We start from the raw sequence: 143693 nt of genomic DNA on the forward strand, positions 1-143693 counted from the left end.
TCTGACCAGGCCCAGAGGGACGACCCAAAGACCCTGACATCAGAGATTTCTCATCCCAGTGATTCACTGACTGCCTGCAAGTTAATCTCACTCCCATGTTCTGAATTTCCAACTGGCTTTTTTTTTTTTAAACATTTTTTTTTTTTATTGAGTGATAGTCAGTTTACAATGTTGTGTCAATTTCCAGTGTAGAGCACAATTTTTCAATTATACATGAACATACATATATTCATTGTCGCATTCTTTTTCGCTGTGAGCTACTACAAGATCTTGTATGTATTTCCCTGTGCTGTAGTATAATCTTGTTTATCTATTCTACATATGCCTGTCAGTATCTACAAATTTCGAACTCCCAGTCTGTCCCTTCCCACCCCCTTCCCCCTGGCAACCACAAGTTTGTATTCTATGTCTATGAGTATGAGTCTCTTTCTGTTTTGCATTTATGTTCTTTTTTTCCCCATATATGAGCAATCTCATATGGTACTTTTCTTTCTCTTTCTGGCTTACTTTACTTAGTATGTTCCTTAAATCTCTACTGGTTTGTTTATAATTATTACCCTTTCCTTACCCACTCCTAATTTCTTTATCGCCACCTTCTGGTTTTTGGTTTTAGGTTTAAAGATCAAGTCAGTTGCCCTGTAGGTTTTAGGTTTAGAGGTCAAGTCAATTGCACACTGGGTTTGTCTGATTGCATCCTCAGTATGTCCTTTTAACCTGTATTTCTCTGTCCTCTGTGCACAGATAGACCCAGAGTGGGAATTCTTAACCTTTTGTGTGCCATGGACCCCTGTGGCAATTGACAATGTCCATAGCCTCCTTCTCAGGATATTGTTTGTTTGCTTGCTTGTTTGTTTTATGAGGGGAAGGTAATTAGGTATATTTATTTATTTATTTATTTATATTTGGAGGAGGTACTGGAGATTGAACCCAGGACCTCATGCATGCTGAGCATGCACTCTACCACTTGAGCTATACCCTCCCCCCTTCTGAGGATATTTTTTAAGTGCATAAAATAAAGTGCATAGAATTATAAAGAAAACTATTTATATTAAATGAGAATACTCAATATTTTTAACAACTAGTGACATAATAATATATCCTTTTAATTAACACATTAAATAACAAGACCTAGCAGCAGGTCTAATAATGACCATAATTGTGAAGTAGGTATTAGCAAAAACAATATTTTGAGGTATCCACAGCAACAGTAATGGGATATGAAAGAATTCATGATTTCACTGTTAATGAAGCTTTAGGTGCTGCTTTTATTGTAGTTTTATGTTTTATTTGCAATTGCCTACATTCATAATTGAAGATGATGCTAAATTTAAGTTAAGTTTAGTGAAAATTAAGATGATAATTATGTTCTTGTTCACAGACTTCCTGAGTTCTATCCATGGATCCTTGTTTAAGAATCTCTAGTTTACAGACTAACTTAGGTTCAGATTCAATTTAGATTCAATTTTAGGGATAAGAGTTCTTCATTCGAGTTGCTGTGTCTTTCCTTTTGCATCATGTCAGGAGGCACATTTAGTGATGTTAGGATTGATAAATGGGACAAAAAAAAAATAGCCAGATCCATCCTTCCTCCTAGTGGATCACCACTGACCACTGATGATCACATCTATGATTGGCTCCCACTGTTCACATAGGGGAAAGTAGAACATTAAGAAGAAAAGTAATTGTAGTGATTAAAGGACACTGAGTATTAAAAACAATTCATGAGCTCATTTAGACATTTTATTGGTTGCTAGGGTTCCAACTCATTATTTTGAAAACTGGTAAATAAAAGGGAATGGAAATAAGCATCCTGCTTTTTCTATCTGAACTGTTTTTCAGAGCAACCAAATGACCATAGATAGAAAGTTCTTTACTGAAGAATCCCAGCAAATAAAAAGAAAGAATGATAGAATTAGAAAAATGATTTTTTTTTTATGCTTAAAGTTCCCGTGTTTGAACAGTGGAAGTCCCTTTAGATTGGCTTAACACAACCCCATTATTCTTTGGTAGCTTCTTTGCTTTCTAGAACAACAAGATATCCCAGGATCAACTTGCACATTTCTGCCCCCAACATGGAATTAATGATTTTTTTTTTAAACTGGGGATTGAAAATTTTCTTAAAGAGTCCTGGTTCCTTATAGAAAGGAGAGGTGTTTAGAGATTACATACTGGGTGCCAGGGATCCATGCTATTATTAAACCCAGCAGTACTCCATCACATCAAGAATGAATAGAATGTACAGAAGTAGACAATAAACTTCAAGTTCATACTGATATTTCTAATTCAGTTTTCAGTGTGGGATGGTTAGCTCAGTGGTAGACTGCATGCTTAGCATACACAAGGTCCTGGTTCAAACCTCAGTACCTCCATTTTAAAAAATTCAGTTTTCAGATTATAGACTTTTCCCTAACTTCTTTGACTTTATATTTGTATTTTTTTTCTCTTACACTGAAAATCTTAATTCTGAATGAAGTTATTCTAATTGATTATTTGCTTATTCTAATTTATACACATTACTGAGTAATAAAAATATTGCCAAGTAATATTTCCCAGTAAATGTTCTTAACAAAGTTTGTAAAACATACCAATATTAGTATGTTGTAACTTAGTAACCATAAGACTGTTAAATTCAAGATTTCTCTGTTCCCTTTTCCCTTAGGGCATATCCCTTTAGTAAATAAAACTATGATTTAAAGTCACTTGAAATAATTTTTATTTGGTTACACAATCCACTTGACACATAGTTAAGTCTATTTCAGCATGGTTTCCATTTTAGGAGCTACTCTTCAGAAATTAGACTTAACTTTTCAATTATATTAAAGGTTCTCATAGTTTCAAAGTCAAAACCCTAAAACAAGTTATATTTAAAGAACCCTAGCTTCCCTATCTTTCCCCTTGCCCTTATTCCTTATTAGAAGTAACCATTTGTCTTAGTTTTTGGTTTTTCTTCCATTGTTCCTGTCCAAAAATATAAAGAAATGCATAAAAATATCCATCTCTCCTTAGTACACTAAAGGTAGCAGGCTATAAACACTGTTCTCCACATAACAGTATTTCCTGCCCTTTAGCCCACAGTTTTACACAGTGATCTGCCTTATGACTCAGTTCTCTGTGGTGTAGGTTACCATGGTTTAATCAGTCATTCTCATTAATGCACATCTGGTTCCCTCAGTCTTAATCCTGAGCAGATAACCATCTGAGGAAAATCCATCACAAGGAGAACAAAACAAAAAATATAAACAGAAAAAGAAACCCAGAGAACAGAGCCAATATATAGAAAACAAAAACTACTATTAATACTTGCAGGGAAATTAGAAAAGGTATGGAACCATGGAAAAGAGAATGGGGTACACCCACAAAGGAGAGCCTACAGAATAAGAAAGAGCTCTTGTAAATATCAAAGTATGGTATCAGAAATTAAAAAAAAAACAAAACCCAAAAACCTCATTAAGAAGGATCAGAAGTTGAAGAACTCTTTCAGAAATCAGAGGAAACACCCAAAAACTAAAACCTCAGAAAGATAGAAAAAAGGAGAGAAGTGACTTGAAATTCAGGGAAAATCAGAGACACCCAACCTGGAAGTCCCATATTTGAATAACAGGATTTCCAAAAAGAGACAATAGGGAAAATGGAGGAGAACTTAAAAAAAATTTTTTTAAATAATTTAAATAACCAAAGAGCTTGAGTTTCAGGACTAAAAGAACCCACTCAGTACACACTGGAATGGATGAATGGACCCACATCAAAGAATAGCATTGTGCAATTTCAAAACACTGGGGAGAAAAAGAAGATTTTTCAGGCTTCTTAAAATTAAAAAAAAAAAGAAAGAGGTCACATAAGATGGGTAACTGAATGTTTTCAGAATTCTCAACAGCAGTAGTGGAAGCCAGTGGTGATTGGAGTAATAGCTTTAAAATCCTGAAGAAAAATTATTTCCAACCTAGAATTTTATACCCAGCCAAACTGTAAGTGAGGGTGAAGGTTTTCAGACAAGCACATCTTAAAAAAAAACCCAAAAACCTGATGATGCATAAAACCGGGGGAAAAAAAACCCCAACAAGAGTAGAGTGTCATTTAGAGACACAAATAGAGCCATCAAAATGATCAGCTAACAGAGGAAAAAGTGGTTGCCTGTGGGGAACAGATTGGGTGGGAGGGGGGACTGCTCTTTTAACAGTGAGAGGGAGTAATTTTGATAAAAATATAAAAATAGCAGAAAGAGAAGAAACAATCTTAAAAAAGAACGACTTGACTGTTTTAAGAACTGTAAGGACTGTTTCAAGTTGATCTGACTGTTTTGAAGACTATGATGAAAGACACAGAGGAGGAAATATGACAAAAAGATTCTGAAATTCTTATGAAAACTGGTCAGTGTATCAAAGTTTAGAGATACCTTTTGAACCATCTGCACTTGGCTTGTCCTCCTTGATGTAAAAATGTGTCTAGGCCATCTGGAGAGAGATTCCTTGCAGTTGGCCAAAATCAAGAGCATGCTGGAACAGAGGGTGTGGGTCTTTCCTAAGTATAGGTGGGAAATGTTGCTAAAAACATTGGAGAAAAGATATGTCAAGTTTTTTTTTTTTTTTTTTTTTTTTTTTTTTTTAAGGGAAAGGACCAATAATGTCTAGGAAATGGCAAGCAGCTCTAAGTTGGAGAATAAGGGTGTTTCCCAAACTTTGCTTCATGTTATCATCACTTGGAGGATCTGTAAAAATCCTAACAGCCATGTCATACCCCAGACCAATTAAATCAGGCTAAGTAGGAGTAGGAACCAAATATCAGTATTTTTGAAAGGCCCTGCATTCCAGTTTGGGAACCACTGGGGAGAATGTTTGCATGAGGAAGCTGAAACAGGAAGGGGAAAACTGAAAAGTTTCAAATGCCCAGCTATTTAAGGACAACAGAGGTGCCACTGAAGGCTTTTGAACTGGAGGTGACGCAATGTGGTATTTGGGTAGGATTAATGCACAGAAGAAATGGGAAGAGGTGAGATTCCAGAAGCATGGAGAACACTGACTGGACTGATAGGCTAGTTCTCGGCTCAGAGTCAGCAGCAGAAAATACGCGGCTGTGTGCATTAGGTGTGTCCATGTGTCGTCACCTTATCCTCCCTGCCTCCTCGGAAACTCGACTGTTTCTCTCCCCCAAGCTCTGTGGCGTCCTCTCCACCCAGGGATCTGGTGTGGTGGTCCCCCAGATGGATGCGAGAACCACCAGGAGGCAGTGTAGGCCAAAGCCGGGCCCCAAGAGAGGGCTGCGGGCTCCGCTCTCTGGTTGGACCGAATCCCTGACGTGAAGGAAAGTCACCCCTGTCCCAGAGAAGTTGAGGACCAAGCCCGAGCGGTGGGTGAAGGTCTTCCTGACCGGAACCACTCACCACTGTCCTTCAGGAGGTCCCTTGCTTTTCCCGCTGTGGTGAGAGGCTCACTCCTCCGTCCGCGCCATGAACAAGCCTGTGAAGGTCAAGAAGTCGGGGGCCTCACCGGTCTTTCCCGACCCGAATCTCCAGCACCCCAAGAATGGAGGGACGAGCCCACAGTAAGTACTCGAGAGCCAAGGGAAGACTGGACGAAGGCGAAAAGGATGTGGGGACTGAGAGGCACGGTGTGCGCTGACCCTTAGTTTCTTTGTTGGCGGGAACGGGAGGCCAGGAGCAGAGGCGGACCAAGGCTGTCTGCTATTTCCTCAGCTTCCCCAACAATCGATCGCGGCGACCAACTAGCGAAACAAGTCACCGTGACCGAAACGTGGCGGAGGGGTGTGTGTGTGTGTGTGTGTGTGTAAGTGTGTAAGAAGTGTAAGAAGTGTAAGAAGTCAACGTGACCCGTGGCGGAGTGGGGGGGGGGGGGTGCGCGCGCGCGCTCGCCTCGTCCCTCATGGTGACCCGCTCGAAGCACTCGGTTTCCAAAGGCGGCCGAGAGCCATCCCATTAGAGAGCTAGCCTGCAAGATGGGAGACATCGAAACGCCTCTTTTGAACACACGGTGACAAACACCCCCTCCCACTCAGCGGCGACGTGCACGTGACAGTTTTCGGGCCCTCGCAACTACGTGGAAACTAGGAATAGGTCCGCGGCTGCACACAGCCGGGCGCCGGGGTCCCCGCGCCCTCGCCCCGCTCGTCGCGGCCCGGGGGCCGAGCCACCGAGAGCAGGGGACCCCGCCCGCCGCGCCCGGCCCCCGGGAAGCGGCTCCTGAGGCGACGGCGGCGGCCCCGGCCATGTGGGACGCGCGGGTAACTAGGTGCGTAGCGACGAGGGAAGCCCGAGGGGCGCCTTTGGCCTTCCGGGCCCCGCGCCTCTTCCCGGCGGGAGGCGCCGCGCGCGGCGGCTGGCGACCCCTGAGGCGGCGGCCGGGCGGGCGCTGCCCTCTCATTCAGGTGCAGACCCGGGCCTGTCGCGCAGGGTCGGACGCAGGGGGCAGCTCCGGCCTTTCCAGCGCCGGGGGACGGGGCAAGCGGTGCGACAGGACTGCGGCGGCGCGCGGCCTGCCTCATCCCCACCCCGGGCCGAACCTGCGGCTCCCGAGCCTGCCTCCCACCTCCTCCGGGGGACCCCGGGGCCGCTAGCATGTTGCGATGAAAAGACCAGCGGAGGCGATCCCGGGGTAGGCACCGGGCCAGCAGGCACCCGGGCGCCGGACGCGATTTGCGGGGAACTTGGAGAGTGCTGGCCGCTTCCCGGGGAGGAGGTTGGCGATTCCAGCCCCCGGCAGGCCTCTGCCCCAGCCCGCCCAATCGCGAGCTGGGCTTGCCCAAAAGAAGCTGCATGGCCCGCTGTCCTCGGCTAAACGAGCCTCGGGCGGGGCAGCAGCAGGGCCCCGAGGCTCGTAAGAGGAGTTCCCAGAAACCTAGGCTTCTGCTTCCGAGCATTTGCAAACGCGGGCTCGGAGCCCGGAGCCTGGGAGGCGCACTCCGCCCCCTCGCCGTGCGCCCACTGGAAGCCCGGCGCATTTGCAACCCGGCTGAAACAGTACCTATCAGCAGCGCTGGCAAGCTCAGCTCCCAGCTGGGGGCATTTCTGGAAGGCTGCAACCTTTGGTGCTTGCTAGAGAAAGATTTTCGGGAGATGAGCAATTTGAAAAAAAAAAAAAAATTAGAAGAAAGAAAGGGGGCTCCGAGGTCTCTAGTCCCTAGCCCGTTGCTGTTGGCCCAATCAGTCCTTCCACAGGAAGAAAGCGGGAAGCCAAGGGCTTGCGTTCCCAGCACCCAGGTTCTTCCCCACCGCCTGGTGCTGAGTCTCCCGGGTGCCAGGCACCTTTCAGAGGCAAGGCTGTTACCCGGATGTCTTGGTCTATTGTTGAGCATCCTGTTTTGTGCTTTATACGAAGTGCTACCTTGTAGGAGAGTCAGAAGTTTGCTTCAACTGTTGTGCAGTCGTCTCTGTTTTGTAGAATTGCAGGATGGATGCTTGAGCTCTAAGTACCCTGTGCTGGCCTTTGCGTCCCTGTCAGGGGTGAAGGTGGGATGGGTGTGTGTGGCATTCGTCCCAGGAGTCAGATCCCACTGCTTCAGGCCTGTGAGTTTCTCAGTCTTTTCTTGACCAAGACCCACCATAGAGACCCACACCCAGCCACATACATATATAAGGACAAAACTGCAAGAAGAGAGAGGTCACAGGGTATTTATTCCCTCTACAGAGTGAGGCACAGTGCCATTGTCTACTCTGCTCTATTTTCTGTTTTTTAAAAAAGCTAGTCATAATCTGTAAATGTGATTTTATGACTGACTAGCCAGTTTAAGGTGGCAGCTGGCAAGCTCTCTTTGGGGGCACCCCCAGAGGGGCTGGGGAGAGCATCAGCATTTCCCTGAGGAACTAACTTTGGAAGGGCGGAGCTTGTGTAGGAGACCTGAGGGAAGCTGAGATTCAAACTTGAGTAAGGAAATGCATCCTTGAGTAACGGGAGTACTCTAAGTTGTGGCTACAGAGACAGGCTGAGGCTGAGGGATACTTCTGGTTACTCCGGTTCCATCTGTCTGGCTGCACCAAGTTGGCTGTCTGCCCTGCTATGAGCAGGGTGGGGCCTTCTGTGAGTGCTAGGGAATAATGGCTTCTTGCCATTACGCTTTTTTTTTTGTTTGTTTGTTTTGGAGGAAGAAGGAAGGAGAGTGCTGAGAAGCAGCCACAAACTCTGGATTCATAAATTCAAAAGGGGATTTTTGAAGTCTGCACAGAATTTCAAAGCTGCAGGGTCAGGAACAGGGCTGTGAACATTCTATAGATGGGCTTGAAGCCCATCACTTGTTAGTCATCACAGCTAATTAGTGATGGATCTGGGGTTAGACACCACTCTCTCAGGCTCTCAAAAGAGACTGCGCCTTTGTGGAATTCTTAAACTTCTCTTTGCTGATTAGTTCTGTTTTCCTGTGCTTGCTACCAAGGGCCCACTGCTATGCTGTGTACCCTCTTGTTATTTTATTTTTTAAATTAATCAGGTTATATGCCAATAACCTTTATTTATTTTTTATTTATGCACTTTTTTTTAGTGGAGATGCTGGGAATTGGACCCAGGACCTCACGCATGCTAAGCGGGCACTCTACCACTGAGCTATACCCTCCCCCTCATTTTTGCTTCTTGGTATGAAGATATTTAGCCACCAAAGTGGAGCCTGCAGGCTCCATATTTGGGTGGGGGTGAGTGACCCTGAGGCTGTTTTAAAGAACTGAAGTGGGGCTGGGGTGTGGGCCTCTGGTCATCATCACGAAAGTGGCATTGTTTTATTGACCTCGAGGAGCAAGCTCTCCTCTGCCTTTCCAGATAGGGAAGTAGAGCCCATAGGTCGCTGCCCTGCCTGCATGTTTCCAGTCAGTGACACAGCTGACCATGGCTCATGGCCTTTTCTAACAAGTTCCTTGGGGTGCAGCCTGAGGTTCTTAAGGCCGAGAAATCTTTATGAGAAACCTTTGCAAGAAAGAAGAATTTGGGGGAAATGGACAGTCTCTTTCACAAAGATGACAAGACATTACAGCTGAGATCGGTGATGGGGACAGAGGTCGGGTGGCGAGAACGTTCAGGTTTAAACTTAGAAAAACGGTTACTGAACCTAGTAAACACACATCTCTTGACAGCCAAAACGTCACAGTGTCCAAACCAAGAGCAGTGTTTGTCCTTTGGTCAGTGAGGTTGTCCATTCTGCCTGACCAGACATTTTTCTTTGTCTCAAATTTCCTGAGTCAGTGTTGCCTTGTTTCCTTGATTTTGTGGCGAATCTGGAAGGGTGAACAAGCTTTACCTGTGACACCCTGACCTAGCTTACCTGAATCGACCCCATCTTTCGCTTGGGTGGTGAATATCAGTGTGCACCTGCAGCCCCCACGGCATGTTTGTCTGAGCTCCTGTGAGCCTGGTGGGCGGGTGGGCCTTCTGTGTGTCTGCTGGAGCGAAGACAAGTCTGGGTTTAGCTCTGTCTGTATTTGATGATGATGTCTAGATTGAGATGTTTTTGTTTTTTGTGCACTGAGTCCTCCCAGCAATGGGGGAAGCATTTGGAAAGAACCCTAGAAAATGGTGATGACCTTTTGGCCGTGTAGGGGCAGAAAAAATTTCCCTTCTTCCCTTTTAGGTTCTTTGGCTGGTTCTGATAATTAAATTGACATAAGACGGATTAACAGGAGAAAAAGAAATGTAATTTCAAGCCTTTGGGAGCCCTGTAAAAATATGAGACTCAAAGAAGTGACCAGAACAGGAAGAAGCTTTTATACCTTTTAGACAAAGAAACAATAAATTTGTGAAGACTTGACAAGACAAAGGGTTTGGGCATGGGGTAATAAATTGGTGAAAAAGTAACAAGGGTTGTTTATACAGCCCTCTCAGCCCTGAATACCCTGCCACGAGTGATAAGGATGTCTTCTACCCTCCTAGTACTGGGAGGGTGCCTTCACATGGGAGATTTATCTCCTACTTTTAAAGGGAGGGGGGAAGGTCAGAGTGTCCTTTTTGCACTGGCTGTTTCTCAAGTACTTTCAATTCAAAATAATCAATATGCTAAGGTGGTATATTATGGGGTGGCATATTCAGAGGAAACCAGGCCATTTGGGGGAAAACTGCACAACACAGAAAATACAGAGAATTGCAGGGATATACTGTGCAGTCTGTTTCACTGTGAAGAATACTCAGATCATAGCCTTGAACTAGGATGAGTTTCGTGTCCAGCTGTGGCCGCCGGGGCTCTCTCCTTTGGTCACCCTGGGGCCAGCTCATCCTCCACCCTTCAGGGTCCACCCTACCTGGAGGCTCAAAAATGGGTGATTTCCAGGGCTGACGCAAGTCTGGAGTCTGAATTTATCGGCCAGGAACTAAGTGTCCCCATAATCTGGCCTCAGACTTTCTCTCCAATATGCCCTTCCTTCTCCCCTCAGTGTCTTGCCTGATCTTACCTCTTCTGCGTCTTCGTTTTTCAGTGCAGTTCCGCTCCTTGTATGTCTGAGGGCCCTGTACTGGCTGGAGGAGAATGTACACACGTGAGATGTAGGCGCTGCTGACAGTGGTAGAACATAGTGCCAGGCAGCCCTGTGAGAAAGGTGGATTGCAGTTGTAGACGGACACTCCGGGAGGCTTCCAGCTCATGAATCCTCCCTCGGAGGAAGTCTGGGAGGTCTGTCTTGAGCGGTGCCTACACAGACGGCAGGACTTTCCAGCAGGCGGACTGAGGGGTGCCAGGAGGGAGAGGGGGGCATTCCAGGTAAAAGGGGTAGCTTCGTATTAAGAATAATGGCGAGCACCATTTCCTCATATACAAACTAGAAGTAATAAGACCTTGAGAACGTGTTTGGAGGTTCTGACGGGGGGAGCCCAGCTGCTTGCACACCCTTGACTGAAGAGTAGTCCTCTATGGGAGAAGGGCGGCCTCTCCCACTGGGCATGCGCAAGGCGCCTGTCTGGTCCTTCGAATCAGGTGAACCAACCCTGACGATCAGTGAGGTGACTGATATCATTTAAGGATATAGTCTCACAGAGGGAGAGGGTATAGCTCAGTGGTAGAATGCGTGCTTAGCATCCACAAGGTCCTGGATTCAATCCCCAGTACCGCTATTAAAAATAAATAAATAAGTAAACCTAATTATCTCCCTCAAACATAAATTTTTTTTTAAAAAGGTAGAAACTTACAACTATTAGATAAATAAGTCCTGGAGATCTAACTTCTGGAGATCTAATGCACAGCATAGCGATCCTAGTCAACAATACTGTAGTATTAATCTCAGAGATGCCAATAGACTAGATCTTAATTGTTCTCACCACAAAAAGAGAAATTACACTTGGATGTCATAATAGAGATATTAGCTAATGCTATGGCGGTAACCATCATGAAATATATTAATGTATAATCAACCCATTGTACACCTTAAACTTAAAAAAGGTTATGTATCAATTCTATCTCAATCTCAATACATTTAAAAAAAAAAAGGAAAAAAATAATGGTGAGCAGAAGAACTTATATGCCAAATACCAATATAATAATAATAATAGTAATAATACTGGTAATAGTGGACTCTATGTCAGGCTGTATGTTAGATGTGTTTCATATATTACCTTGTTTAATTCTTTTTTTTTAACATTTTTTATTGATTTATAATCATTTTACAATGTTGTGTCAAATTCCAGTGTTCAGCACAATTTTTCAGTCATACATGGACATATACACGCTCATTGTCACATTTTTTTCTCTGTTAGTTACCATAACGTTTTGTATAAATTTCCCTGTGCTATACAGTATAATCTTATTTATCTATTCTACAATTTTGAAATCCCAGTCTATCCCTTCCCACCCTCCACCCCCCTGGCAACCACAAGTCTGTATTCTCTGTCTATGAGTCTATTTCTGTCCTGTATTTATGCTTTGTTTTTGTTTGGTTGGTTGTTTGTTTTTTAGATTCCACATATGAGCGATCTCATATGGTATTTTTCTTTCTCTTTCTGGCTTACTTCGCTTAGAATGACATTCTCCAGGAGCATCCATGTTGCTGCAAATGGCGTTATGTTGTCTGTTTTTATGGCTGAGTAGTATTCCATTGTATAAATATACCACATCTTCTTTATCCAGTCACCTGTTACCTTGTTTAATTCTTAAAGGAATATTACAAGCAATTCCTATTTACAGGTCTCTCTGCACTAGAATGTAAGCTTCATGAGGGCAGCAGAGTTTTGGGTCAGGCTCACCTGTTCACATGTCCCAGCACCCAGTAGAGCACCCCACACACAGGAGGGGTGGAGTCTAGGAGAGAGGGAGTCCAGTCGTGTAGGTGATACTGTTTTCCACTAAGGACACTGAGGCCTAGGTTTATAGGCATTGGCTACCTGACACCAGGCCTGGAAGAGGTCAATAGGACTGGATCCCAGGTTTCTGGACTTTCTTTTCTGTGAAGAGAATACATTCCTGACCTCCTCCTGGTGCTGGTGCCTGCACACACTGTGCAGAGGCATATGAGAGGGAGGGAACCAGATGAATGTGGGATCCTGTGGTTACAACATGGGGGACATAGCATTGGAAAAGTCTGGAAAGGGAAACTGAAGGGTGTGTGTGTGAACAGCTTTGTGTTTTATTTAGACAGTTAGGAGTGTGAACGAATACATCTTTGCAGCCTGGCCAAAGTCTATACTTTTTTCTTTTATTTTTTCTTTTTTTAATTAAAAAAAATTTTTTGCAGGGTAATTACTATTTATTTGTTTATTTGTTTGTTTGTTTGTTTATTTATCTATTTAATGGAGATACTGGGGATTGAACCCAGGACCTCGTGCACACTAAGGCGCACTCTACCACTGAGCTCTTCCCCCAAGTTCATACTTTTTTCAAGGGCAAGTGCAAAGCCCTGTGTTTAAGGAATCTGTCAGCTGGTGTTAGAACTAGAGCTAGACTTCAGGTTCCCCCCAGCATGGCTAAGGGACTTCCTTTCATGGGGGTGCCCTTCAGGAACCCCTGTTTTGGAGAGACTCTTATTTATGGGGAGCTCCTTGGCACCTCTGGACCTCCCCATGCCACAGGGGATGGGGTTTTAGCCTCTCTGCTGGATTTGTCTTGCCTTTCAGACAGAAGGGGAAGCAGGTTGCTTTGGTCTTAGGGGCGGGAGGTGGAATGGAGGCCCTTAAAGTGCATCTAAAATATTACAGGGGGCTTGGGGAGGGATCTGGGGGAGAGGGTATGTGGGATGCTATTGTGCACCTGTAGTTCTCCTTTAAATGAGAAAGCATCTTTGTTCTAGGGCTGTCCCTGGAAGGTCTTTCCCCTTCTTGGGGCTACTCCCAACCATCAATAGCTCCCAGGTGCTCTGAGGGACAGTGGGAAGCCTAAAGGACCGTGGCCGCAGTTGGGCAGCCTGCATTTAGCGCAGGTACTGAGTCAAGATTTACGAGCAGCCTGTGCTGGCCAGTGCGTAACTTCCTCCATTGTCTTGAGGCAGAGTGTAAAATGCCAATTTTTTCCAGTTTTCTTTGAGTTCGATTTTGCAAGGGTTTGATTTTAATTTGAAAGGCTTGTTTCTCCCTGTCCCCCTCACCCTTTGTTCACCTCATCTCTGGCAGGGGAGAGGGTATTGTAAACACAGATTTTGGTATCAGACTTGGCTTTGTGCCTTGCTTGGAGAAGTCCCTTCTCTTTGATTAAACTTGACCTATCAAATTGGAATCATAATTATACTTCCCCCACCGGCATTGTTAGGGACATTTGAAGAGAAAACGCCTGAGAAGGGCTTAGCACAGGGCCCGGCACATAGAAAGTGCTTAATGAATGTCACCTGTTGTCACACAGCTGCCCGGGACTACTCTCATTCAAAAAGGCCAGTCTGGAGGAGCGGACGATATAGTTCAGTGATAGAGTCCATGCTTGGCATGCACAAGGCCTGGATTCAATCCCCAGTACCTCCATTAAAATAAATAAATAAAAATGTAATTACTCCCCCCACCACCCCGAAAAAAATAAAATGGTAAAAAAAAAAATAAGGCCAATCTGTGACATACACCAAGCAGAAATTGTGCCCACCCCTGGCCACCAGCTGGGAGGGAGGCCTCCTTCTGACCTTCTTCTTTGGAGATCAAGTGATTGTGACTCTACTTCAGAACCAGGAGTTGAAATTGATCCATCTTTGCCCTTCAGCAATATTTCTTGAGCAAGTTTCTAGCGGCCTGGTGTGGTTTTAGGGACTTGAAACTTCTGCTTTTCAGGGCCAATACCGTCTGCACATTGTCCATGACTAAAATGTGCTGGAAAGCTCTCAGCTCATCCTTCCGTTGAGAATGGGTTTCTTTAGTCTGAGTTTACATTCTTCCACTTTTTTCTGGAGTTAAAATATTCCTTCCTTCTGTGAAATTATGAGGACAGTAGATGGTACACTTTGAAAAAAATGTTCTGACTTGGCAAATTAAGGAGTTGGCAACCTTATTTAGGCTCCCTTCGATTTCTTTTCTGTGTGTAAATGTTACCATTTGTCAGTTCCAGAAGTCTAAGAACCACTGATCTACAGGATTATTCTTTGCTTTTACCATTTCTGAATCTCTGGGACTTTAATTTCACATAGGGATGTGTGACCCTGTTAGCTCACTGTTGAATTCTCAACAGGTGCTTATATATTTGCAAGTATCTTTCTCTTTTGTTTTCCCCAAGTAGCCAGCAGCGTTGGCAGTTTTATTTTAGTTGGACTTATCTGGTTGTTTCTGGTTTGTACTTTGTGTGGTTGGCTTTTATTAAATTTGGGTCCTTCTCCAAGGGAACAGCTGACATTTCTTGGCTTTCCTGGAGATGACCAGAAATCCAAACTACCGGTGAAATTGTCTAGTTTGAATTAAACCCCCCAAACCTGTTTTCCTCTCCCATTTCTCCAACTTAGTTGTCTGTTTCTGATGAGTAAAGGAAGAGCCAGAAAATCATTTATTCAGGCAACAACACTGAGTGCTTAGTTGCAGAAATAATAAAACTTAGTAAGACTTAGTTTCTTCCTTAAGAGTTCAGTCTCCTGGGGAAAGCAGAAAAAGTGTCTAGCATGGAGCTTTTGAGATCTTAGCACAGGACCTGAAGCATAGAGGTTATGGGGGAAGTGTATGTTGAAAGAATGATTTGATCTGTTAAGTGGTATAAAAGCTACACACAGGGCCTTATAGAGGCATTCAGAGCCACAGTGGTGACTTCAGCTGGGGTGAGCATGGCAGGTGACAGGTTTACTGGGACTCAGAGTATAGGGAGGGAGAAGGACCCCAGAATCTTTGGAAAGTCCTTTGGAACTTTATGGAAACCATGCTTGAGAGGAGATGGGGTAGGGGGTACCTCGTGATCTTGGAGGCTTTTCTAACCGGGACACAGCACATGATCTGATGGATCGGGGGACCATCTCACCGATGGTGATGAGGAGGCTGAGCTGGAGCTGAGTCTGGGGCAAGGAGAGCACGTGACAAGGTCCATGCTGTAGTCATCTGGGCTGATGAGGACGAGGTCTCAGGAGGGTGTGTGTGAACCCAGCTTGGGGACAGCTCTTCTGGGGCCTGCATGCCTCTCAGGGAGACAGAGCTGATGGTGAGATGGGGAACACCTGACCTGCTTTGGCCGAGTTAGGACACTTTGGGCCTTTGTGCTTGGATGCACACAGTGATTTTGGCCCAAGTCTTTGTTATGCAAACTGGGAACTGCACATAGGATTCATTTGGGGCATGAGTGTGTGGCCACCTAGAATGAATGTTGTGGAAAGGATTCTGAGGCCTTGTCAGACCCTGTGGGAAGGAAAACTGTGACCAGAGATGTTGGGGTGAGAAGGGGCAGGACACCCCGATAAAGACCCTCGTCTCATGTGAAGTTATGGAGAGGGATGAAATAGGCAAGCCAGTCTCGCTTCCTCCCTTTCTAGTGAATGAAAGAAAAAACAATTTGCTTAGGCAAAAGGAGGAATGTTCTGGAAGGCTGCTGCTTCTTTGGTAACCAGGGAAGGGGCAGGGGATGATCTGGGCCTCAGAGGCAGGGGAATGTGGGATGGTGGGGCCCCAGAAGCCCCTCTTTCTGCCTCTGCTCTCTCTGGGAATAGGCGTTGTAGTCTCTCACCCACAGTGGCTTCTTCTCAGGGTTTGGAGGGGTAAGGACGCACCCCTCTGGAGCCTCCTAACCCAACGGCCACCCCCAGAAGAACTCTTCTCAAAGTCCCATCCAGAAGCTCCTGGGGAAGGGAGCTGTCAGAGAACTCTGGCCCGCAGGCCTGGCACCCAGAGCCCACGCAAGGCCCAGGGCTGCCTCTGTGCACTTTGGCTTCCGTGGTGAACCATGTTGACTGTCCTCCCGCTGAAAAGGTTAATTAGGGCCCAGGAGCCGGTGCTGGGCCCTCCCTTTCAAGTGAACAGTCAGAGGAGTGAAAGATTTGGGGCCATTTTCAGAAGTTACAGTGCTGACCCCTCCCCACACTTCATCAAAGGCCTTGAATCATATCTTCTTAGCTGTAGCTGCTTTAACTCACTGCTAATTTCTGGAAACCTCTGTGAATCGGTCAAATCTTAGGGCTACGCTTTTAACAAAATATTTTCTCTTTGCTGAGTAAACAAAGCAAAGGTTCTCTAAATGTTGCAGGGATTACACTCAAATAACCTGCAGGGACTGCCACATCACTGATCTGAAACTTCGTGGACTAGGGGCGAGACTGGGTCTGGCTCCGGCTTTCTTGCCCACCCACAGGTGGTGTGGACCAGGGCGCCGCGCAGCAGCGAGCCCGGTTTCAACCCTGGTGCTCACTCCTGTGTGACTGTGGTCAGGCCCCTGAATATCTGAGCCTTGGGCTCCTGGCTCTGGAAATTTTAGCCCAACTGACTCACTTTATTAAATCCTTTCTATTTATAGAATCTTGTGAACATATTCAGAGAAGTGTTGTATTATTTTCCTTGGGGCTACAGTAAAAAATTTTACAACCACAAACTAGGTGACTTAACAGAAATGTATTCTCTCATAGTTCAGGGGCACCCTCCCTGTTTCCAGATCTACTCCCCAAAGATTACCTAAGTATCCTTTCCTAAGTATCCTTCCAGAAATTCTCCCAAGAGATCAAGTAAACATATACACATACACAAGCCTATCCTTAAGCTCTCCAGGTTGCTCTACAGATTGTTCCCCGGCTTGCTTTATTCACCTTAATTGCGTATTTTGACATCTCTTCCTCTTCCTCTAGACCTGCCTTTTATCTTTAACAACTGTAGTGTTCTGTGCTAAGCAGTACTTTCCTTCTATAAACATCTCCGCTTGTTGGACTCTTGGATTTGTATCATTTTTGCTTTGACAAAGAATAAGGCAGTTAACATCCTCAAGTACTTGAATGAAATGTGTCTGGAGAAGAAATTCCCAGCAGCTGGGTGGAAAGTTTGTGCATTTAACATTTCTGTAGACAGAAGCTGCACCCCTCCTTAATCTTGCCATCAGCTGTGTGTGAGACTGACTCTCCACCCATAATCTTGCTAATTTAGGGTGTTATTAAACTATTTTCAGGGCTTTCTGCTGTCCAGAAGTTTTAGATTTGTAATGAATTCATGGCTGTCACGATATGGTTTCTGCTTTTGGTATTATTAGAATGATCTTCTCAAATGTGAAGATTACGAATTTTTTTTTTTATCACATTAAAGCCTTTTTGAATTTATGTAATTCAAGAAGGAAAAAATGCAAAAAGTTTACAAAGAAAAGGCAGGATTAGGTCCCCCTTCTCCCCTCTCTATCCCACACACCAATAAGGGTAAATCGTTTTATTTCTGGTGCATCCTTTGAGAATTTCTTTATGCATATATAAGCAGATGTAAATATAGATTCTTTGCCGTCCCCTTGGTGTTTTAAAAATTTTGCACCAAAGGGAGCATAATGTACACACTATTCTGGATTTGCTTTTAGCAAATATATTTTGCAGATTATTCCAGATGAGTAAATGCAAAGCATCTTCATTTTTTTTTCTTTCTTTTTATAAACTTGTGTTATACTTCGTTGGGAAGGGCTGCACTAGACTTTATTAAACCCGCCCTCTATTGAGGGCCATCAGAGCTGGTTTCAGTCTTTCATTATTACAGATAATTTGACAGTAAACAATCTTGTCCGTCTACCGTTTCCTCTGTGTGCAATCAGTCTGCAAAACTGATTCCTGGAAGTGAAACTGCTGGGTCAGAGGCCATGTGTATGTGTGACTTGATTAGATCTTATCAGATTTCCTCCTGGAGCAGTTGAAGATGATCTAAGATTTGTATTTCTATTTTCTCTTACTGCTTTTATGGTTTCTTTTTTCTCAATGTTTTAAAAAAATGAGATATTTGCATGTAATAAAAGGCACAGATTTTAAGAGTACTGTTTAATGAGCTTGAATAAATGTCTATATCTGTGTGGCCACCAGCCCAATCCAAATAGGGAACATTTCCATGCTCCAGAAAGTGCACTCGCTCCCGGCACTTCCAGCCAGTAGCCCTGCCTCCCTAGGCAAACACTCTTCTGGTTCCTTAGATTTGCCAGTTCTAGGGCTTCAGCCAAATGGAATCACACAGTCTGCACTCTCTTGAGTCTGGCTTCTCTTGCTCAACATGTTTTTGAGGTGCGTTAGTTACATTGGGTGGGTGCCAGCAGCTGGTTCCTTTTTATTGCTGTGGTGTCTTTTTTACGCTAGTGCTTTTTCCGTTGTCTTAGAACGAATTTTGGTATATGATGTGTATTAGTTTTCTGTTACCACCATAACAAATGTTCACAAACGTAGTAGCTTAAAACCCAGCGGATTAATTATCTCACCATCTGTAGGTGAGAAGTCTGGGTTCGCTTAGCAGGTTTCACAAATCTGAAATCAAGGTGTTGACTGGCTGGGCTCTTACAGGGAGGGGCTGCAAAGAATCCTCTTCTAACTGCATTCCTGTTGTTGGCAGGATCCAGTTCCTTGTGGCTGTAGGACTGAGGTCCGTGTTCCCGTTGCCTCCCCCCCATCTGCAAGGCATGCTGTGATGGGCCTAGTCTTTCTCATGTATCACATCTACTGCCTCTTTCCTACCTTCCTCAGGGGCTAGGTTGTGTGTGTGTGTGTGTGTGTGTGTGTGTGTGTGTAAAAGAAAATCCAATATTATATGCATTTGTATTAGAAACCAATGTTCCTATTTCTGTAAAGAAAAGTTTGACCAAATGCTTTGGAGTTGATTTTTCCTGCCCTTTACTAGCATGAAGTCCTTCAGCAACTCTTACTGGCTCTGCCTCCTAAATTTGAAACATTGGCCTGTTTCTCTCCTTCTTGCTCGCAGCCAGTATTTTAGCCAGTCAGTTCTTGTTGATCCCCAGCTTAAAACCCTCCTGTGCTGTACTGTGTCCAATATGGGAGCCACTAGTCCCATGTGGCTATGTAAATTAAAGTTAGCTAAAATTAAATAAAATAAAATTTTAAAATAAAATAAACTAAATTATCAAATCAAATTAAATATTTTATTAAATAAAATAAAAAATTCAATTCTCCAATTGTACTGGTCATATTTCAAACTAGCCATGTGCCTACCAGCTACCATATTGGACAATACAGAACACAATGTTCCCATCATCACAGAAAGTTGTAATGGACAGTGCTGCTTCCCCAGTTGCATTTAAGATGAATTCCAAGACCCTCTGATGGCCTCCAAGATCCCAGGTCATCTGCTCTTGTAACCATTACCTGCTCCTCTAGCCTCATTTCTGTCTTCTACTCACCTGACAGTTCTTGAACTGTGAGGTTCAGAGTCTTTGCGTATACTGTTCCCCCTGTGCTACTCTACACTGGGTTAATGACTCATTTTTTGGATCTTGGTTCAAACGTCACTTCCTAGAGAGACCTGCCTTTCACCTTATAATTTAAGTTGTATTTTCTTTTTATATGATTTCTTCTCCCCTCTACTTTTTCTTAGGGAGAAAAATTTGTTAGTTATAATTTTCATTTGATTATTTATTTAATGCCCATTTCTCTAACAGACAGTAAACCCCTTGGAGGTGGGGATAGTGGTTATCCTTTCACCATCAAACTCCCGATGCCCAGTGCAGTGTCTGGCACAGGGCAGATACTTTGTAAATGTTAAAATTAGGATATTCGGAAAGTTACAGATCCTCTTGGGGGTTGGGTGAGTGTGAGAAACTTTCATCAAAAGAGGCATAGATTTAAAAACAGTCAAGAGACTGCACATATTAGAGAGATACAATTTATGGTGTTTACTTTTTGCAGGGAGTATGACTTTTAGGATGTAAATTTTACAAGGGAGATTTGGAGCTGGACTAGTCAACTAGTTTTATAATCACCATCTTGCTGTTGATGTACATGTAGTTGGAGGTAAATGAGGCTGCCAGTTAAGGTGGAATAATTTAAAATTGATGGCCAAAGGGGATGGCTTGGACTGGGTTTACGGCAGCCCACTGAACTGGGCTTTGGTGGGTTGGGGCAGGTGAGACAGCTGGGATGGGGTGCCACAGTGATCTGGTCTTTCTCATTTTATTTAAACACCCAGATAGGGAAGGCTTGGAGCCACCACTTCACACTTTCCCAAACGCCTTTGAAAAGTTTTGAGTGAGTTTCTTAAGAAAATCCCTACTCTTCTCTGTCCACGTTTGCACCCCTCCCCTCAAGGGAAAAAAGAAAGAAAAGCAAAGAAAACAAATTGGAGTTCCCAGAATGAGTTCTGACTTTGGATTCTTATCCTGCTGTCTGTGCCCGCCTTCCTGTGGGAGCAGGGAGGAGTCAGTTTTAAGAATTGCTCTCTCTGGTCTCAGTTTGGAACTGTCCCTATTCCCAGCTTTCCAAGAATTGATCTTGGATCATTGATTACTTTGGGGAGTATTTTGAAAGGATTTTATTTAAAAAAAAAAAAAAAACAAACCACCACCACCAAAAAGCAAAAAAGTAAACAAATTTGCTGTTAAGATGTCAAGTGGTACCCAGAAAAGGGATGGAGGGTCTCCCTCTGCCCCTTTCAGCTGCCCCGAACCCACCCCTGTTTGCAATTTTGGTCCTGTCAGTTATAGAACTTCATGTGTGTTTACCCAATGGAATTATAATGGAAAAGAATTGAAAAAAAATATAGATATATATGTATAACTGAATCACTTTGCTGTATACCTGAAACTAACACAGTATTGTAAATCAGCTAGACTTCAATTAAGGAAAACAAAACAAAGCACAAAAAACTCAAACATATACACACAAAACTACAACAACCTGCATCTGCTAAGTTTCAGACTTGCTGGTTTCAGAACCTCCTCAGTGTGTTTGCATTTTCCCCGCATCTGCTTCCTGTGTTTCTCAGCAGCCCTGGCCACCTCCCAGCAAGTGGACCTTGAATCCTCCTAGGGACATCGTGAACCTGAGCAAAAGCTGACCCCGCCCCTGTGAAACTGTCTTTACATCCTCATCTTTTAGCATTGGCAGCACTGACAAAACTGGAAGTGCAGGACTGTGACTGCTGTGGCGTAGCCCGCTGACAGCTTAGCCTCTGTCTTGGCTCTTCAGAGTGTAGTCGAGCTCCCAAAGCCAGCCCACCTAGGTTTGGATTACAGCGCTGCCACTTTCCCTGGGATGATGGTAAGGAGCTTACTTACCTCTCCTGGCCTCACCTTCTCCATATGTGGAATGGGGACACAATCAAGGCTACCTCCTGGGGCTTCTTGCAAGAATAAAATGACATGATGAGGTAAAGCACGTAGCAGGTGCTCACGACATATTAGTTCTAAAGGGTATGGTCATTATGGTAAATCATTACCACTTGTATTTAGCAGTTTCATCCTATCAGTAGTCTGCTGGCTCGTTTAAAAAAAAAAAAGATTCAACAGTTGAGCCATAAGTGTTCTGAGGCAGAGATATAAAGCATTCTTCCCTGTAATGAGGATGTAACTGTCAATTTGCTACTAAGAAGCAAAAAGCTTTTGTGTGGTTGGCAATCCTTCTTTCCCCTATTACTTGACTGCACCAAGAAAAAGCAGGGGGGAAAAAGCAGCAGAAAAAAAGCACCAAGAAAAAGCAGAAAAAGTAGATGGATACATTTGATGTTTGCTCACATAATATTAAGAGCTCACTATTGGTTTCTAATTTTTTTTTTTTTTTGGAGGGGAAGGTACTTTTTAAAAATTTTTATTTATTTTTAATAGGGGTGCTGGTGTTTGAACCCAGGACCTTGTGCATGCTCACTATTCATTTCTAGAGGTGTATGAAAAAAGTTCTGACATGAATACTTTTTATTGTACTTGTAAATACAGTGGAAACATTCTGTGTTTGTTTTCTTCAATGAAGCCCTTAAAGAGTCTTGTTCTAGTGACATTTATGGTCTGATTATGAATGTGGCACAGTCTCAGGCAACTGGAAATTCAGAAAAGCACAAGGAGGAAAATGAAAACCCTGCCTAATCCCAGTGGTGGGGCTGTTAACATTCTGGCATGGTTTCAATACATTGGATGTGTTTAAAATTTAATTTGAGATTATATGCCTTTTTATGTTGCCTCTATCTTTCATTTAGTAACTTAGCCTATCATTAAATGTTCTTTTACAACATGATTTTTAAAATAACTGTGTGGTATTCTACCATATGGATGTTCTATAACTGACCCAAATTCGTTACACATTATGAAACATTTAGGGTTGTTTCTGGTGTTTTACTGTGGCGAACATCCACAAGGCTCAATAAATCTGCGATGTAGCATATTTCCCTGTAAGCAGAATAATATGACAGTGCCCAATATTTGGGGTCATTCTTTTAAGTATTTTCCAGTGATACCTTGTTGTTTTAATTCTTCATTTCTTTGCGTACAAGTTAGGGTGGTCCTGGGTATCCACTTTTCATATATTAAGCAGTTAATTATATTCCTTTGTGAATTTTCTGTTTAGTACCTTACACATTTTGGTCAGGGTGTGGATCCTTTCTTGCAGTGAAAAAGGATTTATAAAACAAGGGTATTAACCCTTTGCCAGTTGTTATAGCGGTTCCTTTTTCTAGTTGTCTGATCATGGCCAGTTTATAAATTATTTATGGGATACCTGGCTAACAGTGTTTGAAAGAGAAAGATGTTTTCACTCCCTCATCTTCAATTAAAATTTTTTTTCATGTTCTCCTCTGTCATCTCAGTATAAATGTGAGCCATGGGATTGAGAGATTATTTAATACAAAGACTGGGTTGGAATTTTGTATTTTGACTTGTTTAGCGATCACGCACCTCCTTCTGGTACATCTCTGCTGGAAGTGTGCAGCACAGTTCAAAAGCCCAATAAGCTCATGTGGGTTTACAATAAGCCAGCACTTCTACCTGCATGGGTCTGCTTCCCCTGCCCCCAGCCCCTTCAGCAAGATTTAAAATGATACAAACAGTAAGAATGATTATCTATGTAAGGGCCTGTGTTGGTTAAGAAGACCCCCAGTAGCTTGTATGACCCCACAGCTGTGGGGCCTTTGCAGCTATCTGTCCTCACTTTTGAAACAAAACTTAAAAATTAAAGAAAAAATTTCTTTTTTAAATTGAAGTATCGTTGATTTACAATGTTGTGTTAGTTTCTGGTGTATAGCCTAGTGGTTCAGTCATACACAAGTATATTCCTTTTCATACTCTATTTCATTATGGGCTATTGTAAGATATTGAATATAGTTCCCTGTGCTCTACAGCAGGACCTTGTTGTTTATCTATATTATATATAGTAGTTTGTATCTGCTAATCCCAAACTCCTAATGTATCCCTCCCCTACCCCCTTCTCCTTTGGTAATCATAAATTTGTTTTCTGTGTCTGTGAGTCTGTTTCAACTTTGTAAATAAGTTCATTTGTATCATTTTTTTTAGTCTCCACATATAAGTGTTATCATGTGGTATTTGTCTTTCTCTTTCTGGCTTACTTCATTTAGAATGATGATCTCCAGGTCCATCCATGTTGCTGCAAATGGCATTATTTCATTCTTCTTTACGGCCGAGTAGTATTCCATTGTGTATGTATATACACCACATCTTCTTGATCCATTCGTCTGTCAATGTGGACTGTCCTCCTTTTTAAGACCCTCCCCACTGCCTTGCATTTCCTGCTGCCATCTTGGGAGGAGAAAATTGTAAGCGACATCTCTTCTGACCTCCACCTTGTCCCTGCCTCCTTGGCAGCTGCTTCTTGAGGCTCTCCAAGGCCTCTCCTCTACACTACCTTTGTTCACAAACGTGTCCTGCAACCCATCAGGTGGGCAGGGCTCCAGGCCCTTCTCTCCTGCTACCCAGACCGTACCACAGAGAATCAGTAATGGGCAGCCTCTCTGGGTCTGGTATTCAAGGTCATTGCACCACAGATATTTAAGTACCCATCGGATGTTAGGCCAAAGGGCTACCAAGTGAATAAAACAAGAGTCATGAAAGAGGCCAGTGCTTCTTGGGAGTGGGGTGCAGAGGTAAGCAGGCAATGGCGATCTCAGGGACAAATATTCTGAGGCCTATTTTACTAGTGTTTTTAGGAAGACAGGAGGGCGGGAGAGGTCGTGGTTGTGGGTGGCCCTGTGTCCTAGCCTCTTGCATACTTTAACCTTTAGAACCACTCCACCCCTCCCTCTTCCCACCTTCTAAGAGAATGGAAGAGCCATCAACTCCTTGTACTAGTAGGTGATGCGGTACAGGGTCAAGAGTGGAAACCTGGAGTTGGGATCTGTCTAAGCAGGTCCTTAGGCAAATGACTTGAACCTCTTTGAGCCTCAGTTTTCTTATCTGAACAGTGGGGACAGTGCCTCCTCTGGGTTGCAGTGATGGGTCCATGAGTGCGGATTACGGGGTGGTGGTGGGGGGGAGGAATAGCTGCCGCTTCTCCAGTGCACGCTGCCGGCCAGGTGTATGTTGTCTTGTGCACGGAAGCAGCCTCCTTTCTCAGAGCCCAGCTGATCGTTAACACAGAATAGATGGGATCGTTCTGGCCGCTGCCCCTGAGGTCAGAAAAGAACTGAGGAAGAAATGGTCTCATCAGATCAGCCCCGCGTCGGGTTCCCTGGTGGTGGCGGGAGGCGTGGTCAGGGTGTGCTCCCGGCCTGTGGGAGGGGCCAGAGTGAACAATCTGCCCCTCCGGACTCGGAGCCTTGCAGATATGCAGGGGAAGGAGCCCCTAGCGGGCGGGCGGCAGCCAGCCTTTCCTCCTTGTTCTCGCAGGATGGACCCCATAGCTTACGCTGAGCTGTTGAAAGAATCTGGCAACCAGGTGTTTAAGAACGGGAACTTCTCTTTGGCCATCAGAAAGTATGATGAAGCCATCCAGATTCTCATGCAGTTGTTCCAGTGGGGGTAAGTGTTTGGATTTTCTCCCCGCCTTTTAATTTTTTTTAAGTCATGGGGGACTCACTCGCTTGCTTTTGTTTGCTTCTCTTTTCATATCACACCACCTAGTTTCTGTTTTCTTTTCCCCGTCACCACCCCTTCTCTCCTACTTTCTGTTCATATTCTCTGCATTGTCAGCTCAGAAGCTGAACGGAGACTACTGGAGGAATTCAGGAAATAGAAAGTGAAACACAGAGGACTGTTGATAAATATTGCAAAACTTCCCCTTCTGTCTGGTTCCAGGATCAGAGTTCTTGGGATAACTGAAGTCCCGGACCCCTCAGTTGTCATTCATTTGCATCTTGTTTATCCATCAACAACCTTGCCCCAGGGCACACGACTGGGAACTAAAGCTCCCCCCAATCCCCTGCCCCTTTACTGCTAGCAGACCTGCTCCCAAACAGGTCAGTATCATGGTCTGCTTACTAATTGTGGAGGACCTCAAAGAGCTGTTGTTGATGTAGGTCACAGCTATCAGTAGAGTCCGTATGAGAACTTAAAACTGAGAACAATTTAAAATATGCATTGATTTACCTCTTTTTAAATATCAGTAATAAACCCATGACATGTTAACATAAGTAACATTTTAATGAAAAATGAGTGTATTTTTCACAACCAAAAACTTAGTGAGGAGAGTTTTATTTTACAGCTTTGCCAATCTCTTGAATGCGTGTCTCACCACAAGACATCTGGCTTCTCACATCTGCTTCAGCATTGAGTCTGTTGTGGTGTCACATGTCAGATAGCTTCTGCAAAGCTCCCCGTCCCCATGGCAGAGAACGAGCATGAAAAAGGCACATACTGTCTTGGTATTGTTGGATTCGTTAACTGTTGTTGTTATGAGAAATGACCACAAACTGAGTGGCTTAAAACAATACAGATTTACTATCTTACAGTTCTGGAGGTCAGAGGTCTGAAATGGCTCTCATGAGGCTAAAATCCAGGCGTTGGCAGGGCTGTTTCCTTGTGGAGGAGCAGTTTCCTGGCTGCTTTCACCCTCGGGTGACGGACACCTATATTCCCTAGTCTGTGGTCCTTTCCTCCACCCTCAAAATGCATCCTTCCAGTCTCTACTTCTTTCATCATGTCTCCTCCTCCTCTGCTGTGGCCATGTCTCCCTCTGTCTCCCTTTATAAGGACCCTTGTGACTGTATCAAAATCCAGGATGATCTCCTCCTCTCAAGATCCTTGAGCTGATCACATCTCCAAAGGCCCCTAAAAGGAAACATTATTGGGGGGAGCATTATTCAGCCAACTACAGTTGTGAAGATATTCTGACCCTTTGGACCACCTGAAATGGTCTTGGGGACCCTCAGAGATTCCCAGATCATCCTTCGGGGACACCTGTAGTAGAGGAAGCAGAGGTGGGCACTGGTAGGGTGCACGCAGCCTAAACTTGTGCTGAGAAATGGCACTGGGTTAAAGTCATGAAACATGGCTCCTATCACCTCCCTCCTGTCACCTTGGTGTCTCTACTCCGGGGGGACTTGAATTGGCTGTCATTGGCCTGGGCCCATAGTTTTGTCCTTCTGCCCTACCTGGTTCAGATCACAGCTGTGTCAGAGCTGGGCCTAGAGCTCCTCATTCAGGGGAAAACAGTGACCTTCCTTAAAAAGGTAGTGTCATGTAGTGGTTGTGACCACAGACTGACCCCACACTGGGAGTGCTCAAATCTCAGCTCCCCCGCTTCCCAGCTGCCTGATTGCTAATGGGACATCTGCCTGCACCCTCAAATATTACTTTTCATGGGACCTTCCTGGACACCATTCCCTGGGCCTTCCTACCACTCCAGCTGACACAGGGATTTGGGTGCATGTGGTTCCCAGAGCAAGTGCTCTCAGGAGAAGGGGACTGAGGAAAGCCGGATGGGGCTGGGTGGGGCCGGAAGGCTCTAAGCAAGGGTGGTATCCCAGCTGAAGTCAGCCTCATCCTGATCCCCAGGGAGCTCTGGAGCCTGCATCGTACAGCAGAGCTGGTCTCACTCGAGGACAAGGAGGCTGAACTGACCTTTTGATTTCCATGTCAGTCAGTCATCAGTTGTAGGCTGTCTGGTCCCCAGGGGTTGTCCGCGGGAGCTGGGCTGGATTAGTCAGCTCGGGCTGCAGTAACAAAATACCATTGACTGGGTGGAATAAACAACAGGAATTTACTCTCACAATTCTAGAGGCTGGGAAGTTCGAGGTCCAGGTGCCAGTCAATTCAGTTCCTGGTAAGTGCCCTCTTCCTAGTTTGCAGACTGCATCCTCACCCGGTGCGGGGGGAGGGGGAGAGAATGGAAACTCTCTGGTGTCTCTTCTTATAAGAGCCCTAATCCTACTGTGAAGGCCACTTCTCATGACTTATGTACACCTAATCACCTCCCCAAAGGCCCCCATCTCCAAATATTATCACACTGGGGGCCAGGGCTTCAAATATGAATTTTGGAGCAGGACACAGTCCATAAGAGGGGTGTAACTTCCTGGGGAGACGGCAGCTCCCATTAGCCTGAGGATAAATCTCTGGAGCATGAGGCCCTAGGAGCCCCTGGTTGCAGCCAACACTTCATTTCTGCTGGGGATGGCTGCACTGGCCAGGGTATCCTCAGCTCCACACTGAGGTCATAGCTCCCTTGTCAGCCACCCGCTGACGGCCTCACTGCTCCTCCTGTGCTTCTGGGTCCTCCTCCTTCACCTCGAGGGAGGGGTGGGCAGTGAGAGGAGCCCGATACACAGCACTGTGGGTGGGGACGCAGTAGAGGGGAATTTTACTTTATTTTTGTGGGTATTTGTATCACCTATGTTTTCTATTTGTATTATTTTTACAATTAAAGTTTTTTTTTTTTTAAAGAAATGTAAGCCTTGCTTTTGCATCTTGTGTGTCTTGAATTCATTAGCACCTGGGCTCTGTTGACATATTGTGGTATATTTTGTGTTTCCCTGTGGTATATTTGTGTTTCAGCACTAATCTTGCAGCTGTATGACCCCTAGACCCAGACAAGAGGGGCCCTGCCCTGCCCTGCTTTCGAGGCCCGCTTTGGCTTTCCCCCAGCTGTACCCTCCCCACAGGCAGGGTCTGGGGCTAGGGGCTTTACCCACCCAGAGTCCTTGCGTTCCCTTTGGTCTGCACTACTGTTGCACGGACCCAGGAATTTCTGCCCCTGGACCCTGCTCCTAGGGCCTGCACAGGCCTCTTCCCCACAGCCTATTCTTCAGAGGGCTGGCCAAGGTCAGGGGCATGGACAGAGCTTGGAATTGTTCTTCCTGCAGTGCAGGATGAAGGCTGAGATGGAAAGAGAAGAGGGAGAGGGCAGGGGCACAGGCCCGGCTCACCCTGCCCTGACGCAGTGCCTGCAGTTCCAAACTTGAAGCTTGCCTTTCAGTTCTTATAAAGTAGAAGGAGAGAACATTTTTATTTACATTTCTAAACTTGATGCATGGCCTTCAAATACTTAAGACTAGTGCTGTCCAATAGGACTTTCTGAGACAATGAACCTGTTCTATAAGAGAGAATGTGGCTATTGAGTCCTTGACAGGTGCTCCATTCAGGAACTGAGGAATTTTAAATGTTACTTTATTTTAATTGATTTAAATTTAAATTACTACGCATGGCCAGTGACTACCATATCGGACAGTAAATTAGCCATATGGTGTGTGAGCCTCTGTTTGCTTGCTGGCCCTGGGTCCTGGCCCACGGTCGGGTGGCCCTATCTGTCTAATAGAGCAGTGCTCATCCTGCATCTCTCACTGGGGTCCGTGGGACAGTGTGGTCCCATTCTGATAAGCTCTGCCTCCAGTCAGCCCAAGCGTGCATGTGGGGTGGCTCACACGGAGTCTGCACTCTGCTCAGGCTCGGTGGGAACTCCCGTCCTCTCCATCCTTAGGACCAGTCATGTTTTCTGCAGCATGTTCACTGATGGTCTCTAAAGAATAAAAAGACCGGTGGAGGTCGTAGGAGGTGGACCCAAGGTGTTGAGAACATCTGTCATTAAAAGGCGGGAGTGAGGAAGGGAGATCGGGATGTTGCAGACGCCTCAGTCTTTCTAGGCTACAAGGGTCAGATGTGATAGGCATAAATGGGACATTTCCTGCTGAAACCCCATCGTGGTGGCAGCAGCTGGCACCAGAGTGGTGGCCTTCAGGGATGGTGTTCTGTATTTGCAGAAAGATAGAACTGTTTACCAACCACCCATTTGTCCTACCTCACAGGGTTCCCCCCAGGGACTTGGCTGTGCTGCTGTGCCACAAATCCAACGCATTTTACAGCCTTGGGAAGTGGAACGACGCATACGAGGCTGCCAAGGAATGTCTCCAGTGGGATCCAACCTACGTGAAGGTATGGAGACAGTGGGGCACCGGGACAGCTGCCTCCTTCCTCTTCTGCCTCCTTCCCTTCCTTCTTTTTGAAAAGGAAATGCCAGGAGTGCTTCTCATTCAACTCTCTTTGCACCTGAGACTGATGCGCACAGAGCCTGTGAGCAGAATCTGGAGAAGAGTAAGAAAAATGGTGGCCAAATCTTGAAAGGCATTTGCAGGGGTGAGCAGAGCGGGGCATTTTGGCGGCTGGAGTCTGGTGGAGACCCCAGTGGAGCTCATTTTATTCTGATGTAGTTGCACCAGAATTAACCGTCTGTTCCTGTTCTTTGCTGTTTGCAAGTTTCATTTCAGCAAAGCTTTATTCCAAATGCAAGCTGTGTGGAGTTCTTCAAAAAGCATTCCTTACAGCAGAAATCAGCCCTTCTGGAGGGATCTGGGAAGTTTGAGAGGCCAGCAAGCCCCTTTAAGGTGGTTAACAAAGGTCAATAGGTAGTCATTTGATCATCTTTTCAGCCAGGATGCTCTGAGTGGCAGCTCTGCAAGGCGCCTTCTTGATGCCCTAAGGCAGACAGAGGGTGTGTAAGACAGCAGCCCAGTCCTTGAGTGATTCAAGCGGGGAGAGGAAAAACATACCCGAAATATCTGAGGCCTTCATTTAAATTGCATTTCTTGAGCCAACTGAGGCAGCGGAATGTCAAATTCATGGTACAGACAGACAATTTATAGAGACGCTGCATCCATGATGAAATAGGAATAGCACAGCCCTTTCTCCCCCATGCCCTGCCGTGTGCTGATTTCAAGCACTTGGATGAGTGAGTTTTCTCTCTATAAGACTTCATTTCCCCAACTGTAAAAATGAGAGAATCCTAGTGTCTTAGAGTTGCTTCAGGGAATAAGGAGGCATGAAGTTGTTGACACTCAGTAAATAAGAGTGTGTATTATATCTGCGTGGTCTGTGGTTCATGGATGACTGCTAGAAACAGAACACAGTGGAAAGTAGGGGAGGTTTGACCTGAAGGGAGGGCACTGTATATTTAACATTAAACCTCGTCTATTGGAGGATGGATACACTAGAAATTATTGAATAGTTTTGAAAATGGGACTGCATTCCTGAGGAATTCTCCCCAAAGACATTTTAGGATTGTCTCCATTCTCCAACTGGGATACAGTGGGGAGTGTTTGGTGTTTGCCCACATCCCTCAGGTGGAGGGTATGGCTGTGGCCAGGGGACCCAGAGGGTCCTGGATGATGCTCCCGGTTTCCTCTTTGAGTGTTCCGACCTGTAGCAGCTGCTGACACACAGCATAGGACCCCTCTGCATTCTTACCTGGAACTCCTGGGTGTCTCCCTCTCCATCTCTTGCTCGGCCCAGCCCTCCCCCAAGTGTCCTCTGTAGGGAAGAAAGACAAACTTTCCTCTATACTCTTTTGTTCAGTGCCTGAGGCCCTGCAAACTAAGCTGACAAGAGACAAATTAACAGAAGGAAAGCATACAAATTTTATTTGATATTATTATGTGACTCAGGCCTTCCTAGACAAGAAGTGAAGACCTCAGAGAAGTTTTTTAACAAAGAGAATAAATTGCAGAGAAGAGACAAGACTGAGGGAAGGGTTTTTAGATTTTTAGGGGCTGTGAACTGAGGGAATTTAAATATACGGGGGAAATGAATGGAAAATGAGGGCTGTCTCAGGAAGGTTGGCTTGCCCTAATCCATCTTGGCATCACTGCTGTCTTTTTTGTGGCATGAGGGTTCCCCGGGAGAGGAGATTTATGGCAGTCCTCATTTCTTGGAGTTTCTGCTTTTTAGTCAGAGAACGGAAGCTCCAGGAAGACTTATTTCTGCATCCATTGAATCTCAGATGCCTTCAGCTCAAAATAATCTTTTTACCAAAGTGTCACATTTGGGGGTGGTGTATTCTGGTCCTCTTCATCTTCCTCCAAAACGAAAGATAAAACTTGAATCTGAGGAACAGACTTACAGACACAGAGAATAAACTTATGGTTTCCAGGGCCTAAAGGGGGTGGGAAGGGATAAATTGGAAGCTCAAAATTTGTACCTCTTGGGGAACGATGGCAATGTTAGCTATCTTGATTGTGGTGGTGGTTTCATGGGTGTATACATCGATAAAAATTCATCAAACTATACATCTGAAATATGTATAGTTTATTGTATAGGAATCATACCACAACAAAGTTGTTAAAAAATTTTGGATCTGAGAAAGGCAGAGAGATGGGAAATTCTGTTCAGCCAGCTTTCCCAGAGCACAGAGCGCCTCATTCCTGACCTCCATCCTGAACTCCTTTCAGCGTGTGTTGGAGGTCAGTGGCTGCAGCAGCTCACAGTTTAGTCCAAGCAGAGTTAGATGGCAAGTGCCAACGTGACCCATCCTTGTAGAGGCAGGTGGCAGGTGCCAATTTTTAGTTAGCATATGTCATGGATTGGAAAGTGATTGTTTTCTTGCCAGTTGAAAAATAACAAGAACAGTGTGGCACAGAATACAATACAGGAAAACCTGTAACCAGAGCTTGTTAGACATCTGTATTTGCCCAGAAGTGCGCCTCCTCCAGCCTTTCTCCATCGTGCTGTGAGCCTTGAGAAGAAATGGGTGTATATGGTGTTGCCTTTTTTTTTTCCTTCGTTCCAGGGATATTACCGAGCTGGTTATTCTTTGCTGCGTTTGCTCCAGCCTTACGAAGCTGCTCGCATGTTTTTTGACGGCCTGAGACTCGTGCAACGCAGCCTGGACCAGACCCAGGTTGCTGATTTCCTGGTGGGATTCTTTACCACCATGGGCAGTAAGTCAGGAGCGGGGCGGGGTGGGGGGCGGTGAAGGGGGGTGGGTGGGATGGGGAGGCGGGCCCTCTTTCTTTTAAAAGTCCATGTGATTTTTATTTGAATGGCTCCTGGAGACTGAGGCTTCTGGGGAGATAATTACAGGGTGTTTGTGGCTTACTTTTGTTTGAATGAAACTGGTTTTTACATTAGAAAGCATTTGGGAAGCTTTGGTGGCTCAGGCCTTTTTAAAAACAACTGGGTCTTTTTGCACAAATCCCTCAAGGCTGTTGCAACTTTCCAGTTTTGCTAGGGACTTCTTAAGTTTTCTGGGTTGCTATCCGTAGAGATTTCCCTGCATGTGTATTATGTGTTTTATGTGATTTGTGCACTTCCCTCTGATGTTTTTGCTTGTATTCTTCCAATATGTCGAGAAAGTATTCCTGTTTGCTATGAAAATTAACCTGAATGGGCCGACGGAAGGTTCTGGGGAAGCTGACTGGGGGCGCTGGAGTCAGGGCTCCCCCCCACTCCCATCCCCCCACCCCCCCGCCATGCACCCAGTCTAGGAGGGGTGGTGGTAGGGGTGGGGCTTTTGCATTGCTCATTGGATTATTAGTCTGAAGACCTGGCCTGCGAGGTGGCTTTGTCGGTGGCCTGGAGTAGGCAGAAACAGAAAACCATGAAACATACGCTCCCTGCCGGAGCAAAGGGGCTCATTCCCTGGTTATCAGTGCAGTCCGAAGTTCAGCCAATGGCCAGGCCATTGTTTTCAAATACTGTGTTTGATCAAATTTCAGATTGTGCTGGTTTAAGATGGGCTGCTAATTTGTATCCTGCCACTGAGAGAACATTGATCACAACATGTGTGCTGATTCTAGAGATGTTAGAATGTGAAAAACGGCACAGGTTATAATGGCTGGAAAGTGGTCTCAGCTTTCAGAAGTGGGGAAACTAGGGCTGACAATCGATACAGCTGTTCTCCTGGTGACTGTGGGAAAGCAACTTGTGTGGTCTGTGAATGGGATCCTATAGATTGGCAAGTTTGGCACAGAGTAGGGGTAAGAGCAGAGTCAGGCAGTGCGTGGGGAAGAGGTTAGAGGTGGACTCAGCCGTGTCCCCCAACAGAGAGGTAGAAGGTGTGCAGACAGGTGCTAATGGGTCACAACTCTCCAGTCAGCCTTTGGTGAACAGTGACTAAAGCCCGCTTCCCTTTCCTCTGAATCTGAATGGCTTGACCCATCCCCTACACTTCCTCATTGTCCCAATATGTCCTTTAAATTGTTTTTTTTTGTAATGGAGGTACTGGGGATTGAACCCAGGACCTTGTGCATGCAGAGCACACACTCTTCCACTGAGCTATGCCCTCCCCAACTCTGTCACTCTTCTACATGGAAAATAAACTGACTTGATACCAAAGGAGAAAGGTGCAGATACGGGGTAAGTTAGAAGTTTGTGATTAACAGATACACACTACTATATATCAAATAGATAAACGAGAACCTACTGTATAACACAAGGAACTGTATTTAGTATCTTGAAGCTATAATGCAAAAGAATCTGAAAAAGAATATATATATATGTGGCTGAGTCACTGTGCTTGTACATGTACACCTGAAACTAACACAGCCTTGTAAATCAACTATACTTCACTTAAAAAAAGAGAGAAAAAATATTTTAGGAATTAATAAAAGTCACTGTTCTATCAGAAGCCAAGCCAGAGGTATTGGAATTCCAGACAGCCTCCTCGTGGTGACTGCCCCTCTAAGAAGTCTGGATCCTGAGTGGGGCCAGTTAGCGGGACTTCTTGGGGCAATGCATCCCAGACTTTTCTACCAAAGTGCGCCTGTTTGAAGGATACATAGATGCCCATGGTCCAGTTTCTAAATTTTGAAAAATATATTTATGGAACTTTGGTATCCTTTTGAGACAATATATTTTTGTTTTGGTAGTTACTGATTTTTGGAAAATTAAAAAAATTTTTTTTGAGGAGGGGAAGTAATTAGGTTTATTTATTTATTTATTTATTTATTTACTTACTTACTTACTTAATGGAGGTACTGGGGATTGAACCCAGAACCTTGTGCAAGCTAAGCATGCATTTTGTCAATTGAGCTATATCTTCCCCACTGATTTTTTTTTGGAAATTGACAACCTAGAAGAGGTGCCATGTTATTCTAGCACCTGACCCATCCCCCTGGATGTTCTCATCCATAAGTCTGGAGGATCACGAGATACGAAAGGTTGAAGGGCCACTAGGTTGGTAAGAATGTGGATTGACCCAAAGAGCTGGTAGACCTGGGTTCCGCCGGGCTTGGTTTTGGTCATGAACTAGATACACGATAAGCCATGAAGCCTGACCTCACTCGTCGTAGTTTCATATCTACTGAGTGAAAATATTTGTCACATCTGTCTTAGAGGAAGTGAGTTTGGTACCTTCCCCTAGGCTTCCATTTCCTCCTCCGTAAATGGAGAAAGGCACTACCATATTGGTTCTTTTGAGGGAGTAATATAAGTACACATCACTGGGCTCAGAAGCCGAGTGAATGTTAGTTCGTGTTTTCCTGCCCAACTCTTAGGGGACTGATTTTCACCCAGACTTAAGATGATTGCCTATAATTTGACACAACATTGTAAAATGACTATAACTCAAAAAAAAGGTTAAAAAAAAAAGATGATTGCCACTTCAATGATATAGGACTTTACACTTCGAAAATGCCTTTCTTTCTGATGTCTTAAGTTTACCGTTTTTCTCTATGTGCGGTCCTAACTGGAGGACCTTTTCCTAAATGTTCTAGACTCTGCCCAAGTAAAATTTCTAAACTCTGGAACTTTCTTTCAGATGACCCCATTGTTTTGCAAAGTTTCTCGCCCTGCTTTGATCATATTTTCACTACTGGATTCTCAACTGAAGTGTGGCAATCGGTAATAGAAAAGTTGGCAAAGAAAGGATTATTGCATGTAAGTAAAAGGAGAGGGGGAAGGACATTCTTGACTAAATGATTTCTTTCTGCTGGCACTGGGGGATTATAATTTAGTACTTACTTATCTTGATGCCAAGGTAACTTTTTTTTCCCTAATAGAGGTACTGGGGATTGAGCCCAGGACCTCATGCATGCTAAGTATGCACTCCAGCACTGAGATATAACCCTCCTCTCAAAATAACTTTTTAACATCATTAAAGATGGAAAGTCACTGAGATGTGTTAGTTCCCCAGTTTCCATTTTTTTTTAAGCTAGGAAAAACACTCGGTGGCAACCTCACTGCTTGCTCTGTGTCTCCACTGTCATCAAAGAAACGTGAAGCCCCACAACATTATAAAATGACTATAACTCAATTAAAAAATGTTAGAAAGAAAGAAATGCAAAGCCCAAAGGCTGAGGAAAAGTTCGTCTTTATAATCCTCTTTATACGGTGTTTGCTGGCAGGGGGCCCTGATGACCTGCCTGTGCTGCTCGGGGGGTTTCTGTATGACTTTAAGGGACATCTATCTAGTGACTGTCCACTGAGGGCTTACAGTGTGCAGACACTGAGCCAAAGGGGTTTTATCGCACCTGGCACGTATATGCTCGGTGCCCAGTGACTAGTGGGTGTCATTGATGGTGGCCTATACACACTGTTGAGAATGGGCTGGCCAAGGCTGGGAGTTTGGTTAGAAAGGTGCTGCAGGCTTGTTAAAGCTGAGCAGTCCAAAAGGCAAGGGCAGCCTATAGGGGACTCTGGACTCAGGAAGCTGAATGACATTAGAATACAGGATGCTTACATTTTTGAAAAAGTCATGGATGCTGTTAAGAATCTGATGAAATCGGTGAGACTCCCTTTGCAGATACACACAGTGACGGGTAGAGCTTTAAGGAGCTCATGGGAACCCCCTGAAGTCCAGCCACGGGCTCCCTGAAGCTCACTCCTCTGTTACAGTCTTGAGAAGGCAGCAGCAAGGGTGAGGAAAATGGGCTGGACTCTACAGGAACCAGGAAGCAGACATTCCAGGGCCCTGTTAACTAGAGATCTGGGATCTTTTCTTTTCAGATAAAATGGGTGAACAAAGAAGAGGTTTTTCCAGTTCTATTAAAAAAGTTCTGAAATTCTGTGATTCCAAGTGTTAGGGTAGATCTGTGGGTAGGAGGCTCTAGGCCTCATTAGCAGGAAAGTAGTTCCGTTTACAGCACCCAGGAAAGAACCTTTTATGTCCCCTCTTCCCCATGTGGGATGAATGTGGATGAATGGAGCCCCGTAGCCTAGGTGGGGAAGGAGAGAATGGGGCCAGATAGCTCCTAATATGCTGTCACCCAGCCAGACAAGGAAGAGCCGGGAATCCAGCCAAGGTGGTGGTCTCATATCCTGCTAGCAGCGAGGCCCAGGTCATTTTCAAATACTGGAGACAGATGAGTCTTACAAAAGCCAGGCCAGCCATCAGGACTGTCAGAGCCCTGAGATTGAGTCTGGGAAGTGGGGCCTGTTCAGGGTGAGCAGTTAAGAGTAGGTGTCAAACTGAAAGAAACCAGAAACAAGATGTGGCCACAGGATTAGTTCTTGTGATCCCACGGCTCCTGGCAAGAGCATGCATGAGGGAAACGATTCTGAGACCAGGTCTTCAGTCATGGCCATACCAAGCCCAGAACTCCTAGTCCAGCTGTCATCCCTGGATGATCTCAATCAGGGGCCTCTCAAGGTGCGCTGTGTGACCTGGGGAAAGTTGCTTAACCTCTCTGGGATTCAAGTTTAGGGTCAGTGGTTTAGCAGCAGGCTCTCTGAAGTCCTGTTTTGTGGTATTTGCTAATTTCCATGGTATAAGTGCTTTTAATTTCAATGGCCAATGTCAAGCTTCTAATTCAACTGTAAGACTTAGAGTTGGGAAGAGAATTGCCCAGTCAACTGACTGTGACAGGAATGGCCCCAGCAACCCACTCAGTAGGGTCTCATGGGCTCCAAATACTTGGGGCTTATGAAGCACTAACGTGCTAAAGAATTACTTGGGATGAGCTATTTGTAAAAGATTTGGTTCTTCTGCTTGCTAAGCTTTAAGAACTTTGCAGGAAATTATGTTTTCATCCCTTCTGCCACTGTACTCCCAGGGCTGCCCACTGCCAGCTGCCCCTGTCCTCAGCAGGCTTTGAGGAAATATGGAGAGAGCTTCGCTCTCCCCAAGAACAGGAAGTTGACTAGACAGAGACACTTTGATTATCACGGCTCAGGCCAAAGAGCTTGGTAGGTAGCTTAAGAAAAGAGACAGGGCTAGAGGTTGTCTTGTTTTGTTTTTCGTTTGTGTGTTTTAAAGCTTAAGATTACTTTTGTTCTAGTAACCTATGTGGAGAACTGTCCTGTTTCAGCTTTTTCTGTTTCTCCTCTCTCTTCAGTCATTTCTACTTTTATTGGCGAGAAAAGACCGACTCCCGAGAAACATCCACGTCCCAGAGTTATCGCTAAGAAGTCTCTTTGAGGTAAGGTGGCTTCTCAACACAGACGGTTTCGAGTCAGGCCACTTCCAGCTTGTACTTGGGACAGTCCTCTTCAGCTGCCTCGCTGGAGATTTGTTATTTCTGGTAATCTCAGGCTTGGGCCACAGCGAATCAGGGTTTTGCTGATTCTGAATAACTTTATAGGTGGGGACAAGGGCAGGGGAATTGGATGAAGGCAGTCAAAAGGTACAAACTTGCTGTTATAAGATAAATAAGTACTAGGGATGTCATGTACAACATGGTAAATGTAGTTAACATGGCTGTATGTAACATTGCATATGAAAGTCATTAAGAGAGTAAATCCTCAGAGTTCTCATCACAAAATCATTTTCTTTTTTCTGTTTCTTTTATTTTGTATCTACATGAGATGATGGATGTTCACTAAACTTGTGATAATCAGTTCACAATGTATGAAAGTCAGATCACTATGCTGGACACCTTACACTTAGATGGTGCTGCATGTTGGTTATATCTCAATAAAACTGGAAGGAAAAAAAAGTACCCAAACTTTATGGGGAAGGAGCTTGAAGTTTCATATTGATGCGGTAACTGTCTATGATTCGTCCTGTGGTTTTGTTTTGTTTCGTTTTGTTTTGCTCCTAGAAATATGTCTTCATTGGACTTTATGAGAAAATGGAGCAGGTGCCCAGATTAGTCCAGTGGCTCATCTCCATTGGGGCAAGTGTCGAGACCATAGGACCGTACCCTCTCCACGCCCTCATGCGGCTCTGCATCCAAGCACGTGAGTGTTTCGCCGGCCCGATGCCCTCCAGCTCAGACCTCGGAGACTGCTTAGCTCAAGTGAAACCAGAATGTGGCCACTTGAATGTGGACTATTTGGTGATTTGAATGGTCAGTGATTTAGTTCTTCAAATGAATGAAGGCAGCAGGAAAGCAGCATCATTTTTATTTCTCCTGCAACCTCACAACTACGGGAGGCCCAAATTGAAAGGATTCTGTGTTCCCAGGCAGATCCTGGCAGTAGAGCAGAACCCTGGGACCCAAGGAGGGACTTGGGACAGATAGCCTTGGCTGGGCAGAGCTCTCAGGAGTGCTGTGGAGTTTCCTCTCGCTGGCAAAGGCAGCTGTGGTCTTTTCCTGAGTTCATTTTCTCTCTAGACCAGAGGACCAACTACTGTGGGTGGGGGTGGGGGAATCCCAAGGGAAACAGTGGCTGTCACTGATACAGTTTGCTTGTTGTTCCTTTAAAGGACTCATATATATATATATACATACATACACACACACACACACACACACACATATGATATGATATATAGATGATTGTTGCATCTCCCAGTTGTCTTCAGACGTTGTCAAATATCTCCTGGGAGGAGGGCAGAATTACCCCCAGTGCTGAACAGCTGGAGGAAACTGTTGATGGGTATCAAATGCAGGTAGCCAGCAACTCAGCCACCTGGCCCAAGGCTGTGAGAAGCAGGAACCTAAATACACTAATATATATAATATATAATTATAATATGTGATGTATTATTTATATCAGTCTTTACCACTTGGCTATAGGATTTAAATTTTAAAATATTTTTATTTCATCCTTAAAACATACACACATACAATACCCACATTTACACTTTAGCTAGAAGCCTGTTTTTCTTTTCCAAGCACATGTGGCATCATTGTTGGCCTAACCCAGACCATCTTAGAAGGGGCCACGAGAACTTGTCTACACAGTCTTCCTCTTCTAGGCTGTAGCATCTATCTTCTCAGGATGGGAGAGGGGGTGGCCAGGGGCTTGAAGACCTCGGCTCCCATCTCTGCTTCAGCCAAATTTCCCCTGTTATTACCCATTTCGTATGTTGGAGAATCCATAAGAGATTTTACTCTCACACAGGGATTGGTGGATGAAACGGTTCACCATAAAGTCTGATGGAAAGCAATCTAATCCAGTCCTCCCAGTTTCAAATTGGGTGTACCTCTGAGTATGACCATCATGATCCCTCACTGTGTCTGCTTTTTAAGTTTGCTCCTGTGGTTATAGACAGGTATTGATAAGATCAAGTCTTCGAGTTTATTCCTGATTCATTTATGGGAGGAAGACTCTGAGGTGGTGACAAGTGGTGTCCACGGTTGGCAGAAGTGTGTGGCTTCCCTTCATCCCAGGACCCACAAGGAAGGAGTCTGGGAGAAGAACTTAAATACATGTCCTGTTGATAGTAATGCAGTCATGTAATGAGTACTGATGGAGCACCGTTGGTGCCTCACCCAGGTCCTCTTTAGAACCAGTGTCCCCATCCCCACCTGCTGCCCCCTTTGCCAGAGAGCTGCTCTTTGCCAACAGGTACCACCTCCCAGCAAGGTTTCCCCTCAAACTCACCTCCCTCCCCAGAAGCTCCCTGTAGTTCTTGACGGGGGTACAAAAGGTCGACCCCTGCTTCAAGGTGGGTCAATGCTGTGGAGCAGTCCCTGCTCCAGAGCTCCCAGTGGAGTCAGGCTGACGTTGACTCAGCTGAGACCACATCTCTCTTTGCCTCCTTCTCCTGCCCTGCCCCCGTCACTCTCCTTCTCCCAGTAAACCACACGTACCAGAATCCCTCTGCTTCTAGAGAAGCTGCCTGAAGTTGAGTATGAGTAACTTGCTGTAACGTCCTTTCGACTCACAGACGCTATGTCCCCGCACCTGTGTGTGGTCAGTGGCTGCGTGCGTGGGATGCCCCATTTGGTTCCCTCAGGGTGGTACACAGTGATGTGCTTTGCTGCTTTCCTGTGTGTTGAAAGTAACATCAGTGACTCATTTGAATTCCCTCCAGGGGAAAACCATCTTTTCCGGTGGTTGATGGACTACAAGCCCGAGTGGAAGGGTCGTATCAACCAGAAGGATGCGGATGGCTGCACGGTCCTGCACGTTGTTGCCGCCCACTCCCCCGGGTACCTCATCAAGCGTAAGTGGCCATACTAGGCAGAGGCTGGGCTGTGGGTGGGGGGACATCAGGTGCGAGGGAACCCGCACAGCTGATCGCTTTTCCCGTCCTACGACAGTCTCAGACGGCTGGATTTTGCCTTGGTTTAAACACGCAGAAAGGACGTGAGGTCAAAGCCCTCAGCTTTAAGTGGCTTCTGTGGGGTTGAGTGTCTCAAGGATGTGGGCTTCTGGCTGCATTTGCTTCCTCCCTCATCACACTGTGTGTGTGTGTGCCTCTGCTGGCATCACACCTACACCAAATCCAGGCTGGTGATCAGCAGTAAATCATGTACCAGACAACAGACAAGGTCCTCGGACTGCTCAGAAGCTAACACAGGAATTGCATCCTCTCTTGCCTGCCAGGGCCAGGCAGCCCACCTGAAAGAGCGCGGCTGGCCTGGGCAGGGAAAGCTGCTGCTTTTGCTGCAGACGTACCTTGTTAACCTGTGAAATGGGAAGACCGCACCTGCTCCCACACAGCCTTCTGATGCCTCTCATTTCCCTGGAGCCCCTCATACCTCTCAGTCTTTGTTTTCTTTTTTGGATAGAGAAAAGCATGTTTTTTCTATTAAAAAAATTTAGGGTTGCTGTGATGGTACGTGGTGATGGACTCTCAGCGCCAGCAGAAGGGAGGTTATAGGGAGCGGTGGGGGCTTGTGCCTGGCGTGGCTGCAGCCTGGCGTGATCATGGGGACCAGACACAGCTGCCATCTTCGGCTGACAAGTGACGTCAGAAGGCTGGATTTTTAACAAATATGAAAATTTGTGATTATAAAATGTTGGCTTAAAAGTAACCAGGCCTGTGGACTAGCCACAGCCTGAAGGCCACCGGTCAGGGGCCTCTGGTCTGTTGGGGCCTCCTGGGAAATTGCAGTTTCCTCTCTTCAGCAAGTCCCAGGAGGAGCCCTGGGCTTTGTTTCTCTGATGTCACCCGCACTGGACTGGGTCCCAGGAATCCACGTCTGCAGGGATCAGAGAAAGGGTTCCTCTGGATTCTTTTGAGCTTTATTCAGATGCTGTATGATTCACCTGTTTAAAGTGCACACTTCACTGCTTTTTAGCTTATTCACAGAGTTACGCAAACATTGTCACAATCAATTTTGGAAATTTTCATCACCCTCAAAAGAAACTCCTTATCTGTTCAGAAGTCACTCCCCCATTCCCCTTCCTTTCCAGCCCCAAGCCACCACTAATCCCCTTTGTGTCTCTGTGGACTTGTGTATTCTAGACATTTTGTATAAATGGAACCATACGATACGTGGTCTTTTGTGTCTGGCTTCTTTCACTGAGCATCATGTTTTCAAGGTTCATCCCTGTGGTTTGAATCAGTACTGCATCCCTTTTCATTACCAAATAATATTCCCTTGTGCGTGTGTCTGCCACATTTTGTTTATCAACTCATTAGCCGAAGTAAGTTTGTCTTGTTTCCACTTTTCGGCTATTGTGAGTAATGCTGTTATGAACATTTGTGTTGGGAATGTGTTTTCACATCTTTTGGGGCAGCACACTTTGGTAATTACATTAGTTCTCTGTGCTGTGTAACGAATCACCATAAATATAGTGACCTAAGATGACACTCATTTATTAGATCACTGCTCTGTAGGTCAGTAGTCTGGTATGATGTGACTGAGTTTCAGGGTCACTGGAGACTGAAGTCAAGGTATTGGCTGGGCCTGCGTTCTCATCTGGACCTCTGAGCCTTCCTTCAAGCTCACATGATTGTGGCAGAATCCAGTTTCTTGTGGTTGTAGGACCGAGGTCCCCGTTTTTTTGCTGGCTCTTAGCCAGAGGCTGCTGTCAGCTTCTACATGCCACACATTCTTTGTCAGGTGGCCCCCTCTGTATTCACAGCTAACAGTGGAGAGATTCTTGTGCCTCAAATCCCTCTCATGCTTTGGATTTCTGCCCTCTTCCATCTCTGACCTCTAGACCTTTGACTTTTAGGGTTCATGTGATCAGGCCAGGATAGCCTCCCTTTCTTGAGGTCAGCTGCTTTGGGACCTTAACTACCTTTGCAGTGTCTCATCACAGCAGTGTTTAGATGAATGTTAAATGAATAGCCAGGAGAAGATATGTGTGTCCACCAGGGGTTGGGAATGTCAGGGTCTACCTGAGAATTCTGCCTACCACAGGGAGATGCTTGATGGGTAGGGAGTATGCCTTGTTTATCTTGTCTTATTTTCATAAAATGGGAAAAAAGCAGCCGTGACTGGGGAGGTAGGAAAAGAGAACACCATGAACAGGACGATGCCTGGAGAAGAGATGCTTTGTCAAGGCGGTGAATTTTGGGGAGGCACGGTTATGGGAGTTGGGAATTGGGCATTGATGCATTTGACTCTCCGTGCCTCCAGGGATAACCTGTTACATTCTGAAAGCTGCTGCATCTGTGATCACAGAGATACCCCGATGCTTGGCAAATAGATATGTCAAAGCAGCAAACGGAGCTGGCAGCCAGAGGGTGGGGCTGCGAGGGTGGAAACAGTGACAAGAAGACCCTGATGCAGAAGCAGTAGTCACTTTCTTCTCTCGTCCCCAGATAGGCTTTTTTAAAATTTTTTTTTCTGGATGTGTATTCTGTTTGCTCTCTAGAGAATAAAGAAGTTGAAGTCACAGCTTGCTGTCATCCTTACAGCTGTAACTGTTGCCTAGTAACCAGATTCCCCCTCTCCTTGCTTGTTGCCAAGGAGAGGGGAGAAAGGTAGAGAGGAACGCACTACTGAACCTCTTAAAAGCTATTGTCTTTCCCACTCGACACAGGACTCCTTGCTCTGGGAAGTCGGCTGGATTTTCAGGTTCTGTAAGCAGAAGGACATTGGTCCCCTGGCCCGGGGCCGCTGGGGCCGGGAACGGGAGCAAGTGCACTCGTGAGGACGTCTCCTTACGGCAGGAACCGTGTCAACACCCCCTTCTCGCTCTGGCCCACTCTAGGACAGACGGAAGATGTGCAGATGCTCCTGCACTTTGGGGCAGACCCCACCCTGCTGGATCGACAGTCCCGGTCCCCTGTGGATGTCCTGAAGAGGAACAAGAACTTCAAAGCCATCGAGAAAATCAACAGTCACTTGGAAAAGCTGGCTGCGTGTTCTAAGGACCTCTCAGGTACAGCTTCCAGGGAATGAACTTTTTCGAGGGGGCAAAACTGGTTCTGTGACATTAGATGCAAATCAGTTTATCTTTTCTTAGTACATGAAGACAGAAGTGAGACCCCCCCCCCCCAATCTTCGGAAGAGTTGTTTACTTTTCTTGAAAGCTAGAATGAGACAACTCTTATTGAGAGAGTGTCTGCCACGTTGTAGGAACTTGGCCAGGTCCACCTTTGGGCAGTAGGGGTGAATTTTTTTTTTTCCATGAATGCACACGTTAAAAAAGAAAAAAAAAAATCAGACAGAGCAGGGGATAACAAAAATTAAGCCCACTCCTCAGAACCAGCCACAGCCCCCAATTTAAAAAATGTATCTCTATTTTCCAGTCTGTCAGCTGGGGACAGCATCTATTGACTGACTGCTGTATAAGATCAAGTGCAACAAGTCAGCCCTAGTTGTTGAATTTTGTCAAGTTCTTTGTGTCATTTACATTCTGTTCCTTAACTCTCAGTTTTCTGTGCTTCATCTATAGATTGGTTCTAAACATTGAAAACCAGTAAATGGCATTCACAAGGTGGAGTGATGATGTAAATGTTACACTTTCTAGAACTAGTGGCCTTGCTGGACCCATAAAAGAGAATCACCAGATGCTCTTAAAATTTTGCCCTTTAAGTGTGATACACTTTAAGCATCCTAGATCAATGAAACAGACATATGCCTTATTATATATGTGTGTTTGTGTATGTATGTACACATGCGTCCTTCTTAGAATCTCTTTAGACTTTTACTTAGACTGTGGCCACAGCACATGCATATTATGCTTCTTTTAGTTCTTGTGACTCCTGTGGCTCAGGCCTGTCTAGATTTATCTCTTGCTCTGCTAAATACCTACTTAAGTAAGTTTTTCACGGAGGAGATACGCCTAGTAGACTTAAGGAGTTTTTGAAAATGTCTTTACTTTATCCTTTGATTGATGGAGACTGGTCTGCATACAGACATTGTGTTTCTTCCATCCTAAGTTGCACTTTCCCCCCACCTTTGCCTTCTCTGACATTGGGATGTGCATCACGATCAGGGACGTGTCACCAGTTAATGGCAGGTGGCTTTTTCTGGTGTGTCTGACAAGCCATGGTCTCAGAGGTTTACGAAATGCACTGTAAAACCTTGTTCCTCAGAACTCTGTGTTCCAGCTTCCCCTTGTTACTGATGAGAAGTCTGATGCCAGTCTCCCATATCTTCCCTTCTGATTTTCTGTCCTTACAGTTCTGAAATTTCCCAGAGATGTGTCTAGGTGTGGGTTCTCATTCATTCTTCTCGCTTGGCACCCGTTGGCCCCTTTCAATCTAACTTTTTATAGCTCAGGGAAAGTATCTTCTATCATTTTGTTCCCTTCCAGCATCTCTTTGAGCTTCCTGAATGTATAACATGTCTGTCTGCATTCCGTAATGTTTTCTGTTTCCCTTTTTCTTTCCAGATCTATGACTTGGTCTTTAGCTTTTCCTTTTATAATTCTGCTTGCCTGTTGCTTTTTTTTTTTTTTTAATTTGGAAACTCAGCTTTAATTTTTAAGAACTCTTTCTGGTTCTCTGCTTGTTTCTTATCTGTGACAGCTTGTATGTGATTGACATTTGCCTTTTTTTTTAATTTTATTTTTTATTGAAGGGTAGTTGATTTACAATGTTACTTTCAGGTGTACAGCAAACCAATTCAGTTACACATACACACACATATATTTTCAGGTTCTTTTGCTAGCTACTTCTTGAATGGCATTTAACAATATTGAGAATTTTTTTTTAAGGCCATCCTCCTCTTTTCTCTGAATTATTTATGTTTTTAGGGGGTTAGTGGACCTGTCTTCTTGCTTCTCCTTTGTGCACTTGCCTTTCCTATATTATCTTCTGATCTTTGGATGGTTTGTATTTATGAATGAAGGACAAGACTTATTAATACTTGATAGATGGTTAGTGCACGTTTATTGAAGTTACTTGGATGTGTTTCCCCAGAAACACTCCCTCCCTGGAATGGGTGAGTAGGCGGCAAGTTGAAGGCAGTATGTGGGGTGTGTGTGTTTGGGGGAGAGTGGGAGGGACTCTTCCAGGCTGAGGATCTTGGCAATTTCCAGGGTCAGGAAAGCTTTATGTGGGGAAGATTGAAGCTGCTTTTTATCACTGCCCCTCCCCCACTGCCTTCCCCATCTATGTTTTAATTCTTATTTATTTATTTAAAATATGTCCTTGTTTCTAGGAAAATGTGGGAATAAGGGGAGAGAAATGTATCTGCAGAGTCCTGTTTTTCCGGGATGTTCTTTTAAAACTGTGATATATCATGTTTTGTTTTCAAATGACCTCTATTTTAAAGAATTGTAATTTCTTTGGTGAGGTAGTATATTTAATAAGTCATTTTGAAATGCCTCCTGAGAGCTTATGCCTGTAATCTGTTTCAGGAGGGTTTCTACTGTTTGAGAAATTGAAAGTAACCAGATTTCTCTGCCAATGAATTTCCAGGTTTTAAAATAACCTTGTAAGGAAGGACCACCAGTTAATGGTAGAAAATGGCTGGTTTGCTTGCAAATTTATCGTTCATTAATTACAACCTTAATTCTTAGAATGCTGTAGATGTATAGATGTATGTTATATTTAGTGTTATGGACTTTAGTATAAATCATGAACTTCTGGTTTCGTTTTTAAAGTTTTGATTTTTTTCATTTTCCTTGTATAATGAATCTTTGAATGTCTGCTGATCCTAAAAACGTCTTATCTTCTGAGATGGTCTTGCTCTCCCTTCACCTGTCTCCTCCTTCACCAACTAGATCTGTGGTCCAGGTTTGGCACCAAGAGAAGAGACTCAGTAGGATCACAGCTAGCCCCCTTTCCAATCATTAGAATTCAGCTGTCAGACGCACCTGGCAGATAAACACATGCGGGAGGAGGGAACGTGCCTGGTTCCAGGCTTGACGTGTGGGTCGCTGGGGAGTTTGTGTTGCAGTGAATGCAGACAAGCCTAAATCCCCCAGTGCTCATTGGTGAACTTACTGGATGTCTGATAACTTTAAAGCTTTCCAGACCATTGACCACGAAGCTTTGCTTGCCACGCTAGAGGGATACTGAATGACTCTAGGGACACACCAAGTCAAAGAAAGCAAAAGAAAATGATAAAAAATCAGAAAGGAAGAGGATGACAGTTATCAGGCAGGGTAACAAGTTGGAGTCTTCCCAGAGAGCTCTTCCCGAAGACTAGCGGTAGAACCCTTGTAGAAGCCAGTATTGGAATATGATCTCTGTATCAAATGTGGCTGTTCGTTTGAGCATCACATGGCTGTTTAGAGTCGTATGCATACATTTTGTTTCTAAGATCTTGCTGGTTGCGCAAACTTTAAAACCTGAGGTGGAGCTGAGGGATCTTTGTAGACCTGTACCATGCAGTATAATTTTCTATACTGATGGAGATGTCCTATAACTGCTCTGTCTGATGTGCTAGCCGTGAGGCACATAGGGCCACTGAGCACTTGAAATGTGTGTGGCTTGTGCAACTGAGGAACTGAAATTTTAATTTGCTTTAGTTAACTTTAATTTTACATTAAGTTAGCGGCCACTGTGTAGGACAGCATCTTTTTAGACTTTAGCCCTAGCACGGGTTTCTGTCCAGAGTAGTAGTTGAGAGGATAGTGGGAGGGAGATGCAAAGAGAAGGCCTGGGGCCATGGGAATAAATGTGGATCTCCAGTCATAAAAACGAAGATTGCATGGACCTTAATCTCTCCCCATCCTCACACATTACCGGGCCCATTGGAAGCATTATCTTTGAGAAGAGCTCCTGCTATGGGATTGGTACCCTAGTTCTGACCCAAGTCCAACCTGATGGGTTCTGATTTTCACATCTGTGGTCCTGAGTAAAGCACCAGTAGGACACTAGCTTTTGTACCCCGATGAACAAGCGCTCCAGTTTATAGACTAGGATAAGAGATGCTCTCACCTTTCGCTCCTTGGGAGGTTTACTGTGCCCCATTTTGATGAAAATGGAGATGGTGTCTTTCAGTGGCTTTTGCATCTAGGTGAGAAAAAACTTGAGAAACAAAGAGTCTCACTGAAAGGTTCTGCTGTTCTCCACACCAGAGCTTCTCGATGTTAATATGCACATGAAGCATTTGGGAGCCTGTTAAAATGCAGAGTTTGCTCTCGCAGGTTCAGGGCAGGACCTGAGATACTGCCTTTCTCACTAGCTGCCTTGGAAGCTGTAGCCCAGCGGGGGATCCTGAGTGGTCAGGGTTACCTGGCTGTCTTCCCTGCTTCTCCCGGCCACCACTAGATGGCAGCACGTCCACCTTCTCTGGCAGCTGGTGCCCCAAAGTCCTCAGGATCAAGAACAAAATTGCAGCCTTTGTTTTTCTCACAGTTGTTTGTGATCTTCGGGGTCTGCTGCTGGGAGACCTGTCTGATGATGGGATGCTTTTATTCCCCCTCATTTTCATAGTCCATCTCCTTTAAAGTGCTCCCGTCCTGTTAGAACATGGCATGGAACACACATTCACCTCTTCACAATGTGATAGCACGTATGCCGTGGGCCAGGCCTGTCTCACTGGGTATGAAAACACATGTCCAGTTATCTGTGCAGTAAAATTCCATTTTAACCAGGAGGGCTTTTTGAGTGTATCATCTGATACCAAATAAAACATTTACCCTTTTTCCAGCCTTCCTTCAGTGGGTGATTTTGAATCATGACTCCTTTCTCAGTAAACTGAAGCAAGGGGATAGTGTCTGCCCATTTTTGCCCAGAGAGCTGGCTCCTTAACTCTTGGCTTTTTCCACTTGTCAGTAAGGTGCGTGGGCAGCTGCCACGTGGCTGGATGTTGCTGCTGCGCTAAGCCATCCTCCTGCTGTCATGTCCCTGAACCATTATATCAGTTACCTACGGCTGTGTAACAAACGACCCCCAAACTTAGTAGCTTGAAGGAGCAAACACTTAGTTAGCTCAGGATCCAGCAGTTGAGACTGGGCTATTCTCACAGCCTTAATGGAACTCCTTCAGGTGTCTGCCTCTTGCTGATCTTAGCTAGGCTCTTTCACATCCAAGGGGCCTCAGTTTGGATGACTGGGCTGATGTTTCTTATCTAGCCTAGACCTGAACAGAACTCATAAACAAGGCCTCTCAAATCCTAGGCTCAGAATTGACACAAAAATCACATCCACAGTCTTCTCCCAGTCACGGCAAGTCTTGAAGCCAGGCCAGAACCGGAGGTTAGGGTGCCGGAGGAGGCTGGGGCGGGGTCCTCTAGTGGCTGGCACTTCGAAGTCACATGGATACGGAGAGGGATGGAGAGGTGTGGTCATCTCTGCCATTTACTGCTGCCATGATCTCTGCAGTCAGAAGCAGCACCTGGGGGTGTTTTGCAGGTCTGAGCAACGGTGAGGGACCCGCTAGCGAAAGCGACATTTTCCGGAAGGCCTCCGAGCAGCTGGTGACCTACATGAACTCAGGAAGCCGGTTGCAGAAAAACTTTCTGAAGCAAGAAGTGGTTCAGAGGTTCTTACGCCTTCTTTCTTCACTGCAAGGTAACTTTCCTCACAGCCTTCAGTCATGCCCAAGGATGATTTAGGCTCCTTAAAACCCTTCTCTCATATCTTTTAAAAAAAATTATTTGTTTATTTAATTATTTATTTTAAAAAATAGCATCACTTTATTTTATTTTAATTTTATTTTATTGGTGGAAGGGGGGAGGTAAGTAGATTTATTTTATGTTTTGATAGAGGTACTGGGGATCGAACCCAGGACCCTTGTGCATGCTAGGCACACACCCCGCCACTGAGCTATCCCCTCCCCCCTCTAAAACACTGATTTTGAAATAATGTCATGATCTACATGTAAAACATTCAATCAACACAGAACGTTCTTCAGTGAAAAATCTGTCATCTACCCCTGAACTTCAGTCCCCACATCTCATCCCCAGAGGCCAACTCTGTTACTTGTTTTTCATGCATCCTCCTGGAACTGTTATTTGCATATATCATCCTTTTTCAAAAAATGCCACAGATGTTTCTTTCTTCTGTTGACTAAGGCTCTACTTCCTTAAGGTATTTCCAGCCTTCCCAAGGAGCTCACAGGGCCGGTGCTGGCCCTGAGGTTCACGTGTGGTTGAGTAGCATGCCCGAAGTAACTAAGTACTTGTTTATGGTTCCCCAGGACCTGAAAATACTGACCAGTAACTTGGGGTATTTCTGTACCGATGTGTTGGGTTGTTGTTGGGAGCAGAAACCACATAAACCATCTTTGGAGTGTGATGTATTCTTGTTTTTGAAAGAAATTCCTCCTGACCTGGTCTATGACATTAACCGCGACTGTGCCAACACCTTCATCAAGTCTTTACTGGAAAAACAGAGATGGCCCGAGGTGCTTCTGCTGCTGACCCGCAAAGCGAGCGGGGAGCTGCCGCTCGGGGACTGCCTCATCAAAGACTGCGACCTCTCGGACCTCGACCTCTGTGTGGTCTTCCCCCACCTCTGCACCTGGGACCAGCGGAGGACCCAGCTCCTGGGCCACCTGATAGACCGCGGAGGTGAGTCCTTGAAGCTGAGTGAGCATCCGGGGGTCATCCCAGGGGAGTCCAGGCCATCACAGGACTTCCTCTTGATTTCCCTTTCTCCTTTAAATTCTGCCTCTTCTCTTCCTCCCTCATATCTTCTCATTTTGAAGCAGTGATGGGGTCAGTGCATTTTTGTGAATTCTCCCCTTGCTCTCTTGTGTAAGGAACCTCAGGCCTGTGGGAGGGGCCTTGGCCCCGGTTGTAGCCACAGTGGTCATTTCCTCCTGACCTCCAGCTGGACTTTTCCCTGCACTCAGTGTGCCATGTGGGTGCTTGTCAAACTGTGTGGCCTTCTTTTCTGATCCACGGGTTGGGATTTGAGATGTTTGTTTTTAAAGAAACGGCCAGATAAATGGGTGGGTGGAAACATCTGCCGCTTTAATCAGCACAGTCACACTTGGCTGGATGTGTGTCTGGAGTGTGCACACATCTTGCTGGACTGGGTTTTATTTTAAAACTAATTTGGAAACACCAACCTCCTCCCACCCCCTCTCCCCAGCGCCCCCCAGTAAGGCCACTACTAACTGTGTGATCTTGGGCACGCTACTTATGCCTCTGTCTCCTCATTTATAAAATGGGGGTGAAAATAGTCCCCCTTAGGTCTGTTTTGAATATTCAATGAGCTCAGAGATGCAGGCTCTTGGAAGAGTGCCTTGGCTGTGTGCTTTTCTGCCTGCCTTGCCGTTTAAGGGGAAATGACCTTCAGAAGGAGTGATGACACCTTGGTCCCAACCCTCAAAGTGCCATACAAAGCCCATGGGTTTCAGGACGTAGATGGTATGCCTCCATGTTATTTCTGCTTTAATTCTTCAATCCATTCCTTGTGTGGAGCATTGCTACCTTTGCCCATAAATGAAGGCGCTTATGGCATTCCTGTTTTGTTCCCGATGAAGCAGGCACTTATCGAGTACCTCCCTGGGGTCAGGTGCTAGGACCCAAGGATGGAGAGTGAATACATGGCTGCGGGTGGCATTGTGTGCAGGAGGGTACAGGGCTGCAGGGGATGGAGGTCAGGGAGCCTGCACTGCAGAGGGGAGGCGTGGACTGAGCTAAAAGGAAGGTGGTGTGGGGGTGGAGGAGTGTCAGGGAAGATGACAAATGAGGGCAGAAGGGCATTTTCAGGAAGGAGCTTCCTAGAAGCAAAGGATGTGTGAAACACGCCTACGTCTTGATCACTGTGTGTTGGGGACGGTGCTGGGAAAACCCTGGGAGTTCAGTTGTTTGTGCCAGTCCCTACTCCAGGGCAGTGCTGATGGCGGTCCTGTGGCGGGATGGGAGGGGGAGCTGGAGAGATGGGAGAGGAGGCGAGGCCCATGGACAGGGCACTTGGAGGAGCTGGGCTTTCCCTCTGAGGGTGCATGGGAAGCCCTTGCCTCCCAGAAAGGATGCTGGCGGGAGGGCTTGGAAGTAGGGTCAGCATCAGCTCTTGCTTTGGAATAAAGAGCAGAAGCGGTCCCAGCCCCGCAGGGGTGCAGGGCTGTGCCTCCGCTCAGGGATGCAGCTGACTGTGCCCTTCTCTCTGCCTCTGCCAGCCTCGCCTGAGGGTCTCCAGGGCAGCCAGGAGAGGCCGATCACCACGTGCCTGAAGCATGAGGACTTCGAACTGGCCTTCCTCCTCTTGACCAAGGGTGCAGATCCTCGAGGCATTTCTCTCACCGAAGGCGACACTCCTTTGCATGCTGCACTCCACATCTTTCTAGAGATCAAAGGTAGGCCTTTATTTTGTAAGCAGTCTTTTTCTTGAGGAGGAAACTGGATATCAGAACTGATGCGATGCTCTTTGGTCTTTCCTACTGGGAAAACCAACTGTCTGGAAAAGGCTTGTTTCTTGGCCAGGTGCGTATCTCCTGGCCCCTCACACGTAGCTTGATGGGAAGGAGTGAGCATCACAGTGAATGGTCAGGGTGGGTTCACTGAGAAGGATTCTTAAGTTTCGAAGTCCATAGCTGCAAATATTTTCCATTTACTTACACCATTTTCAAGGGACTTGACATAAAGGATCTTACTGGAATATTATAAGGTGATTTCAGGGTTTCTCAGCCTTGGCACTGTTGACAGTTGGGAGGGATAATTCTTTGTGTGTGTGTGGTGGGTGACCTGTGCATTGTAGGATATTTAGCAATCTCTGGCCTCCACCCACTATATGCCAGTAGTACCTCCTAAATTGTGACCCTCAAAAATGTCCCTAGACATGGCCACATGTCTGTTGGGGACCAAATCGCCCCCAGTTGAGAATCACTGGGTTATCAAATCCTTGGGGAAGTTCCGTGTTCTCGGGACCCCTGGCTGGCATCTCTCTCAAATCCACGGGGTCTGTGCTCCCCAGAAGAGCTGTTGAGCACTCATCAGGGTTTTTGTGTCTTTCAGCTGACGTCGGTTTTAACTTCCTCAATCACCTGTTGAATCTGTTCTGGTCCAAGCCCAGCGAATTTCACTACCTCAACCCCAACAACCAGGACAGCAGCGGGAACACGCTGATGCACATCCTCTTCCAGAAGGGCATGCTGAAGCGCATGGGGAAGCTGATAGGTCTGCTGGTGAAGTTTGACATCAACTTCAACCTGAAGAACAAGGAAGGCAAGGACGTGCGGCACCGCGTTAAGAAGAACGACGCGCTGCTCCTGGCCTGGAACAAAGCCCTGCTGGAGAGCAAGCGCAGGGGCCGCCAGGACACCGCCGCCCACGCGGGGAAGCCCCTGCGCTCCGCGGCCCCAGCTCACGCGTCCCAGATCAAGGGCTCCTCCAAGTTGCCACCCTGCGGCGGCGGTGCCCGAGCCCCGCCCGGAGGAGCCGTGGTCCCTGACAGCTGGGAGACCCTCCCAGATGCCCAGGCGATGAGGCCGGAGCCTGGGGTGTCCAGGCCCAGCTCACGGAGAGACTGCCTCGTGCAGGACATCACGGCTTTGATTCGGCAGGTAGGAAATGGATCCATCCCTCTCAGAGGCCTGTCCCCAGGCTCCTGAGCCTCTGGAGGCGGGAGCTGGCCCTGAAGTGGAGAAGGAGCCTCAGGGCGCCCCGGGGGCGGGGGCCTCTGACAGCAGCGGGAACAACCCCGGTGACCTTGAGGCCGCGGAGGGATGCGTCCATGGGGGCCTCGGGGCCCGGCAGCCCGTGCCTGCTGGTCACAGGGGGACAGAGGGCAGTGACGACCAGGACGACCAGAGCCTGCCAGAGGTCGAGGCCTGCCTCCTGGACTTCGAGAACATGACATGGGAGATCGAGTGCACTTCGGAGATGCTGAAGAAGCTATCCAGCAAGATCATGACCAAGGTCATGAAGAAGAAAATCATCCTCGCCATCCAGAATCTGGGCAATGGCGAGTGGACGCGGGGCCTGCGGAAGCGGCTGAGGAACCTGAAAGGGAGCATCCAGCTCTTCGAGGCTAAGCTGGACAAAGGGGCCCGGATGCTGTGGGAGCTCGCCATCGACTTCTCCCCTCGGTGCAGCGAGAACCCCGAGAAGATCATCGCCGCAGAGCGCGGCGCGCACCCCTCGGAGAAGGTGGGGCGGGTCTACACGGAAATCATCCGGATCTGGGACGTCGTGTTGGATCACGACAGGCTGCCGGACTCCATCCAGGCCATCTGCAGCGCCTACAACCGGGGCCTGTCCTGTGTCCTGCGCAAGAAGCTAAAGGGTATCAACAAGGGCCAGGTGTCGGCCAACAAGAAGATCCAGAAGTGGATTCCCCGCTGCTACGTGGAGGACACGGAGGCCGAACAGAGCGGGGCGCGCGCGGAGCCCGAGTACTTCCCGCCGGCCAGCGCCGTGGAGACGGAGTATAACATCATGAAGTTCCACAGCTTCAGCACCAGCATGGCCTCCAACATCCTCAACGACACGACGGCCACCGTGGAGTACCCCTTCCGCGTGGGCGAGCTCGAGTACGCCGTGATCGACCTCAACCCCCGGCCGCTGGAGCCCATCATCCTGATCGGGCGGAGCGGCACCGGCAAGACCACTTGCTGCCTGTACCGGCTGTGGAAGAAATTCCACGTTTACTGGGAGAAGGCGGGGCAGGCGGGGAGCCCGCTCCTGGCCAGACAGATCTGGCTGAAGAGAAGGTTGGAAGTAGAGCCCCGAAAGGAGGGTCCAGGCGGGGGAGAAGAAGAGGAGGAGGAGGAAGAGGAGGAAGAGGAGGAGGAGGAAGGTTCCCTGGAGGTGGAAACACTGGACAGCGGAGAAGAGGAGCAGGAGACTGAAGCCTGTGCCCGCGGGGCCAGCGAGGAGCCTGGGGGCCCATGGGCAAGGGGCGGAGGGATGCACCCCAGAACAGCCCCACCAGCTGGAGCATTTACATCAGATCTTCGTGACCAAGAACCACGTCCTGTGCCAGGAGGTGCAGAGGAATTTCGTGGAGCTTTCCAAGTCTACCAAGGCCACCAGCCACTACAAACCCTTGGAACCCAATGTCCACAGACTCCAGGACCTGAAGGATGAGAACTTTCCACTGTTTGTCACCTCCAAGCAGCTGCTCCTCTTGCTTGATGCTTCTCTGCCCAAGCCATTTTTCCTGAGAAATGAAGATGGCAGCTTGAAGAGAACCATCATAGGATGGTCCACGCAGGAAGAGCTGACCATCCCCAACTGGCAGGAGGAGGAGGAGGAGGCCGAGGCAGAGGAGGGCTACGGCGAAGAGGAGAAGGCTGCAGAAACGCGGCCGTGTGACAGCGACCCCCGGGTGTTTGTGACATATGAGGTGTTCGCCAATGAAATATGGCCAAAAATGATTCAAAGGGAAAACCTCCTACAACCCCGCACTGATTTGGAAGGAAATAAAATCTTTTCTGAAGGGATCTTTTGAGGCTCTCAGCTCCCCCAAAGGGAGACTGACAGAAGAAGCATATAAGAAATTAGGGCGGAAGCGGTCCCCCAATTTCAAGGAAGACCGGAGCGAGATCTACGTCCTCTTCTGCCTGTATCAGCAGATCAGGTCTCAGAAAGGTTACTTTGATGAAGAGGATGTCCTCTACAACCTGTCCCGGAGACTGTCGAAGGTCAAGGTGCTCCCGTGGTCCATCCACGAGCTCTATGGTGATGAGATCCAGGACTTCACCCAAGCCGAGCTGGCGCTGCTGATGAAATGCATCAATGACCCCAACGCCATGTTCCTCACCGGGGACACGGCCCAGACCATCATGAAGGGCGTGGCCTTCCGCTTCAGCGACCTGCGCTCCCTGTTCCACTACGCCAGCAAGAGCACCGGTGACAAGCAGTGTGCCGTGCGGAAGCCTAAGAAGATCCACCAGCTGTACCAGAACTACAGGTCCCACTCGGGTATGTCGGTGCCTTGGGCTTGCCTGTGAGGGAGGTGCTTGGGCACTGACCTTGGGCTGCTTTTGAAGCTGTGGTCCAGCTTTTGTCAGGCCCTTGACCCAGCTGGAATAAGGACACTGTTTTGGAGTTTGTTAGTGGTTACCCTCATGAAAAAGAGATCTTTTGATTTCTGCCAGTACTTACTCTTAGGCTGATCATTTAGGCTGTGGTTAAATGGAAGTGGACCTTTAAGTTATTACATCTTAAGGTGTTGGCCATGGTATGAAAACATCTCAGGGGAACGTTTAAACTGCTTGAGAACTTTTGTTACAGCACTTTGGAACTACGTGCTTATGCAAGATAAAGTAATTCACCAATTACAAATCATTAATCCTGAAAGCAGCTTTTCTCCCAAGGAGAAGCAAGAAAAGGCAGGTGGGAGGTGGTGGGAGATGACACACACTCAGGCGCTTTTGATTTGCATCTCACTTGTGCCTCTCCTCTGTGCCAAGCACGATGCTGAGCACATATAGTACCTGCTTTTAATCCTCACAACAATCCTACAAAGTAGGCGTCATTCCCATTTTATGAAGACACAGAGGGTTGAAATAGTGGGACACTAATGCCAGAATATTTCCTTTATCATTTATAGAATGCTCACTGTGTTCTTATGCTGCTATCGTACTATCTTACTGTATTATCAGACTTCTCCAGTGACTCTTTGTGCTTTTGATTGGAATTTCATTCAATTTCTCAGTCTTTGGGAAGAATTCACATCTTTACATTATAGGGATTTCTGAACCTCGGCATATTTCTCTATTTAGATTTTTTTTTTTTACTGCCTTTTGTGATACTTTATAATTTTCCCCAGACATTTTCCCCAGCAGTTAGATTTGTCCTGGGGACCTTATACTTTTTGTTATAATCATAGCTATACCTTTTTTCTCTTTTTATATTTTCCAGTCACGTCTTACTGGTAGAGAGGAAAGCTGCTGGTTCTTGTATGTTGATCTGGTGTCTCACAATCTTGCTGAACACTCCTCCTACTTCTGCCTCTTAGAGGTTGGCATGTTGGTGCAGATAAGGGCAGTTTTCATCTTCTTTCCTATACTTGTCATTTCTTTTTCCTGTCATATTCCTGTGTTATTCCTGAAGTTAATGGGAATATTTCTAACATTTCAGTATTTATGCCTGATGTAGGTTTTTGTTGTTGTTGTTTTGGGGGGTGTGGGTAATTAGGTTTATTTAGTTATTAATTTTTAATGGAGGTAACTGGGGATTGAACCCAGGACCTCGTGTATGCGAAGCAAGCACTCTACCACTGAGCTATACCCTCCCCCTGGTGTCTCTTTTTCTAGATACATTTGGTAGGCTATAGTCTGATGGTGAGAGAAAACACACACATCCCAAACACACATATACGCATACACATACACACTCGCCCACGTACATACATCCAGTGTAAAATTAGATTAAAATTCTGATTTGTGTAGCCAAGGATTCAGAAAAACGGTCAGAGAAGCCAGGTGGCCTCCCAGAGTGCAGCATGTACCACACAGCTCAGCCCGGTTTCCAGGGCTCTCAAAGTCTCCTGATGTTGCTTGTCCATCACAGGGTCTGGTTGCATCTGAGCAACTCAGCTTCGTGGCCTTCTGTGGTCTTCCACTTGTGTTGTGTGGGAAGAACTGGCCCAAGGAACTTGATGCTCTTAATAGGAATTTTTAGTCGCCGCCCTTCTTTCATCCGTTCAGGAAGCATTTATAGAACTCCTATCCCCCAACACTGTTGGAGGGGTCGGGTGACCAAAACCCACATTTCTCTGTCCTCAGGACATGGCTCTGGAAGGCACCCCCTTTTTCGTTGTTGGATCCTGTGGAGAGGACCTAGCACGAGCAGTTGAATGAGCCCCTTATTCTGATGTGTACCCCTGGTTCAGCACCACTGGTATAGGGACAGCAGCCTTTATGATCAGCAAAGTAGAGAATGGCGAAGGGAATTGTTCCTGCAAACTGAATTTTTTTTTTAAATTGCTGTGCTAAGCAACCCACACAGATGATTACTGCGTAAACCCCATCTCCCACCTCCTCTCTTAGTTGTTGTTTTTGGTGGCTGGGAGGTAATTAGGTTTATTTATTTATTTTTAGAGGAGGTACTGGGCATTGAACCCAGGACTTCATGCATGCTAAGCATGCACTCTGCCACTTAAGCTATGCCCTCCCTCCACCTCTTCTCTTAGGATGGAGGGAAGGCTGTGTGATTTCTGTGTATAGAACCAGAAAAAGCCCCAATAAGATGTGCTAGAAAACACATAAAATGTTAAAAAAAAAAATTCAAGCTCCCTGTAAGGCTGCTAACAACTAACATTTTGTTTTATTTCCTCCTGATCTTTTTACTTATACATATATGCATTTATCACACTCATGTATGTATTTATTGATTATGTAGTGAATATATGTTTAGTGAATATTTCCCCATTTTTTATTCTTTAAATTGAGATTCACACAGCATAACATTCATCTGTCTAAAATGTGCAACTTGGTGGGGTTTTTTAAATAATATATTCATGAGGTTGTGCAATCATAACCACTATCTAACTCCAGAACAGTTTTGTCACCCCAAAAAGAAACCCTAAAACCATTAGCAGTCTCTCCTCATTCCCCTAACCCTGTGAACTACCAGTCTACTTTCTAGATTTGCCTATTCTGGACATTTCTGATAAATGGAATCATGCAACATGTGACCTTTTATACCCATCTTCTTTCATTTCACATCATGTTTCCAAGATTCTTCCGTATTATAGCCTATGTTAGTACTTCAAGTTTTTTGTGGCTGAATCATCCTTTATTCTTTGAGTATGTTTATATAAAATAATTTATGTAGTTCCCTAGAAGGTCCTTTAAGTGGATTCCAGTTTTTCACCACAGTGAACACTTATGTGCCTTTTTCTGATTCTTTCATTAATGTAAATCTCTGAACCACAATATCAGCTGAGTTAGATTAGATTCAACAGTTTCAACTTGTGCTTTCAATTTCTTTAAACTGTGTACTTTTGATAATAGTAGCCCTGGATGATGAAATTTCCCTTTACTCCTTGATAACTGCAATGGGGACACATGTGCCCATTTCATAGTATTCTATCTGGTGTCGAGCAAACGGCACAGGGCCCCTGAGAATAGTGGGAGACCCAGGATGGTCTGTGTTCAGACCAGCTTCAAATCCTGACACTTGGAGGTGTTTCCTAACTTCTCGGACCTCAGCGTCTCTGTTTGCAAAAGTGGGGTTGTCTGGTCTGTCTCATCGGGCTGTTGGGAGGATTAAAAAGGGATGATTTTTAGGAAGGTGCCTGTTGTACAGTCAGCATCACTGTCGATGTTACTTCAGTGCTTAGACAAAAATGGGACCCAGGGAGAAAGCTCAATGGAAAGTTCTTTATCCAGTGTGACAGTTTTTCTTAGTATAGTCCTGTCTCGGCTGGGAATACACCTGGCAGAAAGGGTGATGTCCCAGCTAACATCCAGCACTGCTCTTACCAGGTAACGTCTCTGGTGCGCTAAATACCAATGACAGGGGATGGAATAACTTGCTTTTTTACCGTCTACATTAGCCGCCTGTATTGGCATTCTAACAGCTCTAATTGTTTAGATTACATTTCCGCCTTGACTCTTCTTCATGAGGTAATTTTCTCTAACACGAATATAGGTCAGGAATGAGATTGTACAAAACCTTCGTGCTACAGCAAACATGCCTCTGTCTTCATCTACTGCACCCAGAATAGTACAGCTCGGCGCCAAAGGGATCATCTAATAGGATCTGGAAATGGGCTTGCAGCTAGCTGTATGTACCATCAGGACCAATGCTGCCTCTCAGGAAAAACAAAACAAAACCAAACCCAAAATAAGAAAACAAAATACAAGAAACCCAGCCATGCTGTCATGTTGTATGTTACATGTTTTTTGTTTTATCCCAGGAATCCTCAATCTGGCATCTGGAGTGATAGATTTACTTAAGTTCTATTTCCCGGAATCTTTTGATCGCCTTACAAGGGATTCTGGCCTCTTCGATGGTCCCAAACCAATTGTCCTGGAGTCTTGTAGTGTGAGTGACTTGGCAATATTGCTTCGAGGCAACAAAAGGAAAACCCAGCCCATCGAATTTGGAGCCCATCAGGTGAGTTTCTTGAGATTGTATGTTTTTAAATAAAAGGCGAAGTGGGGAGGGTACAGCTCAAGTGGTAGAGTGCATGCTTAGCGGGCACAAGGTCCTGGGTTCAGTTTCCCAGTACCTTCTTTAAAAATAAATAAACCTAGTTACCTCCCCACCTCCACTAAAATAAAATAAATAATTTTTTTAAATAAAATAAAATAAAAGGCAGTTTGTGATTGAAAAAAGTTTTGAGAAGCTGAGTCATTCCACCAGGTAGAACTCAATAGCCCCTGTTCCAAAATGAGGAAGTTTCCGGGATGGGTGAGTGACTAATTGTTATTCACAGTCCCACCAGCCTGGCTGACCAAGTCCACACCGGTACTTCTCTTCAAAGACATTCTCTGCCTCCCATAGAAATCGACTCAGTGTTACTAGATTTCTCTTTCTACAATTTGATGTTTTTTCTCTTCTATTCCCTCGCTTTTTTTTCCCCCCTCAGGTGATCCTTGTAGCCAATGAAATGGCAAAGGAGAAAATTCCAGAAGAGCTGGGGTTAGCACTTGTGCTAACAGTTTATGAAGCAAAGGGCTTAGAATTTGACGATGTCCTCCTTTACAACTTTTTCACTGATTCCGAGGTATGTCATTCTGAGTTCTTTTCCCACAGTGCATGTATCTGTATGAGCTACCCTTCCACTCCTGGGAAGAGAATTTGGAGCTGAGTCGAAAAGAGTTTGTCACAGGTGCCTGTTTCTGTTTTGGACCATTGTCCATTTGGTGTGGGGCTCTTTGTGTGTTTGGATGTGGGTTTTGACAAGGGCTGTGGGTTGCTCCGCAGTGTCTCATGACCTGGTTCTTCCCATGCCCTGCCCTTCCCTGCTCTCTTGTATTCATCTCTTCTCAAGGCCTGGTACCCAAGTGCCAGCTTCCGGTTTTCCCTACGACTGTTATTCTTGACTCCCGAGGATGCTCGAGTTGGAGCAAGCTCTAATGAGAGCCTTACAAATGAAGGCAAGGTTAGCAGTGTCCACCTGGCGAGGACAAAACTGGGCAAGGTCATCCCTAGAGAGAGTGAACTCCGGGAAGACAAATGAGCCTTGGTTCCTGCCCCCGGGATCAGGTAACGCAGGAGACCAGAACAGCCGCCCCGCCTGAGCTTCCTTCCGGCATGGCTTCGCCACCACTGCTTGCAGGCAATGGCAGCCGGAGAGTCCCTGGACTGACAACTCAGTGACCTCTGTGCCAGCCTGTTGTCTCAACTTGGCTCCTGAGTGCTGGTGACAGTCTTTCTCCTCCAGCTCAGTACATTACGGGGAGAGCCACCAACTCAAGGCCATTGTCCTCAGTCTCCTAGCCACTGGTGTCTCTTCACCACCGTCTTTGATGGGGCTCAGGCTGGCTGCTGACTGTGGGGTGGGGTCTTCTTTGGGGACCTAGTTGGCTGTGCCCGGGTCCTCGTTGCAGATGTCCCACTGCACATGGCGCGTGCTCGAAGGGGCTATTTTCATACCCAAGTCAGGAGCACTCTTAGCTTTGACTCCCTAAAAATCTGCCCCAGAACTAACCCTTTGAATGGAGTCCATATTTTTCTTTTGTCTAGTCTTTTAAAAAATGTCACGTTTGCCTTGATAATACCTACAACTAATATTGCTACGGGCACTTTACAGTTTATAACGTGCTTTTTTAATACATTGTCTCAGTTCATCCTCCACTGACCCTCTGAGGTTGTATTTTTATTACCCCCATTCTACAGATAAGGCCAGGGGTCATGGACATTAAGTAAATTGCCCATAGTCATAATGTAGGTGCCAGAGCCTGGAGATGAAGTCAGATGCTCTGAGTTCTAAATCTCATGATCTTTCCCCTAAAATTCCTTCCTTTTAAAGCCCTGCATGCAAATCGGCTGCCAGAACCTTCCACAATGAATATATCATGGCCATCCCTTAAGTGCATTCCTTTTCTATTGGCTTTTGCTAATAAAATGAGATACATTCTCATTAATCCTGGAACCATTTTTAATCTCTGAGGACTAACTTTTTTTTCTCATAATACATCCATTGGTCATGGTTGGACCGAGGCTCTCCTAAAAGAGGAAGGGGTAAGACTTTGTTGTTCCTGTCTTTTATGAAGTGCCAGTTGTATGCTTGTGCTCGTTAGAAGCTCCAGGAGCTCTGGGCTGATACATTGGTAACTTGTGGTCAACTCTGTGTGTGAAAGAAAAATCTGGTTATTCTCTCTAACCTTGACCCTAGCACGGCAGAGTCCTGGATGCCTTGACCCTAAGCTCCCACCAATGGCTCAGTGAGTTGCATGAAATTAAAACAATGACCAATTGGATCTTTTGTAACATCCCCTTCATCCTATGTTTATAATCTCGATATGATGCTTCCCAGTTGCCATGGGAGTAGAGTCATGCATTCCCCAGCGCAAAGCACACATTCAGTTTATCATTTACAACCCCAAGACCAAAAGGCATCAGTGCAAATGGAAGTAGATGCTTTAGTCCAAGGAGAGGAGAGACAGAGGTCACTGAAGTCCCCAGTTGTCCTGGTCTGGCTGCTCACATGGGGTTTCTTTCAAGGTGAAGGCTGCTGAACAGTTTGCTATTTGAGGCAGATGGACTGAGGCAAGCACCTCTCTCCATCCCTGGACTCGTCTTCCACCCATGTGTCTAGCAGGCTCACTCTGTGTGTGTGTGTGTGTGTGTATGTGTGTGTGTGTGTGTGTGTGTGTGTAGGGGCTTCTTGTTGCCCTGACCTGTGAGTCTTCTCTTCAAAGGATCCATAACATCGTGATCTATCCCCTAATTAGTCAGTAGGAGAACCGTTCCTATTGAGGAGATGGTGTTTAAAGCACTTAACCTAGTGTTTATATAGTTTAAGTTACAGAATAACTGAAGGGAGGTGAAGAACTCTACCTACCCCGCCTTTCCATCATCCTTGAAAGGCTACAGAGGTAGAGAATAGCATCATTTTATAAACAGAAAAGAACAGACTAGGAGAGCTGACCACCTACTCCCTCCGACACACTAAAGTATGAAATCTGAAATTTCATGGGAATCCTTGACTCTAAACACTGCACGTCCTCTGGGCACTTTTGCCTCCTTAGGGTCTGCAAACTTAAGTCCTGGCAGCCAGATCCAGCCTGCTGTCTATTATTTTTGTGTGGCCTGTGAGCTCAGAATGGTTTTTACATTTTTAAATGGTTAAAAAAGAATCAAAAGGAAAATAATATTCTGTGGCATGTGAAAATTACATTCCATTCAGTTTTAGCATCAAGAAATAACGTTCTATGAGGTCCCTGCACGCCCATTCATTTACTACGGACTGTGGCTGCTTTTGCTCTACAAGGGTGGAGTGGAGTAGTTACAAGGGAGACCCTACCCACAAAGCAAAAAGGAGTCATTATCTGACCCTTGACCAAGAAAATTTGCAGACTCTGGTCTACAAGTCACAGTGGTTCTGTGGCTTGATTTGGATAAAGGGAAAAATGGCTAAAATATGAAGTCTTTCTCAAGCATGGTGTGGACACTTCACATTGATTATCTCCTTTCATTTCCCAACAAACCTGGGTCATTCTATCATCCCGGTTTTACAGAAAAAAATGAGACCTAGAAGAAGCAAATAAATATTTGGTCAAAGTCACATAGCTCATAAGTAGGTGAACTGTGCCATGCTGTGTTCTCTCTGAGCCCAGAGTCCATCTTGCATAGTGTACCCCAAGGCTCCCGAATTTCTCCATCCTTGGTTGAATCATTTAGTTTGGACAGTTTGTCCCATGTGTCTTAATGACTGAGCCTTAAACATGTTGTGAGAAGAGGTGAGGACGCTGGTTTCCTCTCTCCATCTGCTTGTGGAAATGCTTGCAGCGAGCACTTTGGGCCCTGAGCCTTCCCCCTGGAAGTGAGCACGTGTGCCTGCTTCGCGGCTGTCTTGGCCCAGCGTCTGGGGCTGTCTCCCCGGTAGCTGCCCTGATCCCTGCCTGGGCCCCGACCCCCACTCTGAGGCCACAGGACGCCCCCTCCTCATGGCTGGGGCTGAAGGCCTGGCCCCCATGTCAGGAAAAGGGGGCTCAATTCTCCGCAAGGCCTGGGGAGGCTGGGTGTAAGCTTCAGAAGTGTATTCTGCTGGTCTTTAATGTGTCTTTGTTATTCAGGCTTACAAGGAATGGAAGATCATTTCCTCATTTACTCCTTCATCCTCCGAGTCCAGAGAGGAAAGCGGGCCACTGATTGAAGTGCCCCTGGAGAAACGCAGCTCCTCCCCGGGGCGCCATCTCACCATCAATCCAGAAATGTACAAGGTGATTATCTGCCACTGGTCCTCACACTTACTTGACAGGGAGCCAGTAACCGAGACTTGGACAAGAAAATGAGGTTAGAGATGGAGCCTGTGCTGTGGGTCTTCCTGCTCATCAGCACTGGAGGGTGGAGGACAAGCAAGGGAACACGGGCATCTTAGCGTTGGGGACCCCTCTCCTCAGCAGAGAGCCGGGCTCGATTGATAGAGGTGCCCATGGGTAGGCTGCACCTCTGTTCACCTCTGGAACTTGGCTCTGTTCAGAAACTGTGACTGTTGTCTCCCAGCCTTGATTGTGCAGGGACCCGGCTCCCGGTCCCCTTGGCATCCCAGCTGCATCCTCAAGAAGGAGGCCAAAGCTATGAAGTTCTGTGGAGCTCTTGCCTAAGGGAGGCAAATGGGGGCCTTGAGTGATCGCAACATCACAGAAAATCAAACCAGCAAAATCAAAACCTTTGGGAGAAGCTACTGTCCTAGTTTTATGTCTTATACAGAGTACAAAACAAACAGAATAGCAGTTATCAGGTTATTTCTGTCAGTGCCAGGAAGGCTCTGCAGAAATAGATGTCAAATCACCGCCAAGCTATGCAAACCTCTGGATAGCCACAAATCCGTCATTGTTTTGAAATGTGCATTATTTCATCAAGGAGGCCCTCCCTGAGTTCAGGTCATCATCCCCTGAGACCGTCAGGCCTCCATCGTCCAGTAGGTCAGGAGTAATTTAGTGCTGATGATAGTCACAACAGAGGAGACTGCTCCAGTTTTACAAAAGAAGTTACAGTGACTGAGTGGGATGTAACCATGGGGGTAAACGGAGTGAAAAGTTCATGGGACCTGTCTGCACTATCTTCCTATGAATCTATAATTATTTCAAAAGAGACAAGCACAGCAGACCCCACGGTGGGTCTGGACTCAGGGCGCCCCTCTCTTGCTAGAGCTCCCTTTACCTGGGCTGCGGCCACAGTGAGCTCTCTGGTCCCGCTCATGCCTGTGCTGTCCTCCGTGAAATGTTGCACTTCTCCAAAATCCGAGTAAGCCTTTGAAGTGAGTCACACCGCACTCTAGACAGAGGGCTCACATCTTTGTCCTGTTCTCCTCTTTAGCTCCTGAACGGGGAGCTGAAGCAGCTGTACACGGCCATCACCCGGGCTCGGGTCAACCTCTGGATCTTTGACGAAAACCCAGAGAAGCGGGCTCCTGCTTTCAAATACTTCATGCGAAGGGATTTCGTCAAAGTTGTGAAAACGGATGAAAATAAAGGTCAGAGGTCATGAAAATATTCTGGTTGTCAGATAGAAAGCATGTTACTCTCAGCCACTCCAGGATCAGGTATAAAAGGGATAGTTTTTTGAAAGCACTATTCTGTCCACATTCTTCTGAGAAATGAGAATTTGTATTTATCACTAAGGTGTGTGGGAGGCAGAGGTGGAAATGGGATTGGGAGGGTTAACTCCTTCAGGGAAGGTCTTTTATCTGTCCTTTGGAGGTGAGCATCCTGGACAAGGTTAGAGAGAATAGGCTCTGTTGTGGGGAGGCAAAATGGTGTGGGCTCTTGGACAGCTGATAGGTAATACCTATCCGGATAAAAAATGTACGTGCCTTTTGACCCAGTAATTCCACTTCTAGGAATCTATCCAGAGATACTAGAGTATTATCAAGGATACTATCCAGAGTATTTCAAGGACGTGTCTCAAGGAGACGTGCATGAGAGGGTTCACAGCCCTGTTTGTAATTATGAGAAACTAAAAACGGCCTAAGTGTTCATCAAGGTGCAGCTGTTTGCAGGGACTCCTCTGGTGCCGGGATGGGCGGGTGTGGGGTTGCTGATGAGATGTGGGCACTTTTTACCCTCCTGTGCTGTTTGCCGAGTTTCAAAAAAAAACACCCAACATCATCATGAATTGTTTTCATAATTTGCAAAGGCTAGCTAATTAAAAAATGGAATGACGTTCTCCTGATAGCATAACTAGGGGAGAAATAATCAGCTCTCATGAGGAGATAACTGTTCTCTTTCTCGTGGGTTGGCAGTTGAGTTGGCTCCTCCAGGCCACGGTGAATTTCTCCAAGGATGAGGGGAAAGCTCAGGGCTCCGCGGCTGCAAAGAGGTTTGCTGGTTTCCTGAGCGTTTTCCAGCCAGTTTTAAGGAGGCTATTTCTGGTTACAGCCAATGGCGCGGCCAGGGACCAAGATCAGATGTTCTGTTCCTGGGACCTGACTGTATGGGCATAATGGGAAAAGTCAAAGTCTTGTGTTAACCGGGCTTCTCGTTAGAACTCTCCACCTGTGCAGCCACAGGGCATCATTCAGGGCCCACTTTCTTTCCCTGGGCCTCCTCTTCCTCGTTTAAGAGGAGAACGAGGGGGTGGCCTCCCAAGCTTGTTCTCATTCTTTCCTGCTGCTCAAACCTGTTTTATTCTTGAACTAGGTTCTGGCATTCGTTATAAAAGGTCATCAAGCTAAGCAGTTTTTGTTTTTTTTAATTAAAAAGTCACAATGGAAAAAAAAACAAATTTCTTCTGTATAGCACAGGGAACTATTCAATATCTTCATATTGAATATGACGAGAATCTTCAATATCTTGTAATAACCTTTAATGAAAAAGAATATGAAAACATTTATGTATATATATATGCATGACTGGAACACTGTACTGTTCAACCCCAGTACCTCCATTGAAATAAATAAGTAAATCTAATTATCTCCCCCACAAAAAACAGCAACAACAAAAAGACACAAGAAAAAGTACAGTGGTAATTGTGAGTCATGAGTTGCACAGGGTAAAGTCTTTGAGGACATCTGTTTCCATGGGGAACTTGGGGTGCGTGGAGTGACTATGTCATTGAGGGTTTCTTCCATGTGGCACCAGCAGAGGTCACTGACCTGAGGCAGAGATACTTCGGGGCTTTGCTGTGGGAATAACGTGTCACCAGGGCACTCAGTGCACATGGTGTCAGGACAAGATGCTGCGAAGTCAGTTTTGCACACAGAGGTGGTGGACAGCCAGCAGGGAGGGTCAGGCTGCAAGGATTCGTGTGTGTTTTTGCACCTTCTAAACAAAGCTGGCGTGTCCGCCTGGCTCCTCCAGTTGGCAACCCTTGGCCTGGGTGTCTCTGATTCGGCATCTGTGTTGTCTCGATACTCAGTCTTTCAGGTGTTTCATGAAGCTGTGACTCAGAATCTGCAGGGAGTGTCACCACTGCTGATGACACTTAGAGGGTCTCAGGAGAGCGGGCCAGTACAGTCACCACGGGTTGGTGAGAATAGCAGACGGACCAGCAGCAGGTGATTGTCATGGTCTGTGTCCACCAACCAGAATGTGTCAGATGGCTTCCTGCAAGGAGGACAAAGTCTGCACATTTGGAAATACTGTAAAATTTTATCACCTTGTCCCTTGCTAAGGCCCTGGCATGGGAGTTTGTCAAGAGCTACATGGCTTTGGGTTTTCAAGGAAGAATTAGAACTTGGTCTGTCTTCTAACTCATAGCCATACAAAAGTAGACCAAAGCTCAAATACCAAATGGCATCCTTTCTCACACCCACCTCCTCCTTCCAAAATGCACCAGAACCTGGCTGGATAAGCTCTCCTCTATCTTACATGAATACTAGACAGACAACATGGATGTGTTCTCGGGCTGCCAAACAAAGACTGGGTGGCTTACATAACAGAAGTTACTGTCTCACAATTTTGGAGGCTGGAAGTCCAAGATCAAGGTGCTGGTGGTTTGGTTTCTTCTCACGCCTATCTCCCTGGCTGTAATGATGTGTATGTGTTAATCTCCTCTTCTTATAAGGACGCCAGTCTGATTGGATTAGGGTCCACGCAACTGCCATGTTTTAACTTGATAATCTCTTTAAAGACCCTGTCTCCAAACACAGTTGAGTTCGGAGGGACTTGGGGGTTAGGGTTCAAAACTTGAGAAATTTTGTTGAGGCAAGGGTAAATTCAGCCCATAGCAACAGGTTTAAGTGAAGGATGCTCAGAGAGGCAAACCCACGTTTCTTTTTCATTTTAGACCTTGATGATAGCATGTTTGTTAAGACCTCAACCCCTGCAGAATGGATCGCACAAGGAGATTACTACGCTAAACACCAGTGCTGGAAGGTAAGGGGTGAGGTCTGCCTGCCCTGTGGCCTCGTCAGGCCTCCCAGATAGGGTTCTCATCACGGCATGTGTCACCAGGATGGGACAGGGGTCACAGTGTTTGTGCTGCTGCTGCTTCTGAAACATCCGGGCCTGTCCCTCTGTCTCCTAGGAAGCTGTCATCATCCTGCATTTTAAAACAGTAACAGATTGGTCTGCCCTTTGTTTCTCAAACTGATCAGGCATGGACCTCACTGCCAATCTGAGTCTGGCGGGCACAGGTTAAGCTTTGTCTCCGGAACTGAGCTCACCGATTTCAAGCCACCTGCCATCTTAGCAAGCCCATGCCGTCTTCTTACGGGAAATGTTCTCTCCGTTAGTCCTCTTGAAATACCGACACCAGCTTAAAGAGCCCCACAGGCAGCACCCCCACCCCTCACACGGTCTCAGGTGGGGCACCAGGCATTGTGTGTCTCCTGTGATGGAGCAGTAATGATGTCTTCACCTGCAGGTCACAAAAACCCCACAGAGTGCAGGAGGGTATAGCTCAGTGGTAGAGCACATGCTTAGCATGCACGAGGCCTGGGGTTCAATCTCCTGTACCTCCATTAAAAATGAATAAATAAATAAAAACCTGATTACCTCCCACCCCCCAAAAAAATAAATTTAAAAAAAAAGTGAAATTGTTGAAAAAAAAAAAAAGCTAAAAAAAAAAAAAAAAAACCCATGGAAAGGGGTATGTTGTTGTTTTTCATCCAACAACAAGAAGTCTGGTCTCAGGGTTGGTTCTGCAGCTGAATCAAGTCTCACTCCATGTCTTCCCTGTGCTGTTTGCAACTTACCAGAGCTTTCCCCTCCTGGCTGCATAATGGCTGCAGCAGTGCCAGGCACCTCACTCCCCTCAGCAGCATCCCAAGCAGGAATGAAGTGCAGGCACACATGTTCCTCTTGTGGCCTTTAAAAAAAAAAAAAAATCATGAGGTCCCCAGTGGACATCTTACCTTTCCCTGGTCAGCACTAGGTCACCTGTCCCTCCCTGACTGGAACGGATCTAGGAGAGCAGAGCAGTCCCCTCTGGTAGTTTCAGCCCTTCATGGGGGGGCAGGTTCTGCCATCAGGCAGCAAAGAGAGGACAGGGTCCTGGGGGTAAGTAACCAGCAGAGTGCCACACTGGCCAGGACCGCACAGAAATGCACCCTTCCCGAGACTGACTCTCCGGGGTGCCTGGGACTGCTCCATGTCTGCAGCTGTAAGCGGTGCTTCCTGAGAGAACAGCTGGAGCTGAGCTTTGGACCAATCCTTGCTTTCCTGTCCCTGCCTCCACGCTCACATTAGACTTATGTTTTTTCAGACTTAGGTCCGACTTCTCACATGTTACAGGAAAAGTGTCTGCAGTTTCTCTTGCCACTTCTGAACAGGTGTTTTAAGACGGTGATTTCTCAAAAGGACTCGTCCTGCTGTTTTAATGATCTACTTTTCCTTGGAATAGGGAGGGTACTGGGAAGTGATGGACGCAGTGACACAGCAAGTCAGAACTTAAGGGAAGCGACTGCTTGAGGTTCTCCCATGTGACAAGCCTGGGGAAGAGGAATTCTCAGTGTTTTCTTATTCCAAGTTCTTAGGAAAGTTTTGTCTGCTGTGGCAGGGAAAGTGCTTTTAAGTCTGCAGCAAGTCACTCACATCTGAGAGTTAGGAACTTTTGCTGCATAACAACCCCAAAAACAAGTCACTTACGTAGCTCACAGTTCTGTGGGTAGGCAAAGCTGAGTCCATCTAAGTAGTTCTTCTAGGCTGGGTGACTTAAGCTGTCCTCAGCTACCCGTCAGCGAGCAGATCTGTTTCTGGGGGTTGGCTGGCTCTTGGCTCAGGGGATGGGGGGTGAATGGGGTTCCTGGTGTGTTCACATGATGCCCGAGCAGGTTGCATGAGGGCACATGAGGCCTCGGCCTGGCCTGGGAGCTGGCCCAGTGTCACTTCTTTCTGCTGCATCATGTTGGCCAAAGCAGATCACAGCTCAGTTCAGGAGGGAGGGGAAACAGGCCACACTCTCCACAGAGAAATGGGAGAAGCTGCACAGTTACTCTGTAAGGGGGTGTGGATGGATGCAGAGCCAGGTGACGGACTGGGGCAACCCCTGTAATCAATTGTGAGGGAGAGGAAAACAGAATTTGCACTGTTGTGTGTTTGTTTGTGTCTGGAAAGTGTTTCCATGAACATGTCACAGTGGTGGAATTTGACCGAGCTCCCACAATGTACTCACTGCCCACCCTTGTTGCAGTTGGAAAGAAATACCAAACACTTGGCTATTGTTATAACACCAAGAATTTTTTTTTTTTTTTAGAAAGGGGGTTGGGGGCACAATATGGGCAGCAGGTATGGGCATGAAATAGGAAAACTGTATAGTCTTTCCTTTTCTCCCTCTCAGACGGGACTGGGGTGGGACCCAGTGCTCCATCCATGCAGACACGGAATGCATGCTTTCCCTCTCATGCTTCTGCCACCTCCATGACCTAGCTGGAAACAGAAACCTTTGGCTTATTCCAGGTTGCAGCCAAGTGTTACCAAAAAGGAGGTGCACTGGAGAAGGAGAAACTGGCTTTGGCTCACAACACCGCCCTGAACATGAAATCCAAGAAAGTCAGCCCCAAGTAAGAGTCTTGGGTGGAGGTTATTTCAGGTTTGCTCTCATGAGAGCTGTGGGTTATACATATACAGGTGGCACGTCAACCTCCCATGGAAGCTCTGCTTTGTTTCCTCCTCCCAGGGAAAAGCAGGTGGAGTATTTGGAACTGGCTAAGACCTATCTGGAGTGCAAGGAGCCGAAGCTGTCCCTTAAGTGTCTGAGCTACGCCAAGGAGTTCCAGCTCTGTGCCCAGCTGTGCGAGAGGCTGGGAAAGGTATGCCTGTGGCTGCTCCTGGGAGAACTGGGCTTCCCTGGGCAGACAGAAGGGTGGCCCCCAGCCTCCGCCTGGGTCAAGACGGGGAGGTTGGCCCTGTTGACTCAGTGGGTGGCCCCTCTTTCTCCACTCACTCCATTTGTGTGTAGATGGATGCATGGACTCTGTGTGTATGCCCATGTCTGTGCCAATGTTTGGGTTTTTTTTTAATTTTTAATTGACGTGTGTTGGTTTCCAATGCTAGTTTCAGGTGTACAGCAAAGTGATTCAGTTATACATATACATACATACACATATTTCTCAGATTCTTTTCCATTATAGGTTATTACAAGAAATTGAATATAGTTCTCTGTTTTGTACAGTAGGTCCTTGTTTTTTATCTATTTTATTTATAGTAATGTGTGTCTATTAATCCTCAGCTGCTAATTTATCCCTCCCCGTCCCTCTCCCCTTTGCTAACCGTAGTTTGTTTTCTATGTCCGTGAATCTGTTTTTGGTTTATAAACAGAATTTGTATCTTTTTTTTTTTTTTTAGATTCCACATATAAGTGATATCATATGATATTTGTGTTTCTCTGTCTGACTTGCTTCATGTGTCAATATTTGAGACCCAATATTAACTACAGGGAGGCTGAATGTTCACATCAAAGGGAAGATGGGTTTTAGATATCCCTGCCTTCTCTTTCTCTGTGTTCAGTCTGGAGTCAGCCTGGGGGGACAGTCTAGCATTTACATGGTGGTTTCTCTGTGTTCCCAGCAGTTACCCTAGGTCCGCACCGACCAATCTGACAGCCACTAACCATGTGTGGCTACTTAATTAAACATTTTTAAGTTAATTAAAATGTAATAAAGTTAAAAAATTCAGTACCTCCGTCTCATGAGCCGCGTCTCAAGTGCTCTATGGAATACAACATTTCCATCATGGTGGACATGCTGGTGGACGGAGCTGCTGGTCCAGAGCACAGCGACTCACAGTGCAGTCAGCAGGCTGGCTCCGGCCACAAACAGTTATTACCTGCAGCGAGATTAACACTCAGGAGGAAAGTAAGCCGTTCATTGCTGTGACATCCCAGTGGTGACAGTTTTCTTAGTGATTTGTTTTTCTTCTTCTTTTTTTTAATTGAGATATAATTGATGTATAACATTATATTGGTTTTAACTGTGCAACATAATGATTCAATATATGCATCTATTGCAAAATGATCATGGCAGTAAGCTTAGTTGATGACTATCACCACCCATAGTTATATTTAAGATCACTTTCCTTTATATGCAGAATCTAAAAAATAAAACAAACAAGCAAATATAACAAAACTGAAACAGACTCACAGGTACAGAGAACAAACTGTGGTTACCAGAGGAGAGTGGGAGGGGGTCGGGGCAAAATAGATGAAGGGGATTAAGAAGTACAAACTACTAAATATAAACTAAGTAAGTTACAAGCTGTAATGTACAGCACAGGGAATACAGCCAATATTTTATAATAACTTTGATGGTGTGTAATCTATAAAAAAATATCAAATTACTATGTTGTACACCTGAAACTAATATAGTATCGCAAGGGAACTATACGTCAATAAAGAATAATAAAATTAAAATAAATAAAATTTTAAAAAGATCTACACTGTTAGTAACTTTCAGATATACAATACAGTATTATTAACTATAGTCACCATGCTGTATGGAAAGCCGTTCATTTTCAAGATTTTAATTAAAAACAATTTTTTACTGAAATATAGTTGATACACAGTAATATTATATGTTACAGATGTACAATATGGTGAGTCACAATCTTTAAAGGTTGTACTCCATTTTTAGTTATTATAAAATATTGGCTGTATTCCCCATGCTGTACAATATATCCTTGTAGCTTATTTTATACCTGATAGTTTGTACCTCTTCATCCTCCACCTCTATCTTGCCCCTCCCCCTTCCCTCTCCCCAGTGGTAGCCACTAACTAGCTGTTCTCTGTATCTGTGAGTCTACTTTTTTGTTATATTCACTAGTTTGTTCTATTTTTCAGATTCCACATATAAGTGATACTTACAGTACTTGTCTTTCTCTGTCTGACTTATTTCACTTAGCACAATACCCTCCAAGTCCATCCATGTTGCTGCAAATGGCAAAATTTCCTTCTTTTTTATGGCTAAGTAATATTCCATTGTGTGTATGTGTATATATACGTATGTATATATGTATATATACCATATCTTGTTTATCCATTCTTCTATTGATGGACACTTCACTTGCTTCCGTGTCTTGGCAATTGTGAATAATGGGAAGCAGTTCATTTTTACTGTATCAGTGGTTGTGGGTTGGACAGGCAGCTTCTGGCCCTCACCACAGGGTGTGTGAGGGCTGTGCTCTAGGGTGCCCAGCTGCAGCTGCTGCATTTCCCCCTGGGTCAGGCTTTAGGACCGTCCAGTAGGGAGAGAGGAGTAACTCCTGGACCCTCACAGCACCCTGGGCATTGGGCTCCAGGTCAGTGTTAGAGGAGCTAAGGCCCTCCCCATGCTGCCTGCCCCACCCCATGTTTACTGAGAGATGTGACTAATCAGGATATGAGAGGAGGGGGTGGAATGGAGATTTCAGTGTGGGTGGATGTTTGGGTCCTAAGAGTCCCAGAACTAGAGTGGTTTCCAAACTCCACATTCCTTCGTCCTCCACCCTCCAATCTCCAAGGCACCCCCTTGGGCCCTAAGCAACAGGGGACAGACCTGAATTTGCCACTGTCCCTTGTCCCGTTTGCCTGCTAGTGCCCATCCTGACTGAGCCAGAGACCACTTTGTCGTCTGCTCACCTTGCCTCCCACCGCCTGCTGAGCTCTGCCTCTGAGAGCAGAGTAGGGCCCAGGAGGCTGTGCATCTGGCCCCCATGCCCGTCTCCATGACCTTGGTGCCTTCAGAATGTGGAGGCAGCCCTGCTCCCGGAGACATAGCCTTCCCGCCTGCCTCCACTTCCCCAGGGTTGACTACTGGGGATAACTCCTTCTGTCTTTCACAACACATTCTAGCAGCTCTGAGCCCCCCTGGGGAAGAGTCTGGTCCCCTTCTCTGCTCAGACCCCTTCCTTGAAGAGTATTCAACTTTCGGCCGGCTTCAGACCTCTTGTGGTCATCTCACCAGTCTAACCAGCATGATTCAAACAGACCAGACTTTGCAAAATCCTTAGGCCAAACCGTCTGCCTGTTTCCAGCCCCCCAACAGGTGCTAACCCCCTAGGAGAAGTGTTTGTGAGGAGCCTAAGCTTTTTTCCAGGGGTTCCTCCACCTTGCCTGTTTGCTGCCTCTCCAAATAGCATCACGGTTTCCTGGAAACATCTCAGGACTCTTCCTCCAGGTGGCAGGAGCCAAGTGACCTAAGCAGGGGGACTGCTTGGAGCCAGCCCTCTCCTCTCTTGGTCCAGTTGGGCACACACTCGCACCTGATAGGGCCTGTGTTCACACAGGGGTTTTCTTCTGCGTGGTCAGCACTGTCAAGGAGAGGAAAAGAGACATGGTGGTGAGATGTTCTGGTTATGGGTTTGACTGACGTGGCAGGATGCAGCTGGTAGCTAGCTCCCTGGTCCGTGAGGTCTCTGGATGTAGAATAACCACACTCCAGTCTTTTTTGTATTTTGGCATTTTGTGTAGCTTGTCTCATTAAATAAAACCCAGCTAAGATTTATTAGAGGGCCTGGCCCAGGTACTTTGTTTTTGTTTCATTTTCATTCTGTTCTCTCTTTGGACCTCAGGTGCAGCCAGTTGACTTAGGAAATTCAATATTCAACATATAGGTAGACCCCCTAGCCTGTGCCAGGCATTGTGAGCACTGGTCCTCCATATCTGAGGTTCCTCTGTATCCTTGGTTCCACATCACGAGTTCAACCAACTGCAGATCATGTAGTGCTGTAGTATTTACTATTTTTTAAAAACCCACATATAAGTGGACCCATGCAGCTCAAACCCGTGTTGTTCAAGGGTCAGCTGTAATCAAATCCATGTTTCTCCCCTGAAGTTTGTGTGTCTTGGGTTTTGTTGAAGACTTTCTTTACCTCAAGGTTGCAAAGATACTCTCCTACGTTCTTCTCCAGTAGCTTTCACATTTAGATCTTTAACTCATCTGGAGCTTACATTTGTGTATGGTGTGAGGTTGGGATTTCACTTAATTTTTTTCTTGTAAAGAATTAGTTTTCCTAATATTCCCTATGTTTTAGTGTTTTTCACTGGATTCTAACACATAGCAGATACACAACCATCCTCTTTATTATTCATAGTATCAGTTTACTTTTAAGATTATGTTATGAATATTCTAAGAGTAAAATTTTACTCTGTCCTAGATAAGAGATGCCGCCTATTTCTATAAGCGAAGCCAGTGCTACGAAGATGCTTTCAGGTGCTTTGAGCAGATTCAGGAATTTGATCTAGCCCTCAAAATGTACTGCCAAGAGGAGCTATTTGAAGAAGCTGCTATGGCCGTGGAAAAGTAGGTGTTTTCTCCTCTTCCTCCCCCACCTGCCCCTACCCCACCCTCCTGTTGCTCCTTGGGGACAGCCTGCCTTGGGTGGTGGTACCCTATTCTTCTAAAGTGACTTGACCATGTCACTCTCCTTGCACTTGAGTGGTAGCCTTGGGGATAGGTCAGGAATTCCTTGAAAGCTTTGATACTGTCATGAGGAAAAGGGGCAGAAGAAGAAGATAAAGGGTGTGTATGTAACCCCACACATACCTGGCAAAAGAGAAAAGTCACAGGTTAGACAATAAAAGACTAATGTGTGTGCAAGCCCCCGTCTCCCTTTTCTCAATAACCACATATCAAATGGAACAGGGTTGTATACCCAAAACCAGTAGCATGCTGTTACGAAATTTAAGGAATTTTTTTTCCAAGGATAATTTTGCTCTGCATAATTTTTGCCCTACAGACTGACTTTCAAACTTAACTGTCACTTGCTTAGATTCCAACTCTACTCTGCTTCATTAGTTAGACATACAAATGCCTTGTTCCTGTGAGAATAAAGAATTGTATCAGTGTAAAATGAAGCCTTTCTAAAGATGCTGGATAACTTTAGGTTCTATTTTGAGGTTCATATTGACATGTGGGCATTTCATAGTTGCTCTATGCTCTGTTTTGTCAATTACCGATTGGGTGATAATGAGCTGACACTGGTGTTGCCTGTCATTGCAGGTATGAAGAAATGCTAAGGACCAAGACCTTTCCCATCTCCAAGCTCTCCTACTCAGCCAGTCAGTTTTACCTGGAAGCTGCAGCCAAGTACTTGAGTGCAAATAAGATAAAGGAGATGATGGCTGTGCTCTCGAAGCTGGACACAGAGGACCAGCTGGTGTTCCTCAAGTCTCGGAAGCGGCTGGCGGAAGCTGCAGACCTCCTGAACAGGGAAGGTCGAAGAGAAGAGGCTGCCCTCCTGATGAAGCAACACGGCTGCCTCTTAGAGGCGGCCAGGCTCACCGCCGACAAGGACTTCCAGGCCTCGTGTCTGCTGGCGGCCTGCCCGCCTCAACGTGGCCAGGGATTCGGATGTGGACCAGACCAAGGCCATCCTTAGAGAAGCCCTTGAGCTCTGCCATCAGACCAATCAGGCATCCGGCATCGCGGAGGCTCACTTCCTGCAGGGGGTGATCCTGAGAGACTTTCAGAAGCTCAAGGACGCCTTCCTGAGGTTTGACAAGCTCAACCACTCCGCAGGAGCGGTGGAGGCCCTCTCCGAAGCCGCCAGCCAGTGTGAGGCTGACTCTGACAGTGTCCTGGCCCTGGCTCCAGGGGGCTTGGAAGTCCTCCTCAATCTGGTCAGGGCCCTCAAAAGCGTGACCAACAACGCAGAGAAGGAAATGGTCAAGTCTTGCTTTGAGTTTTTTGGGATTTCCCAGGTGGATGCCAAGTATTGCCAGATAGCTCAGAACGACCCTGGACCCATATTAAGAATAATTTTCGACCTGGATGTGAACTTGAGAGAGAAGAAAGTGAAAGAGCATTTCTTGATTATGACGGACCAGGTGAAATTAGCCATCAACAAACACCTTTTGAGCAGGCTGTGTCAAATCACACGGAGCCTCCTGGGGAAGACCTACCCGAGCGTCTGCAGGAGGTTTATCGTCGGCTTAAAGTGTGAGGATGAAGACTGTGAAGATTTCCACAGGCCTCTGCGGCGCTGTGAGGCCAAGTGCGTGGTTCAGACAAAGATACACCTAGTGGCGATCAATGGACTGCTTTTGGAAGCCAAAAAAGTATTCCCCAAAAGCTTAGCTGAAGAACTTGAAGAAATCGATTGTATTTTGTCTACGGATAAGTATGGCTTTTGCAAATCCTTCCTGAATGTCCTCTTCCCCAAGCATTTCCATCAAAGAGTGTTGTCGGAAAACCCCATGGCGTGCAGAGAAATCCTCAAGCCGCATTACAAGTCCTTCCGCTCCTACAAGTCTGCCCTGAAAGAGTACGTCCATTTTGTGTTTCAAAACGAACGGCCCCGGAGCCGCCGGGAGTCCACGGACCTGTGGCTGAGCGCCATGCAGGCTTTTCTCCTCTCTGCCAGCTATCCTGAGGAGCTTGAAAAGCTGCTCCACCGGGAGGAGGACAATTACAACAGGGAACTCAAAGCCCTCCAGGCGGACAAGGAGGAAAGGGGAAGCGGGAGGGGCAGCAGGACGAAAGGAATAGAAGGGAAGTTCGGCATGCTGGCGCCCAACAAGGATGCTGAGAGTGCGGAGAAGACCCATTTGTGCTTCATCCGGCTGCTGGAGGATTCCATCCAGCAGTTGTACGTGCACAGGAACCCCGAAGGCTACAAGAGGCGCTTTTTCCGTTTCATGAACGTCCTTGTTAAGAGGTGTAAGGAACCACTCATCCCTAGCATCGGGAACACAGTGGCCCTGCTGGAGTTACAGTTCGTCCACTGTGGGGCAGTCCTGGCCCGTCTTTGGAAGAAGGCCATCCTGTGCCTCCCCAAGAGCTACATCGCGCTCTTGCACTACTGGGAGTTCCTGTTCAGCAAGAGGGAGCCCGGGGACGTGTTCTCCATCATTCAGGAGTACAGACCGAAGGACGTGACCAGAGCCATTCAGGCTTTCCAGTTACACCTGTCCTACCTCGTCAAGGTGCTGTGCGGCTGGGAGAACGCGAACTTCAACGTCCTGCTTGATGCCTTCAGTGAAATAGACTATGTGGTCTCCGGGGAGGCAGAGCGGACCCTGGTGCTGTGCCTGGTGATGCTGCTGAATGCGGAGGAGTTTCTGCAGCCGTCCTGCAAGCCTCTCCTGTCCCGCCACTTCCAGAAGATCGAGGCGAGCCTGCAGCTGATGAGCACGGACTGCCCGGACCAGGTCCCTGAGAGACTCCTCAGAGTGGTGAAGCGCGTGCTGATGGCGGGCAACGTCAAGTCCGTGGCAGAGGCGCTGCAGGACTTGCTCTTTGAGCGGGACGAAGAGTACCTGATGGACTGCCACTGGCGATGGGACAGCGGGCACCCCAAAGGGGCCGGGGTGTGCGGCCTCTACCACGAGGAGGTCAGACTGAACCGCCTACTCTCCTGTGGACCCCGTGGGCTACTTTGCCGAGCCAGAGGGTGAGTTCGGTCAGGACGAGACGGAGGAGCTGGCCTCTGAGGACCGGGACCACCACCTCCTGGCCGCCATCCTCTCGCAGAAGCAGCGGAAGGCTTCCATCCAGCGGAAGCTGAGGAGGGCATGCCTGGTGGTGTCCTTGTGCATCAGCTGGAGGAGGAGGGCAGGGGCGCAGACCGAGCGCTTCCAGGAGGAGAGCGGGGAGCCGGTGGCCCGAAACTTCAAAAAGGCCGACGTGGACCGGACCCAGTGCGACCTGTGCGGAGTGAAGTTCATCCGAGGTCCCGAGAACTATTTCAGTCCAGGGAACTACTTTGGCCCGGATCAGGCAATTCAGGGAGCAGCTTCTGGGGCTGTGGCCCTTTCCGGGGCTGAGCTGAACGACGAGGAAGGTCGGGAGAGGAACAGTGAGTCTTACGAGGAGCACATCCGCCTGAAAGGCCACCACAAGCAGCAAGTGGCCTACCAGAAGTACTGGAAATTTTTCCGCGAGAGGGTGGACCCGGCTATTGAGAAAGGCAAGCTGGTGGTGCAGGACATCGAGCAGAGCGTGTGGGTCCGCAGCCACCTGGGCTCCAAAGAGCAGAGCCACATGCTGCAGGGGAAGGTCCAGGAGAACATCAAGAGGGTTTTGGACGCAGTGGAGGATCTCTACAGGCGGAAGGCCTGGGCTGACGGTGAGGGTCCTCGGAAGTCGGGCCCAGATGGTCTTAGAACCCAGGCTTTGAGAACGTAGGTCCCAGTCGAGTCCTTTGTGCTCCAGGTCTGACCTGGGGATGGTGGAATCTTGGCATTGGCAGAAATACAAGTGAGACAGTGGATTTCCAACTGCAGCAAAGCCCCAGTGGTTTGGACCACCCTCCCCCAATTAACAGGGTGTGATTGTCTTGGGCCAGGATAGTTTCCTCTGGAGTGACAGGCAAGAATTTACTCCCCAACTCTATGGAATGGATTTGGGGAGAGTGTTTTGAGTCTTGAGGAAACTCTTTAAGTTTCCCCCATTCATTTAGTCAGTGATCATTTCTTGAGTACCTACTATGTGCTGAGCCCTTGACTGAGATCTAGAGGTGTGGGTAGCTAGTCTCTTCCTTTTAGGAGGGCTCTTATGCCACACCCAGTGGGGGCCTTTAAGAATTCTTATGTAGGCTTTGAATCAGATTTCCTTAGAAAGTACCCCAACTAGAAAGCCCGCCAAATGGGTGGGCAAGTCTGCCCCAAACCTGTGGGTCCTTGCCTGCCAATAGAGAAAGAATTCTCAGTGGAAGTAGAGGGACAAAGTGAAAATAAATAAATAAATAAATAAATAAATAAATAATAAATAAATAAATAAATAGAAGAGAGAGCTGCTTTATTGCTTAGAGAGAGAAGTAAAAAAAGAAAACCTTAGAGAGGGGAGCCATCAGCTGGTCCAGACAGCTCCAGCCCCTGATCGGGCGGCAGGGTCTTTTATTGGAAGGCTCTGCCATCCTTATCTTCATTCCAGTGGTGCCAGTCTTCTATTACTGGCTCTTTCCTCCAGTAGAACTCAGCCCTAAAACAGAAACTTTGGCAGGGGATAAAAAAGAACAAAGAAAGAGATACTGGGGTATGTCCTTGGGATTGATGCAGCAGTGGTGGAACATAAAATGTCCTGGTGTTGGACTGTGTCCTTGGAACCAAGAAGCCAGCTGCAGGATAAGAGAAACAATCTGTTTTTTAACGGCTTGGCACTTGCTTTCCCTTGTTCATCAGCCAGAGTCAGTAAGCTTGTCATTACTTCCTCATTAGCCATGTCTTAGCAACACTGGGTGGAAGTTATGTGTAAAATTAGTGAAGTTATGCATTTTTAAATCATTCTATACTTCAGACACTTCATTTTTTTGTTTTGTTTTGTTTTAGTACATGTTAGTTGGTATCACTTTTTTTGTTTGCTTTTTCTTTTGGGGGGAAGTAATTAGGTTTATTTAATGGAGGTACTGGGGGTTGAACCTAAGACCTCGTGCATGCTAAGCATGCACTCTACCACTGAGCTATACCCTCCCCCTCCAGTTTTTTTTTAAAATGACATTTTGAACGAAAGCTCCCTTGAAAGGCTTGCCATTGGCTGTCTCTACAGACACACAGGACTGTGTCAAGCTGGCTCTGATGGTAGTTTCTGCTCATGGCGGTAGATGCTTCTCCTCTGGGGAGGCAGAGACACGCTCTTGGGAGACGAGGTTTTGGCTCTAGTACTGAGTTTCCTGGTCCCTGCAGCGACCCCCTCACTCAGGACCCTGGTTCTTTGGTTCCCTAGCGGAGGAGGTCATGGCACGGCTGGTCAACATCCTGATCCCGTCCGTCAGTGATGCGCGGGAGTGGCTGCGGAAAACAGAGATGCACTTGAAGGAGGAAGGTGAGGAGCCCTTCATCCCAGGGCGGTGCTCTGGGTCTCATGGTTCTTGGTTTTGCTGGGTCCCAGGTCAGTGTGAGGGGCGCTGCCTACGACGTGAGCAGTGGTCACTCACCACCATCTAGGAGCATGGCCCCTGGGTGAGTCAGATTATTGACAACCTAGTGTCTGAGTTCCCCATCTGACTGTGAGGGTTATTTGGGGCTCATGCCAGCTGCTTTCTCAAAAATTTTTGCCACTCATGAGCTGCTAATGAAGTTCCATACAGTAGAACTTCCTGCTCCATATGGTGATTCCCAGGATGGACAAAGTGTCTCCAAGCCATCCCTTGATAAATGTTTGCCTGTGCAAACCACTCATGTAAGTCAGTATTTATTGAGTGTCTGGAATGTATCAGCACTGTTCTGGGCTTGGGGATAGAAAACAAATTTGTGAACAAAACAGACAAAATCATTGGGGAAACATGCATGTGTCTTCCTACTGAGGGTTGAAGGCTAGTGTAGAGTGAGTTGGGTTTCTTTCTTGACAGTCAGACTTATCTTGCCAAGTTCTCTGCGGTCTGGAGTCTTCCCTCCTGCTCAGCCCAATGGCTGCCCTTTCTTGGTGGGACCTTATTTTTTCTTCCTCCAAATATTTCACCTGCCCTGGATGCCATTGTGTGAGTCTTTGTAATCCAGATGCTACTGGAAAATCCAGACCCTGGAGCTGGAGGAGACTTGGACAACACAAATGTCTGTGCCAGTAAAAAACAAAAAAATCTTTAAAATATAGCCCCTGGTGGCACTGTGATTTTTGTGATTGTTTCATAAAGAAGACAGCTGGTATCACAACTCAAGACTGCAGTCGAGTTTAGGTTTTGTTTGGCTTCTTTTTCATATAAGGGGCCTCTAAAATAAGGCCAGAGGAACTAGCCTATAAAAGAACATTCCAGAGAAGGGTGTTTACTTTGGCTCTGGCTTTTTTTTTTTTCTTTAAAATAACGATTATAGAGACATTAGGTTTTACTAGGATGTTATATTTTGCAGTGGAGTGAAAAAAAGAATCATTATTCTGCACTGTATCTGTTTCTTACTTTTTAAACAGGTATCGTTCAGGAAGAGGATTACGAAAATGAAGCTGAGGACTTTGATGAGCTCCAACCTAGGAGGCGTTTTCAGAAATGTGCGAAGCAGAGAAAATACTAACATCCACACAGCTGCTGCTTCCTAAACCTTCAGAACATTCCATCCTGACTTAGAATTCCGCATCTGGGGCAGAAGAGGAAAAGCATGTATATTCGCATAAAAAAGTGGGGGTGGGGTGTCTAACAATGCCTTTGCTCTCTCTTCTTGTTATTTCTCTCTCACTGGTGGCTTAGGGTCTGACTGCTCCCTCAGAGCAGGGGCCTCTTTATAGAGTTTTCCAAGTTCAAGTCTAACAGGGCTACTTCCCCCTAAACCAGGCTCAGGTGAGAGGAGGCGCAGCTGGAGGGAACCTTGGGCCTCCTCCCCCCCAGGCCCCCGGGTTCTCTGGCTTGTTTTCACCATGACGTGGGTCAATAGCAGGGACGCCCCTCACCTCCGAGTTGCCGCTGCCCTGGCCTGCGAGCCACCCGCCTATCTCCTCATCTCTGTTCACACCGCTGCATCATCAAGTAGTCCAAGTGCTGTGTGTGCCCAGGGTCCCTGTGGGCCCTGCCGCTGGCCACCCCTGACCCCAGGCCACACTGATCATCTCTGGGCCCACTGGTGGCGTCGTTCCTTCTGTTATATGTGTTAGTTAGCCTTTTCTCTCTGCGGCAGCTTTTCTGCCTGCCCTCCCTGCATTTTTGGAGACCATTCTCAGCTACCTGTGCAAGTCACAGTGAGACTACCTCAGCATGTAGTCAAGAATCCTCCCAACGTCTTTCCGGCAGCCAGCCTCAGGACCTTCCTTCTAGAAGGAAAGGCTGGGGGATGTTGCCGGGGGTACCCAGCCTGTCTCTCCAAGGTGGTGTCCTCTGCCTTGTCTATGGTGCAGATATTTCAGAATGTGTTTTGTATGTAGCCTTTGGTGTCTGCTTGTCTTGGGTCTCCCTGGCAAGTTTACCATGCTTATCTGGCTGTTCCGATGAGTCCCCCACCCCCACCCCCGAGCTCACTGTGGGGACACCATGACCTGTGGACCTGGTTGGGGATACCATGACCTGGTTGGGGACAGGTAGACAGAGAAGCCAGCCTGACGGTGCTGGTCCTTAGGGATTTGGCTGTGAATCACTGCCCCGTGGGTTGTGGGCCTGTAACATGCAGGAGGCCATTGCTGCCTCCACTGAGCCATCAGTATGTCCTTTTTGGAAAGCCCTCCTGCCTCTCTCGTGGTCACTGCCCTCCCTGTCCCCCATGCCCCAGCTCGGCCTGGTGCAAAAGGTCAGGCTCACACTGGTCCATCACTGTTTTGTCATCACAGCAGAACCAGCCTTCTCCCCACGTTGCTGCTGCTTTTGCTGCTCATTGTTTTTCCTTCACTGTCTTTCTAAATGACTCTTTCTCCTTGAAATGTAAGGTTTCTAATTTTTATTAGACTATGGTTCTAATTTTTATTCTAGGTGTTTTTATAAACTTCACTTACCAGGGTGGGGGGGGGAATCAAATCTTGCTGTAGTATCACATTTTTATAAAATTAAATCATTTCTCTTACATGTGGCTGTCCATTTATTTCCAATCTCAGCTCAGAGAGCAAACGAGTGAATCTTGGAGATGGTTCTTTCCGGTCAGCTGGTAGATACTGACCAGGCCAGAAGTTTGCTATGCCTTCTGAAACTTAGAAACCCTGGGACCCAGAGACCTGTAGCCGTTTGCAGTGTCTCTTAAGGGCCTGCTCGTGTAAGCTCTTTGCCATTGGATGTTCTTGTGCAGGCAGGGTGTGGACTGGAAGGGGCTTTGTCAGTGCCTCTAACAAGAACATTTCCCTGGGAGGCAGGAGACCTGGAATCGAATCCTAATCATACCCCAGGGAGCTGTTATAACCTGGGACAAGTTAGACCCATTCAACACTCCCCGAGGGCACCATGTGGCACCATCCCTGGGGAAATCAGGGTCTGGTGTGGGAGAGAGATGGAGACAGAGGTGTGTGAAGCATGGGTGGTTGCAGCATTTACATAACCCAGCTGGGCCTCGCTTTCTCCTGGGAGTGGTCTGAGATGCCAGCCTGCCCTGATGCAGAGTGCTTTTGTAGGCTGTTGCCACTGGTTGGAACCCCCTCAGGTCTTGGGTCTGTGATCCTAGTGTTTGCCTGTGCTGGGCAAGCAGGACAGCTGAGTCTTGAAAAGCAAGAGTCCAATCTTGTGCTTCAAGGTCCAGGAGGCTCAGACCTGGGCTGGACTGTCCCAGTACCTCCTCCACCAGCGCTCACCAACAGAATGACCTGGAGACAACCACCCTGCTAGGGTCCTTACAGCGTAAGCATGGAGTATATGGGGAGGAGACCAGCATTTAGCAGCAGGAGCCGTCATTCCCATTGATGACTTAAGTCCTGAGTCCCAGTCCTGCACTTGGGGCTTTGGTGTCCCAGGTCTTGCCTGGAAGTCAAGGGTAAGGGAGGGTTTCAGGTGCTCACGACGACTCCCAGGTTTGGTAGATCACTAGGAGAGCTCAGCATACACTTGTGCTCACTGCTCTGATTTATTACAGCAAAAGCATTAATACCAACCACCACTGGCAAAGGAAAAAGGCAAAGGGAAGTCTGGGGACACCAGCTACAGGCTCCCGAGGGTCCTTTTCCTGGTGAAGTCACACATGAAATGCTTCATTCTACCCCTCTCTCCCCCCAGCAACTATCTGTGACGTGTGAAATGTGGCCAGTAAGTAGCTTATTGGAGACTTGGCACTCAGGGTCTTCATTGAGGGTGGTTCTGTATCAAAGCCCCAGAGTCTCTGTGGAAAATACCATAAACCACTTGGTGGAGAATTAATAAAGCATTATTGTTTTATGCTACTAAGTTTTGTGTGGTTTGTTATGCAGCAATAAGTAACTGAAAAGGGCCTACTATGTGTCGGGTACTATTAGGCATGTTGCATCTGTGCTAAGTCTTAAAACAACTCTCCCAAATAGAGTCCTAATCGCTAATTTATAAGTGCGTAAAGTGAGCGGTCTGCCTGAGGTCAGCAAGCAGCATTTTCTGTTGGGAGCCCCTGTTGTTACAGTTTGCCGTTGGAGAAAAGGGTTTCATCTATCTTTTCCTCTGGCCTGTTAGGGATCCTAGAACCCTAATACTGGTACCTAATACCCTGAGGGGTCCTAGCACCCACCCTTAGAACCAAGCGTTTGTCACATTAGCTATGTCCCTCCAGGCCTTGACATCTAGCTGTCTGTGCAGGCTTCCCCAGCAGCTGAGACTTGGTTGCCAGGGCAACCTGCAGGCGGAGTTACTCTGATCACTTAGCTCCTGGGTTTTGGTGCCCCGGGGACACTGGCAGCCAGCACTCTTGGCCTTAACATTGTGGGGCCTGGGGTGAAAATATAAGAGAGGCCACTCTCCCCATCCCTTCTCTTCCTGCCCTTTGCTTCATCCTGGACCACGACGGGCCTCTCTGGCATGTGTGGACATTGAAGCCACACAGCCAGGGTCATGACATATCTGCACCCTCTTCTCCCCAAACAGCCGCCCTTGGCGACCTCAGTACATCAGCAGGGAAGAGGCCCAGGGCTGTCTGGGCGGGGCGCTCGTTGGTACAGCAATGTGACCCGGAGGCGGCTGTGGACTTGAACTCTTTTTGCAGGTTTGGAACACAATACTTAACTATGGACATACCACAGTACCACTTGTCCTGGTCATTTCTCCTCATGCGTCTTTCGCATTCAGGGTCTTGGCAGGACAGGAATCTGGCATTTGCGGGTTTTCCAGCCACGGCAACATTATAATCACCTCAAAGCCCAACTCCTCTCGCGCTCTCACCTGTGCGCATGCGCATGGACGCGCGCGCGCAGACGTGCACGTGCTCGCACTCCCCACCCACCACAGTTCTCCTGGCCGCATGCAGCCGGCTGACCGCCGTCTGAGGTAGCTTCAAAGTGTTTCTGGATCAAGACCGCGTCATTGCCGGAAATCTGTGTCCCCGAGGTTGTCCTTCAGGTCCTGAGCCCGAGGAGGGGTAAATCAACGCAGGAGGTAACTGCTCTCCCTCTGCCATAAATACCTTTCCTCAGCCCTCAGACTGTCTTTACCTGATCCTGTCATTCTAAGCATACTTCGGAGATTCCGCCTGTCGAGTGCAAGGCGGGGGGCGGGGGGGTGTGTGCTAGGAGCCGTCTCCCCACCCAGCAGCCCCCATAACAGCACAGAGGGTAAGCGTTCACGAGAAGCCTCCCTGTTCAACCTGACAGACCTGCACGCCTTCCCCCGGCGGAGACACCAGGTCTGCCTCGTTCCCACCCACCACCCAGGAAAGTGTGTCTCCACACTTGCTGAGGGGGAGGGAAAGCCATCAGCAAGGTACCAGGCATCCTTTAGGTGGGTTGTTGAGAAACCCGTGACCTGGTTCTAAACAATTCTAACCCTATTCAGAACCCTAGGTTCTCTGCTGTAAGATGCCGTCTTACCCTCCTCAGTGGTGATGTGACCCAAATATCTGATAGGACCTTTGTGGGGGATGGGCTGCACTGGGGAAAGGAGAACTGTCGAGCCAAGCCATATGGTTGAAATCTGACTTCTGATACTGGCTATAGGAATTCAGGCATATTATTTAAAATCTCTGAGCCCACTTGGGCATTTATACAATGGAAATAATGACACAAGCTTGGAGCTTGGTTGTCATTGCATTATCCTCCCTCCTCCCCTGCTGCCCTTCCGTAGAGGGACCAGGAATGTGAAAAGATTCCAGGGATCTATTTCCAGGGCAGGGAGGGATGGTCATGAAGGATGACGAGCTCTGGGGACAGAGCTGGGTCAGCTTTGTGTGGCCTGGACGGAGGTGGGGACATTTCTAAGAGGGCTTTGTTCCCGGCGGGCCAGCCTTCTTTTAGAGACTGAGACTATTTTTAATCCAAGTTTTCATGATTCTGCAGGACAGCTGTTTCAGGGAAATATGTAGGCCATTCTGTGATATTTGGAGTCATTGTTTTAAGGTTAGGGAGTGGGATGGGGGAAGTGAATGAGAAAAACTCCCAAGTTTCTGGGAGGATCCACAGAGAGCTACACCTACCCTGCAGAATTCTGCAACCCAAATTTCCTTTGTGGCTACACTTGAGTGTCTGAAGAGGTCGAGCTGATGGACATCTTTTTATTACGCTTCAAGTTGAAGGTCAATGTCTGTCTTTTTTCCATTTTTTAGCCATTCCATTTGCCAAACCCAAATCATGATGGAGAAAAGATTGGCAATGCCTGCATTGGTGAGGCTGTGGGGGCAGGGCACTCATACATACGCCAATGGGAACAAAAGCAGGATGATCTTCTTGGAGGGCATGCTGACAGCATCTATTAAAGTTAAAAATGGACTCACCTTTGGACCCAGCATTCCTATATTTTGTGTTTTTTTAATTGTTAGAATTTTTAATTGTGGTAAAATACACATAACATGCTACTCACCATCTTAATCATTTTTAAGGGTACAGCTCAGTCGTGTTACGTCCATTCACACTGTTGTGCAACCATCACCACTCTCCATCTCCAGAACTGTTTTTTATCTTACAAAACTGAAACTCTGTACCCATTGCACAACTCCTCAGTTCCCCTCCGCCCAGCCCCGGCAATGCCCATTCTACTCTGTGTCTACGATTTTGACTAGTCTAGGGACCTCAGATAAGTGGAATCATACAGTATTTGCTTTTTCAAGACTGGCTTATCTCACTTAGCATAATATCCTCAAAGTTCATCCGTGTTGTAGCATGTTGCAGAATTTCCTTCCCTTTTCAGGCTGAATAATATTCCATTGTATGTATATCATCAGCATCCCTACTTTTAGGGATTTATATTAGAGAAACATTCTGACAAGTGTCCAGATAAACATTCACTTCAGGAGTCTCTGGGAGAGCACAAAATTAGAGACAACTCAAGTATTCAGCAAGGGCATGGCTGAACACCGTGAATGTGGTTCAGGTTCAGGTTTTAGAAAGATGTAAGCATGTTGGCATAGAACTGTGGCAAAGATTAATTGCTCACTGAAAATTCCAGCTAAAGAGGAAGCTCTATGGTTCAATCCACTTTTGCTTAAAAAAAAAAAGAATTCTGAATTGTTGGTGGTGACCTTGAGTACTCTGTAAGACTTGGAATTTTAAAAATAGTTTGGAGTCTATGTGTGGTCACAAAAACCAATAAAGATATCTTTAGATATCAAAATGGAGAGGAGCAAGGAGACACAGATTTGCTGCTCAAAGAGGTAGTTAGAGGAAAACGTGCTCCATCCACTCAGGTGCTTACAAAGCGATGTTATGTCATGTGTTCCATGATGGTGATGATTGGAGCAGTTACCTTGGCTGATATGGACTTTACAGAACAGAGTAAAGTCAGTTAAGTCATGCCAGCCACGCTACCCTAGACCAGGTAGCCCGCAGCCAACCTATCAGCTAACTGGAGGTGCACGAGAGAGCCAAGAAAAAAGGAAATGCCCATCTGAGCCCAGCCTAAATCATTCACTCATACAATCATGACCTAAATAAGTGATTTTAAGTGACTACGTTTGGGGGTTGTTTGTTACACAGCAAAAAATAACTGACTTCCCAGCTTGCAACAGTGTGGTATAGTAAATGAGCATAGGTTTTGGTGTCAGACAGACCTGGGTTCAAATCCTGTCTTTGTTGATTATGATCTTTGTGGTCCTGGAGAGTCACTTCATCTAATTCATTGCTGAAACCAGCATAGCAATTTCCACACATAGGTTGTGAGGGGTAAATAAGATCATTTGTATAAAGCTAGCAACCTAGCACTTAGTGCATAAGAGATGCTCTATAACTGAGGTTCTAGCTAAGAACCAAGGTGATTCCTTTTTAAAGTTCAAGGTGTAGGAGGTGCCACCTTTCTTGGAAGCAAGTCTTCTGTCACTCATTATGTGTAATTTGCTTTCATTTTTCAGAGGAAGCATTCTTTAAACCATATCTTGACTTTTTCATTACCAGTAACTTCCATTTGCCTTCTTCAACTTCTGTTTTCCTAAAAACGAAGATAAATAGTGTCTGTTCCTGCAAGACATTTGATTGATGGTAACCTTCTGCACTAGGGCTGTCTAGAGGTCTGAGGCACCAAGCTCTGTAAACATGAGGGAATACAATGAATGCCACCCATGCCTTTAAACAAAAGTTATCATGCTGCCAAGTTCTGTGGAATTATATAATTATCAGTTTTGCTTTGTTAGATAATTGTGCTTTTTCAATGCTTTCCTGAAAATAGCTTTAAAAAAATCTACATTTTATACCTTCTCTGAAACGTAGGGATAATTTGAGGGGTTTTTTTGGTCTGATTTTCTTCTTCTAAAATACTGCAAGAAATGACATTCTTAACCATGAACCAGAACAAAGTTAGGGCATTTTTTTTCATACTTATTCTCTGACACAGATGAGCCTGTTTCATTTCCCTGAGTCTCATGGTCTCCACCCACTCCCTGTGTAAGTGGGATGGTCTGAAGATTCATGGAACACTTGCAAAATTTTTGAAATTTCAAACTGGGAAGGTTCTATTCAAGTGTGAAAAACAAAGGCAGGGACTACATGCAAGACAGTGGATATCCAGACACAGCCACGGATGCCCTGCTTTCATACTGCAAAAATAGCTACGCTGCCGTTGTTTATTGTTTTTAACATGCTCATTTAGGAATTTATTCTGTTTTTAAATTTAGACCACTCATGGGGGTTTGGATCGCACCATTTACGAACTTTAGGTTCAAAAACCATCACAATTTTCAAATATTACAAAGCATAACATTGAAAAGTCGAGATTAATAGCAATAGTTTCAGATCATCTAGGAGAAGTTGGTTTGTTGGTTTGTTTTTCACCAGTATGCCTAGATCTGCCAGCTTGAATAGCAGGCCAGGCTAACTCTCTAGCTGTTTTCTTTCCTAACTCTCCACTTCTATTAAATCACAATTGTAGGCACTCAGAATACCAGTAGGTGTTTGATAGCTCTATTAGTTGCTCTGGATATTGGGCAATTTCATACTGAAGGCCACACGGCGAGTCCTCTAGGTTGACAGTTAGAGCCCCGGAGGGTAAATATTTGAGCCTAGAAGGGAGCACTACCTGCATTCCTGTTCTGCACTTGGTTGACTTGGTCCAGGAAGGAATTTCTTCATGGTCTGATGCAGTGTTTGAATGTGGCTTTTAAACATGCTCAATAATTTTATTTATTTATTTGTCTGTTTGTTTATATTGAAGTATAATTGATTTATAAGGTTGTGTTAGTTTCAGGTATACAGCAGAGTGATTCAGTTACACACACACACACACATTCTTTTTCAGATTCTTTTCCATTATAGGTTACTACAAGATATTCAATATCAGTAATATGATATGGATTTCTTTCTCTGAAGAGTGAAGAAAGTGTTGGGAAAAAAGTCCTTCTCAGTGAGAGAGTCATTTATACCCCAGCTCAATCTCCCTGTGAAATTCTGTTAGGCTATTTATTTATTTTTGATATTTACAACTGTGATATATTAGCTTTGCAGTTATAAGCTCAACCATCTCTAAGATACTGAACGTGTCATTGACACTTGCCACTGGGAATCATAAAAGAGGTCTTTTATTACATTATCAGTGACATGAAGAAACCATTTTTATAATCTCATCCTTATCTCTGTAATTTAACATAAGCACATTTCTTCTGAACTGCAGTCATACTTGAGTGGGATTCATACAGATCATGCGAAACAGAAGTCTCTTATTGCCTGTTTCTTCCTGCAGCGCGCTGAGAGGGCTTAGTCACTTTGATTTGATCATGTTTGTGATTTTTCACTGGACCTCCCTGACATGGCCCCACGACCAGAGGGCATGCTGTTGGCCACTGCCTCTCCTCTGCCAGCAGAGCTGTGTGTAGGTTAGCCTTCAGGAACTGGCTTTGAACTGTGCAGAAATAATCTCTTTTGTGTCATGAGTGGCTGATGCTCTGTCAGCCCCAACCCAACACTTGTTTTCTGGTTTACAACACAGGTGCCCCCAAATCTCTCCTCCTGGTCCCTGAATGTCATTGAGCGCTACTCTCTCATGTACGTGCTATGCCTGTATCAAGGGTTAGATTATATTTTGCAGTGTTGTGTCCCAATTTAGGCTGAAGTAACCTCTACCATACAGACACACACACACATACAAGGTTACTCTTTCCTCTTGTATATCCCACTGATTTTACGTGACTTCCTATATTGTTATTTGGTAAGGACTTTTGCCAATAACCCTTTCCCTCTAGGGCATAACTTTGTCCTGGCTGTTGTGGCTGGTTTTCCCAGATGCTTACCCCTGTTTTTGCTGGAAGGAGTGCAAATTGGACTGATACACCAGAGTCGTAGTCTTTTTTTCAGCCATGTATTGGTAACTTGTCAGTTTGATGCTGGATCATGTGACTTATTCTGGGGGCAGTGGGGAGAATTTGGCTTACCTGTAACTGTGGTCCTGTCACTCTGCTTAGTTTGAGAATAATGAATGTGTAGATGACTTCTTACCGTCTGTGTGACAGCTCTTGAGCATTGGGGTTCAGTAGATTGCTGATTCAGTGATGGTCAGATTTCACATCGTCATTGCTTTGATTGTCCTACTTGCTTTTTTATTTTTTTAAATGGAAGTACTGGGGATTGCACATGCTAAGCTTGTGCTGTACCAATGTGCTATATGCACCCCCAACTTGCTTATTTGCAAACAAACAAAACCTTTCTGACTGTGAAATCACATATCAGTCCTAGCATCATTCACTTGTCCCAGCACAGACAGATTTACATTTGATGCTTCTACTGGAATCTTCACTGTTTACATTTAAAACATTATTTAGAGTTGCAGTGTTCATAATACTATTTTCTTTACCACTTTTTGGCTTCTATGAAAGACTTCATTCAGCTATGAAGATTCAGTGGAAAGAAAGAATATTATCATCCCTTAAGTAAGCAGAGCTGCTGTTGGAAATTTAAGATGCTCTATCAAGATTGCAGGATGAACTTCCAATTCTTTATGCATGAGACACACAAAAAATTGCCCAAGACCATATTGAAAAAATGACACCCAAGTTAGAGGCTGTGACATAGTGAGCCATCACAGTCTGGTTGGTTCCATTCCAACAGGACACCAGAATTACATCTGCTATGGAGGTTAATGGAAATTCATAGGTATTTTAGATATTTAAAAAACTGAATTTGTTTGAGAAATTGCTTTAATTCAGGAGCCAGGCAACTTCTCTGATATGATGTCAGCAGCCTAGATACTTTGCTTATATTTCAGGGTCACAATCGAATTCTTCAATACTACATCTTTTAGGAAAACATAATCATGGAACTGTCTTTCATAAGGATATAGTTACTCTTCATTTTAGATTAAATTATAGATTGAGGGGATTCTGAGGTGGGGGGGTCACATCAATCTTACTTGAAATATATGTTACCTTAGTGTCCATCCCTCGTTGTTGTTTATGGTCTTTGTGTCCTCAGTGTCTGGCATAGTTACTGAACATAGCAGATACTCCCAGTGTGCTCAGCGATTATTCAGTGGATGGATGCACTGATTGGGCAGCAAGGCATGGTGGGTGGAGCATCACACACCTGGATTCCAGTTCTGCTTCTGCAGCTTCCTGGGTGTTGTGTAAGCTGGGATGAGCTTCTCAAGCTCTCTAATTCTCAGCTTTCTCAAGTGTTTAAAACTAGAGACAGCCTCAGAAGAATGGCAAGAATGACCCTATCTCACAGAGTTATGAATTTTAAGAGCCATCTCCCTTTGTGGAAGGTCATGATAAATAGCTCAGAAATGTTCATCCTTCCTCTCGTCTGGGGCTTCTCCACTCGATAGAGAGTTTGAGAGTGTTCAGCGAGGGAGCTACATCTACGAATGGGTTGGACACTGAAAGGGTGAGATTAAATCAAAATGACTGTTTTGAGCCAAAGAATAAGAAACTTTAATTTTTTTTCCAGAAAAATTTTCATCATTTTTCAACATGAAAAGAAGTAAAACTTTTGGTGGCTTGCTCTTTTCCTTCTCACCCAAAGACAGAACACAGAAATGTACTGACACTACAGCAGGGTCTGCAAACTTTTTCTGTCAAGGGCCAAATCATAAATATTTTTGGCTTTGTGGGCCACATGGTCTCTGTCACAGCCGTTGAGAGGCAGCACAGACAACATGTATATGAATAGGCATGGCTGTATTCCAGTTGAACTTTACTTACACAGATTGGCAATGAGCCAGATTTGGCTGTGATGTTCATATAGTTTGCAGACCTCTGCCCAAGAGCAGCAGTTTTCAGCTAAATATGAGAATCAGAAAACATCTATCCACTTTTCTCTCAGTTTATCTTCGAGGATAATATCCATATCCAAGGTGACCTTCTATCCCTTATGTGACATTAAGATGAACAGGAAGACTTTATTCGAGGCCAGCTGAATCACTGGTAAATTTATTTCAAAATTTTATGTAAGCGAATTTGAGCCCCTAACTTAGCAATTGTTTTTATAACATTCTCAGTTTCAGTGTGTCCCACATAGGCATGAACCATATATTATAATTTGCAAATATGTCTGTGCACATTATGTATGTCTCTAACTTTGGGTGCTTACATGTCTTATTCTGGAAGCTTGGGACTAGATACCATTTACTTACTCTCTCTTCTTTTTTTTGAAGGGCAAGTTTGGTAATTCAATAGAGATCACACATATTTTTGTACTGTAGTCTAGCTTTTTCAGACTTAAACCCAGTTCAGTTTTCTAGCTTTTATACCTAATTATAGCCAGTGTTTTGAGAAATGCTGATCAATTTCTAAGAGTAGTGGAGTGTCCTACGATACTTGAAATCTTGCCCTGATTCTGCTACTCTACTGTAAGGGCTGGAGAATATTTTTGACTTTCCTTTTATTACCATTCCACACTGGAAGATCAATTAGTAGTTTTGCCAGTGCGTTTGTTTTTATTGCTGTAATACAGAAATAATTATCTGCGTCTTGCTTTTACAGCTCTGAGTGCCATATTCTTGGGCATCAGGAGGGCCCAGATGGCAACTTTAGCAGACATTGGAAATAAACTGGCTCATTTAAAAGCAGGAGATTGCATCTAGGAAAAGTGGTATCATGTTTTAGATATATTCCTGAAATCATGTCTACACACAGCTGACACACAGTTATCTGAACCAGAGTGAGAAGAGAGATTATATGCATCAATGTCCTCCACAGGAAATCCTGCATTTTGTCTTAGGCACTAGTTTTGACTTCTTCTTTTCTGATATACAAAGTCTACTAGAGTGGACTTGGGTCTAACGTGATGAGTTAGCTGAAGCAGACTGAGGCATTTTGACTGACCTCAAGGTAGACAGTAATCACTGGCTGAAGGGCAAATGCCACTGGCTGGGTCAGCTGTTAGTACTGGAAGGAGATCGGATTGAGAGTGATGCTGAGATTTCAAACACCTTTCTTTCCTACCTTCCTGCTGGTGGGGAGGGCAGAACAGTTAGGACTTGAATCCTGAGTTGGCAGTTTACTTACTGTGAGGAGGTGATGCTTGAGTCAGGGCTGCACAGGGCAGATGGAGCAATGAATGGAAAGAGATGGTGGCCAAGACAAAGCAAGGAATTTGCACGAGCTGAAGTCCGGTGTTCCACAGCAGGGATGGCAGGAGATAAGGGTTGAGAGGCAAACAGTGAAAACGAGCCCCCCTGAAATGGAGTTCCCCTGCCGAGTTCAGGATTAACCTCTCTGTCCAAAGCTTTATTCCCTTTCTTGTCCCACCCCCGTTCCCCTCAGGATTGAGGACAATCAGAGAAAAGGAGGGCTTAAAACTGAGCAGGACCCTGTAGTGATTTTCCGAATACAAAAGCCCCTCTGTGTTCCCTGTCTATAGTTTGTAGAAAAAAGGCTTTAGTCCCCTAGGCTTTCCCTGAGTTCCAAAGAGGAGACTCAAGCAATTATTAATTAAGGATATGAGGGAATGCAGAAACAAAGGAAAAGCAGTCAAGCAAGAAAAGTAATGATAGCTTAAACAATGGTTGGGTGATCAAACAGCCCTAGTTCCTCCTCAAGGGGTATAGACAACAATCTGATGCATATCTTTGAGTAATTTTGCAGACACTAAGTCCCTTATCCAGATGGAGGATGGTCACTTCATGCTGACCACAAGCACATAGACCCCAGACCGGTTGGAACCAGAGAGTTGACGATTAAGATTCCTGAAACATCACCCTTGTTACCTCACCACCAACCAATCAGAAAAGAGTCCATGAGCTACAACTCTCACCCTAACAGTTGCCTTTAAAAACTCTTCCCTGAAAATCCTCAGGGAGTTGAGGTCTTTTGATCACGAGCTGCCCATTCTCCTTGCTTGGTGTCCTGCAATACACATGACTTCCCTTCACCACAAGTCAGTGTCAGTAGATTGACTTCACTGCATGGTGGGGGCTAGCGGACGCCAGTTTGGTTCGGTAACAAAGGGAGGCTAGGAAATCTATTTATTCCAGGTTGCAGTGTGCTCAGCTAGAAACTGGGGTCTGTTACTAGGTCAGAAAGAGAGAACAGGTATTTAGGAGGCAATTAGCCATGTCTTCCACCAGGTTCAACAGAGTACATCATGTTTTTCCCTCACTGTTGGGAGGTACTCTGATAACTTGAGTTAAGGTGTTCATTGTATTTGTTTAATGTGTATATCTAATTAACATATACATGATTATCTAGCCAGTAATTAGACACTACTGGACTGCTGCTTTTACAAGAAAGAAAATACAAGTCATTTGAATTCTCTTCCACAAAAATTAAACCCTTTTCTAATAATCAGTTTAAAAAACTGTTGTCTGCTTCTACAGGATACGCCCAGGAAGAATGGCTACAAAGGCTTCTAAAAAGGAAATATTTAAGTAGCTGAGGGGTACCTAACCTCCAAGAGAAATTTCCAGGTAGTTTCTTCCCTCAGGCTTTTGCTCAAATGTCACCTTGTCAGCAAGGCCTTTCCTGACTACCCGACTTAAAATAACAGCAGTCCCCCCTCCCCACACCCCTCTGCTTGCTTCATTTTCTCTGCACCATTTATCACCATGCTTGCTTGCTTGCTTATACAAGGGGAGTGACTTGGAGGCAGGTGGTTTGTGATTTTGTTCACTATTGGTGAACTGGATTGCTGAAAACGGTCCTTGGTGGTCTTTGGGTTGTCTGACCATTAAACCAGCTGGAAGCAGAAGATCCTTTTTACACAATGGCTTCATGAGGCTGTTGTAGCCATTTTGTGACCCTGAGGCAACAGTCTCTGAGTTTGAGGAGAAAAGGCAATATGTTAAAGGTGGCCATGTGGAAGGCTGGAAAAAGATCTGGTCCTAAGGCCACCCCCGAGAAGCCAGACAGCTTTCTTCTAAACTTCTCGTTATGTATGAGAAAGAGAAAGACAGACCCTGACATCTGGGAACAGGCCTGGTGCTACAAGCTCAGCTTTGGTGTTCTGCTGGACATGAAAAATTTCACAGAACACCACCATCAGACAGGGCCACCTTGTGACCTGATGGATCAAGGCAAAATAAAGACCCCTCCTGTAAACTTGTCAGTGGCCACGTGGAGAGGTGGGTGACGGGGAGGAAGAAACTTTCCTCAGTTCTTCATGTTCCTCTGGCTGGTCTGAGAATTAAATTGACACGAGGAGATTAACAGGAGTAAAGAAAACAAGTTTAATAACATGATTACATGAGAGAGACCCAGAGAAACAGTAACGTTCCAAATGGCTGAAGCCCTCATCTTAAATGTCATCCTCAGCTAAAGACAAAGAGGGTGTTGAGGTTACCAGGAAAAGCACAGTAAACAAGGGTAGGTTTGTGATGCAGACTTGTGGTTGCCTTCTCCGTTGATAAGAATTTCTAGCGATTTGGTCCTTCTCTTCCAGGTACTGTCAGGGAGATACCTAATAAACGGAGATTTCTTTTACAAATGTAAATGATTCTTACGAAAGGGTAACTCCTACTTGCTTTCAGAGTTTTTTCCATGTCTGCAGCTTCTTAGAAAATAACCAGCTAAAAATAATATTCCAAAGAGACACGGTTTGGGGGGCCACTATTTGAGAATATGGGATTGTGACTGCAGACATGGAGTGGGGGAGGTCTGCAAGTACAAGGATTAGGCGTGTGGTGTGCTTGGGAAGTGTGTAACAATGCAAAGGGCATGGAGCAGCGTTTAGGTATCACCAGGAAGACACGAGGCTGGAGGGACGTTTGTCTTTGAGGTCATAGGTGTGGACAGAGTGTGAGCAGGTCTCTGAATCTGGGCTGAGGGGGACAGCAAATAGGATACAGGGCATCTGCGAGACCCTGAGTCAGTGCGTGAGAGTAGTGGGAATCGGGTAGGAGGAATAGAGCGGTGCGGGATGTCTTATTTCTGAACTGCCCGGAACTGCGAGGATTGCTGAGGTCCCTGGGACGCCTTTGGTCAGCCACCCACAGAGAACGTGGGCGAGGCTCAGGTTCAAAGCCCTACCGTGCCTGGCTCCACGGCGCGCCAGGCGGGGAAGCAGCGCGGAAAGGCTGGACCCGGTGGGTCGGGGAGAGGCGAGGCTGCAGAGGGGTTCCCGAGGGCCACCTCGGGCGCTCAGTGTCGAAGAAGAGGGTGTGGGCTCAAGTTCAAAGCCCGCCCCGCCCGCAGGGCCCAGCGCTGAGCGCACGGCGGGGCGGGCGTGGGGAGCGAGGCGGCGGGCGCGCGGTTGCTAAGCCGGGCGCCCCCGGAGACGTTGCCGGTGGCTGTCGCTGGGCGCGGCACAGGGCGGGCGGCGGGAGGGGACAAGGAGAGAGGGCGGCGCGGAATCGTCGCCGTTCGCGCCGCGCCCGCCCCGCCGTCGAGCTGCGGCCCCGCGCTCCCGCCTGGCGCCCGGCGTCCCGCGCCCCGGCCTCCGCGCCATGCCCGCCGCCGCGCCTGCCCCGAGCCCGCCGCCGCCCCCCCCAGCCCGGCCCGCCCCTGGCTGTCCGGCTCGGCCAACCCCGGGTAAGTGCCCTGCTCTCCGGCGTCCACCAGGTCCCGGCTGCCGCCGGGGTCGGGGGTCTGGGGGCGGGATGGGGTGGGAAGCCGTTCTGTCGCCCGGCCTCGAGACCCCGCTGGGTGCGCGGTGGGATGCGCAGTGCCAGCCCCGCGGTGGTGCCCGGAGCGCGTTGTGTGTGCGCGGGTGTGTGTGTACGCGCGCTCGCGCTCGCGTGTGCGTTCACACCAGCTGAAACGCGGGGTTAACGCTGTCCGAAGCTGGGTTCCTCTCCCTCACTGACCCCCCCGGGCCTGCCTGGGAAACACGTGGGCGTCCTGCCAAATGCAGTGGGGCTTCGGGAGAGGGAAGGCGCCCGCGAGGCAGCCGGCGTTTATTGAGGATGTCAACGTTTCAGGTGCTTTGCCTAGAGTTGACCTCATTTCGTCCTGTCTACAGACCTGTCAGGAAGGTTGAGTTATCCCCATTTATCAGATGAGAAAACAGAGGTCCCAGAACTCATGGCTTGCCCGAGGTCCCATGGCTTGATACCGGTGAAGCTGGGATTTGAACCCAGGTGTCCACAGCTCTCTGACCCAGCTAAAGGAAAGGAAGCTGTCCCTAGAACTAGATAAAGAAACATATAAAAGAACTAAAGACTATCGGGAAAAAGGCTAAAACATTTGGGAATTAATAGAAAAAAAAAAAAGAGTTTGTAAACTATCCCATCAACTAGGACTGCACTTAAGTGCTTTCCGTTTCTGGCTCTGGGGGCGAGGTGCTGTGAGGTGGGGAGGAGACTGTCCCAGTGCTGGGTGGAGGCATCTGGGGACACCTTTTCTGAGTAGCCACCTGCTGGGAGGGGAGGATGAGAAGTTGAGGAGAGAACTCAGTTGTGATTTATCCCCAACAGTTAATCATCCCTCCATCTTACCCCTCTCCCTCTTCATTCCCTTTCCTTTCCTCCTCTCCTTTCCCTCTCCTCCTTTCCCTTCTCCTCCCCTCCCCTCTCCTCCCCTTTCCTCTCCTCCCCTTGATGTATTGTCCAAGATAACAACTGTCAGGTTGAAGCTGGGTCCTACCTTTCTGATTGTCTTGGCATTAGGTGCCTTGATGATTGTGTTAGGAGCTGTCAAGTTAGTCACTGCTTACAGAGGTGGTCAACTGGGCTAGTATTGAGCTACCAATCACCAGCACAATGAATGGGGCATCTGGAATAGTGGCCAAGCATTGTACTCATCCCTAAGGGACAAGGTAACAAGAAGCTAGGACCCCAGGAGGCAAAAAAAAAAAAAAAAAAAGAGGAAAAGAATGTTGTGTTTGCCTGGCAGCCCAACTTCAGAAAAGCATTTCAATTTAATATTAGGTGGGGAGGTATAGCTCAGTGGTAGAGTGCATACTTAGCATGCACAAGGTTGTGGGTTCAATCCCCAGCACCTCCACTGAAAAAATACCAAATAAATAAACAGATGAATAAACCTAATTACCTTTCCCCCCAAAAAACAAAACAAAACAATCTAACATGAGATTGCTTTGGGTGGTGCCAACAAATGCTTCACTGGAGAAAGAACAGAGGCTAAACATGGTTTCTGAAAGATGCTCTGTAACTCATTCCATCAAGGTTTGAAAGGGCTTTGAACTGTGTACTTTTATGATGAGCTAAAAAAATGTGAGAAGGGAAAGAGTCCCTGCATGCAAACCCCGTGAGGTCTCAGAATGTGGGAGGCAGAGTCAGCGTTATCATGACCAGGCTTTTGGGAGAAAGGACTACTGGACTCTGGACTGTCACAGGTGCTTCAGTGCTACACCGTGTCCCCTCGGAGGTCTTTGCCCTCTTCGTGCACACTGGTGCCCTGGGTGCTTTCACTCCCGACTGCCAGCCCCTCCTGTCTGTTGGAGGAGGACCCTGGGCCTGCTGGAGTCGGCTTGGTCTGTAGGAGCTGAGAACAGGGAGTGTCTGGAAGTTGCCATCTCCCTGGGGGCAGCCCCTAACCAGTGGTTGATTGATGCCAGCATGTAAATCGTCCCGCTCCCTTGTCCTTGACTGGGACACATTTTGTCTCCAGAAATCCACTGTGGAGTGGTGTCACACTGGCTTCCATGGGTCTTTGCTGGGCTTGCTTCTCTTTTTGGCCTGACGACTTCACTCAGCAGGCAGTTTTTTCCTGGGAATACTTCCTAATAAAACACTTTCCTAGGAATTCCTTTCTTAGGGTCTGATTCTTGGGGACCCAACAAACACACCAACCCTTTCTCACACTTAACATTTCTTTCCTCCCATGATATCCAAGAAGGGCTGTGCCATTGGTACCCGGCTGCCTGTGCGAGCCTGCAGAGAGCCTTGGTGTGAATTCGCACACGGTGCCTCCTGGCAGATGGAGTCCCGTGCCCAGGCACAGGCTTAGCAAGCAGGGGTTCAGTGTCCATCAGTCCCATCTGGGTGCCTCCGGCAGTGCACACTTGTGCTGAATGGGTGGCACGGTGCATGGGCGTAGTACTCAGAAAAACAAAACAAAATGAAGAGTTGCTGCATTGTCCCAAGATCTCACTCTTGGCTTCTCTCATCCCTCTTTTAACCAGTTCAAGGGAAATTTCCCTCCCATGTCTTCTGAAGTATTCGAATATTGCAGGCAGATGTGTTGCTTTTCTCTGGTTACATGTGGAGTTGGTTAAATGTCTTAGCCTCTCTCTAAAGCCAGTAAAGAGAAGGAAAGGGCTTTCTTGGCCAGTGGAACCACAATACCACAGGTACTACTGGGCCAGGGAGGGTGGGGGCCGTCTCTGCCAGCCTGACCTCCCAGGGGGCCTCTGCCCTGACAGGGAGGTCATTGTGAGGGGCTTGGATGGGCTGCGTTAGTCGGAGGCTCTTGCCTGATGATGTTTCCTTTTCTTGCATCCAGGGGGCCATTGTATCTGATACCCAGAGTTCCTCACCGTTTCATTTGGTGACCTCATGTTTCTATCTAAATTTGGCCCATCTGGTGGTAAAACAGAGCCCCTTTTGAAGATGAGTATGCGGGAGAGTTCTTTGGAAAGGATATTTTTAACTGTCTGGTAATGTAGGTCAAAAGAGGGAGAATGGAAGGGTGGAGCAGAGGACATCTGTCCTGGGAGTCAGAGTTCTGTTCCACGCCCAGACGTCTGAGGCTCCCTGGTGACCTGGGGCAAGTTATTGAACTTCTCTGGGAACCTCAGTGTTTTCCCCTTTCTTTACTTAATCATAAGTATTCAGCCATCCTCAGAGAGTTGTTTGATGATCAAGAGGGAAATATTTTCATTGACTCATGAAATGATTATTGAGCAAGTCCATAAAATCCTTCCCAGGGAGATCTGGCAGCGTCTTGGGGACAGTGGCGTATGTGGAGGGATGGTAGTGTCAGAAGTAAGTGATGGAACAGAGAGAAAATACTGGTTCGGTGGCTGTGTGATGGGGCATGGAGGTCTCCAGAGCTGGTCTTGAAGGCTAAGGGTCCACAGAACTTAGCATATGGCAGGGTGCTGTGTAGTGTGTGGTGATGTGGGTTAGAACTCTTGAGTCCAGCGGAACTGCCTTCAAATCCTGGCTCTGACTCTTCAAAGCCCTATGATGGTGGTCAAGGTGACCAACCAGCCTGAGCCTCAGTCTCCTCATTGATAAAGTGGACATGATGGAATTGTTCTGAGGACTGAGTGATGGAAAGCTCTTTGCAGACATGATTACAAATACAAAGTGTTGTTATTAAAGTTACCTTTCAGGATGAAGAGATTCTGTTTGGGCGTCTTGGGCCAGTGCTTCTCAAAGATTATTGCGCATATGAATCACCTGGGGCACCTTTCTAAAATGCGGATTCTGAATCAGAAGTCTGGGTGGAGCCTGAGATTCTGCTTTTCTCACTAACTTTTCAGTTCTTAAGTGTGGACCGCTGCCTCTCCAGGTAAAGTCTGAGTCCTTCATGGGGGCTGAAGAGCACTGTTTGGGGAGAGGATAGGGATGGCTCAGGCTTCCTAGGCAGGTCTGGCCTGGGACTGGGGCAGAGAGAGCTGAAGCTTGCTGGGCTTGCTGCTGTTGGATAAGATGTTTACTCTGGAAGAAGGGGAGGTAGTGGATTTAACTCAGCTTCCTTCAAGTGCCTTAGGACCAGTCCCCTGGAGGAAGCTCTTCCTGGCCAAATAGCCCAATGCTGCCTACTTCTCCTGCATGCTGGTCTTGACAGTGTGGAGATGAATAAGCCACTGACCCTGCCACGGTGTAGATGGGGATGGGGTGGGGACAGGCATGCATACCTGTAATTATTACGTGTTAAGATAAGCACTCTGTAGAGTTCATGGGTAATGGCTATGGGGGTAAGAGGGTTGGAAAAGGGAGGAGAATGTCCTGGTGGTAATTATATCTGAACTGGGTTTTGAAGGATGAATCACAGTGATAGGCTGGAGAGCAGGGCAGAAGAGTATAAAGAACAGCCTTCTAGGATTAAGGAACAGCATGCGCAAAGATAAGGTGTCATGCAACAGGCTGGTGTGTTCAGGTCACTGAACTTAAGAATTGTTTGGAGCACAGAATATGATGGGAAGAGCTTGGTTCAGGGAAGTAGATCTCCGTTCGTGAAGATGTATTAGTCAGGATAGGCTAAGCTCTGCTGCAGTAACAAATCAACTTCATCATTCAGTAGCTTAACCCAACCACGGCCACTTCTCACTCATACTGTGTGTCCTTCATAGGTCATTGGAGGATCATGTTGACAGAGCTTTCTCATCTTACAGACACACCATTTGGAAAAATTGGTTTATGGAGTCACCAGTGCAGTAGGAGATTGTGGGAGAGCTGATCTCTGGCTTTTCCGTGCTTCAGTCTGGGACGGATGCATTGTTATGCCACAGACCATTGGCCAGAACCAGTAAGTGAGGGGGCTGGGGAAGCGATGCAGGGTGTGTGGATGGGAAGTTTAGAGAACATCACTGTCTCTCCCACATATACCTTGTTATGTAGCTTAAGCCTCATTCTGAAGGCCAGAGCTTTTCAAATGGAAGTAACGTGAATTTCTTTCAAGGAAGAAAAGTCTTATAGAGTCTAGTGGTGGCCTGAATTATTTTTATTATGGTGCAATTCAAATATGGAATAGCCCTAAATATGTCTAAACTCTATATTTAGAGCTCTCCTATGACCGTAAAACCAAAACAAATATACAAATAAAATATCAACACAGCTACAAATCGAGTAAATTCAGATTAACTGCATGAATTTAACATGATGGATGAAGTCATTTTTGCTAAAACTAGATCATTGTTTCTGGGTCTAAAAAATAATGTTTGGGATGCTGTGTGCCACAACACATAAGTTGGATGATGGCTTAATTCCCCCCTCAGTTTCCTTTGGGTTTATTAAGTCTGATTTGTTGCTTTCTCTTTAACCTGTGATAATTAAAATAATAGTAATATTTCTTTTTGCCAATGACATCACCAGTGCAAGAATACAGACAGTGGAATTATGTGGCCTCACTTGGTCACAATATGTTGGTTTGGATGGTCCAGAATATGTTTCTATTTATTTTCTTTCTTTTTTTTTTTTTTTTTGTAATTAATGGAGCTACTGGGGATTGAACCCAGGACCTCATGCATGCTAAGCACACGCTGTACCGCTGAGCTATACCCTCCTTCCTGATTTTCTATTAATAATCTTAAAAGAGATAATCATTAAAGTGAAAGCACAAAGTTAAACAAAAAATATTTTTGGAGAACTTGTGAACCCTGTAGAATATGTCTGAGGATTCCCCCAGAATCTGAGAAACAGGTGGAAACCCACTGGTGAGTTTAGCTGGTGTGGGGGGAGAGAGTTGACCAACTTGATGCTTTAGAGCCATCACTTTGTCCAGGTGTGTGGAAGGCCAGAGATGGTTCAGGTCCAATATGCTGAGGGTGGACGTTCAAGCAGGAAGTAGTTCAGGGAATGGAGAGGAGGTGCCCACTTTGAGAGACATTTAGGAAGTGGGATCCCCAGGACTTGGAGATGGAGGGGAGGAGTCAAGGCTGGCTCTTGGTTGCGGGGATCGGGCAGTTGATGGAGCCACCGACCAGCGGGAGGACCACACGGGTCCACGGGAGGAACAGAAGAGCTTTAGGCCAAAGCTGTGTTCAGCCATATTCACCACCCCACCTCTTCTAACTGGCTTGAGCCCTCTAGAACCAGTTTCTGAGGAAATGTTGCATCTTGTGGTGTTTTTTTTTTTCTCTCCAGGACATTTACTTAGTGTTCATTAGACTATTCTGAGTGGCTTTGTTAGCCTTTCTGCTTTGCCTGCTCCTTCTGTCCTGTTGTCAGGGTTCTGGCAACGTTTTGCCCGATTGAGCGTACCTTTGTCTCCTATATATTGTGAAAAATACTAGAGAAGATGGCGAATGGTTCTGAAGTTGAAGCCATCATCCCAGAGGCTGTGAGATTAGTTACCTGCCTTCAGTTTTTAAGAGCACCAGCAATCAACTTTCCACTCTGTTTTTTGTAGAGAGAGTTTCAAAATTCTACGAGGAGAGATCGGACTCGGTGCCAGTTAAATGGTCTCTAGGTAATTATGTGAGGAGTATGGAAACTGCAGTTTGGGGAAGCGGAGGGCAGAGGGCACAAGGCCTCACAGACACACAGACAAAAATGTTCCAAAAACACATCTGTGGTGGTTAGAGTGAAATCTTGTGTTCATTAAAGTTTTTGCCCTTAAGTAATTAAAAATGTAATATATTATTTCCTCTGTCTATGAATTTTTTTTTGGATTCTTTTTTACTGAAGTATAGTTAGTTTACAATGTGTCAATTTCTGGTGTACAGCATAATGTTTCAGTCATACATATACATACACATATTCCTTTTCATATTCTTTTTCATTAGAGGTTATTACAAGATATTGAATATAGTTTCCTGTGCTATATAGCATAAACTGGTTTATCTGTTTTATATATAGTAGTTCGTATTTGCCAGTCTCAAACTCCTAATTTATCCCTTCCCACCCCCTTTACCCACTAGTAGTCATAAGTTTGTTTTATATGTCTGTGTGTCTGTTTCTCTTTTGTACCTAAGTTCATTTGTGTCTTCTTTTATAGATTCCACATTTAAGTGATATTATATGGTATTTTTATTTCTCTTTCTGGCTTATTTCATTTAGTATAATAATCTCCAGATCCATCCATGTTGCTGCAAATGGCATTATTTTATTCTTTAATGGCTGAGTAGTATTCCATTGTATAAATTTACCACATCTTCTTAATCCAGTCCTCTGTCAATGGACATTTAGGTTGTTTCCATGTCTTGGCTATTGTGAATGGTGCTGTTATGAACATAGGGGTGTGTGATTTGTATGTGTGAATTATTAACCTAACACACCATCTGGAGGAAGTAATGAGAGCAAGCTGCCCAGAGTGGCTTTCTCCCTGCTGGTCCTCACGCATGACAAACTTCCACTTGTCTCTTGGCCCCTGCATAGTCATCACCTTCATGGAAGCACCTCCGAGGCCCTCCAGGGACACCTGTAGCCTTCCCTGCTGTACCTCTTTGTAACTTTTGATAAATGGTTTGTAAGTGAGTGCTTACCAGTCAGCTCCAGGGACCACACACACATGACTTCAGGACAGACACCCTGTCTTTTCACTTTGGGATTCCCCTAAATAGTGGAGCATGTTTCCTACCAGCCATCTCCACACCCACGAGCTAGTCCAGGGCACCCTTCAAGGAGCATCTTTGGACCTCAGGGCAGGTTGGAAGAGCAGATCTCCCAGCCATAATATCCCCGGTTTACGGAGTATCTTTCCAGGAAGGGTTTGGATGAAGCTGGTTGTTCAGTTTAGTTCAGATGTGTTGATTTCAGGCTGGCTACAGCCAGAGTCCTCTGGAGCTTGGGTCTTTACATCGGTGGCGAGACAGTGGGTGCTCTCTAGATAGCCACGTGCTTCTGTTCTTTAGCAGATGCTTTCCATCCCTGTCCACAGTCCCCGTTCTGACGCTTTCCCTGAAGTCCTCTGCAGCCCTATTTGGGGGCTTTCTCTGGCTGCAGGGGCATGGTTGGCCTATTCTTGGGGAAAGCCAGAAGTGCTGGGCAGTTAATGCTCCTGCGAGCCGCCCTGAACCACTGGTGAAGGGGAATGGGTGGATACATATCACAGGTTCCTCCCCCCTGGTGGGACCACCCCTGGGCACACTCTACCCATTCTGCCCTGAGCTTCCCAGCAGAACGCTGCCCAGGCTGCCCACAGCAGTAACCCGCTCACTCACACAGCTGTACTGCCTCATTTCTTCAGTCTCCTCTAGTACGTCCCAGGATCACCTCCTCAATAAACCCAAATCTTGCCCCAGGATCTGCTTTGGGGGAGAGTCCAACCCAAAAGGGTCTTGGGGCCACTGGACTGTGGGTGGAAGTGCTTTCTCCTGAAAGCAGGTGGGAGCCAGGGCACTGCCATTGTGTCCCCCACCACTGCAGCGATGTTGGAGGACCTGAGATGTAGGAAGGCTGCTCGGTCCACATGGAAATTCATATGCGCAAGAACTTTTATTACAGTAGCCACTGAGTTTCTTGGCCTTCACTGGTTGAGGCACCTACCTATCTGACACACAACATCAGCTCTGTCCCCTTCGGATGCCGGTACTTAAGTCCATCCATCCTATGTTTCTCCATTCTGTTCTGATACATGAGAACTCTTGAGATTGTTTTTACCTGAGATCTCCTTTAGTGTCTCTAATTTCCAAACTTATTCTCTCTTCAGGGGCTTGATTAATATTAAAGTAAAATTTATTTATGTTTTTCTCTGGCTTTTTACCTAATTCATCTGGACTTTATTTTGGTATATACTTGTCAAATAAAAATCCAAGTGCATCTTATTTCCAAATTATTATCTAGTAGTTCCAATATTGGGTAAAAATTACTCTTCCCTTCCCAGTTACTTTGTAACGATCTATTATGGTACATTAAATCCCCATGTGAAGTAGTATCTCTTTTGGGGCTGCAGTTTTCTTTTTCCTTAAATTCAGCTATTTTTGTGTAAGTACCAAGATGTTGTAATTATAGCTCTCTTATGTATTTTACAACCTTCATTACTCATTTCCCTCCTGTCTGTCTTCAAAAATTGCATGAGTGCTTACACTGCATCAAACCTACAGATTCCAGTTGGGAAGAACTGATACGTTTAACTTACTAGGACTTTACGTTCTGGAGTGGAGAGGTGTTTAAATGGATCTTCGATTTCCTGTCTTAGTTTTGCAATTTTCCTTACGTTGATCTTAGACATTTTTTGCTAACCTTATTCCTAGGAATTCTATGCACGTTGACATTATATATGTTCTTACTTTTAAAATTATATATTCCAACTGATTATTGCTGTTTTCTAGGAAAGGGGGGTCAGAGTAAGCAAATAGATACATCCTAGAATTGAAATAAATTCAGGGATGGAGAGAAGGTGGGATAGAGAGAAAAGGTGTGCAAAGGAGTTGGGCATGTGGTAACAGTCATTGGCCCCCACCCACAGTCCAAGCGCAGATTTCCAGATGCCATGAAATGAGCTGCTTGGGTTCATTGTGTGTTTTCTCTTAGAGACATAAAGCTCTCATGAATTTAAAACTTGCTTGTAGGTGTCTCTGACTGGTCCTAAACATCACTAGTCTGAATGTCATAGTCTTCTCTTCAACAGTTGACACTTGTTAGTAATAACATGTTTATATTTCGAATCTGGATAATAAAAGATGACATCAGAAGATGCCAACAGTGGCACTAAAGACAGGTCTGGCAGTTAATGTAAAGCAAAATAAAAGGACATCACAGCCCTGGTCAGGGTCTCAATGAGGTAAGAAAACCAAAATCACTGGACAGATTAAAAAGAAAAAAGGAACAGGAGGAACCCAAGGACACTAGATTGAAGCTCCTTTTTCTTTGTGCACTGGCTGCTGGAACTTTTAGTGCTTTTTCTTTAATGCCACTAACATTAAATTTAGAATTTCAAGGAATTGATCATTTTCTACAAGAACGGTAAAACTGAAGAGGTTTACTGGTTTTGAAGATGGTATTTTCCAAAGATGTTCTTTGGCCTGAAAGGAAAACAACTCCACACTCACATTAAGCAGAAATGGGGAATAACTAAAACAAAACAAAACGAAACAAAACTGAGACCCAGTTGAAAGACCCCTGAGGTTTCCATGTTCTCAGGAATGTTTGTTACTTATTTGTTTGTTTTTTCAGTTGCTTTGTCTACATTACAAAGCAAAGACAGCAGTGGCTGCCTGGTTCTGTGTGTTTAGTTGTGCTTTCTTTATCAGAGCAGAAAGCTTTGTTAAGGGGTTTTCTTAGAAAGGAAAATGGAGTGTTGTGTTGTGGTGGAGAGGGGTGGTTCAGGAGGCAGCCTGGTATCTCTTTATCTTGCCCCAGCTTGTTAGCACGGCCATAAACACAATGTGTGGGCTTTTAAGTGCTCTTTACTGAGGATGTTAACAAAAGGAAAAAACGTACTTGAGGGGTTTTGATTCTATGGGGAGGCGAGAGTGGGGTTTGAATATCTGCCCATCTCAAGGGGGAAAAAAGGAAAGTTTCGTATTTTCCATGCTGCCTTGAGTAACTGTCAAAATTCTCAGCAGTTTCTGGCTAGCTTGCTGTCCCCATCTGGAGGCTGGCATTGTGTTTTTTTAACCTACAATTAACTACTATTCGCTAAGAATTCAAACAGTAATAGTCATATGCTTTCATAGCTTTTTAGGGAACTTTTTCTTAACAGTTCTCACAGTTCTTTTCCTACCCTTGAGAATATCAGCTTTTAGTGTAAAAGTTACAAAATTAGATATTAGGAAATCACTGGTAATCACCAAGAACCATTCTTTCATTCACCCAAATGTATATTTATTGTCTACTATATGCCACTGTGGTAGGCACAGCAATTTTTAGTCAATTTAAATTTTTTTTAATTTCTATTTTTTTTTTGGAGTGGAAGGAGGTAATTAGGTTTACTTATTTATTTGTTCAGTTACTTATTACTAGTTTTTAATAGCGGTACTGGGGATTGAACCCAGGACCTTGTGCATGCTAAGCACACACTCTATCACTGAGCTATACCCTCCCCCCAATCAATTTAAATTTAAATTTAAAATAGCCACGTGTAGCTGGTGGCTACTGTATTAGACACTGCAGAGCCAGAGAGTTGGGGAGACAGAGGTTAAAGCATCAAATAGATGTTGTACCAGCAATAGTAGTAAGTTTCTATGAAGGAGCAAGACAGGTGAGTGAGGGAGACGGAGTGGGTGGAGTCTTCATACAATGACACATGCATGTTCATATATATTGAGAATGGATTGACTGACGGCCTCTCGGACATTAGATCCATCGCAGACCTGAACAAAGGTCAAAAGGATATGTGTGAAAGAAATAGTCTGAAGATGCTCCAGGCATCTCTGGGTCATTAATTTCCTTTTGTTTTTTAATGAAATACGAGAGAAGGGATGCCTTCAAATTCGGAAAAATGCCACAAAGTGCAAAATGCTTAATGCTTGTTCTTTTAAATTTTAAAGGCCTTTCATAATTTGGGGGCAGCAGTGTGGATCTATGTTCCCTAGAAGCAGAACCTGAGATAGGGATTCTCGTGCCTGTGATTTTGGGGGAAGAGCGGTCAGGAGAAGGGAGGTAGTGGAGCAAGGTAAGCAGGGGATGCAGCTAAGCAAAGATGTGGTCCCAGCTGGGAGTTCTGGAGCTTGTCCCACCTTGGGGTAAGGGGTCTTTTGTACCCCTCCCTCTCTCCATCAGTCCGTCCATTGATTAGGGGCTGCCCCTGTGAAGGTAGAGTTGGGTACGTAACCTTCTGGGTGGAGTGGCTTCAGTCAACAGAAGGTCATTCCTGGTTGAATTGAGCAGTGGTGGCCCTTTCACAGCCAGCATTCCTTAGAGCTGGTGGGTAAGGGGATCTGGGTGGGCCCCTGCATGTCCATGACTGTGCTGGCCCTATCGCATTGTGATGACTGAGTAGCTTTAGGTAGATTTGGGGGCAGAAACAGATGAAAAACCCTGAGTACAGGATTGTTTTCATCACCCAGCACATTCTGATGATTGTGAACTCAACTCATAGGCTGTTTTCATGAACGTGACTGTGGATTCATTGGGTTCTTTCCTGCAATACTGTTTATGGCTGGTCTACCACATGCCTGGCATTAGGTCTGGGGGTTTGGAATCTTGCCAAGCAAGGCCCATCTATTTAGTAGACTCCATCCCCATCCCTGAAATGACGTATTTTGGAAGATTCCAAGAGATAGCATTGCAAAGAACCCTGAAGAAGCTTAACCGCAGCTCCTAGAAAAGCCAGAAGCTGCCAAGGTTTACCTCTGTCAAGGCTCTGAAGGCAGCAGTCTTTAAAACATTTGTAAATGGTGCTCTCAAAAGATCTCAATGAAGCACTTGGGCTGTTTAAGGGAACCGTCTAAGTTTCTATACACTGAGGTTGGCTTCTTTTTTTCTCTTTAATTGAAGTATAACCAGTTTGCAATATTGCGTCAATTTTTGGTGTACAGCATAGTGATTCAGTGTATATACATATATTATTCCTTTTCATATTCTTTTTCATTATAGGCTATTACAAGGTATTGAATATAGTTCCCTGTGCTCTACAGTAGGACCTTGTTTATCTGTTCTATACATACTAGTTTGTATCTGCAAATCATGAACTCCCAATTTATACCTCCACCCCACCTTTCTCCCCGGGTAACCGCAAGTTTGTTTTTTATGTCTATGAATCTGTTTCTGTTTTGTAAATAAGTTCATTTGTGTCTTATTTTTTAGATTCCATATATGAGTGATATCCTATGATATTTGTCTTTCTCTTTCTGGCTTACTTCACTTAGTATGACAATCTCCAATTATATCCGTTTCCTGTAAATGAGACTGGCTCCTTAATAGAGGAGCTGGCTTGCCTTGGTGCTGCTGTTGTCAATCTGATTTAACCACAAGGTACTGCGTCCTTGCCATATGCAGGCACCCTTATGCCTGTCATCTTGTTACTGTCTTTTCCACCATCCTGGGAGGTGGGACTGGTGATGGCCATGTAGGCACCGCCAGCAGTGAGGACCGCTGGATCCTCTGCCATCAGAGGTGTAGGTGAGGCCCCTCTTGGCTCTGGCACTCCTGGTGGGTCCTGGGGCCACTGCTGGAGCTTTATGGTACCTGTTGGGTGCAGTCAGGGTCTTGGCACTGTGACTTCCCTACCTTGAAATGAGAGGAAAAGCAAACCCTGTTTTAATTCCCTAAAGGAAGAAAAGTTTATACTTTAATCTGCTTTACCTCAACATCAATCACTCTTTGTTTGGAATCTTAATTCACTTCAGTGAGTTGTTTTTTTTTTTTTTAGATCATCCTGTCTACGGGGATATCAGGGATAAGCTCAGTTGTTTACTGCCAGCTGCAGGAACACTGGGTGACTTCCTTCTGCCCTGTTGGGATGCTGGCTGGCTTAACAACTAGGGCAGAGCTAAACTGAGGCCACTTTGCTTAGGTATTGACACCCATTGATGAGTCTGAGTCCTCCTCCATTTCCTCTGGATGATTCTGTGAGCTTTGCTTTTACTCCATGATTACAAATGATATCCCCAAAACATGTCTGAGCCATTGTTCAAAAGGATTCAGGATCTGTGGAAGAATTACTTCAGTTCTTACAAAATAGCTGTGTGGCCTTGGGCTACTTGTTTACCCTCTCTGGTGTACAGTTATGTCTAAAAATTGAGCATGTTGGGCTACTGGCCCTTTCAGTTCTAATGTGCAAAGATTTTCAGCCACACAGCTTTTCCGTCTAACATGTGTCTCCTTAAAATCCTCCTTTGCATCTTTCTCAGTTTGTATTCATAGCATTGCTTTTGTTTACAAAGGATGCATATTTCAACATAAGCAATTTCTGAGAATTTTTTAGCCAGTAAATTCAGTCGATCATGTAATGACCATGTCTTGAATATTTATGTAAAGTTCATCCTCAGTCTGGTATATCTAAACCTCACATAAATAGCACAGTGGAACTACTTAGGTTATTTACTTCTTCTTGCGTGAACTGTGGCAATATGTATCTTCTGTAGAATCCATCCATTTCATTAAGTTGTCTTATTTATTGGCACAAAATTATTCGTGATGTTCCTTTGTTATTATTTTCCATAAGCAGCCCCGGTGTTCTTCAAATGTGTCATTTCTCCTGAATATGAATGAAAACTATATATTTGGGGAGAATATTTCCTCTTAAATTGTTTTACTCACTTGCTGTACTAATTATATATTGTACATGGAGGTTGTCTTACCAAGAAGTTAAAATCATTTAAACACTGCTTTCTAAAGAACCTACAGGCTCTTTACCTCCTCTGTCCTTACGATGATGGACAGCAGAGTTATGTGCCTGCACCACAGATAAGCATCTGACAATGAGAGGTGAGAGTCTGCAGGGAGGCACTGATGGATGGGTCAAATATTCGAAGTGTCTTTACATCAATCTGTGGTCCATCCAACCAAAGCACGGAGACACAGAAAAATGAGATAGATGTGCTCAGTCTCTCTAGAAAAAAGAAGATGGAGGAGTTTGCTTTTCGAATGATTTCTGCAGCCTCACCTGTAGGGAACTGGAGCAAGGTGAAGCTCTGTCCAGCCCAGGTTTGAATTATGACACAGGCTGGTGGAGACCAGGGGGCCGGTGAGGGCCTTGGGGTGTGATAACCAGACAGAAAAAGGAAAATGTGACGTCTTGTAGGCATCAAGTCAGCTGGAGACTGGTCCCAAGGTGGGGTGTACTTTCTTGCTCCCCTTCCAAATAAACCCACCTACAGAGCCTCCCTGAACAGTACTGAGAAAAGCAAAACTCAGCCCAAACCAAGGTTTTTGTGAATTTGTGAGCTGCAGCAGGCTATTTGGATTAAAAATTCAGGTCATGGGAAACAACAGCCCGGCCTGGGAGCTGTGCCGTCTTGGAATTTTACTGAGTGAGAGGTGATACCCCAGGGATGAGATCACGGGTGAGTTGGGGAGTGTTGGGAGGAAACATTAAACCCGGGAGTGAGACTGAAAGATAAGCCATCCCCAGGGGGAGCCTCAGTCAAAGCAAAGCGGTATCACATGTCACAAAGAAGGACACCGTAAGGGACAGGGTGGCATGAGGGGAGGCTTTGCAAACAGTGACACCCGGAGCCTTAGGCAAATAAAGGAGCATCCGGGCTTCCTGCGAAGGAGCCACTGGGAGAGGGGAGAAGGGTTCATCTGGAAGAACATTGGTCGAGAGGAGGTTATTACTGTGGTCACTGGAATGTCTGAGGCCTCACCAGCCCTGGGAGCCAACCAGGCTGTGTTAATATTAATGCCCAGTGTGGAGTCCCAGCAGCCCTGCCTGCTCTCACAGGACCTCAGCCAGCATCCTTGGAGTCCCCAGGGGAGGATGTCACCTGTGCTCAGGTACATCTGGGCTCTTGTTCTTCCTCTAGTGGTGATGTCACTCCTCACATCCCCCTCCCTTGCTGTCTTCCGGCTGCCAATATGTCCCCAGGATCCCACATTGCCCCCTTCTGCTGTGCTGGGGAAGGCAGGTGGCTGCTTCTCTGCTTACTCTGTTGTCCCTTGTCACCTGGGTCCCAGGGCCTCACACAGTCCTTGATACGCAGCTCCTTCAGCGTCCATCCCTAACCCTGTGCTCCAGGGATTGGAGGGCAGGGCACATGTGCCAGGCTGTCCCCTCATTTGTCCTTGCCCCTCTGCCTGATCTCCCAGATGCCCATGATGCCTGGATGCAAAACACCTCCTTTCCCCTCCTTGGCCCATTCCCTTCCTGCCCATCTGGCAACAGGTGCAAATAGGTCCCAGCACTGGAGAAATAACCCCAGCACCAGGCCACTGGCCAACCCTGGATCCCAGTTTGGATTCGGTTGGGTCACGCTGTCACGCTTACAGGGTTAATCAAATATATATATACTAGTTCAAGGACCTTCTGTTCTCTCTCGCCGTGGTCTGCTTATTTTGGTTCTACTAACCAGTTTGATGAAGTAAGAGACAGTCTAAAACTTCTCAAACTTGAATGGGCATCAGATCATCTGGGGATCTTGTTACAGTGTAGAATCTGACTCTGCAGATCTGGAGCAGGGTCTGAAATTCTGCATCTCTAACAAGCTCCCAGTGGATACTGATGCTACTGGTTCACTTTGGGTGGTCAAATTCTAGATCACACCGCTCACCCCCATTTCTGTTGGCTGTACTTAAACAAAACCCTTTGGCAAGGAAATCATGACTGGACTTGGTGTTTCATTGCACTGTTCATGTCATGTTTTGATTACCTAGCACATATCACTTATTCTCATTATAGGAATAAAGATACTTTTAAAATTTGTTATAACACTGCTTTAAGGAAGCAGTGTATGGGTCACTTTTAAATTGCATATGGTTGACCAGCACTCCCAGAAAGACACTCGGGAATTTCTCTCTAACTTTGCTTCTCAAAATGTGGTCCATGGGCCAGCAGCATTGGCATTACCTGGGACCCTATTAGAGCTGCAGAGTCTCGGCTCCACCCTAGATCTGGACTGACTGAATTCGGACTGGCACTTTAACACAGTCCCAGGTGGTGTGTGTGCAGATTAGCATTTGAGAAGCCTTGCCCTATAGAACATAAGAACATCAGAACACTGGAAATTGGGGCCTCTGGTTTTGCCATTTGAGCGGGATGCTCAAAATCAGAGACAACAGGAAAAGTTCATATTTTGGTCATTGGTCCTCTGTCCTGGGGTGACCTGGGATGTCTGGGGAGAAAGGAGAATACCTTCTGGCTTGCGTGGAGCATGAAAGTTCTTCAGACAAAATAAAACCAGTGGAGGAGGAAGTGGGAGCTGTGATGTGATGGTGAGATGGGTCATATATGCGGGCCCAGATCAGGGTGAGCAGGAAACTGAGGCAGGGAGGATGAGAATTATTGAGGGGGTCAGAGATGAGCTTTAAAAATGAGGAAAGACATGCAAGCTTGTTCACTTTAGAATATCCTTGTAAACAACAGAGGCCATACATAAATGCATCACAATTTTAAGGCAGCTGGGACAGTAAATTTCATCTTTAAATCAGCGAGTAGCTTAGGAAAAGTCTGTCGGGCATGTGTTGTAACAAGGACTAGGCAAACATCCCTTACTGAGACCGTATGGGGCTCTTGTGCCAATATGCTGGGAGGCACTTGGGAAATTGGCATGAGTTGGTCAGCAGATAAAAGACAAGCCAGAGCAGGGGCACTTCTGAGGTGACAGCGGGAAGAAATCTTTTTAATTACTGCTTCTGATGTCTCGGTTGTTGTCCTGCTGATAATCAAGAAGATGAGGTAGTGATGGTGTTAATTACAGACTGAAATGTCATTAGCAATGGCAGGCAATAAATAGCTCGATATTTCACTTTATTACCTTACCTTTATTAATTGCCCCAGTTTTGATCAGTATAGATGTTGGCCAGTCTTCCTAACTACATAACTATCAGTTTTAAAGCTTAGTGAAAGGCTGCATTCCAATTTTTTATTCGTTTAGGAAACCCTCCTTGGGATGTTTGCATAATCAAATGTAAGTTCGCAAATGTAAGTTCGCAAATGTTTCTCCTGCCTCCTATTTGCATCTGAGTAAAATGAGTTTGTTCTCAAACAGCCCTTGGAAAAAGCCCAGGATAAATGATTACTCAGTGAAGAGGAAAGTGATTTCAGCCAGTCCTGTTCTATCTGCCACAGAAGAATGGAAGTGAATTCTCTTAGCACTGCCTACTGAGGCCACAAGTGATCAGTCTGGTGACAACACCCAGAAATAGGAGGCTGATAAAAGGAAAAGTATTTCAAGTGAAGCGTCCCTGCGAGGAAGGGGGATTACATGCCACTTAGAAGCATTGACTTTTATTTTCCAGGGGTTTTCGTGTTGTTTCATTGTCCTATTTCCAGATGTTTTAAAACACCAATCTCCTGTTTCATTAAACTCATAATCTGTAAATGCTTAAAGAGTGATTATGTATGACTTATGTCCTGTAGCAATTCGGGTGTGATTCTCCCATTTCTTGTATATATATATTTTTATTGAGGTAGAATCAGTTTACAATACTGTGTCAATTTCTGGTGTACAGCACAATGCTTCAGTCATATGTGAACATACATATATTCATTTTCATATTCTTTTTCACCCTAAGTCGCTACAAGATACTGAATATAGTTCCCTGTGCTATACAGTATTAACTTGTTGTTTATCTATGTTACGTATACTAGTTAGTATCTACAAATCTCGAACTTCCAATTTATTCCTTCCCACCGCCTTCCCTACTGGTAACCTTAAGTTTAATTCTCCCATTTCTTTTTCTAGTGTGTTATTCTAGGGGCCAAGGCGAGAATTCCAAGGTTAATGCTGACTTAGACATAGTCTTTCCTTGTGCTGTAATTAGACAGATGGATTATGGTTTAGAAATGACTAGGAAAAGGTACACTCCCTTTGTTCTGCTTACAGAAGATGAGTAAAAGATTAATGTTAGCAGTATGTTTTTAATTGTTTTTCTTGATCTTAACCTTGATGCATCACCGCCTGAACAGAGTGATAATAAATGATTAGGAAGGCGGGTGGGTTAGCCCTTCTGGCAGCCCTTTCAGTGTAATAAGGTGGAGCGGGGACCATTGTGGAATTGGGTTATGTTAATCCATCTGAATTGTGGTGGCAGATAGAAGGCACAGTTGCTGGGAGCCAAAGCCATTTAGAGGTAATAGCAGCAAAATGCCTGGTGCAGATACTGTGTTTATTGGCTCACAGCAGTCAGAGAATCCTGGGATCAGTGAGCAGGAAGTTTATCTCCCCGCAAGAGCCATTTGCTGAGATTTGCCTGAGTGTTTCTCTTAATATCCTGTCCCTACTGGTTTCTTATTTCAATCGCTACATGAATCTACAAATTCAGCCCGCTGTGTCGTATTTAGCATTGTGACCTCTTTGCCCTTGACATGTACATGGATTTGGGGGACATTCAAGGTTACAGGACCCGTTCTGTTGGAGAGGGAAGAAAACAAACACAGTTTGAGTGCCCTGCTCTGTGCTAAGCAGCGTGCTGGGTGCCCTCAGCAGGAGTGAGAGACTAGGATTTGGCCAATGTGGAAACTGAGGTTCAGAGAGGTTATACAGCATCCCAAGGTCACACAGCTATTCAGAGCTTGGTAGAACCAGGTTTTAATGAACCCAAATTTGAATGAGGGTTTCTGACTCCATGTTCACGTTCTTTGCACAGCTCTAAAATGATGCTTTCACAGAACTCTGGAGGCAGGTACCTGTGTCAGCTGTTCTTCATAAATGCTGCACTGGCACATTTCTTTGGAGTCAATGTCTGTGATCGTGTTTTCTTTCACGTCACTTGTTTCATCTAGTTCAGGTCTGTTATGGGGTGTGTCCCGGTGTGGAAAGCAGTAACACTCAATCATTTACAAGGAAAACTGGTACTGAGGCTTGATATACATGTTTGATGTTAGGGTTGGGAATGGGTTTCCCAAATCTCGAGTGCTTACTCTATGTGGTAGACAGAGTAGGGGAGTTGGCGTAATCCACGCTCTCTGCCTTTGGAGAGCCTAAGTGGAGTTGAGAGGGAGAATATTTACACCTCTGAAGATGGAGTACCGATCAGCTGGGGTGTGTAGAACGAAGGGTCTCAGGCATTCATGCCAAAGGCTGGTTTAATGAGTGACCGGGGGTTCAGAGGAGGGAGCTCTGACTGTGACAGGGAGGGTCGGGTAGGTTTGGCGGTGGATACCGGTCTTCCGTCTTGGGTGATGGTGAGGCTTGGATGGGTGGGAGGAGTGAGGGGAGAGTGGGGTTGGGGGTGAGTGGATGAGGACGAGGGGGCACTCCTGGACGAGGGAGCGCCTTACATGCCAAGCTGAGGACTTTGGGTTTAACCCACAAGGATGGTAATAAGGAGCACCGTAAGTCCTTGAGCAGAAGAGTGGCTCAGGGAAAGCAGGGCTTGTAGCAGAACATGCGTGCATGGGCTTGATGGGTGCCGGGGAGAAATCCCATCCATATTTGTATTCGGGGTGCTTCAGGCCAAAACAGCAGTATTGCCAAGTGGAGGTCAGTTTGTGTTGCTGTAGGAAGTGAACAGAAAAACCAAAGTTACGAGAGCATCCTTTCCCGGCATCACCTCCCGGGTGGTGCTGGCTGGGTGGCTGAAGACTGGAATTAGGATGCTTAATTTTTACAGTCTATACCTTCGTTAACTATTTATTGTTGATATGGGGACAGAGCAGGGGTTATTGTCCTGGATCACATTAGGCTGAGCCATGTGAAGTTTCCATTTTTTGGTAATTGGAAGAACTACTGGCGATTTCATATGGTTCCGCGTAATTGATTTTGTAAGTTGTTGGAGACGGGCGGACGTAGCCTGGCCTTTGGCTTTCTGGTTGGGTTATCTGCGGTGGCTCCTGGGATCATGCCACTTACAGTCAGCCTGAAAGTACTTGGGGCGTTGTTTTCCTTGGGAAATGGGACTGTTCCTGGAGACAGAGCCCAAGGGATGTGCCAGGCTCTTCCTCTCCCTAACGTTTGCTCTCCCTGCCAATGGGCCAGATATTTAGAGGCTCCTGATTTTTCTTCTTTTCTTTAAAGAAGAAAAATCTGCTCTGGACCAAGAATTTTAAAGGAGGAAGGAAGGCTTGTGGAAGAGAGGTTAAAAATAATTGCATCTCAAGGCTGTGTTTTCCTAGTACTCCCCAGTAGCATGATGCAGACAGAACCAGACGTGCCATTTCTGTAGCTCCCAGTTATGCTGGGGAGGCGGGGAGGAGGGGGACTGAGTTCTCACTCTGGCCCCAGATTGCAGAGGCTTTAGGTGAATTTGAGAATGCCTGGGCTGTGGGCTGCGCATGCCTGATGGTGGTAGGACGGAGGCTGAGCTGCACTGTCTTCATATCCTTTGTGTCCGCGCCCTGGGATGGGGCCACTCCTGTGGAGCCTCTCCTGGATTCAGGGCTGGAGCGTGCCCGGAGTGCTCTCCTAACCCCTGGAGACGGGACAGATTCTGAGCTAGGGTCTGCTGCAACCAGCTGGGCACAGAGTGTGCACCCTCTCCCCACCCCAGCTCTGGGGACTGCAAGCCAAGTCATCTGTCACTACGCCCAAACTCCACAATTTCACTGTTTGGGACCTTGAGGTCTGTCTCATCATGACTTGCCTCTCTGTCATCCTGTGTCACCACTCAACATGTGACCCACAGTGTCTGTCCCGTTCCTGGAGTACTGTTGTGTCTCCTGACATCCCATCCTGGACCTCCTCAGAATCCCCTTCCACATGAAATTCTCCTGCATCCCTAATGTCACAGAATACCCCTTTGCCCTCCTGGTTGTCCCCCGAAACTTCCTTGGAGTAGAGAAGTCTTTTCCCTTTACTTAGCCTGACGAATATGTATCGAAGGTCCCACTGTGTGAGAAGCACCGTAAGGAAAACAAGTGAGAACCCTTAGCCCCTTTGTACACATGCATTTGAAAGTCTCCTTCCTTGGCACCTTTCCTGTTTCTTAGGGAAACACAAACTAGTATTTCTGCTGGGGACCTCTCTCCTTCTCTATTAGCATCAATGTCTCAGCCAAAAATGGAGGCAGATCAGAGAGAATAGCAGATGTCCATAAATAGTTTAACTGTAAATGTGGTTGTTAAGCTCATAAATTTATGGCATGTGGGAAGAGCTGTCCCAGTCACTACTTGTCATCTAATCAGACACCTGTGTCTAGATGGAAATTCATCCTGGAACAGATTGTATGTTATAATTAAAAACACAAAAAAACATTTTGTGTAAATATGCTGGGCCAAGTTGCCCATCCTGGCGCCACCGGAGTTCCTGCCACAATTCAAGTGCACTAAAAAAATAATTATTTTTAACTTCTTTTTAAAGGAAGCATAATCGGCAGATTCATGCATGTAGGATAAGACCTAGGGATCCTGTGGGGGTAATTTTAATAGTTTGCAGCCCACCCGCAGGGCTTACCTGAGTTACACATTCTGTCGTTTTTCTGTTGTCCTTTCCTGACCTGGACAGAAATGGAAATTGAACCACTTTTGTCTCCACTACAGACATACCTCAGAGCTATTGTGGGTTTGGTTCTAGAGAACTGCAGTGAAGCCAATATCCCAAAAAAGCCAGTTACACAAATTTTTTGGCTTTGCAGTGCATGTAAAGGTTATGTTTACACTCTGCTGTGGTCTGTTAGGTGTGCAATAGCATTATGTTTAAGAATAACAATATATATACCTTAATTTAAAAATATTTTGTTGCTAAAAAATGCTAGCCATCATCTGAGCCTTCAGGGAGTCAGAGTGGTGACACCTAATATCACAGATCACAGATGACCATAAAAAATATAATAATAACAAAGTTTGAAATATCGTCAGAGTTACCAAAATGTGACACAGAGACAAGAAGTGAGCACATGCTTTTGGAAAAATGGTGCCGATAGACTTGCTTGATGGCACAGATCTTCAATTTATAAAAAATGTGTTATCTTCAAAGCATAAGAAAGTGAAGCACAAGAAAATGAGTTGTGGCATGGTACATTTGATCAGGAAGTACAGAGTCCTTTTTCCTTCATTTATTCTGTTTATCAGGAAACACCATGAGAGTGAACACCTCATTATTAAAGCTCTAAACATGAATATATATGTTTAACGGAGGTACTGGGGATTGAAGCAGAACCTCATGGATGGTAAGCATGCACTCTACCACTGAGCTATAACCTTCCCCTCAAATATGAATATGACCTTGGTTTCTTTCTTTCCTTTTTTTAAAAACGAGAGGAAAAACCATTTGGAGAAGATCACCATGTCATGTTGGCCCATGAGTTCCTGTGATAGCAGGTGAAGCTGTGCACGGTAGACCTCTGCTTTATTGACAGATTACATTGCTACCAAAGTGAAAGGAGCATCCAAGAGAGATATTAAGAGTGTCAGGATAGTATTAATGCCTGGCAATCACCATGCCCTTACTGTGTGTCAAGCACTCCTTTCAGTGAACTGTAATCATTTTCTCATTTACTCTTCACAAAAATCCTGGGTGGCAGGTGTTATCATTCATAGATGAAAGAACAGAACTCATGTGATTTGCCCAAGTTCACCCAAAGAGTCAATGCCCCCCCAGGATTCAAATCCAGACCTGTGTCAAACTCTGATCAGAACCTCTTCACATATTGCCTCGCCTTGGGTGGGTTGAAAAATGAAGCTGAGAAAACTGTTCTTGGCAAAGAGGTGGGTAAGATTTGAGGTCTTTAAAGGTCCAGAAAGTTCTGATCTTTCATTGGTGTTTCCTGGGCAGCAAACCTTGGACCTTTTATCTTGGTTGTAGATCCTCGAAGGTCCGCTCACTTCAGGGTCGTGGGAGTTGTGTTCATGGTCAGACCTTGCTGAGAAGGGGCTACTGGGAGATAGCCCATCCTGGGGGGTCCCTGGGAGACCTGGGGGAGCCAGGCCCGAAGGCTATCCACATCAGGCCTGAAGTGGACACTGTTCTGCACGTCTGGTCTCTCATGAAGACTGGGGATTAGACCTAACGTGTAAAGGCACCATCGTTTCAAGCAGATCCCCTAAAGAGCGCACTTCTAACCTGTAACAAAATCAGCCATCTTTGGTAACGGTTTGGTGCAGGTCAGAGGGCTCTTTGAACCTATTTGACCGACACTGTGTTGTCCCTTCCTCCCACAGGACATCGAGGCCTATGTGACCATTCTCTAAAGTACTTAAGCTCGAGGATCACGGAGCGGAAGCTGCAGGGCACGTGGCTGCCAGCTGGCCGAGGGAGCCTGGAGAAACCATTACTGGGGCCACGCAGCTCCGTGGTGCCTGTGTTCAGCCCCCAGTGTGGCCTTCACCCCGTCCACGCTGAGAGCAGCCCGCTGAAGCCCCGGGTTGTGACCGTGATCAAGCTGGGCGGGCACCCCCTCCGCAAGATCACGCTGCTTCTCAACCGGCGCTCGGTGCAGACCTTCGAGCAGCTCTTGGCCGACGTCTCAGAGGCCCTGGGCTTTCCTCGATGGAAGAGTGACCGCGTGAGGAAGCTGTTCACCCTCAAGGGCAGGGAAATCAGGAGTGTGTCTGAGTTCTTCAGGGAGGGGGATGCTTTCATCGCCATGGGCAAGGAACCACTCACGCTGAAGAGCATTCAGGTGGCTGTCGAGGAACTGTACCCCAGCAAAACCCGGGCCCTGACCTTGACCCAGCACGGTCGGGCCCCCTCGCCAAGGCTGAGAAGCCGGCTTTATAGCAAGGCTCTGAAAGGGGGTCACCATGGTGGGGAAACGGAGACCAAGAGCTGTGGTGAGGCTGCCAGATCCCAGGCCACCGTCAGACCTCTGGGGAAGACCCCCGGGGAGGACAGGCTGAGGGCCCGGAAGATGTGGGTCAGAGGCAAGTGGGAGCCTGAGCCTGATAGCAAGGTGCCCAGGGAAGCCACTCTGGAGAGGGAGGCCAGCGGAGAGAAGCACCTGGGGGTAGAGATTGAAAAGACGTCGGGTGAAATTATCAGGTGTGAGAAGTGCAAGAGGGAGAGAGAGCTCCAGCAGGGCCTGCAGAGGGAGCGGCTCTCCCTGGGCACCAGTGAGCTGGACCTGGGCAGGTGTCCACGCTATGATGTGGACAAGCTGGTGAGGACCAGGAGCTGCAGGAGGTCCCCCGAGGAGAAGCCCCAGGGTGCAGAGGAAGGCTGGAAGGAGGGCCACAGGGGCAGTCCCGGGCACCCCCCTCAGGAGCTGGGGAGACCCAGCAAAAACACAGACAAGAAAGAAGACAGAGACCCCAGAGGCCAGGAGGGCCATCCCCCAGCATCAGCCAAGGCCAAGAAGGACCTGGGGGAAGTTCAGCCTGGCCGAGAGGAGGGGCCAAGAGATGGGAAGAAAGACAGCAGGAGCGCAGGCAGGAGCAGGCAGGGAGGTTGGCTTCTGAGGGAGCATCAGGCTGACCTTGACCTGGAGAAGCTCCCCAGGACGCAGAGGGATGAGCAGGAGGTGGAGAAGGAGAGGAAGCTAGGGATGTCCAGAGGGAGAAAGATGGTACTCCGAGACGAGCCGCCGGCCAGGCTAGAAAAGGAGTCCAAGACGAGGCCGGAGGAGAGCAAGGCCGAGCGGCCGGGCAGCAGGAGGCGGCGGCCCGCGGGCATCCTGGCGGCTGACTGTGCGGAAGCAGTACGAGACGGGCCGCGTGATCGGGGACGGGAACTTCGCGGTGGTGAAGGAGTGCAGGCACCGCGGGACCCGGCAGGCCTACGCCATGAAGATTATCGACAAGTCCAAGCTCAAGGGGAAGGAGGACATGGTGGACAGCGAGATCCTGATCATCCAGAGCCTCTCTCACCCCAACATCGTGAAACTGCACGAAGTGTACGAAACCGACACGGAGATCTTCCTGATCATGGAGTACGTGCAGGGAGGGGACCTTTTCGACGCCATCATAGAAAGTGTGAAGTTCCCGGAGCGCGACGCCGCCCTCATGCTCATGGACTTGTGCAAGGCGCTGGTCCACATGCACGACAGGCGCATCGTCCACCGCGATCTCAAGCCGGAAAACCTGCTGGTAAGGCCGGCCCTTCTGCCGTGGGAGAGGGCGTTATAAAGTCCGGGATCCAGGGAGGAAAAGAAAAAAAATATATATCTATATATCTATATATCTATATCTATATATCTATATCTATATCGATTTACAATGTGTTAATTTCTGGTGTACAGCATAGTGATTCAGTTATATATATATTCCTTTTCATACTTTTTCATTATAGGCTATTACAAGGTATTGACTATAGTTCCCTGTACTATACAGGGGGACCTTGTTGTTTATCTATTTTATATACAGTAGTATATGCAAATCCTGAACTCCAAATTTATTCCTCCCCACTCTCTTCCTTCCCTGGTACCCTTAGGTTTGTTTTGTATGTCTGTTAAGTCTGTTTCTGTTTTGTAAATAAGTGTGTTGTTTTTTTTTTTTTTTAGATTCCACATATGAGTGATAGCATACGGTATTTTTCTTTCTCTTTCTGGCTTACTTCACTTAGTATGATGATCTCCAGGTCCAACCATGTTGCTGCAGTTGACATTATTCTTTTTTATGGCTGAGTAGTATTCCATGCAGGATACAGGAAATATTAATTGCCTCTTATTCTGTTAGCCTTATGTGCTAGAACATTACCTTTGTGGTCTTTTTTAAAATAACATATTCCAAGATTTAAAATTTTGGTTATAGTTCATAAGTTGCTGATATAAATGGGTTTTGATTAAATTATTGAAAAAGAAATGTTCTGAATTGAAATAAAAAGGAAAACACTTCCTCATCCCTGAGAGAAAAATATTTTCACCTTGACAGTGACCAGGTGGACCTAATTTCTTGGGCATGTGCACCTCTGGCCTAGGTGCTAGGGGTGTCTGCTGCTAGTAGCTTCCCCTGCAGGCTTTGAGTCCACCCTCCTACTGACGGCCCCCTGCCCTGGCCCTCTCCAAGTTGCCATCTTGCCACAGGAGTTCAAAAGGTTCAGCACTGAAGAGACCCGTGTGTGGTGTGGGTAAGAGGCTGGCTCTGGAGTCAGATAACCTGAGTCTGAATCCTGGCATTCTTGGTTGCTTGCTCGAGCAGAAGTCCTTCACCTCTCTGAGCCTCTGTTTCCTCGTTTATAAGAGAGAAATAGTCCTAGTACTTATCTTGGAAGAGAAAGAGAAAAGCAGCCCCTGACCACCAGGACCTGGCCTGGCACTCAGAGCTCAGCTGTGCTGTTCTGTCATGAACATACAGAACGTCACAGAACATCAGCATCAGATGAGGCCACACCATGAGCCTGATGGGTCAAGACCAAAGTAAGACCTCCTTATAATCATGTCCAAAACCAGACAAGAGCAAAGATGGTCCAAATCACAGGTGTGGCTACGTAATTCCTTTCTGGCTCCTGTGATTCACAGCCCCCACTTCATTCCCTCCGCCTCCTAGATAAGAATGACCAAGATGCCTAATCAGAGACTTCCCGTTATTCCCAATAGTGTCTTGAACTCTTCCTCCAATCACCTAGCACCACCCAGATCTTACAACAGGTTCATTAAACACCCTCTTACTTAGATGCCTGGATCCCAAAGGTGTGCCTTCTCCCTTGTTGCCATGAATCCATCAACCCAACGTGTTCTTGAACTCTAGACGTGTTCCTGGTGGTCTTTGTTGGGACCTCACACTTCACATGCTCACCCTCTGGCCCCCTTTAACCTGCTTTCTTTTTCATAGCCCCCATCACCACCTGGTATGTTCCATTCTTCTGTTTTCTTTTTCCTCCTGCTGGGAAGTTCTATGACGGCAGGAACATTGTTTTATGTAGACCATACCTGGAAGCCTAGAACAGTTCTGTCACTTGGTGGATACTCAAGAAATACCAGTTGGAGGAATGAATGAATGCAGACCCCAGCTTTTGCTGCCTGGGAAATCCATGGCAGCCACTAGCATTATCACCACGTTACAAACAAGTCTGATATTAAGGTGGCCATCATGGATAAGCATCCAAAGCCAGATTGCTACAGAGAAAGCCATTAGTGGAGACAGTGATCTCCATGAGCCACAGTTGTTTTTTAATTTTTTCCTGTGGGGATTTAGCCTGTTTCCTTTAATTTCATGGCTGTTGACCCAGCCTGTAAGCATCATCCCAGTACATTCATCTGCCTGTGAACTACTCCCACAAGCAGAATGAAGCTCCGAGTGCATCAAGCTAATTATCTGGTGAAATGAGGTCTTACATTGACCGCTAAGTCAAGCAACTTTGTTTTTTGCCCAAACTCAGAATTTGAGAACGTTGGCTGGTTGCCTGAGTGTTCTGAATGAACCATTGGATGACTCTCCCTTTGAAGCATTTCATTTTTTGTGTTAGCTGAGTGTCCTCATCCTTTCCTCACTTGCTTTTTGTTTCTGTCTTTTGGACCTGAGCCCAAGTTTTCCCCATGTGCAACGTGCTGGGCACTGTCAATGTTGGGCACTTTGGAACTGCAACAGAGCAGTGTTCTTTATTGATCTCTGATGTTTTTCACTGAGTTGTCTAAGCAGGAGAGAGATTGACTTGAGGCCCAGGTGGGTCCCATATGCTGAACACGTTGAGCACGTGCCTCATAAAGCATCAGGACAGTCATACCAGTTCTCAAGGATGTGGAATGAGATCATTTATCCCTTAGGATCATTTTTTTTTGGGGACGGTCGTCTGAGGTTGCATTTTCTCAACAAGGTCCTGGAACCAATCTGTAGAGCTGGCCCATCTCTTGAGCAATAGAGTCTGTCACTTGTGTTAAGGGACTTACTTGTCAGCAATTCTTGGGATGGAGACAGTCAGCACTTTCAGATTGCATGGAGAGGTTTGCTTCAGGACGTAGAAAAACTGCAAGGAATACAATTAGTGTGGACAAGTTAACTGCCTCTGGGAAGTCATTTAGCACCTCTGCATGGATTTAAATGTCATCATGTGTGTTTTATTGTCCTTAAAGGCAGTGAAGTATGTGTGCGTGTGTGTGTGTGCACTGAGAGAGAGGAAAAACTGCAGAGTAGCTATAATTTTTCAGTCTAAATACATAACTTGTTTATTGGCGTTAACTGTAATGGACATTTAGCACCTCTTTTTCTGATTTCAAAGAAACCTCACTTTTTGTTTTCTTAAAATTAAAAAAAAGCTTTTTTTTCGTGGTGGTCTGGCTCCTTTTTTTTTTTTTAGTGTTTTTATTTTTTATTCATTTATTTATTTAACATTTTTTATTGATTTATCATCATTTTACAATGTTGTGTCAAATTCCAGTGTTCAGCACAATTTTTCAGTCATTCATGGACATATACACACTCATTGTCACATTTTTTTCTCTGTGAGTTATCATAACATTTTGTGTATATTTCCCTGTGCTATACAGTGTAATCTTGTTTATCTATTCTACAATTTTGAAATCTCAGTCTATCCCTTCCCACCCTCCACCCCCCTGGTAACCACAAGTCTGTATTCTTTGTCTGTGAGTCTATTTCTGTCCTGTATTTATGCTTTGTTTGTTTGTTTTTGTTTTTGTTTTTTAGATTCCACATATGAGCGATCTCATATGGTATTTTTCTTTCTCTTTCTGGCTTACTTCACTTAGAATGACATTCTCCAGGAGCATCCATGTTGCTGCAAATGGCATTATGTTGTTGGGTTTTATGGCTGAATAGTATTCCATTGTATAAATATACCACATCTTCTTTATCCAGTCATCCGTTGATGGACATTTAGGCTGTTTCCTTGTCTTGGCTATTGTAAATATTGCTACTATGGACATTGGGGTGCAGGTGTCATCCTGAAGTAGGATTCCTTCTGGATATAAGCCCAGGAGTGGGATTCCTGGGTCATACGGTTAATCTATTCCTAGTCTTTTGAGGAATCTCCATACTGTTTTCCATAGTGGCTGCACAAAACTGCATTCCCACCAGCAGTGTAGGAGGGTTCCCCTTTCTCCACAGCCTCTCCAGCATTTGTCATTTGTGGATTTTTGAATGATGGCCATTCTGACTGGTGTGAGGTGATACCTCATTGTAGTTTTGATTTGCATTCTCTGATAATTAGTGATATTGAGCATTTTTTCATGTGCTTATTGATCATTTGTATGTCTTCCTTGGAGAATTACTTGTTCAGATCTTTTGCCCATCTTTGGATTGGGTTGTCTCTGGTGGTTTCTTATTAAGTCGTATGAGCTGCTTATATATTCTGGAGATTAAGCCTTTGTTGGTTTCATTTGCAAAGATTTTCTCCCATTCTGTAGGTTGTCTTTTTGCTTCACTTATGGTTTCCTTTGCTGTGCAGAAGCTTGTAAGTTTCATTAGGTCCCATTTGTTTATTCTTGCTTTTACTTCTTCTATGAGAAAATTTTTGAGATGTGTGTCAGATAATGTTTTGCCTTTATTTTCCTCTAGGAGGTTTATTGTATCTTGTTTTATGTTTAAGTCTTTGATCTATCTTGAGTTGATTTTTGTATATGGTGTAAGGGAGTGTTCTAGCTTCATTGTTTTACATGCTGCTGTCCAGTTTTCCCAAAACCATTTGCTGAAGAGACTTGTCTTTATTCCATTGTATATTCTTGCCTCCTTTGTCGAAGATTAGTTGACCAAAAGTTTGTGGGTTCATTTCTGGGCTCTCTATTCTGTTCCATTGGTCTATATGTCTGTTTTTGTACCAATACCATGCTGTCTTGATGACTGTAGCTTGATAGTATTGTCTGAAGTCTGGGAGAGTTATTCCTCCAGCCTCTTTCTTTCTCTTCAGTAATGCTTTGGCAATTCTAGGTCTTTGATGGTTCCATATTAATTTTTATTATGATTTGTTCTAGTTCTGTGAAATATGTCCTGGGTAATTTGATAGGAATTGCATTAAATCTGTAGATTGCCTTGGGCAGTGTGACCATTTTAACAATATTGATTCTTCCAATCCAAGAGCATGGGGATGTCTTTTCACTTTTTAAAGTCTTCTTTAATTTCCCTCATCAACGGTTTATAGTTTTCTGTGTATAATTCTTTCACCTCTTTGGTTAGGTTTATTCCTAGGTATTTTATTACTTTGGGTGCTATTTTAAAGGGGATTGTTTCTTTATTTTCTTTTTCTGTTGATTCGTTGTTAGTGTAAAGAAATGCACTGATTTTTGAACGTTAATTTTGTAACCTGCTACCTTGCTGAATTCTTCGATCAGCTCTAGAAGTTTCTGTGTGGACTTTTTAGGGTTTTCTATATATAGTAACATGTCATCAGCATATAGTGACACTTTCACCTCTTCTTTTCCAATTTGGATCCCTTTTATTTCTCTCTCTTGTCTGATTGCTGTGGCTAGGACTTCCAACACTATGTTGAATAGGAGTGGTGATAGTGGGCATCCTTGTCTTGTCCCAGATTTTAGTGGGAAGCTTTTGAGTTTTTCACCATTGAGTACTATGCTGGCTGTAGGTTTGTCATATATAGCTTTTATTATGTTGCAATATGTCCCCTCTGTACCCACTTTGGTGAGAGTTTTTATCATAAATGGGCATTGAATTTTATCAAATGCTTTTTCTGCATCGATTGAGATGATCATGTGGTTTTTGTCCTTTCTCTTGTTGATGTGATGTATTACATTGATTGATTTGCGTATGTTGAACCACCCTTGTGTCCCTGGGATGAACCCCACTTGGTCATGATGTATAATCTTTTTGTCATCTCTACACTTGATGACACGGTAATTACATTGCAGACTTGGCTGGTCCTCTGAGAGTTAATGTTAGTAAGTATCACCATGGTGACTACTGTCCATCAATTAATGTTCTTCAGGTGCCTTTAATTTAGTGTTCCACACTTGGTGTGAGCTTTGTATTATAAAAGTAGCTGTGTCTTCCCTTAATGGATGGCGACTGTCTGTATTATGACCTGTCTTTGCTAAACTTAGGGGAGTAATTATGTTAAAACTAACTTTTGGTGACATGGCTGATTGTAACTGAGGCTGCTAGAGACTTTCAGAATGTGCTCAGAGCACTTAATGGATCTAGCAAGCTTATCATGTGGTTTTAATCAACAGAAATATTTATATCTGATAATTGGGCCCAAGAGTAAAATTTTAGGCCCATATAGCTGAGCTGTTTCTTCTGATCACACTTCCTGATAAGATACTTCTCTTCCCTTAGGGTTATTTAGGCTCCTGAGATCTTGCAGAAGAAATTTTAATTATGAGAATCTCCAGCTTGCAGAAGTATGAGTGTTAATTGCTTCTTCTGCCAGCGTGTGCTCCCTTGGCTGATTGGAAGGTGCGGTGTGGTGTTGACTGGGCCCTGGGAGGAGGGGAGTAAGCAAATAGGAGCCGGGGAGGTGATGATGACCGGCACAGCCCACACAGAACGAGAAGCGGACAGGCCAGGTGACAGCCGAGATACTACATCTGGCAAAGAAAGCTTAGTGTGAGTGGGGCAGGGGAAGAGACTGAAGGGAAGGCAGAAACGAGTGAGGTCCTTTGAGAACATTTGTCCTGGAATAAGGAAGAGAAGGGACAGGTTCCTGCTCTGGAAACAAGGGTGAAAGGAATGAGATGGGTAGGTTGGCACTGTAGCTCTGGAGAGCTTGAGGCCCGTGGCATCCGGGAGAGATGGTGGTGGGGTGTTGTGGGGACGGGTCACAGTTTGATCAAGGACAAAGGCAGTGCCCTCTTTCTGGCCTCTCGTTGGTTCTAAGAAGAAACAGACTTTTCTTGATATTTAACTGCTGCATGTGACTACGACAGGACCGTGGCTGCTGTCCCAAAGGATGGCAAGGACAGTCTGGAAGGTTAAAAAATAGCCAAACACACTCCATGACCATTCTCCCTTTAAAGTAAACCTGTCCAATCATTATTACTGCAGTGTAGTCAGTTTATAATGTGTGACAATTATGCTGGTGTACAGCATAATATTTCAGTCATACATGTACATACATATATTCCTCTTCATATTCTTTTTGATTATAGGTTACTATAAGATATTGGATATAGTTCTCTGCGCTGTACAGAAGAAACTGTTGTTTAATCTATTTTTTATATAGTAGTATCTGCAAATCTCAAACTCCCAATTTATCTCTTCCTACCCCCTTCCCCCCTGTAACCATGTTTGTTTTCTGTCTGTGAGTCTGTTTCTATTTTGTAAATAAGTTCATTTGTGCCTTTTTTCATTTTATTCATCTTAATTCCAGGTTCCTTTTCTACTTCTACTTTTTTTTTTTAATGGAGGTACTGGGGAATCAACCAGGGCCCATGCATGCTAAGCACGTGCTCTGCCACTGAGCTGTTTCCCTCCCATCTATTTTGACGTACAAGAGCAACTCAGTGATCCTTGCTCTATTAGCTAGTGGTTCTGTGATGCATAATTCTCCCGAATCAGCGTGACTTCTCTTCCACCAGTTCCAATGTCCATCTCCTTTCCCCTTAGCTTTCCCGACAGAGGGGTCCACGCCCCTTCATGGACGGTCCAAGTATTCATGAATGCATTTATACATCAGTCACATTAGTTAACAAGTTAATAACAACCATGAAGCGTATCTTGTTAAGATACGCTTAATAAAATCAAGAAATGTGGATTTCAGCAAATCCACATGAAATCCCTACAGAAAAAATACAGTGATGCCAGTCGTTAGGTCATTGGCCGATGTCGATCATGTTGACAGGAAGACAGCTCAATAAGAGACAGAACTCATCTGGAGAACCTTGGGATGCATTCCACCAGGAAGCATCAGTTTTGACTTTAGCTTTCTATCAGTGGGAGTGGCTCTCAGCACCCATTTTAGCAGTTTCCAGGAAAATAAAGAGTGTTCGTAGAGTCAGTGAACCTGTATATGTCCAGGTTTGACTGCATAGTTAGCAGTTTCAGGAAATTTCTTAAAGTCTTCAAAATTCTAGATCCTGCGTCATCTTGATAATTGGGGTTTTCTTCCTTCTCTTAGTTTCTTTCGAAATAGTCACCTAAGACAGTGGATGTCTGATAAGTTACTGTCTGCAACAAGGGCTACCTAAGAGTATGATTCATACTTATCGAATTTGTTGAGTACCTTCTACAGTTGTGACTTCATTGTCCCCAAAGAGTCCTGAGGTTCAGGTCACTTGGTGAATAACAGCAGTCTCCCCTGTCCTCCTAACTCTGGTGTTCAAGTGTGTTGTCACCTTTCTAAGAGAATGATTCTCTGAGCCACGTCAGGGTCTAAGATGATGTTTCTGGAAATCCTTTATTTTCAAAATGCCCTGAATCTGAGAAAGCAACTCGGTAAATCTCTTGAACAAGTGTCTGAGGTCTAAGGTCTAGCTGTCTAAATGCTGTAACATGAGACCCCCTGGTTCTAGTTCCTTCAGACGTCCTGCCTGTTAGGGGCTCTGTCGGGGTGTGGAGAGGAAGGGTGGACGGAAAAAAGGAAGAGCGGAGAGGGAGGGACGGATTGCTATAGAGGCGAATATAGACATATCTATATAGATATATATAGAAAGAATATATATATAGTGTGTACACATATATAGATAGTATATATAGAGAGTATATAGACAGTATATATACAGAGGTGTACATTATACAGTATATATATACAGTGTGTACTTTATAAAGTATATATATAGAGAATATGTACATATATATAGACAATACATATATAGAGAGAGTATATATATGTAGAGAGAGTGTGTACATACATAGAGAGTATAAATATATAGAGTATATATAGAGAGAATATAAGAGTGTGTATGTGTATGTAGACAGTATATATATAGAGAGAGAATGAATATAGAGAGAGGAGAGTGTATAATATATATAGAGAGAATATAGAGAGTATATATATGTGTGTATATATATATATACACAGAGAATATATATAGAGGGAGTGTGTGTGTGTGTGTGTGTGTGTGTGTGTATAGAGAGAGAGAGAGGGGAAAAGATAGTATAAATCCCTCCTTAAACTAATTTCTAGTGCACTATTTTGGGCAGTAATACTCCACTTTTCCATATTTAGGCAGATTCTTAAAATCCCTTTCAGTCAGCTGGGTGGGATACACAGAATCGGAGGAAAGGACGATTTGTCTGAGATCTTCCACGGGCTGCTCCGCTGGGCCCACGATGCCTGCTTGAGGCGGTAAATTTCCCCTCTAGGAAACACCTCTGATATTTTGAACTTCTTAGGTCTCAGGGACCACTGGAGGCCCATGAATAGTTAATGCTGACCACAGCAATAGTCATTCTGTTTGTTATAACTTTGGCTTTACTGGGTAGGGCCTTGACCTTTGGAATTTTGCCAAATTCCATTTGTGGGCGTATAATCATGCACATAAAATTCCTACATTGGCACTATCCAACAGAACTTTCTGTGATGCTGAAAAGGTCCCATATCTGTACTGCCCAGTAGGTAGCCACCAGCTGTGTGAGCACTCGAAATGTACCTTGGAGGTCTGCAGAACTGAACTTTAAATTGTGTTTAAAAATAAATAGTCACATGTGGCTGTGGATACTGTACTAGACAACACAGCCTTTATCCCATGTTTTATTTTTTATATCACTTATCACTCCCTGACTTTTTATAACACTTAACACACATCCCAGGGACACATTCACCTGAATATTATTTATTAATAGAAAGAAGGCTTCACAAGAGCATAGACTTTATCCATTTCATCCTCTGCTGTATTCCAGGTACCTAGAACAGTGCCTGGCACATGTGGGCATCTAATTAATATTTGTTGAATAAATGTGAGATGTTAAGTAGAAAAAACCAACCTGGCATGCTTTGTAAACACCAAAGGCATGTCAGTGACCTGTCCTGTGACGGGTCCCAGGGAAAACCGTCCCCAGTGATTTTTTTCTGTCATTTTTGTTTTACAGTATCTTTTGCTGTTGAAATGTAGATTGATTTTAGGCATTGGCGTTTCGTTGTAAATTGGTTTCTAAGATCATTTCAGGCCTCACAGCCAATTGGAAAGGAAACCTTGGAGGGAAAAGGCCAGAGGAACCTTGCAGGACCAAGTGAGAAATCAAGTAAGAAGTCGTCAAAAACAAGCCTTACCTGCATTGATTAGTCTTAGAGTAGCCACTTGCCGTTTGGTTTGTTCACTGCTGTCCTCTTCTGTTCAAAGATGCTAATTGCAAGGTCACATTTAAATGGCTGTGCTCTTGAGGGAGAGGAGGTTGCTAATGGCTCAGGAAGAGTCCTCTTGAAGCTTTGAAACCGTCCAGATGTGATCTGGATGCTGATGTAAATAATAGGGATTGCCTGGATTCAGGGCAGGGTGCTTTGGTGTGGCAGGAAGAAAGAATGATGGATGCAGATGGATCAAGAGTCATTACAGTGCCTTGGAAATTAATCTCTAACACCCTCTTGACTAGAGGGCAATTGAAAATGAGCCCCAGAACAGTGAGTTTAGATAGACCTGCGGACAGAGAGATGGAGATGTGGGCTGAGGGCAAGGTCAGATATGGGCACTGGGGCTGTGGGTGGGCCCTTCACCTATCAGGGCTCATGGCTCAGGAAGGTGAAGGGAGGAAGGAAATCTTTTTCCTCTGTCCTCTTAGATTCTGTCACTGGGCCCTGGAAATTAACCTGACGAAAGACATGAACAAGAGGAAAACAGAAATCATTTACGTGTGTAGTGTGCATACACGTGGGAGAAGCTCGGATGAGTGACGGAAAGGGCTTATATAGCATCTTAACAAAAACAGTAGTTTTAGAGAAGTGACAAAGGAAAAGGGTTTATTTAGGCTTCTAGGGGCTGCAGGACTGTGGAGGGTAAATGCTGGTGGAACCTAGTGGAGAGTGAGTTGCTTCTGTAGGCTTATCATGTAAATTCCTCTCAGTGTGTCTCTGGGTTGGCCAGTCCCTGGGGATTTAGAGCGTTCCACCTTTCCTGGTACAAAGAGGGGCCCTTATTATGGGCGATTTTATGTCCTGCTTTTAGGTAGAAAGGGTCAGAAAATGCTTCCTGTCTGCTGTTTCTCAAGTGTCTTCAGCTCAAAATAATAATTATGTCAAAGTGGCATAAACTGTGGACGCATGTTGTGATCTCTTCCAAAAGATTTCTGAGGCAGGGATGTCCAAGTAGGAGATTTATAGTGGGATCTTTGCCTTGATGGGCACCCGGTGCCTGGTCAGCTGAGTTCTGAGGTTCATGGCTCTGTTCAAATCATACCTGGTGTGTGGTGTTCATTTCTGGGCATCCTTTATTTAAAGAGGCATTAATGAAGTAGGGATTATCTAGAACTTTACTGTGTAGAAGAATCACCCGGGGTCTCATAGAAATGCAGATTCTGGTTCAGCAGACCTGGGGCAGCCTGAGAGCTCTAACAAGCTCCCAGCTGATGCCAATGCTGCTGATTCAGGAGCTGCACTTAGCATAGGGAGGAGTGAGAGAGGGGTGGCAGGTCAGGAGACCAGGTCCTATAGGGGTCAGGTTGAGGATGCTCGGATGTGAGCTTAGAAACGCAGCATCAGTACCACTTGGGAGTCTGTTAGAGAAGCCAGAGGCAACCTGGGGGGTCCTGGTACTGGTTTCCCTTCTTTGGAAGGAGTGTGTCCTTCCCAGAAGGCAGATTTTGAAAACAGAGGAGGGGGCGGAATTTTGAATGGACATGGGGCGAACCTCCTCACAAGTTAAGCTGACTGTACGTGGGCTGGAGTGCCGCGTGATGTCCACATGACAGCATAGGACCTTTTCCATCTTGAGATTTCAGTCGGAGGTGAACAGTAGTCTTGGGGGAGGATGTTTTAGACAAGTTTTCCGTTTGGGTGGAGAATTTGATGGTTTCAGAAGTTCCCCAGATTTTAGGAGGAAGAGTTATTCCATTGAGGATGTCACTCATTCAAATTCAAGGATTCAGATAAGAACTGTCCTGAGGCCAAGAATATGAGGTGCCTGTTGGAAAACAAAACAAAACAAAAACAAAAGCAAAACTCACACTGACAGAGAATTAGATGTAATTCATTAAGCTGCTCCTGTGGGTGAAATTAATGGGAAGTCTCAAGTCACACTGACATCTCGGGAAAATGTCAGAGGCTAGGGATGGAAGAATTAAAAACATTGAGCATTCTCACTTTCTGGAAGGGACACACAACTCTGCAGATCCTAACCGCCCGTCGGGCTCTGCAACATACAGGGATGAAGCTGAGACTCAAAGGAAAACGCTATGGAGGTGAGAAACAGCATGCAGTTATTTTAGAAAGGGAATCAGAGAATTAAAACAAAACAGATTTGGCATTTGAAAGTGTCTCCATCAGCATCTGAACATTAAACATAATACATTTTCAGAATTTACTCATTTTTAAATTTTATTATTTTTAAAAATTTTAGCCTTAATTTATTTCAGAAAAATTTCTAAAGACCAAACGTCCACCTTGTTTAATCGTCTTCCATCCCAGTGGAGTCAGGTTTTAGAGTTGGGGGCTTCTGTGAGGAAGGGGATGTTTGTTCCCTCGCATGGGAGTACAGACTTTATTTTGGTGTATTCAGTCAGCCACATGCTTTTCATGCTGATCATTTGGTTGAGCCTATTTACAAATATTTGCGAGGGGCATATTTTTTTCAGCAGTCACCCAGCAAATGTGATTCATGTAGACGGTCCATCTGGAAACTTAAGGCAGCATGCAATTTTTTTTTCTTTCCCTTCCAAACTAAATTTTCTAGTGTGAATTATTCTAATAATTACCTCCCTTGTCTCCTCTCAGGCTGTGTCTGTCTCGATGCACAGACTGGAGCAGAAGTGCATTTTCGTTCTGCATCTAGGGTTTTCCATTTGGTTAGGTTCATTATGGAGACGTGGATTAGACTGCCCAGTGGTGACTGGGGCTCAGTAATAAAGACGCTGTCTGCTTACAGAGATGTACGCTCTCTGGCAGAAACCAGAGAGTGCGCCCAACCAGAGCAGGTTGGGCGCACTTACCCATGTCTGGGGAGCCCAGGGAGTGGCTGCCCGCCCTGCGTTTCTGGGTGTCGCTGTGCCGGTGGGTCTGATGGGACACAGGGAGCACCAGAGCCCTCCCCGTGGCCCTCCCTGCCCTCCCAGTGCTGGGAGGAGCTTTGGGAACCTTGATGGGGGTTCCAGTAGAAATGTGAGTGTGTGCACCTGCAGACAAGTTGAAAATTTCTCCGTCAGCCCTGGTGGCTCCAGTGAGTCTCACTTGGATGAGATCACCCAGGTAGCACTCAAATTTGCCACCCAGCTCACTTGCACCTGAGTAATCAGCTTCTACCATGAGATGTGGGGCAAGTAAGAGTGGCGGAGGGGTGGAGCCTTGACGGCAGAGATGGATGAGGGCCAGGCCTGGTTTGGACGAGGCGATCCTGAAAGGGGAGAAGGGGGGGATCAAGTCTGACTTTCTGGACTGGTTTTTGCCTGAAGTCAGTCCTGCTCTTCTCAAGTGAGCTGTTTTGGAGGCTAAAATAATACGGTTTACTTAACAAACACTTCTGTCGTGCTTCTTCGGTGCCAGGCACTATTTATAACACCTTACAAATATTAATTCATTTAATCCTCATCGCCGTCCTGTAAGGCCTCTCACATCCCCACTTGACAAGTGAGGTGATGGAGACACGGTTACGTAGTGAATGGTATGTAGTGAATGGCGAGCCGGAGTCTGAGTCCTGACATGTGGGCTTTAGAGTCCATGCTTGTAGCTGGTGTATGACGCTGAATCATCCAGCAAAGGGTTCTTTCTGTTGTAGGTGAGGAGGCCTCATCCAGAGCCCCCCAATAAGGTCCAGAAGCAGGTGGACCAGAGGTTGTTGTTACAAAAAGGGCTTTTGCTGTAAATCCCTCAGGCTGAGCAGGGCCGGGGAGTGGTCCCTCCTGGTGGAGGGTGGCTGTGTCGCTGGGTGCACTGCTGTGTGGCCGAGTCCCCAAGAACACCTGTTGGCTGACAGGCTTCAAGATAGACAGCAGTAAGGGCTGGAACTGGCTTTGTTTCTTTGGTTTTTGTTTATTTGTTTTAAGGAGAAAATAAAGATTTGACAACTTGCCTGAAAAAAAAAACAACCATTATTTACTCTTAGATTTAACAGTATGTTTTAAATAAAACTGCATGAATTCCTTCCACCCGCTGCCCTGAGCTTTACTGAGGTATAATTGGCAAAATAGATATTTAAATACATATTTAATATATTTAAAGTGTCCTCTTAGTTACTTTTTTTTTATGATAACACTTAAAATCTGCTCTTAGCAAATTTCAAGTATAAAAAATACAAAATTACTAACTACAGTCACCATGCTGGACATCAGATCCCCAGAACTTACTCATCTCGTAACCGAGAGCTGGTACCCCATGACCAGCACCTCCCCACTTTCCCAGACCTGCAAACACTTTTCTGCTCTCTGTTTCTATGAGTGCAATTTTTTTTTTTTAAGATTCCACTATTATCTCTGTTATGTTATGGATCAGTTCCCCTCTGGGCCTGAGACCCTTGGCAGCCCCAAGCTTTGTCCTTTACATTAGGAGGAAGGTGCGAGGCAGGCTGTAACGACAGGTCTTGGGCGGGCTGCATCTTTCCCAGGAAGCAGATGACACTAAGGGAGGAAAAAATGCCCCCTTGCAGAATCTTTCATTCAAAGCTCTCTGTTTAGAGATGGTGCTGGCTGCTTTCTGTGGTTCGGTTGGAGCACCAAGAGAAATTTACTCTGGGTCCCAGATGAGGTCAGAGTGATGATTGGGTGGCAGGGCTGCTCAAAGGGCTCAGAACACTTGCCGGAAATGGAGCCAGCATCCTCCAGGTGTGCACAGACCAGCTGCGAGGTGGGGCTGGCTGGGGTGCCTGCAGAGCATGGCCAGCCCAGGGCCCAGGGCTGCTGCAGCTGAGTTGGAATCAGTCAGGTATCGCCCAGGTGTGTTTAGCTTCCTCCATCCTGGAAATCAAGGGAGGGTGAGAACCCTTTGGCTTGTGCCTTTATTTCTTGTTCTAAAATGTCCGTCAAGGTGACACTCATCGATGGGGTTGGGTGGGGGACGCAGCTGCTCTAACATTCTCTGATGTTTGGAGGCCAGACCTCCTCTTGGGTTGCCTTTCTCCTTACTTGTTCAGGTTGAAGGAGGTTGATTTGTGCACAACTATTTAACCTTTTCCCAAAGTGGAGACCTGCCTCCAGAACACGAGGGTACCATGCGTCTTTTACTTGCTGCAAGACCTGCTAAGTTTGTCCCCCTCATTGTTTTTTTTTTTTTTTTTGATGTGAGATATAACATATCTTTAGTTTTATTATTTCTTGCTAAGCTCACCTCTTGAGATTCATTTCTTTAAGACCCAACTTTTCCTAACAATCATCACCTGACATGCAGATACGTACCTTGAGGGTCGGGGAGGGCAGGACACAGGAACTTGGCAGTGGGAACCTGTTGACCAGAGATCTGAAAGCCAATCGCTTGGGCTTGTTTGAGGAAATGAGACCCGGATGGGATATGTTTTGAAGAGGACAAAGGGGAACAGTTGATGCTCTGTGTTAATTTTAGAAGGAGGGTAGTTGTATCTTTCTCTGTTTTAAAAAAATGACTAATTCTTCTCTGCTCTAAAACCTGCAGGAGTCTAAAGGAAGAATCAGAGATGATTTCTTTCACCTTCATGAAAATGTTAACAGAACCCACTTTGTCAATTCCAATACATAGGAATATATCTCAGTTCAATAGCATTGATTATTTTTGTATTACGTGCAAACTGGATAACCACCTCATCTTGGTTTGCCTCACACTGTTCTGGTTTTAATAATGAAAGTCCCACATCCTGGGAACCCCTCAGTTCCAGGCAGTCTGGAACTGTTGGTCACTTTGGGGCTGACTTTACAGGCTAGATTACAGTCGTTGAATGGAACACCTGACATAAGTCTGTTAGCTGGAAATTATCACTTCCCTCTTTTTAATTTAACAAATGAGAAAATGGAGGCTCAAATGAGTAAAGAAATTTATTCAAGGCCATCTAGCTGCAAGTCTTCGAATTAGACTTAAAGACTCCTGGTCTGCTGGAGTCTTACTTCCTGAGTTCCCCAAATTAGGGTATATGATGAACATCCTTCCACTGCTTGTTTGTCTACTTCTTCATTCTAATTCCTTCTTCCTTTTCCTTCCTGTTTTTCCTCTGCCCAGACTTTGCATCCCTCATAGGCATTTTCTAGTTCTTGTTAAAGCTAGCCTGTGCTCAAAATATCATTGATCCTTGTTCTGACTCAGTGCTGCTCAATGCAGCTTTCTGTGATGATGGAAATGTTAGATTTGCACTGTGCAATATGGTAGCCATTAGCCATGGATGGCTCTTGAGTACTTGAAATGTGGTGAGTGCATCTGGGCAACTGACTTTTTAATTTGATTTGATTTTAATTAATTTAAAATCAATAGCCATCTGTGACAACATGGTGTTACCATATTGGACAGCAGAGTAAGTCTAACTTGTTGGTTCCTTAGTGAACACTTGTCACTGAGATTAGGTTGGGTTTGTCAATGTCGGGCTAATCCATAAGCTTGTGTGGTTTATTGTTTGCTTATCCTGACCGTGTATGCTGTCTCAGTTTTCCTTCTTTGTTCTCATCACAGTTTTGGGGGTTTTGGTTTCTTACAGGTTCAGCGAAATGAAGACAAATCTACCACCTTGAAACTGGCCGATTTTGGTCTTGCAAAGCATGTGGTGAGACCTATATTCACTGTGTGTGGGACTCCGACTTACGTAGCTCCCGAAATTCTTTCCGAGAAAGGTAAGCGTTACACATTGCTCTGTGCAACTCTAGTTCACTTACTGACAGATGTTTAATTTTTAATATTTAAATTTTATATTTTTCAATATGGAGCAGTCAAAAATCTGAGAGATTTGGCACTGAACTTGTATGTGGACTTTAGTGGAAATATTTGAAGTAGGTCACCTTGACCACAGCGTGAGAACCTTTTCCTCATCAGGGCTGCACTTATTATAGAAAAGGAGTTGTGTGGGGGGTGTATGTGTGTGTGTGTGTATTGGCAGGACAACGAGATGAAAAATGGTGGAGAATTGGGTGGGGAACTCAAGCAAACAAGGCCATTTGTGCCACCTGACCCAGGGCTAGCTCTCATGGGAGAGAGTTGAAGCAGTTCTTACGTAATTGGCTTAAAAATTCCTTCACCAATCTTGCATTTAAAGGAAAAGGGCGTCCCATTTCAGACCCCATGAATAATATTTATTACTTGCTCATCTATTGTATCAGGGGCCAAATGGACTGTTTCAGTGACCCACTCTGTAAAGTATATAAAAGGAAATCATTGTTACTATTATATGGCTCCAGTATGTGAGTAACTGTTTAGCTGTCATGGCCCTCCTAGAGAAGTCATGTTAATCACCTGTGATGGCTACAGGTGGGAAAGGTCTGGATGTGTTGTCAGATTGGTGGTAGGGAGAAGGGAGTGATTTTATCCCAGTAGCAGGAGCATCAGGGAAGGTAAGATGCAGAGACTAGAACATGCACGGAGCTGGGCTGGTGGAGACGTTGAGAAGATTAAGCTCAATGGAGCAGAGGGGTATTCAGTTGGATGATTAGGTTGAGCCTGGATTCCCCACAAATGAGTTTGGACCCAGTGCGGCCAGCATAGTAGTCATGCTAATGTGGTGACAGTGGGACAGGAGAATCCTGAGTGACTGTAGACATTTTAATGGAAGCATTACTGAGCTGGGTAAGAGAGGAATGGAAGCAGGTCGTCTTTGTGGACTCTGGGAAGCCAGAACGTGAGTGCTAGCACCAGCTAACACAGGGGATTGGAAAGGAAAACTCCTTTGGGATATGGGGGTGAGTGAATGAAGTTTTGGACACATTGACTTTGTAGAGATACCAGGATGGATACACGGAGCTGTCCAACACAGGGATGGCAACCAGACTGGTGGGAGAATGAGCCAGCAAGAGCAGCCAGAGACAGATTCTTTTTTTTTTTTTTTCAATTAAAGTATAGTCGATTTACGATGTTGTGTTAGTTTCTGGTGTACAGCACAGTGATTCAGTTATACACACATACATATGCATATATGTATATATATGCATCTTTTTTGTTATAGGTTATTACAAGTTATGAATATAGTTCCATGTGCTATACAATATAAACTTGTCATTTATCTATTTTATATATGTTGGTTTTTATCTGTAAATCACAAAGTCACAATTTCTCCCTCCCATCCCTTTCCCCTCTGGTAACCATAAGTTTTATTTCTATGTCTGTGAGTCTGCTTCTGTTTTGTAAATAAATCATTTGTGTCATTTTTTAAGATTCCATATATAAGTGATATATGGTATTTGTCTTTCTCTGTCTGACTAACTTCACTTAGTATGATAATCTCTAGGTCCATCCATGTTGCTGCAAATAGCAGTATTTCATTCTTTTTTATGGCTGAGTAGTATTCCATTGTGTATATATAACACAACTTCTTTATCCAGTCATCTGTAGGTGGACATTTAGGTTGGTTCCAAGTCTTGGCTATTGTAAATAGTGTTGCTGTGAACATTGGGGTGCATGTATCTTGTCAAATTAGAGTTTCCTCCAGCTACATGCCCAGGAGTGGGATTGCTGGATCATAGGGAAAGCAAAGACAGATTCTTGAGGGGGGGCCAGGAGTGAGGACATGAGAGAGAGAAGGAGGGTTGGCCAAGGTCTGGGCAGCCCGGAGGCAGGAAGAGGACCAGGAAAGTGTGATGAGGCTGAGGGGTGAATTTCAAGAGAATGGGGAGTCTAGCTGAGCGAGACATTCCCAAGAGTGAGTGAAAGATGGTCAGAACTAAGAAAAGACTGTTAAAGTTGTCCCGAAAGCAGTCGTTAGTGAGTTATTCCCTTAATATTTTTCTGCTTATTTGTGCCTTGACAACGTTACTCAAGGGCTTAATACTGAATATCTAACTTCCAAATTAAAATTGCCAAGTATTTTCCTTTCCCAAAGGGAAAATATTAGAAAGTGTTTGGAAATGTATATACCTCTGTTAATAAACTTTTGGGAGGATAATTGGGCAATAGGTATCAAAATATTGTTTTGCACATTTAACTGTTAGAAAGTTACTGTAAGACTATAATCAGAGGGATGAGGCTGACCTGCTGAGGAAGAGGCAGAAAGACAGCCCTGAGGTCATGTCCACACCAGCCTGTCCCATCGTTTGGATCTGTGAGCCAATAAAGGCAATTTGTGCTTGGAAAAAAAAATAGAATATAATCAGAGAAGAGCACAAATATTTAATCTGTATTAATATATACTAATATTACATATTCATGTTTAATGTTTAATCCATCACAGAATTACTTATAGTTGTAAATAACACAGGGGTTTCATTATATAAAGGAAACACTAACAGTTTTAAAAAGTCATGTTTTTGAAGAATACTTTTCCTGTTCTTCATAGAAAATTCCTGTATAGGAAACGCCATGGTGTAATATTAAATGAACAACATAGGCTACAGAATATGCACAACATGATTCTAAATTTTTTTGAGGGGGGGTGATTAGGTTTATTTGTTTATTTATTTTTAAATGAAGGCACTGGAGATTGAACCCAGGACCTCATACCTACTAGGTGCGTGCTCTACCACTGAGCTATACCCTCTCCCCCAAATCTGTTGAAGACAGTATAAATGTGTATATGTACACATGCACGGAGGATACAGCTAATAGCATCAGTCTTTTTCTAGTCCTTAAAAAAAAAACCCCAGTAAATGATTGTGTTTTGAATGAGGGCAGGAAATGAACAGATAGGGAGTAGACATGGCTGGTGTCGACCAGGGCATCTCGGACATCTTCGGTGAAGGACCAGGGAAAATCTCCAGAGCCGTGTGGATGGACCTGCAGGTGGTCCTGCCACAGGGTGCCAGAACACAGCTCACACCATGTTTGAGTTACCTTGTGTGGGGGACAAGCCCTGGACTGACCTGTACAGTGTTGAACCAGAGGCATCCATTGACCATGCTGTGGAGTGTCCTGGTCATGTCAAATTGCTCTGAGTTTCCAGTTGCTTACTTTCCATTTCTGTGCTCATTTTATCCCAGACTAATAATAAAGGATCATAAAGGGCAGCCAGTCCTGGCCCAAACCTTGAGTAACCCTGGTGTAGACCCTGTGCTTGTAGGCTTCGGCATCAAGGGAAGGTGTGGTTGGGCGGTGGGGCACACCTGTGTCTTTGCAAGTGGCTCTTGCTTACCAAGAGCTGAGGTCGTCCTCTGTGACCTTGAGCTCCGGTTCTCCGCTGTTGACCTCCTCACGTTTGACCCAGCCTGGTCTCAGGTTCGCTTGTGCTTCTTCCTTTGTTGCACAGGGTACGGGCTGGAGGTGGACATGTGGGCAGCCGGCGTGATCCTCTACAT

The 143693-nt window shown here is 45.7% G+C and overlaps 2 protein-coding genes and 2 non-coding genes across 4 annotated transcripts in view; 2 read left to right on the forward strand and 2 right to left on the reverse strand.

Moving 5' to 3' along the window:
• Window positions 1-5056: 5056 nt before the first annotated feature.
• TRANK1 (tetratricopeptide repeat and ankyrin repeat containing 1) lies at window positions 5057-84873 on the forward strand. The gene is given in 30 exon segments (XM_032459269.1): window positions 5057-5538; window positions 25060-25191; window positions 27389-27433; window positions 29409-29535; window positions 32162-32312; window positions 35132-35250; window positions 37647-37730; window positions 38352-38490; window positions 40517-40648; window positions 43597-43767; window positions 49141-49299; window positions 50046-50300; window positions 51860-52036; window positions 52695-53245; window positions 53247-54566; window positions 54568-55059; window positions 55061-55604; window positions 59551-59750; window positions 60226-60363; window positions 63881-64027; window positions 65127-65283; window positions 68037-68125; window positions 70649-70752; window positions 70869-71001; window positions 75320-75465; window positions 76165-76486; window positions 76488-78521; window positions 78523-79231; window positions 80827-80925; window positions 82006-84873. Coding segments are annotated over 30 exon segments (9072 nt in total). The 5' UTR covers window positions 5057-5443; the 3' UTR covers window positions 82107-84873.
• On the reverse strand, window positions 33587-33658 carry TRNAA-UGC. Its single transcript has one exon. It is a non-coding gene; the product is annotated as a tRNA-Ala (tRNA).
• TRNAA-CGC lies at window positions 56848-56919 on the reverse strand. The gene has a single exon. It is a non-coding gene; the product is annotated as a tRNA-Ala (tRNA).
• Window positions 84874-97482: 12609 nt separating the features above from the next.
• Window positions 97483-143693, forward strand: part of DCLK3 (doublecortin like kinase 3) — a 49313-nt gene continuing 3102 nt past the window's right edge. The window contains 5 exon segments of the mRNA XM_032459270.1: window positions 97483-97985; window positions 121608-123070; window positions 123072-123470; window positions 139958-140090; window positions 143645-143693. The exon segment at window positions 143645-143693 is cut by the window's right edge and continues 119 nt beyond it. Of these exon segments, the coding sequence (XP_032315161.1) occupies window positions 97901-97985; window positions 121608-123070; window positions 123072-123470; window positions 139958-140090; window positions 143645-143693 (2129 nt within the window). The 5' untranslated portion in view covers window positions 97483-97900.

This window comes from Camelus ferus, chromosome 17, assembly GCF_009834535.1.
Source record: "Camelus ferus isolate YT-003-E chromosome 17, BCGSAC_Cfer_1.0, whole genome shotgun sequence".
NCBI classification, from domain to species: domain Eukaryota; kingdom Metazoa; phylum Chordata; class Mammalia; order Artiodactyla; family Camelidae; genus Camelus; species Camelus ferus.